We start from the raw sequence: 144,179 nt of genomic DNA, 5'->3' as shown, positions 1-144,179 counted from the left end.
CGCCGCCGCATTGCCAGCCTCTATTTGCTCCACAACTTTTTCCATAGTTCTCTAAATCAACCACCCTACATTACTCATCCGAACCGCATATCTCACCGTTTCAGATCGCCCGCCCTGTGTCGCGTACTGCAACTTTTTCAGGTTCATTTTTTCTCCGAACTGTTGTGGACTGGAATGGCCTCCCCACCGATATCGCTGCCATCACACACCTGTCTGCATTTTCAGATACGCTAAGCAATTATTTCAAAGAAGTGACTTGTACTTGTTGATCAACATATTAACCCACCCCTTATGTAATACCCCCTGAAGGGGGTCCTTAAGGTGAATAAAGTGAAGTGAAGTGAAGCGAGCAAACCAGATGATTCGTGACATGTTAGTTTCAGAATCTTTGTACTGATCCCATCGGGTCCTGGGGCCTTTTTTAGTTCTAGCTTGTCGATTGCGCGGGCGACGCCATTTGTTGTGATAGTAATAGGTGCAAATTGAAACCGTATGTATGTTGGAGAAATGGGCGGTAAATTATCAGTGGGGAGTTCATTTGTGAACATGTCACTAAAAGATTTGCTGAAGATTTCGGCGCAATGAAACACTAAGGCAGCGTTTGGCTTGCTTAGAGCAATATCTGTCAGCAGGAAATGAAAAAGTTGTTGAGCTTGGAATAAGCCAGCAAATCTTGCTGGTATAACCAAAAATATGGTCATGCAGACAACGAAAACTGCAAAGTTTTACACAGGGTTCGTTTCTGCAGCTATGTTCTCTGCATTTTTGCAGTTAGTGCTGTCGACGTGGCAACCGTCGGCAACGTGCCTTGACCCAGAAGCAAAATTAATCCTTGTCCTCATGAGGCTGCGTTTGGGCCAGCTTGCCCAAGACCTGGCGTGCCGATTTGGCATTTCAAACAGCACTGTGAGCGACATTTTTCATACGTGGCTAGATGTTCTCGCCACCAACATGAACCGGTTCATCGTCTGGCCATCTCAGCGCACACTTGAAGCCAATCGGCCAGCAGCATTTCAAAACACTATCTTTGATGGTCTCACAGGAATCATTGGCTGCACTGAGATATTTATACAAAGGCCATGGAAATGACTGCATGGATCCAGACATACTCCAGCTACAAGCACCACAATACGGTGAAGCTACTTGTCGTGATATCGCTTTCAGGAGCCATAACGTCTGTGTCAAAAGCATGGGGAGGAAGGGCATCTGACAAGAAAGTTACTCTGTGTAATGGCCTTCTAGACAAAGTTAACGAAGGGGACGTTTTCCTGGTTAACCGAGGATTTCGATGCAATGCCTAATTTGCTACACAGAAACAACGCACTGGTAAACAGCATGTACTTATGTGTATTCGTGCGCACAAATTGATTGAAAATGAACTTTATTGCACACATTCTCTGCTACACTGTACCAGCAGTGTATCTGCACAACGCATATAAAGGATAAATCTCTTGCATCTCTCTGCTAACCCGAGGAGTTGTAGCAAGATGCTTTCATAGTATGGCATTGTTCAGAGTTCCGCAAGGGACGCGACGACCTCGTCGCCAAGCATGGTTTTCCCACCGATGGCGAAGAATTTCTTGCATTGACCAGAGCCGGAGCGAATGGAATCTGGGAAAATATTGGCAAATATGCTAAAAGTGGCCTCGACAAACCAGTGCAAAGCGTGGCTAGACCACCCATGCCGTCCCTTCATGTATCAATAGACCCCTACTTTTCCCTTCCTTAACAACCCAATTCTCCAACAAACGCCCTTGAGCCTCCCTTTCTAAATATAGAGCTCATTCATTGATTTCATAAAAAGTTCACTTTGGAACAGACATACGTTTCATCACAGTATTGCAGACATAGTGCAATGGCACCTGGTTTCATAGCATACAGCAATATGGAAGCATTCCAGTGCGTTCAGACTTCTGTATATCACTGGTTTCAAAGAACAGAAAACCTGCTTAGTCCTTCAGGTCAGAGAAGTACATTGCATGAACTGAAGAGACAGTGAAATAAAAAAATTCTGTGTTTATTCATCACCAATGTGACCATTTCCTTCACAAGCGGCGCAAGCCCATTGCCGGGGTGTACACCTATGTTTTGCACACTTTAGGTAAAATGTTGCCTGACAAAGTGAGCATTCAACAACGTTCCTCGATTTAGTGCCTTTACAGTAGCATGTTTTCTTTGCATGTTCAATTTGCTTGAAGATGTGCATTGACTGTAGCTCTGGCAATACATGGTTGAAAAAAAATGTTCTGCCTTGTGTGCATGTGCCCAAAAGCTGTCGTAAAAGGTTATGATTTCTGTTGTCAGTGACGATCCTGTGAATACCACAAAATATGCTTGACGCAGCCCAGTCAAAGCCATTCGGGCCTGCACCTGCCTAGAATATGCATGATTATGCCTGAGGTGCAAGCATTTATTCAGATATGCTAACTTAGTGCAACCCTTTGTGAGTGAAGCACCTTTCATTGTTGCAGGACATTTTACTTCTAGCAATGACTGTGCGCAGCATGCACAAGACACTATAGCGTCTGGAGATGCACCAATGAAAGGCATGCTTCCTGCAATAAAAAAACCCACAGTCTCTGAGACTAAACTAACGTGCTTTGGTGACTCGAGCTCGATGAACGCTTGCTTAGCATTTTTGTCTGTTTCAGAGCGCCACCGAAAGTTGGAAACTAGAGGTGTTTTTATGTACCCCATAATTTCTGCAACAAGGCTGGCTGCACCAGTGTTGCATGCTGCCACACGGTGCAATAGAGAGGCAGTAATTCTGCCTCGACGTTCTTTCAGCCATCTCGGGGACCTTGCCTGGCCACGAGTGGACTCCTCAATTTGACTGCAGCATTCAGCTGTCAGCTGCACTTTTTTCGCCGTGTTCAAGTCGGTATCCTAGTACAGTTCCCCAACACGCAGTTTTACGGAGAGCTGCTGACCCCTGGCTGATGGTGCAGCGTCCTGGGCAGTTTTCTCGGGGGCAGAGTCAGTCTCCTCACTGTTTGTGACTGAGGTCAGGAGCAAAGTGTTTGGTGCAATTTCCTGCAAAACAGTATTTGAATTAGTACTCTAGTTCTGACGCAGCCGCATCTGATTCTATGCAGCAGGGTAAACACTGGAGTCCTTTAACGTGTTAGACTGATTTTCGGCGCATAAGTGAAAAAATTGTATCCTGATCCGAGTTCCTTACCTTCACTTGGTGCAGAAAGCTGGACACTTGCTCATCTGTGAAAGCAGGTACTGTGTGGTCGTGCGCATTGATGGCTTGAGGTGGTGCATGGCCTATTTGCGGTTTGAAATATTGCATTTCGGAGACTGGTGCTGCCTACAAAAAGTGCAGTGCTTAGTTACTACTTTGCTGAAAAGCCTACACGTGACAAAATAAAAGCAAAAACTTACTTTGCCTCAGTTCGATGCCTCAATCCTGTTACACGCAACGTCGGTTGGGGATGGGTTGTTCAGGCCATACTGTACATTTGCCTCGACGCTAAACAAGAGTGCAGCCACGTGCGTGCAACATTCTCTAAGGCTGAAAGGTGCATTGAAAATGGCTTTAAGCATTAAGAAGTACGCCAACAATGGTAAGAAATGGAAATCAAAATAAGTGGAAGAGTTTTGTACAACAGAATATTACAGCATAGGACCATGATATTTCTATCCACAACATGCTTCACTTAAAATGAATGCACTGTTTTCAAGCAGCCAAAGAGAGGAAATTATCCGGCCGATTAAAAAACGAATTCCCCGAACTGCTCCCACCGGCTGCTTTGCCGTTCGGTGGATGACCTCATGGTCGCGGGTTCGATCCCGGCCAAGGCGGCTGTGTTTTGAAGCGAACTAGAAAAATACATGAGTACTCGTTGAAGAACCTCAGCTAATATAAATTAATCGAATTAATTAATCGGAGCCCTCAACTACGACTCCCGAATAGCCCGAGTCGTTTCCGGACTTTAAAACCACACAATTCACATAATAGTCCGAAAATGTTTTATTACACATGCGTGGCTGTGCAAGCAGTCGCGCTTTTCTGGTTTATGTCGTGATTTATAGAGAATTTTTTAAACTACGATCGAATTACGCGCGCGTGCGCGCACACACAAAATACCAGGTAAGGACTATGGCGTTGCGCTTCGCATTACTTACCTGGTTATGCAAGTGCAGTGAGCACTTTCGACAGTTCCGTCGTCCTTCACGACGCACCATGCTTGGTACTGCTTGGACAGTGCTTGGCTGGCCTCTACTGTCGCCGCAACGAGAACGATGCCGCTGCCGCGCTTTCCTCCCTTGAAGGACTTGAGCTGCTTCACTTTGCCGCTGGTGAACATGTTGTACGCGTCTCCTATTTTATAACTTTTAAACTGTTGCCGTGTTTAAAAGCACATTCCTTCCACGAGGTACAGGTAAATATCTCCTGCTGTCACAGGGGGCAGATTCCTTGGGCCCGACGTGAAGGCGAACCGCGCAACGTCGTCGTCAAGAGGATCGGGCAGCTCGTCTCCAACAGAAAGATTCGCCCGATATCGGCCTTGCGCCCCGGCATCGAGCTTCTTAACGTAACTGTTGGACATAATTTGGTACTACAAGCGTACCATCACGGCACGCAGCGAAAGCAAACACGAATTCTGCGGGTATCTTAGGCGTCCGTTCTCTCCGTGCCGCCGGATGCCTGGAAAACACTGTGAAACCCTACCGGAAGTTCTTCGCCGGAAGTTGCCGGGGAGCAGCCAATGATCGCCAGGCACGCTGGTTTGTAAACAGCAAAAAGGCGCATAGTACGAAATGGGCTTACTGCTTACGGGCGTTCAAAACTATGCTTGTACACTCTTGGCCGCTATTAGTCCCGTGGGAGCAATATCAGCCGTTAGTACCCATAAGCAGCGTGAAAGGAGCAACTGCGATCGCGTGTGCAGACTTCACCGAGAAAATTCTTAGTCCTCGGCCTGAAAAAGACTAACTGAAGGACTAACGACAAAATTTGGTCCCTCTGCTTCGCCGTTGCTACCCAAAAAAACATGGAGGCGCCCTTAAAAGCAGAACCCGTAGCTTCAGACTGATTTCGTCGTTGTTACTGCACTTTCAGTGCATTCGCTGGAGGTGAATGGGGCACCAATTCTTCGCTTCGTCTCATTTGGGCTATTACAAACGTATGAGTGATAAACTTGCTTTAATGTTCGTTTAGAGTGACGACTATGCCGCTGCTGGGCTTAAGAGGTGCGTCAGTTTGTTGACAAAAATGTTTCCTGTCCTAACAAACAGATAGCGCCACTAGTCTGCGCTTATATTTGCTTGTCCCTCTACACTTTGAACTAAAAGAGGGATGGTGAGATATGGCTTAAAGTCACACAAAATACCTGCGTTTCACGTATAGGAGATTGCATACGCATATGGTCGTGTCGCTTTATACAGTTTTCTAGCCGTATTTGTGTGCGCCAATAGCGGCGAGGTGGTCGTTGGGAAATGTGAACGAGGCAGCATTTCGGCGGCGGCGGATTTCGCTCGCTCGGGCCGCCGAATGCCCGAGTGTGAATGAGCCACAAGGGCAGTGAGAGCACCGCCGCTGTGCGTCCCGAAGAGGATGGAATGTTTTGCGTGAGAAGAAGGCTTCGTAGAATCGAAGCGATTGGCAGCTAGGAAACTCCATAAACAAGTACTACAAGCTTCCATAAATACCGAATGTGAGTTGAAAGGCTTAGCATTATGCCAGCATAAGTAGTTTCATTTCGTTGCCTTTTGTTTACGAGCTTATGTGCTGCTGCGTAAGTAGCGCCGACACTTGGCGAAACGATGAGCGGCAATTATTCTATTCCCCAACGCCGCTGCCCGCCAGTAAATATCGAACCAAGTGATCCACTGCCTCCTCTATTAGTTTTCAACAGGTTGCAATGTGCAGCTGCCTGTTGCTACAAATTATACCACCTTAAACGAAAAAAGAAAACAAAGCAAGGCTTTGTGGTTTCTAAGTAACGGCTGCTCTGTATTAACGGTAAACACTTGTTTTCGGCCAAAAACGCGATTTAAACCACTGTGCGTGTATTTTAAGCTAGCTTGTTGCAAAATCATATGACAGCAAAATCACCGTACTTTGCTCTGAACAGCAATACGTTTTAATAAAATGAGAGCATCAACCCCAAACGATGTGTGTGTTCCAAACAGAAGACGTTTACTTTCGAATGCGGACCGTCTGCTACGGTGGCCTTGTTATATCCGTACTTGGTTCCGGATTCAAAGGTGGTGAGTTCGAATCCTGGTAGTACTATGTGTGTTTATTTCTGTTTCCTTTCTTGTAATAAGTGCTAATGGTTAGTGTCAGTTTAATTGTAATAGGTGCTCCCGCCTTGACTATCCCGCTCTAAATTGCTCTGGAAATCGAGCTTCGTCTGAATTTTTTCTTGAAAAGGCTGCTCCCGGGGACTAGCTGTTGCGCCCCTTTCCTAGGGGCGAACAGTTGCGCAATTTGCAGTTGATCCTGAAAAAGACTAATGGTTGTGGCAAATCAGTTGCTCCCTAAGGAGACTAACTTCTCACCCCTTTTAGTTCATTTTACCTTAGAGTGTACAAAAAGAACGTTGTGCCAAGAGAGCGTTTTCATGAAAATAGCCGATGGAGAAGCACTTCCAAAGAAGTGCGGGCGGCCTAGCAATGAAGACCAGAGGTGGGCAAATGCCCTCACTTTTGAATTGACGGCCCTCCCTCACCCTTGCCCTCATTTCCGAAAAGTATCCGGCCCTTTCTCGCCCTTTCACTTCGAAAAATTTGCTGGCCCTCCCTCGCCCTCACCCTCACATCGTCGGCCCTCCCTCACCCTCACTAGCAGTCATTTTAAAATTCGAGTTGTATTTTCTTGTCTGCAACTTCTGGCGGTATTACTGAGTAATAAACATACTAGACAAGTCCTCAATGCTCTGTTGAACGAGAGGCTAGATACTTATACTATTGTGTGGCTGTTTGAGCTATTACATGAAACAAAACCGAGACAGTTACGAGTTGGGCCCTAAAATGCCACTCTGGATTTACTTCTGGCACGCACTGCATGCGTACATGTGCCCTGCCCTTATTTCATTGTTATCTATATTTATTTTGCATATACTGCAATCCACACTGGGGATTTTAGCAGGGTGGGATACAGATAAGTAAAGACTACGTAATAACACAGGCAATGAACACAAGAACAATGTAGGATAACGTAGCTTGAAAATTTTGGAAAATAAGCATACACAACATATTTTTAAACAATATTGGAAAGAAATGTCGACATAGATGGTTTCGAAACGTGGTCATTGGTTAAGATTCTCTTCAATTACTCTTAGTGGAAAGAATACTTAAAAAGGTTATTACGCGTGGTAAATGGGGTTACTGTGCGGCTATGCCAAGCACGTGAGCTTGGCAGTTCGTACAGGCAGGATGTTAGGGTTTCTCTGAACTGATTGTTCAAATTAGGGAAATGTATCAACCGAACGACTTAAAGGGGCTCTGAAAGGGGATATAATAAAGTTGCGGTATGCCTCGGATGTTAATGCACGCCGCTTCACGAATATTGTCCAGCAAGATTTTTTTTAATGAGCATTCTAGATGTTGAGTTATCTGTAGTCAAAATTTGAATTTCAGCGTCTTCGCGCCTTTCACTCTCCTCTCGTCACTTTTTGCACGCTGGAAGGTCGGCGCGGCGCTCCTCCGCCGGGCCCACTTCCGGAAGCGAAGCTTCCTGACCCGCCGGAGCTACGCGGTTGATTGGCCACTGCCACGGTGGCTGCCTGACGTCGTAAAGAATCTAACCAATAGCCACCTCTCAATTTGCATACGCTGGTGCGAGCGATGGAGGTGGGTGCGTGCATGAAAAAGTCGCCGGCAAGGGCTCGCCAACTTTCGTGCGTGATTGTAGGTCCTCTGCTGCGCTTAGAAGTGCATTATCTGGCTCATGTATTCATGACAACACAATGCAGTGATTGAGCGAGTTGGTGTGCTCTCCTAGGAAGGTGTTTCAGAGCCCCTTTAAAACCGGAGTGGCCATCCTTCTTGGTGATGCGCTCAGCCTATACCTCGCGTCTACTGCTCTGCTGCTGTCTTTCTGCTGCGATGTGTTTCGTGGCGTATCCTAAAAGCTTTGTAAATAATTTAGTTAATGTAAATAGAATATATTTTCATTCTTATGAGGTTAGGTTAGGTTAGGTTAGGTTAGGTTAGAAAAGCTGTGGCGACGGCGTAGTGGTCTGAAGTACCGGCCAGCGGAACTGATTTTTTAGTGCCGCCGCGAGTTCGGATCCCGCTCCCCCAGCTTTAAAATTTTTTATTTCGTTAGTGTCTTCCCCCGGTGCGATGCCGGATTTCTGCTGCAGTGAGGCTCTTATGCGGTCGCTTAAAATAAACATTGTTGAGGCCACTTGAAAATCACACGGCTAGCTAAGGCGCAGCATTTGGGCTGAATAATAACTAACTCCCCGAGTCAGGAGTGAACGATTCCTGTGGTTGCCATTTTAGTGCTCTATTGCTTGCAATCTGCCGGAAAGTGGCTGTCTGCCTGTCTGAAGCCTGCTTCTAGCACGTGGGATACCTCGGCCACGTGACGTTGTGACGTCAGCACAAGCTGCCCATCGGATTCTGAGCAAACTGCCCATCGTGGCAGTTCAATTTAATGATTAGTCGCGAGAGATTCCTCATGAACAAAATAGGTCTCACAAACCCCGCCGATGGCGGCACCTGCCATCGCAGGGCAGTGGCGCGTAGCTTAACAGCTGCACCTCTGCGCCTGGAGCGGAATCAGGACTCCCAGGTATCTGTGAATGTAAAGAATGACCAATTGTACGTCAGTACAAGACTTAAATCATGCGACAAAACACAAACTTACATAATAAGACCTATCAACCAAAGTAAGGAGGTTCAGGCGAAGCAACAGCATAGAAAGGGAAGATAAACCATGCGAAACAGGACTAATGGTGCTAGCGCACGATAATTCATGGTTACCCACAAGCGAAACCGTCCTTGATTTTTTTGTTTGTACGTCTTCGCTTTACTTAAACGTTGAATGTCAATTGCCTACTATGTCTGTTAGAAATTTGGTTCATAAAATCAGGCGCGCGATTACGCGCTCACCGGTCTTACCGGGGACAGAAATAAACCAATACATGCTGATGTCATTTGGAGAGCGGTACAACTTATTCTTTTTCAACACATCGTACAATGCAAGGCGGCGGGAGAGGTGATTAAGACCAAGCTTGTTAAGATTCTGCTTTACTTTCATGGTAAGACTACAGCAACTATGGTAACACTGCAGACTACAGCCCTTGCTCACCACATTGCGGAACCGCTTTCCTATACCGCAATTCCAGAGGAAATAGAATACAAAAAGAAGTTATGACGGTGCTGAGCTATTCACAGCGTGAATAAAAAAAATCCACACCAACTCTGCCAACAGGCCTTGATTTGCCGGTGGAATTTCGCAAAAGCATTTTCTGCGCTACAACCAATTCTGTGAAACCTCACTGAGCTTAAATCTGACTTCGTTCCAGCAAAAAAGGCCTAGAACTTGGGAATTCAATAGCCTTACTAGGTATAATTTCTGTGTGTTTTACACTATGTTCATCCGACAGACTCAAGGCTGATAATGAAAGTGCTGACTGCGGTACCATGGTTCCCTTTGGACTGGCAGCCACCCGCACGGCCCAGCCAGTGGCCCCTTGTTATCGCATTGTACAGGGTGTTTCACCGAATACTTTACACAATTTTTTAAAAAGGCTTTTTGAGTTAGAAGAGCGCTTTTTTCGGCGGTGTTGTACATCAAGACGATGGACAAGGTGTGCTGCACTCACGTTTCGGCTTCCCCTCGTGTACCTCCAGAGTGAAGAAACTACGTCTTACCCGGGATCTTCACCTTAACAAGTAGCGTTTTAAAATGAGAATTCATAACGGGCGGCACAGGCAAAGGCGTTAGCCCGGAGTACGGTTTGGGCCACCACCCTCGCCGTCGAATAGTTAATTCTGCCCTCCCTCACCCTCACCTCATCATGTATTCCCTTCCTCGCCCTCACCCCACCATGTCTTTCCTCCCTCACCCTCGTCCTCACGTATTTTCATCCGCGCATTCTCCCCCACCTCACCGAGGCAAATCCTCATGAGGTGAGTGTGAGGATGCCCTCATGAGGGTTCGACCTCGTGAGGATGCCCATCTCTGATGAAGACCCGCACGTGGTCGGAAAAACCGCCACTTAGCTGAGCTACTGCCGAGAAACACAGCGCGCTATGATCAGGGAGGTCTAAGAGGTATTTAGTCCCCTATCAATAGTCCAAAAGGGATCTGAGACCACCTGTGTTGGATTGTAGAACTCAGGATTCCGAAGGAAGCAAGCATTTTCAGTGACGGTCGTTTTGAAATTTGTTTCGAAAATTTTGTTGCGGTTTATAGGAAGAACCATACTTTTGGTATCGAACCCGAGGCGGAGTAAAATACAAATCGGCAGCACTACACAATGGGAGATGAAAAGGGGGAGCCCGTGCCCTCACACCATGGTCAGTCCAGAGCTGGGAGCTCAGCTCTACGGCTACAAAACTACAATCAGCACATTGGCAGAGCGAGGGGACAGTTTGTTTCAGCTCTCTGACATAAATTGAGTAAACAACAACCTTTAAATATGATTTCTCATTTTTTAAACACTATGTGTAAAACAGGCCGCAAGATGCTATCTCTCTCTCTCCATTTCCACCTGTGCTCGGATAACTCGAGACCCCTTCGATGCAGCCTACTTGAAGCATTACTTATGATGGAAGCAACCATTGGTCCTGATGCAATTAGTCGGGCCTGAGAATTAGCGACGGCGAGAACTATTCGGTCTCCCGCATGGTTCTCGCCGTCGCTAATTATCAGGCCCGACTAATCGCATCAGGATCCGCCACCACAGACTCATCGGAAATTGCAGAGGAAACGGCCATTGCACTCGCTCTTGCCTCCACCTCTGCCACAAAAATTATCTTCGACTCAAAATCCGCCCTATCCAATTTCGCCAAAGGCCTGATATCCCGCACCGCGGCTCGGCTCCTATGCTTATGGCACCCCACCCACCCCGTAACCTTTATCTGGACCCCCGCACACGCAGGCCTCTCGGGTAACGAGGAGGTCCACTCCCTCGCCCGAGGTCTCACTTTCCGGGCCGGAGTTGGACATCCTCCGCCATCCCGGGAGCGTCTGCTTACGTTCAAAGATTTTCTTGCCTACTACCGAGATACCCGGCGCGTTTACGCACCGCCGGCTCCCTCCCTAACCTTAATCCAGGCCTCCCACTGGCGCCGACTCCAGACCCGAACTGCTGCCTACCCTATTCTCCTTCATGCCCGCTTCTTGGCACCGAAAGAGCAAGGACGCTCATCCATTTCTTCTTGATTGCCCAGATGACCCTGTCGTCAGCCGGGTTCGTAGATGGACACTCGGCGCATGCTTGCCCAGATGCGAGCATTTTGTATCCTGTGAACCGCTCAACTGATGGGCTTATCATCGGCGGACCACAATCGCCACCGTTCAACTCCCTTCCACGCGTGCTACGCCCATACCAGCTGAACCAGGCAGTGACGTAATCAGAAGCACGTAAGCACAGCTATATAACCAGGAGCACCAACAGCCATGCCTTCATTGGACTTGGTGGCACCGAAAAAGCAAGGATGCTCATCCATTTCTTCTTGATTGCCCAGGTTGGTGATAAATTCTAATTCTCTTCTATTCGAGATGACTCTGTTGCTTTGATGGTGCTACCAAGTCCACAATTTCTTGTTTCTGCATTGATTGATTGCATTGATGTAATTAGATTGTTGTTACTAACGTCTGGTGATGTAGAACTGAACCCGGGACAGGGTACTGATTCAGATTCAGACTGTAGCTCTAATACTGAAATACTGAAAAAAATTCTCAAAGAGCAAGCGAAAACCAACAAAGTTTTGAAACAACTAGCAACGAACCTGAAACAGGTAGAATCAATTGTTTGCAGCATCCAAGACAGGATCACAGTAATTGAGACAGAAATGAGTCGACTTAAGCAATGTGAAGATAAAATTGCAGAATGCGACGCAACCTGTCAGAGTAATAATAAACAGATGCTAGAGTTAGTAGCCAAGGTAGACGATTTAGAGAATAGAAGCCGGCGCAACAACCTTGTCATATACGTTGTGAAAGAAGAGCCGGAGGAAGATTCAAAAATACTAGAGGATAAAGTCAAACAAGTATTTTCAATGACGTTCTTGGAGTTGACGTAGTGTCAATAGAAAGAGTACACAGAATCGGCAATCACCAGAGCGACAGCTGCAGTCCGATCATTCTGAGACTGTTTGGTTTTTCAGAAAAAAATAAGATTTTGTCGAACTGCTCCAAGCTGAAAAGATCGAATATTTCAATATCTGAAGACTTTTCAAAAAGGATAAGAGACATACGCTCAAACCTTTGGCGTTCCACAGCAGATGGAAGAGCAAATGGATCGAAAGCGACTCTTAAGTTTGACAAATTGAAATTGGACGGAAAGTTGTACATCTGGAATTCGCAACGAAATTGCAGAATGGAGGCAACTCGTCCCAGTACTTCTACCCCTCGCAAATCAAGAGTTCGAACTGAAAAATGACAAGGCGACAATAAAGTTCTGAGAGTTATATCGTTTAATGCGCGAAGTATACTAAACAAATTCGATCTTCTAGAACGCATAATACTATCTTATCAGTCACACATCCTGGTTATGGCCGAAACATGGTTGCATGCAGAGGCGCAGGATTCTGAAGTTGTCGCACCATCGTACAAGCTTATCCGCAAAGACCGAGGTGCAGGAGGCGGAGGAGTATCAATTGCAGTTAAAAACAACATTACATTCTCCCGTATGGACGACATTAATGGTCACGAAAGTGTATGGTGTAATTTAGAATACGCGGGCAAACCCATACTGCTCGGAGGAGTATATCGACCACCGAACGCGCCCGCCGAGAATATCGAAGTAATGCATGACTATCTGACACAGCATACCAATTCAAGATCAAAAATAATCATCACAGGAGACTTCAACTTACCTGAAATTGATTGGTCAGAAATGTTCCATGAGAACAATGAAGTGAAAAGTGCTGAAATGCTGTTACTAAGTGCATTTAGTTTCCAGTTAAATCAATTAGTTAACTCTGATACTCGAACAGTCGGCACATGCTCTTCTCTGCTTGACCTCATGCTCGTTAGCAGCTCACTGGAAAACTGTTCGGTAAATATCGACGATGGAATTTCGAACCATAAAATGATAATCCCCTCATGTCCATTGCATATTTCACACAGCCCTGTAAAACCATCCATTACCTTTGTCAAAGATTACAGGCGGGCTGATGATATTTCTGTTTTAGCTCACCTGGAAGCTTGTTTCCCAAAATATGAAACATTGAGTGAGGTTTGCGCTTTATGGTCTTCAAAGAAGTTGTTCACTTCTGCGAGCAGCATTATATTCCTTTGCGAAAAAAACGCGTCAACCGAGAATATCCATGGATAACGCGAGAAATTATTCACCCGAAAAGAAAGATTAAGCGGCGGCGCAAGCATAGCTCGTCAGGCGACCTTGTACACCTTATCAGTACGCTTCACGATAAAATTCGAAATGCTAAAACACGCTTCTTCTCGGAGACGCTGACGTCCTTTATGAAGCATGACCCACACAAGTTTTGGCGCTATCTTGCAAGCGAGCAATCCACAGTTTCCGAAATAAAAACTCCAAGCGGTATCATTACTGACCCTGACACCATTTCTACGAATTTCAGCTCCTTCTTTCAGTCGGTCTTCTCACGTAAGGCTTCGGGAACTTGCCTACAAGCATATTCCATCACTCACCCTATGCCTGAAATAAGCATAAGCAAGGATGGCATTCTCTGCTTACTGCAAAAACTAGACACAAATAAATCTACGGGGCTGGATGATATCTCAGTTTTTCAAGTATGTACGCATCATGGGTTTCAAAATATTTATTTAGAATATTCACTCTGTCAATGCAAACCATAGCAATTCCGGATGGTTGGCGCTGTGCTGAAATAGTTCCAATTCATAAGGGTGGTCCCAACAACGAAATAAATAACTACAGGCCGGTCTCGCTAACAAGCTCTAGTTGTAAACTGCTAGAACATATTTTTTGCAAAGCACTCATTAACCACCTAGAAATTAATCATCTACTATATAGTCGGCAACAAGGCTTTAGATCCCGATTATCAACAACACAGTTGGCAGAGATAACTTCCGATATCGCAAATGCCCTCAATGTAAGGAGTCAGTTAAATGCAATCTTCTTAGGCTTTTCTAAGGCATTTGACTTAGTTCCTTATCAAGACTTACTTACAGAACTCCAGGCTATAGGCATTGAAAGTGACGTAATTTCATGGATTGACTGCTTTCTGAAAAACCGTAAACAATGTGTCAAACTGAAAAATTCCGTATCTGGCAACATGGATGTTTATTCAGGAGTACCTCAGGATTCAGTGCTTGCACTCTTGTTATTCTTAATATATATCAATGATATCCATTCATGCGTTGAGCCGGGGGTACAAATCCGACTCTTCGCGGATGACTGCGTAGTGTATAAGGTAATAGATTCTGTAGAAGATCAGATTAAACTAAACGATTCTTTATCATCCATTCAAACTTGATGCATCAATTGGGGAAAGAAACTTAATGCCGTCTAAACAAATAACATAGTTTTTACCAACAAAAAAATGCCACTAGATTTTTTATACACTTTAAATAATGTCCCAGTCGTAAAAACAAATTCTGTAAAATACCTAGGGGTGACGCTATCAAGCAATCTGAGCTGGGAACAACATGTAAGTAGCATATGCAAGCAGGCCCAGGGAAAGTTGTATTTCCTCAGAAGATTACGCAATGCTCCTCCTGCTGAAGAACTTAATGCATACAAAACCCTCTTGAGACCGTCCTTAGAAGTACGCTGATATTATTTGGAGTCCCCACCAGATATATTTAATAGGCAGATTAGAACGAATTCAGAACCTTGCAGTACGCTTTGTATACTCGAACTATTCCAGGCACTTCAGCATCTCTAACCTACTAAAGAAAGCAGATCTACACGGCCTAGCTCAGCGTAGAGTGGTATCAAGACTGAAGTTCTTGTACCTACTTTATCATGGACACTTCAACATAAAAAAAGAAACATACCTTCAGGAACCATTCTACCACTCCTCAAGGACTAACAATACGAAAGCACGTCGTCAACCCATAAGCCACATTAATGTTCACAAATATTCCTTGTTTCCTTCAGCTATCCATTACTGGAATAAACTACCATCCACTGTTGTGAACTGCAGCACAGTAGAATCTTTCTTACAACATGTTAGTCACCTTGATCCAACATTCTCACCGTGATGCTTCTGTAATGATGAAACTGTATTGTGTATTTATTTGTGCATATACCTGTCTCCCTTGTTGAATCTGCCATTGTAATTTTTTGTGTTTTTGTGCCTTGTATCCACTCCTGCATGGGCCCGAGAAGGGCCTGCAGTATTCGCAAATAAATAAATAAATTCCTTTCTTCTTGTAAGCTCTGCGGGAAACCGGGAGACTTCCTTCATGTCCTCCTCACATGTCCTGCCTTCCCACACCCTCCATCCCCCACCACAGCGGAGTAATACTGGGAGACTCTCCTGGCCAGCTCCGCTGCTGCTGACCAGCGCCGGATAATTACCGATGCCCTGAAGCGGATAGCCCTCCAAGGGCTGTCCTTTTCCCTCTAAGGGCAGCCACCTAAGGGTTGCCTCGTGCCATGTTAGTGGGTTTGCCCCCCTCATTATTTGGCAACAAATGTTTCCACCACCACCATTAGCCCCAACTTCTGAACACATTAATTACACAACGGTGCCGACGTGAAGGCTGCACATTTGAAAGTCACGTTCGGTGCTCGAAATACCGAATTTTCCTCTGCCTGTCGTCACAGAATTACTGATTTTATTTGTTTTATAAGTAATGAACTGCAGAATAATTCCCTGAAGCGTATATTCTCACAGCTAAACTTTTATTCATGTCAAAAAGGCAAGCAAATGAAGCAGTGCTTACGTTCATGTATCAGGTTTAAGGCGCTGTGTCCACAAAAGTGGACGAAAATAAAATAAGTTGAAATATTAATACCTTTGCGTAATTTTTTGCACATCACTTCTGCTTAGTCTACTGATCATCATTTATTAAAAAGATTTTTTCTTTCAGCATATTTAACTGACGCATGAAGGAGTTATTTACGGCGAGACGTGCAAAGCAGTAGCAAAATCGGGGGTCACATTCACAAATTACTGCGGTATCTGTATCAACACTGAAGCAACGACCACAGTCATGGCGGATGGCCTGCTTATGGCCCGCTAGCCACTAGCGTCTCTTGCGGATAACGACACGTGAAACCTCCTATATTGGCACCTATAGAAGGGATGGAAAGTATAGGTATTATGAGGCGCTACTCGCCACTGTAGGCCTGGCGCTGAGCACTGCAGGTTCAAACCCTCCCAATAACATGACAGATGATGCCCATGATGGCCGCCCCCTCGCGCGAGTGGAGGCCGTTTCCGAGCAGTATGGGGCTCGACCAGGAGTATTTTACACGGACGCGACTGGGAGGCCGTCGTCCATAAAAACTTCCAAGTTTAGGGCTTCACCTTTCGTGGCCCCAACATTACAATCGCGGAGGATGTTGCTATCGCACTTGCAGCCGCGGTTCCAGCGTCTTGAGTCATTATCACTGACTGAGGGGAAGTCTGCCGCAGTTTTGAACAGAACAGGATTCCAGATCGTGCCTTCCAAATTTCACAAAGATGTGAGTACCAGTGTTTCCCAACCCGGCGCACGATAATCTGGGCACCAGCACGTGCGGGGATAGAGGGGAATAAGGTATGGGTACGGTAACGCCCGCGCGTTTAACCACCAGGCATCGGCTCTCCCGCTGCCTGATCCGGCTTCTGATTTCAATCCGGCTATTAGTTTTCGGGAGATCTCTCTCCTGTTTTAAACCTCTAACGGCCGATACCAACCCCCCTCCTGTAAAGGCTTGAAGAAGGCGAAGGAGCGCTGCTTCTTCGCCTCTACAGCAACACGGTACTATGCCCGGCAGTGCTTAAACATTGCAATTCGACCTTTTTGGGTGAGTGTCCACACTGTGGTGAAGTGTTTGCGGACACGTACCACGTGATGTAGGCATGTCCCGCCAATGCTGCTTTCCCACCGCACCAGAGAGCACTGGGAGGCTGCCCTGCTCGGCTGCTCAACAATCCAGGACCAACGAGCCCTGGACCAACAAGAGCCCAGGATCCCTCCTTGTGGTTGTGAGGACCAGGCCCTTCAGGTCGGGCCCAAGCAATACTTCTTTGTAAATAGTACAAATAAATGTTTCACACCAACACCACCACCACCCCCCACTGCTGCTATATTTTATAGTGTGCTCACGTGGTAACTGTTTTGGTAAATTTGACCGTCATTGCAACAGACGCATCCTTGAGAAACGTAAGTAGTAAGAGCTAACGCTCTTGAAAATTTGCTCTCTGGACTTCCTGCTAGGTGGTTTTCGACGGCAGAGGCAAAAAGGGTTCGTAAGAATCGCTCGAGGTCTGCGTCGCGACTGCCACGCATGGCTCTGGCTCTTGTTCATGTGGTCCCATTCCTCCGGTTTCCTGAGTGTCTCAACAACCCCGAGACAATACTTCTGTTTTTTTTTCCTTGAGCGAGGCACTACCTTTTACGTGGCGAGCGCTCGTCTGTGTCGTGTCTTCCTCGTAGTCCCTGTTAAGTGCGCGCTGTTCTGTTTAAAAGCACGAATATAACTGTCCGAGCTTATAGGCTGTTAAGAAGACGAAAATGCAGCAAGACGAAGAGCTCAGAGAAACAATGCCTCTAATTCAGTTTTCATCCCCACTGGTATGCTTATTGCTCCAGGGAAGGTCACTGCTAAAGCTTACACTGATATCCTCGTACGAGGCTGCAGAACGCAGTTTTTCCACCAAAAGCGCAAGTATATATATTTCACCACCTTGTCTTTTACATCTGGCACTGGTATACAGAGTAAAAAATCGGCGTATTAACCAAACACATATATGCAAGGTTATACAGACGAAGGGCATTTTGTAAGTGCACATCATGGGGGCCTTGTGTCGTAGTTACACTAGGAGTGTTTACGCTATTTTTCTGACTATACAGGACGCGGATTACACATGTTTAAAAGCTGATATTTCGCATGGTGCGCAAAATCTATGCGTCGCTAACTATACGAGAATTAGCTTATGATCGTTTGTAAGCGCTAAAAATTCGATGATTAACATACGGAGGGGCCAAGTAACGCCAGGCGTGTCGTATTCTTTGAAGAACAGTTGCCATGGCTCCGAAAAAACGAAGAGCCTTTCCGGCAGCGCTGAAGCTGAGAGCAGTCGAGTGTGCGCTAGCTGTCCAGACAAACCGAGCAGCGGATAATCAATTTGAAATGAATGAAAAAATGCACAGATGTGAGCTACTTTCTTAAAACATCTAATGGAAATCTGCGCTGCATCCCTGAAGCATCTGTGACCAATCTAAAAAAACTTAATTTCAGCCGAAAATTGTTCCTGCTAAATATACACCGTGGGCAGACTATCTAAGCAAGCAATTTTTTAAAGCCGAAATTTTCCCCTGCGGCCAATGCAATGGGTGCGGATTGTTGTCCGGAACACACGGTATACATTTGTTCACAGCGTACAAAACTTTTCAGAGAGAGGAAGCACATGGCATTCTCGGGAATGAAATATGTAAGCACTAAACTCATAATGTAGATAACAGTACCAGTATAAAATGGCGACTGGTGCAATTTGGGCGAATTCGTGGGTATTTGTTTGGATGGCAACAGAACAAGAAGCAAACACAGCAGAGATAGAGAGAGCACACGGGTCCACTTTCAGTATCGGCATACACTTTCATTACTTCGCTCGCCGTCTTAGTCTTCAGGAACAAGATGTGTGTAAGATATTTAAAGCTGATAAAAAATCTGGGTAGGGAGCGCAAATCCACAACACTTCTCCACCGGAAAAGTGATATAAAATCATTTTGGAAGAGTATGTGGCAAGGGAATGAAAAATCTTCCTAGTGCTGCTTACCGCGAGTTTGCAAGAATTATTAAGAGGGTTGGATTGTGATGCACTGGTGATAAAAGGGATAATTATAGCCCTTCTTACGTTGCCTTCTATTTCCGAGGAATGCCTTGTTGATGTTTTGTAGCTAGCTGGCCCGCTCTGTGTATTATTTGCAAGTGTAATAAATACCATATGAAGTGTTCCCGCTTTGTCGTCCCTCCCTTCGTTGCCTCGAGCACGAACTCCGCGGCGGTTAGCGAGCGGAAACACTACATCCGCGGAGTGAGAGTGCAGGGCGGAATACTGGTCCCCCGGTATTTCCACAAGTGTAGAGAAGAGATAACTGGTCCAAATGAACTCCTAGAGAAGGTAAACCTAGAAGGTGGACGAATGAGATTAGGTAGTCTGCAGGGATAAATAGGATGGCCGCAGCTGGCACTGTAAGGACCAGGCTACGAATCGTCCTGAAGTCTGCGTTGGCTGATGATAAAGATGAGTTTTTAGGTTCAAAATCTGCAAAGTGGGAGAAAGGTTACCTGCATTTAACTTTCCAGAAAGAGGTGCAAAGCTGTCAGGTGGCTGAGATGTCAGCAGAGCTCATGGAAAATTGGCCTAAACTCCCGCAACAAGTTGGTTGCAAAGAGAAGCCCGGCTTTGAGTAGAGAACAGTCCAAGTGTTAAAAGCGTCGGACGAACGGACAGACAAATGCTTCGCCGGAGTGGCTGGCGTAATATGCAAGCATGCGCAAACTGTCAGACAAGAGCCATTTTGTAATCTGCTGCCTGTGAATGCACAGGTCGACGGGCTGAGACAGACGATTTTGATGTGCTCAACTTCTACACACTCCCCCTCCCCCCCCCCCCTCACAGCCGCCAATACCTGCAGGTAACATGAACTGGCTGTGCAAGTACGCACTATGAGAATGTCTGTGATGGTCAACTGTAGATACGGGATCACAAGGGAACGTTCTGCAGTTTTGTCCCTAACGAAAAAAGTATCTAAAGGCGCCATTACGCCTAAATTTGCCGTCTCGCGTTCATATTGCGGGTATTTCATCAAACGCTTGAATATCTCTGGAACGCAGGAAGCACTGAACAGCTGGTGGACCGTCATAGTGCGCAGAGGAAACGAATTAATCTTGGGCTTAAAAGCTCATATAATAATAAAGAACTTATGCTTTTCCCCTCCAAAGTGACGCTGTATCCCTCAAAAGCTCGGATAAAGTTATGAAATATATTTTTCGCTTATTCAGTGGCACAGGCTGTATATTCGACGCCTTTCCTGCATGATCGCTTGTGAAGGAAGCGCACTCCTCGCCCAAACAGTGTGACGCGTACCACCGGTTCTTTGACAAGAAGTTCTGCACGAACTGGAACGCTTCACGAACTCTTGTTGTGTGCAGTTGGATAGCATGAGGGTGTCTTGTAGGAGCTCACGTTTGTCCAGGATAACTGGATTCAACTGTAAGTTTTTCTCATAAGCTCGGGAAGCAAATTTAATCGTGCAGATTTCCAGCACACAGGCCATGCATGGATGCTACAGTCGAGCACCGTAAAAATACACCTTTGGACCCTGTATAGTTGACTGCTGTCCGATTTACCATAAGAGTCCCAGACGATGCACGCGTACTGCAGCGGTTGGTTAAAATTTGTTCTGTACTGCACAAGTTTGGCATTAGGAGTTAAATTGCTTAACTGGCTGTTGAAGAAGCCCAGCTTGCGCCGAGCGGATATGCAATTATTTTCGTATGATTATCGCAGTCCATACCTTTGGTTATTGTGTCATCAAGAGATTTCAGTGCATTTGAATGCCTCATTTTATTTTGTTAATTGTATAAACTTATTGAAATGACGATTTATTTTTTCTAACAGTGATGCTGGCAGGTTTCTTATATTCATTATTTTCATGTCTCACTTAACGTGTCCGGCTGAGTTTAAAAGCTGCAGAAGGTTAAAAAATTCCGCTTAAAAGATTTCAAATAATTTCATGCCATGCAGGATAGAAGCCTTAACATTCTCAAGCTGCACGCGGGATGTGGCTTGCGCCGCAGCGGATGGCTAAAATAATTTCGACCACTGAGACATCTCACTGCACACGTGCTTTTTTGGCGCTCTCCTACACAAAATGTGCGGCCTCAGCGGCCAGGATTTGATACCGCCACCTTGCGCTCAGTTTGCGCACTCCGAATCCTGTAAGCCAGCGCGAAGGGTACTTACAAAGAACATTTTTAAAAACTGTTGGCCGTCTCCTGCTTCAGTGTCTCCACATTCTTTTTCTTTTTGTGCCAGTTGTGCTGTCTTTACTGGTAAGTGCGGTCTGTCTTCTCAGACCTCAGACAATATATCTGTCTATTGCTTTGTCAAAATGTTTTCCCTCACTGGCACTTGCCACAGCGGGGAACAATTTACAGTCATCCGCGCACAATCGCTCGTCTACAAGAGAATGTATAGCCTTTGGCAAAGGTATCGTGGCCAAGGGTCCTGCTCCAAGGCCATACTGCGTGGTTCGTTATGCATCTCTGGCGCTCTAAATCTATTGAATGTGAAAGGAACTCTTGTCTCCTGCAAAATTTTAGACTTCCACGCATACTCCGCAGCTTGGAAGCTGTTAGGTTCGAATAGAGAGAAAAGTATATTTTTGAAATAACGCCCGCCCAGCTGTCGTGGAGAAAAGTACGTTTTCCCCGCTTATCCGCGGCCGACAAGTTCAAACCACCGACCACAGTACTGGAGGGCTCCGGAATAATTTCGACCACCTGGGGATCTTTAACGTGCACTGACATCGCACAGCACACGGGTGCCTTAGCGTTTTGCCTCCATAAAAACGCAGGAACCCGACCGCGGCGGCTGCGTTTTTATGGAGGCAAAACGCTAAGGCGGCCGTGTGCTGTGTGGTGTCAGTGCACGTTAAAAATTCCCAGCATAGCCAGGTTGAAGAGAAGCGGAGACAAGACCGCAGGGAGCGGTCTTGTCTCCGCTTCTATTCAACCTGGCCATGCGTGGGCTACCAGAGAAGCTAGACCGCATCCAAGGCATTGAGCACGCTATATACGCTGACGACATTACGATCTGGTGTTGCAGCGGTAATGACGGGGAAATTCAAGACCGGCTTCAGGAAGCAGCGAATGTCGTGTGCCAGCATGCGGCGAGGCATGGGTTATAACGTGCTCTCCCGAGAAATCAGAGTTACTCCTGATCGACCATGGCAAGAAGCAGAATACGGGGTTTTTTCCGTCCACTCCCTCTGTCGCCATTACGGTCCAGGGTATGAGCATTCCGATCAAGAAAGAGATCAAGATCCTGGGAGCCATAATACCCAGCAGCAACACTAACACCACTGCAATCAGACAGCTCCAAGCCTATTCCGAGCAAGTCTCTAGAATGCTACGCCGGGTAATCAAGAAAAGAAATGGGCTAAGAGAGAAGGAGGCCCTAAGATTAGTTCAGGCTTTCATTCTGTCTAAACTAACATACGCCACCCCGTACTTACGGCTTAGCAAAAAGTGGAAAGACCAACTAGATGTTATTATTCGAAAGGCAGTTAAGACGGCGCTGGGACTCCATTTGTGCACATCCACTAAGCGCTTACTACAGCTGGGGATCCATAACACCATCAACGAACTAATAGAGGCCCACCGTGTAAATCAAATTGTCAGGCTCTCAACATCTAAGCCTGACAGGAAAATATTGCAGAAGCTGTGAATCAGTCCACCCCGGGAAGTCGCTGACAAGATTGACATGCCCATGCAGATGAGATCACACATCATGACTCACCCCATACCAAAACGCATGGATGAGGAATACAACAGAGGACGGAGACTAGCCAGAGCTAGACACCTCTCTAAGCGCTGGGATGGAAACAAGGACACGATCTACGTCGATGCGGCTGGACCCGTTAACGGAGTCGCAGCAATTGCAGCAGTTTCACCCCGGGGGATATCATTGCAAGCAGTCTTATCCAAGCGGTGGATACTACATCGGCTGAAGAAGCAGCTATCGCACTAGCGATATCAAAGAACAGCGAGGCAACGGTTATGCCCGACTCACAAGCAGCGGTACGCAATTATCTCAGAGGCCGCGCTAGCGCTCCGTGTTGGGAAATTTTGGAAAGGTCTAATCCTTCCAACATCCAGGTCTTCTGGACGTCAGGGCACCTCTCAACGACGGGCAATGAGGCGGCCAACACAGCTGCTCGAGCTCTCCTCTTCCGAGCATCTGGCCCGCAGCCTCTTTTTGACACAGTTGACAACCCCTCACCCTTACTAAGCTGCGCAGAAATTACGGAGTACTATAAGATCACAAGAAGCAAATATCCTCTTCCTCACAAAACCCTAAGTAAATATGTAGAGCACATAATCAGGCGACTACAAACTACTCTGCCCAATCCTTACCTAATGAGTAAATGGTACCAAGGCACCTACGATACGTCCTGCCCCTTCTGTGGAGCAGTTGGCACACTCTTTCACGCGGTTTGGGAATGTCAAGAAAACCCAGACTTGGACAGCAATCCCGATCCGGCTTATGAGCACTGGGAGGCAACCCTTCATAGCCACAGCCCCTTCGACCAAAAATCGCTGGTTGAGAGGGGCCGGATTATGATGGCGACCAATGGGTTCTCGTACTGAACCCACCCAGTTTTTATGCTCTGAATAAATGTTTCTCCTCCTCCTCCCCAGGTGGTCGAAATTATTCCGGAGCCCTCCACAACGGCACCTCTATCTTCCTTTCTTCTTTCACTCCATCCTTTATCCCTTCCCTTACGGCGCGGTTCAGGAGTCCAACGAGATATGAGACAGATACTGAGTCATTTCCTTTCCCCAAAAACCAATTATTATTTGCCTGTGATAGCGAGCGCATGCCAACCATGACGTGTCGTGCGCTATGGGAACAAAATAACAACGACATCGTGCCGACACAGGCAAGACATTTGTTGCTACTACAAGAATAACGCCGGCTAGCGAGAAATCACGCAAAGGAAATTAGGTCGTCCGTCTCACTAGCGGGATTACGAGCGAGCGTTCGCCCACGCTAGTGAATGGGAGAATGAGAGAAGCTCCGAGGCCGGATGGGACGTGCTCGCGGGATAAGTTCTCGGCCGCTGGTGCTTGGAGAGCGGAGCGCCGCGCCGAAACGTCCGCGGGCGTCGAGTTCCCGAGGCCCAAGAGAGAGAGACTGAGCTGTCTCCCCTCACGCCCTCAACAATCACGCCGTCTCTGGCACTAGTGTCACCGCGACGCAAGTGCCCTTAGAACTCCTTTTATATTGAAAGTAGCGACACTCCTCTCCACTCCCGCGCTCTCCTCCTCGATTAACCTCGCCTGGCGGCTGTGCGTGTTGCGTACGGCACGCTTCGAAGGCCACCATGCGCTCGCCGGCCCGATGTGTTCGTTGGCAAACCGCAGTGCGCCAAAGTTCGCGCTTTTTTTTCCAGCTCTAGTGCTAAACGCAACTACCAGAAAGTGATGCGACATGCTTGACTATACCACGAGGCACATTTATCACCTGCTCGTTTGATGAATGAAGGCGCTAAACATGAGTATTTGCGGCATGAACAATCAAAGCGTACTCCGTACTCCTTAATATGGCAGAGTTTTTATTGCATAAGACTTATTTTCAAATTGAATATTTGATATTTTCGGCTTACTGACGATCCGCTAAGGAAAGATTTTACCCAGCACTGCATTTTCGCGACAACGCTGCCTTTTAAGGAGCTGTCCTTTTGCAATCAAGCGATGTTAAGATTGCGGCAATTTAGTTAATTATGTCATTTCACGAGCGAAGTTCTACAAGCACAATAGTGGCAGCGAAAATGATGGAACATTTTAATTAATGCGCGTTATGCATTTTTAGCAAGATATAGCCCTAAAAATTTCAGCTTGGCTCCTCTGAGTGATGAACATGCAGCGCGTATTGCCTGGTCGATACAAATTTCACAACTTCTTGAAAAAGAATTTTATTTTCTAGTTTTTTTTTGTTAGCTTACTGACTACTGCAGAAATGAGCCTGGCCAAGGGTTTGGCTTAAAATTTGTGGGTGATTGCTGGTGCCAACGCATAATTAGATTAAGTGGTGTAAAGATAATGTTCTCTCAATGGCTGAGTAGGCTAGTTCCTCGAAGGCATTTAAGGAATGCTTCAGATGCCCGTGCTGAATCAATATTCAGCACTGTAAAGCACGATCAGAAAAGATGTAATCATTCTGTGACAGTTTCATGGAAACATTCGTACTATTTTGTAAACTACAGAGTTAAAAAACGTGATGTTAGTTTGAAAAAAATCATTCAGTGTAGTATATCAACGATTTTGCTTTTAACAAGTCAAAGCTCGCTTTCAAAGGCATCTTTTATGTGACTCGCTCCTCACTTGGCGTTAGACCTCGGAATCGCGGTAGAGTTGCCCAGTCAAGATGGTTGAAAGAACGCCTTAATCACTGTAAAAATTAACAACCCCTGTCATTCTTAGACAGACAATCGTATAACGCCGTTACCACTACCACACTGCTCTGTAAAAAATGTGTTGTAAAATTGCAGACTTTTTACAGAAAATTTCGGTTGCGACACGAAAAATACCTGTTAGCGACCCAAGGCACAAACCTGTTCACGAATAAAGCAGACATTTCATGTACTTAGAGCAGCTGCACCCGAAGTACCAATCACATGACTCTCCTCTTTAAAAAAAATGCTGTAAGAATGCATGGAACTCAATAAAATTCAGTTTGTACATGTATTTGTACGCGAAAACGGCCAGCATAGGCGATTTTCTGCATGGATTTTTGTGCACTATGTATTGTGCGGTCCTTTGCATGCACTCAATGACGACGCTATTTCGAAAGGCCCGAGCCTGTGAGAGGCTGCACTAAGGCCGATGAAGTTATGTGCGCGGTCTTGTAATGGGAGTATAAGTGCGTGCAGTATGAAAGGTTTCGGCCGCTCTAAGGGCGGAGGCAAGTGCCGTCACAGGCGTGTGTTGTGTACGCGACAATACAGGGCGGCAGTACACGCCAAAGGCCTCGATCGAAACATACTGTCGTTTGTGGAATGTGAACCTGTTTTTAGAATTTGAGGGAACCCTGTTGTGCTTATGACCACCAGCGCGCCGCTGACTTTCATATCCCTCACAGTTCACGCCTCTGTTGCATGTACAACAATAGCATTAACGCTGAGTAGGGGTGCTGTAGTTATTGAGATGGGCCTTAATAGTTACTTGTTGCATGCAAGTTTATAAACGTCTGTATTTGATATATAATCTTGGTACATCATACAGCGGTTACGAAAGACTACAGTGTTGGATCCATGCGTTATCAAGACAGCCGCATACGATTTAACCGTAACATCACCGATTTAACCATTTTCTGTCATGGTTGTAGAATTATATTTGTTACATATTTATTGTCTGAGATAAATGGTCTAGACAGTTTTATATGCTAATAGATGGAAATTTCTATAAACTTTTTTGCTATCGTCAAAAGCGTTCCCCATTCTTCTTTTATGGCAGTCTTTACTGTTCGATGCAAACCCACGATCGAGCACTTAACAGCTATAGCTGCAAATGTTGATTCCACGTCTCTGCTGTGTAAAGCATGTTAAAGGACCAAGCACACAGTTCACTGTTAGAGGCCCTTTGAGTGAGCGACTCCATAAAACGTTCATAGTACGCACGCTTGTCGGAGTATGTTCGGCATTCAAACAGAATGTGTTATAATATTTCTACTGAGCATCAGTTGTCTCAACGCGGATTCTTCACTTGTCCATAAACGGTACCGTACCGTTTGTAAACGCGGCGGTCAGAGAGAGACGATTATAAACGGTTTCCAGATGGCGAGGAGGACTGGGTGGTAGTCTAGATCGGAAACATGTCCAACAATCGCAGACAAACTTACTGATATCACTTTATTACGGATATTGAGGCATGGACCCAGGCCCTCTGTGACACCCAGCAATCGCAATCTCCGACAAAATTACTGATATTACTCTATTACAGATATTGCGGCAGGGACCCAGGCCTTCTGTGACACCCATCGATCGCACACGCAAACCCTCCAAAAGACCGTTGACAACCGTGCAGTCGACCCCCATCTCCTTAACCCCTGGGAGGCCCGTTATGGTCTGCTGAAGAGATGGCGCCGACAACGACATGACCGCACCCTCAAAAAGCGCATAGCGCAGCTTACCTTACAAGCTCCGGATTACGCAACGCAAATCTCCACCCAAAACTGGCATCAATCTTGCGACTTCCTCCGTGGCACCCTGAGTACTTCCAAAACATGGGCCGTACTGCGCAGCCTTCTACATCCTGAAACAACAAAGGCGTCTACAAACAGAACCTTGCAAGTAGTAGCCATTCAATTCACCGGCACTAACCAAGAGCTTCTGGACACCTTCCGCTCCAAATATTTCGGCGCTCAACATCCACTTGCCTCTCTACCACTTATGCCGGTCACACCAACCCAGAACTCGACGCACCAATCACTTATGAAGAGGTCTTCGCAGCTCCACGGACTTGTAGCCGCTCTAACGGCAAAGGTGCCGACAAAATCACTAACGCAATGCTACGCAACCTCTCCAATGATTCCCTTCAAGCACTTACCCAATACATCAGCGATGAACTGTGGACCCAAGGAAAAATACCCCCTCAATTGAAACACGCAGAAGTTATACTCATCCCTAAGCCCAACAAGCCACCCTCCCTCTGTGCTCTCAGGCCCATATCGCTCACCTCCTGCTTGGGCAAGCTATACGAGCGAGTCATCCAGCCACGCCTGCAAAACTATATTGAAAATCATAATCTGTTTCCCCCTTTATATTCGGCTTTCGACCAGGTCTTTCTGCACAAGACGCCTTTCTTCTTATCAAACACGAAGTCCTCACGGGGATGCCTCCTAGCAGAGAGCACCTTCTTCTGACACTTGACATTATGGGTGCACGCCTTCGAAATTTCTCATTCTGGAGTCCTAGGTCTAAATCAGATAAACTGTGGATCTCGAATCTCCCAATATATCTCCACCTTGCTCACTGCCCGCACAGCTACCATAGGTATCGGATCTACTAGATCGTCTGCCTTCCAAACACCTGACAAGAGCACTCCACAAGGTGCTGTCCTATCACCACTACTATTCAATATAGCCATAGCCCCTCTCGCCCACAAGCTCTCTACACTCTCCGACATTAGATATACCATCTATGCGGATGACATCACCATCTGGCCAACCCGAGGATCTCTCGCCGCCAAAGAGCAAGCCTTACAAACAGCCATCATTGTAGTAAAGCATTTTGTCCAGACCATCGGTATGCATTGTGCACCAGACAAATTGGAAATCATCCGTATTCATGGTCCCTGCTATCTTTCCTCCCGCCCAATCATGCCCGAAATTCACAACCACCCTATAGAAGAAAAATCCATTATCCGACTGCTTGGTCTCTGGGTCCAGCATGGCGGCAAGCCCACACACACCTGTGCCACTCTACGCACGTTTGCGGTCAATATCGCACGTATGGTACGACGTATCGCTGGGCATCTAAAAGCATGCGCGACGATGACACCATCCGTCTCGTCACAACCCTGACCATGAGTCGAATCTAGTATGGTCTCCCATACCACAATATTGATCGCACGGCCAAGAGTAGGATCGATATCCTGATCCGTCCCCTCTTTAAAACAGCTCTGGGTCTTTCCATGTGAACATCCGCCACTAGACTGCTTGCACTTGGGGATTCACAATACGTTTGCAGAAATCCGGGAGGCTGTTTTGCACTCCTAACAGACTCGTCTCCTCAACACCTCTGGGGGTAGGGCCATCTTTTCAAAGATAGGCGACCCGCAAGCCACCGGGTCCATGACCCTGACCGGAGTTCTTCCAAATGCTGTCCGCTCACGCCTTTACATGGACCCTATCCCTCGCTATATGAACCACGAGTCACAGGCCCGCCTTCGCATCCTCCGTAGTCAATACGGCCAAAGCACGTCGGCTATGTATGCGGATGTGGCTTCCTATGCACAGCCCCACTGATATGCTTGCGCAGCTGTCAAACACGCCCACACCCTTTTTCTTGGAGGGTCCTTCACAGCACAGTATCCGGCGGACGGAGAAGCCATTGCAATAGCCATCACCATCAAAATGAGCGACACCCAACACCACGGTAGTCACATTTTTACACAATCTCAAGCCGCCTGCAGAGCCTATACGAGTATACGTGTCCAGAACACGGCTTTCCGCATCCTGGGCGGCCATCTCCAGTATGATCACGTCATCACCTGGGTCCCAGGACCTGCAGGTTTCGATGGAAATATTAGGGCAGATGCCCTAGCTTGAGATTACACCAGCCGAGCGGGGCACGCTGACTCTACTCTCTACCCGCTCTCAACCATTTTTTCAACCCGCCTAGAGACCCTCCGCCTAAATAGGCGTCTCTACCCCCCGCCACACAAGAAACTTTCCTCGGAGGACTCCTACCACCTAAGACGCATCCAAACACTGACTTTCCCTAATCTTCATCACCTACACCGCAATCACCTAACATTATACGCAGATACATGTCCTTGGTGTGGCGAAATTCTCACATTCACGCACATTACATAGACATGCGCAGATAAACCGAACCACTTAAAGCCGCACAACGCGGCGCTGGAGCAGTGGGAGGTGACGCTGGACAGTGGCACCCTGGAAGACCAGGAGGCGCTAGTCGCCACCGCCAAAGCGTAGGCGGAAGCCACTGGAGTTTTGGACCCACAATGTGCTCCGGTCTTGTTATTACGTTTCAATGTTTATTCTCTCCCGGGCAAATTTTTGAATTGACAACTTGTAAGATAGAATTACGGAAATATTGAAAGTAATGGTTCATACTTTTGATATGTAGCAATATCTTTCTTTTAAGTGTTTCCATTGATCGCATAGAACAGTTAAGACTGCCATAAAAAAAAAAACCAACGGGGAACGCTTTTGACGATAGCAAAAAATTGATAGCAAAATGCAACTGCCGGCGGGTGATTCGCGGAAATATTGATTGTTGAAGTGAAATCTTACCTTATACAAAAAAAATGCGTTCATGAACGGTTTCCTGCTCAAGAATGGCTTTGTCCAGGATTGTTGGGCACGTGTGGGTCGATCGAAAGACGAAATGGTTAGTGATGTGACGGTGAGATCCAGAGCCGATTCTTTTCTTCGTAGGCGTATCTTTTAGCCAGTTGGGACGCATCGCATTTCATGAAGAAATATCTCTTGTGGTTCTCATGCTGTTGACTTCTGCGGGCTCCTTTATCTGCTTTTTCGTTGGCCGGATTGCCGCTGTCGGCTGGTATCCGCTGAATTGTCACTCAGTGGCCTGCGGCAGTAAAAAAGTGATGAGGGTACCCTGTACCGAGAGAATGTGGCTGGTATTTGGTTTTCTTAAACAGGTTTGACAAGTTTAAAGGGCTGCTTTGGAGTCCGTGAAAATCAGCCACTGGCCAGGGGAAGAATATAGAAGACGGCTTCTTAACGCTGTGAAGCTCTGCCGTTGTTGAGGGCGTCTTCCACTGCAGGCGTCAGTAAAGCATTTGGCTGAGAAGTTTAGCCACCGGTGAAGATGTGGGTCTCCTGAGAGCCTTTCTCGTCTGAGTAGGTCACAGCAGCTGAAGTAGCGCAGCCTGTGGCGTCCAGCTTTTCGCATTCACCCCTGCATAAACTGCTAGATCTTTAGGGAAGATAGTGGCCAGGAAGGAAAGGCCGGGGTCAGTAATTTGTGTGGCTGACCAGTGGTAGCGTGAGCAGGAGTTGCACAGTTTGGCCGAATGCAGAGTTACTGTGTATTATGTGGGCACGTTGTGGACGCCGGAGATGGGTAGGCATAGTTTTCTGGGAGGAGATGGCATCCACGCTCTAAGCAAAAAGGAGTAAAAAGGGAGCAAGCTGTCCACTAGAGCGCACTCCCGTTTATGAAATGGATTGCGCTGAGAGGACAGCTTGCTTCCTTTTTATGCCAATATAGGCGTACTTTTTGTTCAGAGTGTATCGAGAGACATCCTGGTCGCAGTACTGTTCCTCAGGCAGAGGAGCCATCTGGGAGGCCAATTTTTCTTGCGGATTACTTTATGAGTTTAAAATTGTCGTTTAATTCAATCTGCTCAACAGAACCTTTCGATAATGAATTGACTCGGTTTTGAGGTTTTCTATTGATTTGCCATAAGAAATCTGCCACCGCGTAGGAATTGCAACACAATACAGAGTTGCTGTTGAGACAGTTGAGCTATCGAGTGGAAACTCAACGTCAGTTTCATCAAAAATTTATGAAATTTATGCTATGGTTGAAAAAATAAGAAATCACATGTCCACCATATAATCTACCCTTTCTCAAACATAACGGGCATGCTCAAACAATACGCTTTTAAGCTTCCACGAAACAGTCAACGTATTAGCAGCTCTCGATTAAAAAGTATTTTATAACGGAAGCCACCAAACTTTGCAGCAAATACCCTCTTGCCACCACTCTAAACAAAATTTACGTGTTAATGCTTATATACTCGCCATTAAGGGTTTTACACATAATATTAGTAATGTGTACTTAATAAGTGGAGGCTTCGAAAAGAATTTCAGCGCCATCGATGAAATCTGTCGCTGTCGAAAACCAAGAAGTTGAACTGCAAAGTTATTTTAGTTCAAGTAGATGCTTAGCACAAGAGCAACAAAAAAAATATTGAATTCATTTCTTGAAATCGATGCGTGACGCAGACTGCGACTTCTCCGGAACATTTTTTTTTCCTTTTTGCACCAATGTTTTAATGCTTGAAGTCAACGCTTCATAAATATTGTTGGAACGATCAACTTTGAACTCTACTGATGAGCTTCTTATTGAGCGTTCGATAAAAAAAAAGCTGTACGCAACTATATGCAGAACAAGATTTAGGAAAGGATTTTCAGCTGATTGAAACAATCCGTGATTTTTCAGCCTCCATTAATAAAGGTACACAAATTAACGCAATATTCAGAATCTCTGGAAGGAATTTGATAAAGTTTCTCATAACAAGCTCTTTCATAAATTACGTACAGTTTACCGAAATAATCAGTTAATGGAATAAATTGCAGCGTACCTAAGCTGCAGAAAACAATTTGTTTCTTTTTATGACACTTTCTTCGCATGCGAAACGGTGGATTCGGTAGTCGGCACACAGCTACGGTGCACGCCGCACGAAAGCGTCGCTCGCTCCGATGCGCGTGGAAGTACCCCAGGGATCTGTGTTAGGGGCGCTTTTGTTTTTGAAGCGAAAAACTTCACTACGCCAGGTTTTCGAGGCGTCACCGAGGCCGCAAGTTTGACATTGAATGTAGCTAGAGGTCAAACAAGAAAATGACGCCTGTCTTGCGTATCTCGGTGGACAGCCGAACCGGGCCCCTAAGGGAACGGAAATTAAATGAAATTTTGTTTTAAGGAACGGAAATTACGCCTGTCTCACATATCTCGGTGGGCACCCGAATCCCGCCGTAAGCGACGGAAAATGAAAGTTGGTTTTAACAAAAGGAAATGACGCCTGTCCCACATTTCGCCATTTGCTTTCCCCAAAAAACAATGTCTTTTTCAATTTTGCTTTCTGGAGTCATCTGCAGGGTTTGCGCGTCGTTTGGTACCTGATTTGGTTCCAAATCTCCGCATACAACGAGCAATAATAGAGTTGTAAATATCACCTAAGCTGCATTAAATATATATCGTCTTGTGCGAGCCCCTTTAATGTCGTTTCGAAGAAAGTAAGATGTTTAACAAATAAAAAGAAAGTGCCTGCTACTGTGTGTGCGTCAGTGTGGCTATCTGTGGAAACCGCCAGTCGCTCCACCACAATCGTAGCCACGAAGATGCAGCTTTTCGCTTTCGACCACGGTTAACCAGAGCTAAACCACCCACAATTTTTCTACTGCAGTATTAATAATACCTTGCTTTGTGAAGTAAGCAGCTGTAAGTACTTATGGCTGTGGATCTCGAATGATCTCAACTGGAGTACCCATATTAACTACCTAATTGCAAACTGCAACACCCAACTTTTTTCGCCATGCGCACGCTAAAGTTTTGTACTGCTTCTGTACGTCTCTTGGCTGACAAATCAGTTGGATTACACATTTTAGACTATGCTGCCATGATTTGAAACCATTTTATGAAAACTAATATTGCTAAACTAGAAAAAGTACAGAGAAGAGCTGCGCATTTGATTTATAACACTTTTACAAGAATTCTGCTACAGATCTTTTAAAGAAGGCGAATCTTTCTCTCTTGTCGCATTATAATACCGATATAACTAATATCATATCTTTCTCTTCCCGATACACTACACGCCAAAGGCATAATCTAACTATTACCTCGTTTTCCTGTATCGTGCATTATTTCATAGTTTGCTTCTTTGCTGTAACCTTGTGTGTGATAATTTATGTTTTTATTTATTTGTTGTTGTTGGGCCCAGCTGTGTCTTGTCTGTTTATTGTGCTTTCTATTGTACAAGAAGTGCTCAGTGCAGTTTTTTCTGTGCATGCCATTGTTGGAAATCGCGCTTGTACCAGACCTTTAAAACCACCTTGTTGTGACTGCAGTGTCTACAAATAAATAAACAAATAAATAAATAAATAAATAAATAAATAAATAAATAAATAAATAAATAAATAAGTAAATAAATAAATAAACGAATTAACTGAGATTTGGTTCACTTTCAGGCGACAGGCTTCCCGTTGGCTCACATTTAAATGAGACTCAACTGACCTGTAAGGAAATGGCTTCCTTTGATTATATATACAGAGAACGTTTTAACATCTTATCAGACGAACTCAATAAAGTTGAACTTTTTACTGAAATTTTCTAGACTGCACAAGGACTTAGTACGCAGTCAATTGAAACTCCATGTGCATTTTAGTAAGGAAACAAAGATCCGCAGACAGTTCCCCCGCGAGGTTTCCAGGATCTTTTTTACTTTTTGGAGATAATCTGTGAAGTAAACAATTTCGGAATGCCCCTGAAGCAGAACCACTGAGCGGCAGTTGCTGCCCCATAGAATTACCGCCGTCAACCTGAAACAGTCGTGTTTGGAGTAAAAAATTGATTCCCAAAGGAAGGAAAATGTAGCTGCGGACAGCGCAGAGCCTCAGCCTGGCGAAAAATGATTAAGAGGTTTGCTTAGATCAGGGGTTGTCATAGTGGCACACGATCGGCAATGCTGATGGGAAATGTATTTGCTCTGTTCTGCAATGGCTGTGACCATGCTGATGATGATTTCGGCCGTGATGTCAAACCCTCAATTGAACGCGCACGAGGGCAATCGCTACGTTTCGAGCCGAGGGTTCTAATGATCCCTAGCTTGCCCCGTTGTGCACTTTGCAAATGCGGTTGGAAGAGTCGTCTGGCGACAGCGCATGCAAAAGAGATGCACCCTCCGCTCCTGCGAACTGGGCGAACGCAGTCCTGCCGACGAGAGAGCAAAAGAAGACGAAGACATGGGAAGCTCGAGTGAGAAGAGCAGTAAGAAGACCGATGCTTCGCAAGGTGTCCACATGGATCGCCAGTTCCGCTGCCGCCGTCGTGCCCCTGCTGATGATCGCTGCGGCCAATGATCAGCTCGGCCTGTACGACGCGGCGGCGCCCCACTACAGCGAGCGACGCGTAGCCGAGGGCGCGGCATTCTCGCTCAGCTGCCGGCTGCCACCGGGGGCCCCCGCCGTGACGTGGCTCAAGGACGGCCGCCAGCTGGCCTCGGGCGCGGGCTATGAGCTGCACGCTGTCTACGACGACAACGACACGAGGTCCGGGACCAGGGTGAGCCTTTGCTATGGCCGCTTATTCGTGCCCGAGATCGGGAAGTGTAAAAGAGAAGGTACGCACTCAAGGAGCCGTGCGGTCTATTTACGCAAAATATAAATGAGAAGGTCGCCAAATACCTTAAATGATGCAGGACAATATGTCAACACTGAAACGCGCACAAGGATCTGCCACCTAAAATTACTTTATAAGTTCCTGTTCAGGAAACTCAACGTATGTATAAGGCGCCGCAGTGGCTCGGTGATTATGGTGCTGGGTTGCTGACTCGAAAGGTGGGTGGTAGCCAAGACATTTATTGGCTATACAAGGGACATAGATTATATTGTGACCAAAATAAAAATAAAAAATGTGTCCCCGGAGATATGCTTGGATCAGACTGTAAGGGACCGGTCGTTAAAATCTCTAGGTGCAGGTCCTTAGTTTGGGACCCCAGTGGTGGTGGCCGCTACCTGGGTGCACCCGACTGAGGCTTGTTGGTCTTGTAAGTCGTGGCAGCCAAGCAAGGTTGCCTCCTAGTCCTGTCAGGTTGGTTTGGGTACGGGGGGAATAGCCGGATTGGAGGGGCAGGCCCACACCATGTGATAGGCGTCGGAAGACGCCGCTCCACAGTGCGGGCAGCTTCCGCTAAATTTAAGGAGGGGTCAAAATGCTTTTAGGGCTACCGGGCACTGCGATATTTTGGTGAGAAGGCGGAGTAGGAGGCGCTCATCCGCCTTCATGAGCGGGTGGTAAAGGCGATGACTATCTTCATAGTATATTGTAATACCTTTGAAGGTGTAGACCGGATTAAAATCGGGTTCCTGGTCGGGTGGGGAGGAGAAAACAGCCCGGTGAGAGAGCGCGCGGGCGGCTGCGTCCGCTGCCTCGTTTCCTGCCAATGCCTGATGAGCAGAGGCCCATACAAGGTAACGGTGAACGGGCGCGTATCCCCTATGCAATTTTGGTAGATTAGATAGGCTAAGAAGGGAGTGAAGCCTTGTTCGACGTTCCGACAGCCCCCCCCCCCCCCCTTCCGTGAGTCGGTGATTATGCATTTTGAATCGGCATGTGAGGCCACGAGAGGAATCGCAACCTCTTCTTCGTGAGTTGCCCGGCGGGCTGTGAAGGTGAGGCCGTTACTTATGTTGCTGTTGTGAACTTCTGCGGCCGTGTACCATCTCCCGTAGGGAGGGCCTGAGGCGTTTTTTTCCCATAATTATCGGGCTAGGGCTTCCTCTCGTGCCAGGCTCCGACAATTATGATCTTCGTTTGACATGTTGAATGGAATAGGTCGCCCATGGAGGGCGCACCTCCACAGTTCTGGAATGCGAAACCTGTCTTCCACGAGAGTGGTGTCTTGTTTTATTTATTTATTTATTTGATACCTGCCTCGCCTTTGCAGGCATTGCAGCAGGAGGATACATGAAAATAAGCATCATACTTGAGACAAATAAAGAAACTAATTACACAAAGCGTGGTAAAATCATCTTTAGAAACAATGGATACAATCATAGAAGGAAGATCGTTCCTCTCTCGTATAGATCTAACAAAAAATGAATAGCGCAAGACGTCACCTTTAAAGGAAAATTCATTTACTTTGAGACTGTGGTCCCTTCTTTGGGATATGCAGGACGGCGCTTGGATGTACTTTTCCTTATCGATTCCAGTTTTGGATAGTAGGTATTATGAAAAAATTTCAACCTGAAGTTTCGTCTACGACCTTTGAAGTCTTTCCATTTAAGTTTACTTGCTTTCTCTCATACTAAGTCGACGATCCTAATTTCTTAAAGGGAATCTCACTCCCCTATTCAGTATTTTTTCGAGGGTAGCGGCCAGCTCTTTGGTATACGGATCCCAACAGACACATGCGTATTCTAACAATGAGCGCACATGAGTGAAATACAATTGTTCTTTTAAGTTAGATGGAAGTTCGCTGAAATTTTGTTTTAGAAAACCCAAAACACGTGCAGGCTTAATTTTTATGTGGTGCAGGTGCCTAGTCCACCTCAAATCACTGTTTAAATAAACTCCTGAATATTTATATTCCCTGGCCGTGCTTAAAGCAGCGGTATTTACGGTAAACATAATCAACTGGTTTGGGCGGTTCCTTGTAAAGATGCCGTGAACACACTTTTTAACATTCAACGACATTTTGAATGGGCACACCAGTATGCTACTAGATTCAAATCGTGCTGCAGGTACTCGGAGTCCTGTAGTCCTGTAAACTACACAGTCATCCGTTAACATTCTGAATGAAAACCTGAGGCCAATGGTAACATCATTTTTATAAAACAGAAACAAAACAGGGCCAAGAACTGAGCCCTGAGATACTCCTGAGGTCACGGGAACATATCCAGAAGAACAACCGTTGAGAACGACCGACTGCTGTCTTAGATAGAGGTACTCGTTTATCCATGCAATAACAGATTCATTCAGTTTATAGCACTCTAATTTACTAACAAGAAGGTCATGAGGAACAACATCGGATGCTTTTCCAGCCCGTGTTCATAAACATCACTATTTAAATTCACCTTGCAAATATGGCGCGATAGTTATAAAGTTTTCGTGTGTTCGCAAGGGTATTTCTTGGCGCACCATTACGCAGATATCGGCAGGTTTTCAAGTCCAAGAAAATGCAGTCAACTACTTTACGCTTATCTATTGCTAGAGCCATATCGTGCGTGAACTAAACAAGCTGCGTTGAGACAGAAAAAACTTTGCCGAAATCCGTGTTGACTAGGATGTAGTAGACTATGTTTCCCCAAATGTGTCATTATAAAGCTATAAAGGACATGTTCAAATATTTTACATGTTATACTAGTTAAAGACACCGGCCTGCAGTTCTCAAAGTCAATTCTAGGCCCATTCTTATGAACGGGTGTAACATGTGCCAATTTTCAATCACGAATTAGTGCTTTCTTTCCGAAATAAACAGTAAAAGTACAAGATAACGTTGACGAACAGTTCCTTATTATCGCTGCCGGAATATCATTTGGGCCACGCGCTTTAGCTGGTTTGCTGCTTCCTAACAATTTTCGAATGCCAGGCGCACAAAAGGTGACCTCGGGCATCACTTCTGCTTCAGTGTAAGAAACCGTGTTAACAACGCGCGAACAGCTTTGATTAAAAATGGAACAAAAATAGTTACTAAAGATGACTGTCTTAGACTAATCATGATCAACGATTGCGTGAGAATAGTTTAGAGGAGGAATAGATGTATTTTCCTTACCATTGAGACCAACGTGTCTCCAAAACTGTTTCGAGTCCTCTACCAACTTCTTACCAAGGCTCGAGCAAAGAATTCTTAGCTACTTTAGCTAGACTTTGAAAATTAAGTTTCAATCTTTTTAGCTCATTCTGGTTTTCCAAAGAACTCTTTTTTTACGTTTCCTGTACATTCGCCTCATATCATAGTAGAGTACGCAGCTGAGTGTTAAACCATGGTTTATCTCTAGTGTGCTTAGATGAAAAGACTCGAATGTTTAGTCAGTTTAGTTTATAGGGGCTTAACGTCCCAAAGCAACTCAGGCTATGAGAGACGCCGTAGTGAAAGGCTCCGGAAATTTTGACCACCTGGGGTTCTTTAACGTGCTCTGACATCGCACAGTACACGGGCCTCTAGAATTTCGCCTCCATCGAAATTCGACCTCCGCGGCCGGGATCGAACCCGCGTCTTTCGGGCCGGCAGCCGAGCGCCATAACCACTCAGCCACCGCGGCTACCAAAAGACTCCAATGGGAACGAAAGTTTCACGCAAGAAAAGGAGTTTTTCTTTAAACGCGCTCCATAACTGTTCAGTATTCAGTTCGTTTGCTGGTGTACCAGAAGTGGGGAAATAAGTTTAAAATGCCGAATTTATTGCGTCATAATTTGCTTTACTATATGAATACACCTTTCTGGCAACTTTTTTGGGAACAGATACATTCTTAACATTTACATCAGCCACATCTATATTGTGGTCGCTAACACCGGGTAAAACACGGACATTGGACACAATATTAGGCCTATTACAAAGAAGTAAGTCAAGAACATGACATGTACAGTCATTTCGAGATGCCTCATTGACGTACTGTTTAAATGTGTACTCGCCCAGAATATCAAACAAAGTCGCATATAGTCGGCCTCCGGAAGTATACCTTAATTGGTTCACTGCATGACCAGTTACTATGTGGAAAGTTGGTCACCCCCTATCAAAATATGATCCCCTTTAATCGTTTTAAGATAATCAGCCAATTAGAAAATCTACTCGAATGATGTGCAAGGAGGCCTATAATATGAACCAACTATGACACTTTTCCCATTCTGCGGTCGATTTCTACAAAAAAACACATTCAATAACAGTAGCAGAACAATCCAACAATATACTAGTTATGCCGGAACTTGCAAGTATAAACACCCCTCCTCCTCTTGCACTTTGGTCGCGACTGAAGCATTGATACCCAGCAGGAAAAACTACAGAATCCGCAATTCCAGAATCCAGCCATGACCCTGTGCCCAAAATGACTGAGGGTCGCATCGATCGAACCACCATGAACAAATCGTCATTTTGTTCTTTATGCTCTGACAGTTGATAACCATAACGGTAAGCGGCTGCACAACTTTAGGCGTACAAAGCTGTCATTGTTGTACCAAGCCCCCTGTAGCGCTATCTACTTGATACAGTTTGCTGTCTAAGTGCAGTGTATCGAACTTCAAAGTAACCTTGTTTCCTTGCTGTTAATGCTCCATTGCAAACTCCCACAATTTTTTTCTCTTGTCACGAGTGAAACGTGAAAAATCTTCGGATATGCTGCAATCTATTGTTCCCTTTAACTTATGTCTCTATACAGCATAGATTGACGAGCCTTAAAAGAAGAAAATCTAACAATTATTGGACGCTGTATGTCTTCAGGATACGACCGTATTCGATGCCCACGTTCAATGCTGACGTCAGAAAGTTCGAGCTTTGAGGTACACAAATTTGCGACAAGGTCCTCAGATTTTAAAGCTGTCTCGGCTGCAACTGCGTCCGTAGAACCATAAAATATCAAATTGTTGCATCATTCCCTATTTTCAAAGTCATCAGTCTTTTTGCCAATTGTCGCCAGCGCTTCGTGATCCTTGCGCTGCTGAACTTCAATACATGCTAAAGCAGTACTCATGCCATCAATTTTCGCAACTTTATGCTCCAGAGAAAGAAAACGAGCTTTCAAATCTGTTACACAAAGAGAGCTTATTCTGTTTTTCTTCCATGGACGTTAGTTTTGCCATGATAGCATTTTGCCTTCAAGCAACTGCGCAAGCAGTTGTTCAGTAGGCCCTCGATTTAATTCTATATCCTCTCCACACACTAATAAAAGCAGCAGGTAGAAGGCGAGGCTCCGAAAAAGAACAAATTTTCGTTTGGTTTGTGCTTTTGTCCGGGCAGTTCCGGATCGACGAGAACATAGTACGGTAAACAAAGTTTGGGTGGAACCGGCAAAACTAGATACTGCCGCTTTAAACAATTAGTGACAAGACCAATCTGCGTAACCAGAAGAAAACTGGTAAGCGCTCCCGCCATACTGCCGGTTCCACGCCCCGTCAACGAAGTGCCGCTACGATGAATTTGTAGCCGTAAGTCACCGCCAGCTGCACAATGTTGCAACTTGAAGTACTTGAAGTAAAAAGAAGTCCGTATTCGGTTGGTACTTGGCACGTCCAGAAAACCTCGCTTGACGAACATTACGGTGCCTCGGTCACATTCATCAAGCACACCTCGTCATCCGAAGTGGGCACTGATGGGGCTCCCGCAAACGATACGCTCGATGTGACGACCTGCGCAACCAGAAGAAAACTGGAAAGCGCTCCCGCCATGCCGCCGGTCCCACGCCCCGAGGAAAAGTCGAGCGAGAAGCCGAGACTTCGAGCGGAGTCGAGCAAGAAGGCGGCGACCCGACTCCGTTTGCGACAAGCGTGCGTACTGGTTTGTAAGGTGCACCTCCCGGAGCTCCCAGAAAGTATTCACCACCCCAAGGGCCATAAGCCGGCTGTTTGAAGTAGTGATGGGGAGGTCAAGGGCACGTTTAATAGTTCGCGAAGTATGACGTCAAGGGCATCCTCCTCTTTTTTTTATTTGATACTGTAAGTCCCATCAGGGACTGTAACAGGAAGGGCTCTGAATGATACACATGTGCACATGTGCACATGTTGGTAAGTAAACAATTTGAACAATAGCATATGGCAAAAATAGTTACAAAATCGGTTAGAGATTTCAAGTTCAGGGACAAATAATAGGCGGCAAACATGATGACAAGCATACCAAAAAGAAAATCGGCTGCAGTGTGTGTTGTATTTTCAATCTAGGCACAAACAAAACGGTAAAAATAAACAGGGCAGAAAAGTGTGGAAAATGAGAATAACTACTGGGGAACAAACAGGTGATCTATAACCAGGGCACTGAACGCATCTAATGATGAACTGTTAGTAATATCTATGTTTAGATTGTTCCATTCTCGTGTAGCTAGAGGAAAAAAAATGTGTATTTGAATATGCCAGTACGGAATGGAAACTCGTTTAATTTGTGTGGAGATAACGAGTCTAATTGAAAATTCGACTGGTCACGAACGCGTTTGCCAGCCGCAAGGCATCCTTACAAGACTTAAGCGGGAAGATCCTTACTTCGTAACCCCCCGCGTTGGAAGGGCTCTGAATGATACAGTTGTAGTGCACATGTTGGTAAGTAAACAATTTGAACAATAGCATATGGCAAAAATAGTTACAAAATCGGTTAGAGATTTCAAGTTCAGGTACAAATAATAGGCGGCAAACATGATGACAAGCATACCAAAAAGAAAATCGGCTGCAGTGTGTGTTGTATTTTCAATCTAGGCACAAACAAAACGGTAAAAATAAACAGGGCAGAAAAGTGTGGAAAATGAGAATAACTACTGGAGAACAAACAGGTGATCTATAACCAGGGCACTGAACGCATCTAATGATGAACTGTTAGTAATATCTATGTTTAGATTGTTCCATTCTTGTGTAGCTAGAGGAAAAAAAAATGAGTATTTGAATATGCCAGTACGGAATGGAAACTCGTTTAATTTGTGTGGAGATAACGAGTCTAATTGAAAATTCGACTGGTCACGAACGCGTTTGCCAGCCGCAAGGCATCCTTACAAGACTTAAGCGGGAAGATCCTTACTTCGTAACCCCCCGCGTTGGAAACCCAGCGGACCATGCGGCCCACCTGGTCCCTCACCTTGCGTAGTTTGGCCAATGTAGTGTCTAAGCGTCTCCGTTTGTGGATGTAGAGTCCGAGCACCCTTATCTCGTCAATTTCGCGTATTCGACCACTGTCAAGAGAAAGAAAGGTTTGAGTTGTGAACTTTGGCGAGGGGCGGAGGTACATAAAATTCGATTTTTGAGGGGAGCATTGAAGACCGCAGGGGCGGGCGTAGCGGTTTACAATTTATTTATTTATTGATACTGTTAGCCCTAATTTTGGACCGATAAAGGGCGGGAATTCAATTTTTGTAGCAACACAAACACAGTGCAGTAAATACGACATAAGTGCACAATTCAAGCAAACGCCAGTTTCGTATTCAATTTTCTTCAAGGATACACTTCCAGTCAGCTCGCCGTACAAGAACACATTTGTAGGGGGAAATAACATCAAAAACTGGGGTTGCGGAGCTATCAAAGGTACCCGACTTGAGGTTACAGCGCACTTAATAAATAAAATAAACAGTAAAAGGGAGGAAGGGATACCTGTCAGACTGCTATACCGTAAGTGTATCAGCGGCGAAGTGGTGGAGGATACTGCTCAAGGGAATAAATTTTTATTATGTCGTACGGTAAGGTGTTCCAATGTTCAATTCTTGAAAAAAAACGAAAACTTAAACGTATCTGTTCTTACCCGTAGAAGAAGGAACTGACTAGGATGACTACAGTGTACCGGATGCGATGATCGTTTTTGAAGGGTACCGCAGCGGTGGCCGAGTGGCTTCAAATGCGGGAGGTGCGGGGTTCGATCCCCAGTGCCGCCCGTTGCCCACCGGTGATACAACGGGTACAAGCTTTCCCCTTGCCCGGTGCTCGGCTAGTAAGGGCTGAAATGCTTGGAAAATGGGTCTCTGATCCCACCTTGGGTAATTGAAAAATACCTTGTGCCATGGCACTCTTTGGCCATAGACGCCCTTGCGCCATAAAAATCCATAATCATAATCATCATTGTTTTTGAAGGTACCATACTGTGTTTAAATTTAAATGGCCTTAACTTTATTAGATACATAAACTTTAGCCTGGCTATTTGTTGTCGTTGGGAAAGTTGCGGCAAGTTTAATTTATCAAGCAGTGACCGAGTCTGTTGACCTGTATTTTGAGAGTATGATCCTTGCAGCCCATCGCTGAACCTTCTCAATTATATCTATTTGTTTTTTTCTAAAAAATATTCCATACAACACTTGCATATTCTAACTTGGGGCGCACTAAAGTCATATATGCAGTTAGTCGGACTTCTGCGGCTGCAAGTCGAAGTTTGCGTTTAAAATACCAAAGTTTTTTTCTCAGCTGATGCACTTATGCTACTCGCATGTAATTTCCAATTCAAATCCTCACATATGGTCCCGTATATATATTTGGAATGCCTGACACGTGTTATGGGCTTGCTGTCTATCTGGTAATCGACAGGAAAAATATTTTTAGTGTTCCTAAGTATCTTTGCAAACACTGTTTTATCACGATTTATTTTCATTTTCTATCTGGAACACCACTCTTGCATACAGTTTAAACCCTCGTTAAATAATATCTGATCTTGTTGACTTGAAACTGTTGGATAAATGAGGCAATCATCTGCAAATAGACGAACCGTAAGTTTGGTGTCCAGAGTTTCGAAAATGTCATCAATGTATTTTAAGAGTAAAACCGGACCCAGAACAGATCCCTGGAAATTCCCGAAGTGACTGGCAAGATTTCAGATTTTGCGCCTCTTACTTCTATTAACCGCGTTCTGTCTGCCAGGTAAGATTTTATTCACATAACAATCATTTGTTAACGCCAATCTTGTGAGCAGCTCAGAATGCGCGATCCGGTCAAACGCTTTTCACAAGTCTAAGCATATAGCCTCAATCTGGTTTCTACTGTCAGTCGCGTATGCGAAATCATGAATGATTTCAGTGAGCTGATGCTTATTTGGAGTGAAGATATCAGAATTTTTGAAGCAGTGACACATGATTTTTGATAAGATATGCTCCAGGATTTTACAAGTGCGAGTTATTTAAATCGGTCTATAGTTTTCAACATAGTATTTCTTCCCAGATTTGTGGATCGGGACTACTCTTTCCCGTAACTAGTCGGCAGTCAAACTGTGCTGATCTAGAAATGCTTGAAAGATAACAGTTAGGTACTTCGCGATCCATACATCATAGCGTTTCAAGAATTCGTTAGGAAGGTCCTGGACCAGCTGAATTTTTGGCGTCTAAATTCAGTTAAAGTGATAGAAGTCCTTCTTCGGAAAGAATAACGTCTTCCATAGCCGTGTGTCTTTCAGCATCAAGTTCATTCAAGTTTACGGTCAGTGTTTGCGGTCGGTCGAATACGGAATGGAAAAATGTATTACACTTGAGGGCCATGGCACACGGATCACTAATCACGCATCCATCATCTAAAATATAATGAAATGTTTTTTTTGACGGAGCAAGATGACGCCAAAACTGCAGCGGTGCTTGCTCCATAGAGTTTGTTAGTGTATTGCAGTAGTAATTTTCTTTTGCACTCTCTAACTTGTCTTTAAGAAGCCCGGACAAGAATGATATCTCGGCGTGATTTCTGAATTCGTTTCGCCTCCTACGTCTAATTCTTCGCTTGAGCTGAATGATTTCTCTGTTTACGCAAGGGGTACTTTTCCTCTATTTTCTTTGGAATGAAGTTTTCTATGCGAATACTAATTACATTCTTAAATTCCTCCCACACTGCATTTACGCCATTTGCTCCGTCAAAATGGTACAGTGACATTTCTAAGTAATCCGGAATGCTGACGTCATCAGCTCTCAGGAAATCTCTAACGCACACAATTTCTCTGTTTCTTTCCTTCCATGGTAAGAAGTTTATCACACAAAGCGATATGAGCTTGCGATCGCGCAGCCCATCAGAAACCCAAACATCATAATTAGAATTCCTACTATCCAAAAATATCAGGTCAAGAAAATTGCGTGTTTGATCCAATGCGGGTAGCTTCATGTACTACTCGCTTTAAATCAGGATTAAATGCGATGTCTAGCAATACCTCGGCATGTTTAGCATGCGTGGTACCCACTTCATAATGGTTCCAACGAATATTTGGGAGATTAAAATCTCCTGCGATAATAATGTGCGTGTTTAATTTAAATCTGTCACAAAGAAAATCTTTTATTCATTGTAGGAACTGCAGTGGGGAACTGGGAGGCCTGTACACTGCTCCAAGTATACACGGCACGTCATAAAGCTTTAGTTTGCACCAGATACTTCATTATCAGGGCTCCCTTCCTTCACTATGATATCAACGCCATCCTTGAAAATAACGGCGACCCCCCCCCCCCACCCCCTCATCAGTCACGATGTTTCCGAACCATTTTGTAAGCGGGCGGAATTATCTCGCAGTTTTGGATTTCCGGGTTCCAGGTTTGGATTCCAGGTTTCTGTCACGACCACTATCTCGGTATTGTATTGTATCAGCAAGTGTTCTAGCTCCGTTGTTTTATTTACGAGGCTTCACGCGTTGACATTAATCAAGTTAAAATCACTACTTTCGTTTCGGATTTGTCATTCAGGCTTGCCGTCGCTCCTTAGTAGTTTTTTTCCCCAGTTTGATTATGCATGCTTTCACGTCATCCCAGTAAAACGTTTCGTCGCCAATCATGATCTTACCATACACAAGCCTCACCTTTGCACCCGCATTCTTTTCTTAGCGCTGTCCCAGAGATTTTTTCGTTTCCGTAGCGTGCTTGCAGAAAAGTCGCCCGAAACTGACATACCCTTATTCTTCAGTCTTTTACAGTTCTTGAATATCCCAATTTTTTCGTTGTAATCAGAGAACCTTACGATGACCGGTCTTATTTTATTCTCATTCTTCTTCCCTAGTCTGCGGATTCTTTCTAAGGTACTAACCTTGACACCAAGGCGTTCGTGAAATACTTCCTCCAGTACTTTGTTCTTGACGTCAACATTCGTCTCATTGACCTTGTTCTCAATGCCGAACACGATCAAATTATTTCGTCGGCTGCGGTCTTCTAGCTCTGCTTTTCTTGTTGGGACCGTTCGTTACTCTCTATGCCTTGCAGCATTTCTTCAAGTTCCTTTATTCTTTCTTCCTGCTAAGCTATTACCGTGGCCAGTTGGTTGACCATTATGCGAAGGAATGCGCTAAAAGCGGCACAAGAACACAACTTGTGTCGTGTGTGTTGTCTTCTTGTGCCGCTTTTAGCGCATTCTTTCGCATAACTTTCTTCCTGCATTTATACTTGACCTATTGCAGTTTCCAAATTCAATATTATACTATTCATTGCGTCTAGGCGGTCTGAGAACGAAGTCTGCGTGGCTCTGATTTCTCTGATGTCTTCCATTATTACCTTCTGCCCTGCCAAAAGTTCGCGCAACATAGATTCAACACTGTCAGGCCCGAGGTTGAGCTCGACATCACCGCAAACCAATAACTTCAGTGCACAAACGTAGTCGGAAGCAATATCCATTTACATATGTGGGCTCGGCACAACCACAAGAAACCTTTCATCACTTCTGTGTCACGAAAAATCACCAACCTGGATAGAAAACAGGACTTTTGTGGTTGGCGAGTGATCCCCGCAGTCCCGCCGAGCCCACTGAAGAAGCATCGTTGAGGGCCGTCTTTTATACGCTGTGCTGTCGACGTCACTGATGATGGAAAATCCAGGAGAAGGGCACTGCGCATGTGTAGCTGCAGGTCCGTGAGCGATAAAGGGCAGCGATCGTCACCTGGGTCATCTTTGCTGTCATGCTTGCTTAGGAGACCACACGTGCTTGCCGTTGACAGATCGGCGAGAGCGAACAGGTTAACCTGGATAGAAAACAGGAATTTCGTAGATGGCGACATGATCGCCGCAGTCCCGCCGAGTCCCCAGTCCGCCGAACCGCCGAGCAGTCCCGTCGTTTCAGTTCGCAAGCTGGTTTCACTGTCCCCTTTGCAGGGGGGGGGGGGGGGGGGGGGGAATCCGACTTTGCGGCTTGCCCGCGCCCCCGCCTTCCCCCTCCCCCCCTCGCCACCGGATACGGGCCGGTGTAGTTTCGCCTACAAGGCTTAGTTTTTGTTCCGGTGCAACACTAGCGGTGGGGATGGGTTGGCCGGGGCCCATCCTCTGGGGATGCAAAACCTCATGGGAGTGGCAGCGACTCCCAAGCGGCGGTCAGGGCCAGTCGCGCCCGTGTGGTCCGATGTCTCAGCGGAGGCAGGCCTGATATATTATCAGGCTGGACCCACGGAATCCGGCACGGCAGGCATGGCAAAAGGCAAAAGGTTTTCAAAGGCATGCATCTTCCTCACTCCGCACGCAGGGGCGTTCAAGTCTGGCTACAGACGCGCCGGTTTCTGGTTCCGGAGAGACCAGGTCCGCGCAGGGCTTCATAGTAGCCGGGTTCTAACCCTCGCCTCGGGGAAGTGTTCTTAGGCCGGCCGCGGGGTCGTAAGGGCTGTTGCGGCAAGCCGAGGAAGGGGGTCGTCGATGACGTGGAGTACCGGTGGAGTAGGCCCGGGTCATCTCACCCTAAGCCATGTTCTTGGTTTGTGGTCCGGTCAGCCCGGCCTTGAACACTCACTCGTCAGTAGGCGTGGAGCAAGCTACGGGAGAAACTAATGCATGGTTGGTTGGATGTAAGCAGGTGAGTCCTCGCGGAGGTGTTAGGTCATGACGTCGAGGGTCGGAGCGTCGATAAGCTGACGACCTAAGCCTCTACTGGTCGGATCTCACCACACATACTTCCGGTGTCTGAAAAACCGCGAAAAGCACTCGACGGCCAGTAGCTGGGCGGTCCGAAACAACCCCTTTGAGTCGGAATATCCGGCGGTCTGGTCTGCAGTCGGTACGTACTTCGGAACCAGGCGTCGTGGAGGGGCCCCAGGTAGCTAACCCCGTCGTAGGTTCTCCTGTCTCCGGCGGTCGGAGCCCGTTGCGTTTGGTGGGTGGTCGGGCATCCCGTGAGCGGGGCCGCACCATTGGGCAATCTCGACGCCCTCCCTGTCCTGGCCAGACAGGGAAGTAATGGAGTCGAGACATTCGAAGGATCTGAACGAAAAACTCGCTGTCCCATTCCCATCTCAAATCTCATAACCTTTTTATCCAATCCCTTCCGCTATATCCCAGGGGGGATCAAGCTCCCTGTGGGTCGTTATAGTGGCATCCCCTTATTGATTTCTTTCCACCTTCGGGTGGCAAAATGTCTTTTGTCTCAGGGCCACATCTTTTATATTACTATTGGGATTGCACCCGCGATACAGTAGAGGTGCGGGAGAGGCTATTATTTGTATTCATTTTATTGCCTCGACTTATATTCTGTCCCCTATGCTTCACTGCGTGGCCCACAGGATGATGTCATCTGCGTGCAGGCGTGCAGCACGCCGGCGACACCACCCAGCTGGGCCGCCAGGTGCATCATAGCCAGATTGAAGAGCAGCGGGGAAAGTACCGCGCCTTAGGGGTGTTACGACTGGGCCTCCCAGCCTGTCACTACTATCTAGACTGGGGCATCTCAGCCTGCTGCCACTGCTACACAGAGCTGAGCAACGAAACGGAAAGGCGATGGCGAGCCACCGAGATGTTTATGTGCAGTATAAACAAGGAAGTTACATTATCAGCACTGGGGCTGAGAGCACAACGGGCTTGCTTGAAGGGACACGGCGATGCGCCGGGAAAGCGTCTCTCTCGCTCGATGTCTTCGTCTGCTGCTTCCGTCCGGCGCGGCTCAGCTTTTTATAGCCTCCGGTGACCGTTGGAGGAGGCAGCCATGCAAACCCTCCAATCAGGTCACGGCATTGATCAAAGTTGAATCTGACGAATGGACGAGAGGAGCTCGGCCGTTCCAAGTTTGCAGCCGGGAAAGGGCTGCCGCCGATACGTCGGTTGCGGACCGCGCCAGCGCTTGCAAGGGTGGCAGGGGGAGGATTCCGCAGGGCGTGCCTGAAATAAGCACGCTGCAAGCCGCTATATGTACGAGAGTCCGGGGGGCTTGCGCTGCGCAATGGGTGGCGCACGGCGCTGGTTTTCACGGAGGACAAAGGAATGCGTGCTCGAGCATAACAGCAACACCCCCCCCCCCCCCCCCCCCCCCACACCGCCAGACAGTGCGCTACGAAGACGAGCTGCTTCCACGTCGCTCGGATGCGGGGCGCGCTTTTACGTCAGGCGCCTCCAGGGTCTCGCCCGGTGTTCCACCGCAGGTGGATCAACGCTCCCTTCCGTGAACAGGTCCCTCTCTTACGGCCAGGATCACTGCTCTGCTGCCTTGTCGTGCAGGTGTCTCAACCAGCCTCGCTCGATTCTTCTGACGGTCGTGGTTCTCAGCATTGGCCTTCGATCGTTCCGAACCTGCCATGAACCGACCGACAACAGGCAACAACCAACACGAGCAAGTGCCCTCTGTTATCCGTCAAAACACCAGACTTCAAGGTCATAAAAACTCTCCTAGAAATAGTTGTGTCCCCTTTTCGCTCCCTCTTTAACATGAGACACATGTAGGATACCAGAACTCTTAAAATCAGAAATCAGTGTCAAGAACATGTAACACACAGAATGAACTGAATACAAAATAAATTTGGTACAAAATAAATTTGGGGTAGCCCTCTGGCTACCCTCTTTCTGTTGGATATTAAAAGTTTTCCTATCCTATCCTATCGGGCTGGAAAACACTGAGCTGAGGCTGCAAATAAGGACATCAATTTCTCCCTGATCTACGAGCGAACTTAACTGTTCGCGAAGGGGCAAAATGTAAGTCACGAGGAGGTCAAAGACAACCTTGCTCAGAGCGGACTGCTTAGTGCGTATGCGTTCGCGTATAACTCGCTCCTAATGAAAGTTAAGCGACATATGCTACAACGGGAGCTAATGTCTCTATCACCTTCACTGTAACTGTACTTTTCCCTCTCTCTGTGCTTGTCCTTACAGTTTCTGCGGGAGGAACAAGACGAAAACGATTTGTTTTCTCTGACTCAAAACTTGCCCCTTTCCTTACGCTTCAGGCGCCAGTCGTGACTTTCCATTGCAAGTGCGTAACTCTTCCGATGGGACCGCCCTTTGTTTCATTGTTCGTGGTGGCAAATGACGCGTTCCACGAAGGTTTACTTCTTTGCGCACCAATTTTCTATCTCGATCGATGTGAGGTTCGCCACTATCCGGCCTTTTGATTTTACGTCTAGTGAATAGCATTATCTGAACTCGCGGATTTCCATCGCGATACTTACGCATGACCGTGTGCTTAGACGGTTGGTTCGTACCAGTTTTCTTGCCGCTGTCATGGCCTCGTACAATGTCGCGCTTTATGCACCATACACGGGTTTTCTCTGCGCGCGCTTGCCGCTTTTGGTGGGACCGCGGTTTCTTCCCTGATCGCGGTGAAAAGTGAGAACCTTCATGAGAGTACGTGCCCTTGCGAGACATGCTTTCAGTGCATTCGGGTCAAGGTTCACCCTTGTTCTGCTCTTAATTTTTCGCTTCCCGTGTCCGAGAACGAAGTCTGCGTGGCTCTGATTTCTCTGATGTCTTCCCTTATTACCATCTGCCCTGCCAAAAGCTCGCGCAACATAGATTCAACACTTTAAGGCCCGGGGATGAGCTCGACATCACCGCAAAGCAATAACTTCAGTGCACAAAAGCAGTCGGAAGCAATATCCATTAACGTATGTGGGCTCGCAACAAACACAAAAAACCTTTCATCACTTTGTATGACAAAAAATCACCAACCTGGATAGAAAACAGGACTTTCATGGTTGGCGAATGATCCCCGCAGTCCTGCCGAGCCCACTGAAGAAGCATCGTTGAGGGCCGTCTTTTATACGCCGTGCAGTCGACGTCACTGATGATGCAAAATGCAGAAGAAGGGCACTGTGCATGTGTAGCTGCAGGTCCGTGAGCGATAAAGGGCAGCGTTCTTCACCTGGCCATCTTTGCTGTCATGCTTGCTGAGGAGGCCACACGTGCTTGACGTTGACAGATCGGCGAGAGCGAACAGGTTAACGTGGATAGAAAACAGGAGTTTCGCAGATGGCGACATGATTGCCGCCGTCCCGCCGAGCCCCCAGTCCGCCGAGCCGTCGAGCAGTCCCGTCGCTTCAGTTTGCAGGCTGGTTTCACTGTCCCCTTTGCAGGGGGGGGGATCCGACTTTGCGGATTGCCCCTCCCCCCCCCCCCCCCCCCCCTTTCCTCGCCACCAGATACGGGCCGGTGTAGTTTCGGCTACAAGGCTTTGTTCCGGTGCAACACCAGCGGTGGGGGTGGGTTGGCCCGGGCCAAACATACCAAACACTTTTTTGAAGCGCTATGCGGAATGGTGCGCAAAATACTTGACAGTAAAATTCACCTGATCTTTACATGACCGGATGACTGTAGGACAGCCGCTATTAAACCTCTACACAAAACCGGAAAAAAGCAGACATCGAGAATTACCTTCCTATATCTCTAACGTGAACATCGTGTAAAATTTTAGAACATAAAATTCATAAACATATATTAGGTTTCTTGGAAGAGCACAAATACCAATTTTCAGCATTGTTTCAGGAGTTGGATTTCTACAAGTACACAGTTGAAACTGTGCATGACTTTGCTCAGCCGATTAATTAGGAAAAGCAAGCATTGTGTCTTGTTTCAGGTTGTTCTGTGTCCTTGGTCCCCTTTTCTTCTCGTTGGTATTTTACAAAGTTTTGGTTTCTTGTGCAATTTCAGCCATCTGTATGTTTTTTATGACTACTGCTTTTTCCTTTTGATGCCTATTGGGCACTTGCGATGCATTCTTGCTACTAATTTAATTTTTGTTGCTCGCGGTGATGTATGTCTTTTAGTTACGTTTTGCCCTGTATATTTATAATTGTGTTTAATTTTTGCCTTGTATCACGCGTTGTTTTTAATTTATTCTTCCTATTTGCTTAATCTATTGTTTTGCCCCCCTTACTCAATGCCCTTCTGGGCCCTGTAAGGTATTTTGAATAAATGAATAAATAAACGCAATATTCATAAATTTCCGCAAAGCATTTGATAAGGTGTCACATAATAAACTAATTCACAACTTAAGTTATTATATTAAAAACGACCAGATAGTTACAGGCATTACAGCTTACCTCTCGAAAAGGTGTCCATTCGTCACTCCAAACAATATTTCTTCTAGCAGTGTCCGGGTTATGTCTGGCGTTCCCCAGGGGCTCGTTTTGGTACCACTCTTATATTGTTTATTAATTATATTGTGGCAGATCTTTCAATCCGCGTGAAGCTGTACGCGGATGACTGTATTTTATATCAAATGGTGTCTTCAGTTGAAGACCAGGTGCATCTAAATAATGACTTGGCAAAGGTGGTTGCATGGTGCATATAATTGCAGATGTGCATTAATTTTGAAAAGAACCGTCTTTATGAAAATTACACACAAGAAAATACCTCTTTATTTTGTGTATGGTACTAACAACATATCATTATTAGAGGTGGCAGAGCATATATATTTGGGCCTATGGATTACTAACAACCTTTCGTGGTCAAAACACATAGACGCTGTCGTAGCAAATTCAATGCGGAAACTCTTTTTCTTGAGGCGCTCAATTAAGTCATCCCCACCTGGTGTTCGTTTACGGGCGTACAATCCCCTCATCCATTCGTTACTAGAATATGCTGTAGTCATCTGGGACCCTTTCACGTTAACAAACATTCAGGAATTAGAGCGAATACAGCATAAAGGAGTTAGATTTGTTTTTAACTCATATGGCCGCGCATCTGCAAGTGAGCTCGTGAGGCGAAGTGGGCTACCCCAAGTCGTTGAGCGCAGTCGTGTTTGTATATTAAAGTTTTTCTTCCAACTTACAAAAGGTTATTATAAAATTAATACTTCTAATTATTTTGCTTACTCCTGTAGGTTATAACACGAGGCAAAGGCATGCACTAACAATAACACCTTTGAACGCGCGAAATACCTGCTTTAAATATTATTTTTTTCCCGATGACATTTACTGAATGGAACAAACTTAAAAGCGAGACTGTTAATCATAATTCTTTGCTGATATTTGAAAAGTACCGGCAAATGTTATGAATCTGAGTGTGTTTATATGATTGTATTTGTTCGTTTTTCCCCACCCAGCTCTGATCTCTACTAGATCGCAGTATCCATAAATAAAAATAAATAAAATAAATCGAGCTACCAGTACGACACGCGCAAGCAAATCTTTCCACAAATCCTTGTTTACTCCCTCAGTTTGATGACTCTCCTACTATAGGCTCAAAACAACAAAGCTCTCTCCGGTGCTTCACACAGCCTTACTCTAGGCTACTGTAACGTGTGGTAGAGCACTCTGGCGAACTGAGGGGAAAACATTGGACACTCACCGCGCCGACGTAGCTGGCGCCGGTTGAACCCGTAGCTGCCATCCTCTGTTCGTACTGGAGCTCCCACCCTGTCACCACTGTTGGGACTGGGGCATCTCAGCCTGCTGCCACTGCTGCGCAGAGGTGAGCGACGAAACGGTCACGGCGAGTCAATGAAACATTTGTGTACAGTATAAACAAGGGCGTTACATTCTTGGCACAGGGGCCCAGAGCACAACGCACTCGCACAAAGGAACTCGGCGATGCGCCGGGAGAGCCTCTCTTTCGCTCGATGTCTTCGTCTGCTGCTCCCGTCGGGCGCGGCTCGGCTTTTACAGCCTCCGGTGACCGTTGGAGCAGCCAGCCGTTCAAAACCTTCAAATCAGGTCGCTGCACTGGTCACCGTGCGATCTTGACGAATGGACGAGAGGAGCTCGGCCGTTCCAAGTTTGCAACCGGGAATGGGCTGCCGTCGAAACGTCTGTTGCGGACTGAGCCGGCGCTTCCGAGGAGGAGGATTCTGTCGGGCGAGCCAGGATAAATCACGCTGCAAGCCGCGACATGTCTGAGAGTCCGGACTTATTTTGCGCAATGGCGGCCGCACGGCGCTGGCTTTCACCGCGGACAGCGCGCGCGCGCGCGCGCGCGCTCACACACACACACACACACACACACACACACACACACACACACACACACACACACACACACACACACACACACACACACACACACACACACACACACACACACACACACACACACACACACACACACACACACACACACACACACACGCACACGCACACGCACACACACACACACACGACTTGCTCCCCCTTCCGCCACGCAAGCGTGGGAGACGGAGTTGCGCGTCCGCGTTTAGAGGCTGTCTGGAAGTTCTTGACTGGTAACGGCCTCTTCCGCCAGATGGATGAATAATAGAGAAGCTGTCGTGTGGAGGTGGCTACAAACTAATACATTTATCAACCCGGTATGGGCATACCACGTGTACCTGAGGTCGCATGAAAGATACACACACTGCGGGGCGAGAGGGACTCTCGACCACATAATTCGGGAGTCCCCAATTCTCCCAGAGCGGGCAAAGATATTGATAGTAAAGAAACCTGGGGGAGTCTGCTAAGAAGCCTAGAACTCTGAGCTCCAGCATTAGAACAGAATACATGGTTCTGACGAAATAAAACGACCTTTGATCGGCAAAATTTGAGGCACTTGATCAGAGAGGGACAGAGAAATTCAACAAATTCAATTGAAAAACTTTTAGTTGTTTCCTTTCCAAGGCTTTAGGTTTTGAAAGTGGAAACGAAGAAGCTGTGCCCGAAAACAAAAAAAATATGCCTGCGGGAAACAAAGGAAACCGCCACGGTTGCGTAGATTTAATTATGAATTTAATTACTCCATAATTAGTGTCTGCTGTTCCTGTATTGCAAGAAAGATAGCGCGTGATATGTTTGTTAGGATTTAACAGATTATACTGCGGCTAATTAGAGACAGCATGAAAAATTACGTGTTGCATAGCTTTACAGACCAGGTTATAGAAGCAAAAATATTCGTAATTCTGAACGGAGTTTCGCATTATAGTCCGATGTACTTAACATATGTAAGCTAATTTCTAATAATCGGTCGGCAAAATTTCTATTGCGAAAATTCCGAAACCGCCGAGTAAGTAGTACAAGAGCAAGGCCTCTGTGTAATTTCTTATAACTGCTGCTGGAGTATTACCTGGGGTGGCTTGCACTAAGCAAATAAGACAGTCTTATTTCCAGTGTAATCTTATTCGCGGTCTAAAACCTCTCTGGGTTTTGAGAAAAGGAAAGGCTCATAGCTGGTTCACTTTGTCTGTGTACATCTCAAGCGCACCACGGACGCCGACTAAAAGCTTGGTAACTGAATGTTTTAGCCGGCGTTCGTAGCGCTCTTTAGGTGTCCACCGAAAAAGTGAACCAGCTATGCGCCTTTCTTTTTCTCAAAACCAAGAGAGGCTTTAGACCGCGAATAAGATTACACTGGCAATAAGACTGTCTTATTTGCTTCGTGCGAGGGGGCAAAAATTTGCCTTTACAATTATCAGTACAACGGTGCTATACGTTTTGAAAGTAGATAGCGAGCGGTTGGTTTTGACATTACGTTCCCGTAACTCCAAATTACTTTGGTGTCTCTGAAAAGCCTTAATGTTTGATTATAAATATAAATGTCCTTAGCTAAGTTGTATACTTGCCTCATAGGCTCTTTGATGTCGCTCAGCTGAGCCCAGTGCTTCGGCGAATGAAATCTAACTAGGGCACGTCAGTCAGCGTTGAGCAACAGTTTGCACGGGGTTTACCCTAAGGATATGATTCGCGACGGGACACAAAAGCTTTTCTAAATACTTCATCACTCGTCGCTGGACCACAAAAGTTTAAGCTAACATCATTAACCTTCGAGAAATCAGCGATTAAAAATGAAGCTCCTCTTCTCCCCCCTAACTCATACATGCTGATGCACTCGAAAAAAAAGAAAATAGGCCGGTACTGCAACCCACAGTACCCCGTGCCACCCACGTAGCACGGCCAATGAGAAGGCTTGCCCCGACTACCCACTTTACGTTAACGGGGTAGGGGTGGATAAGAACGCGCGGTGAGCAAGGTGTCACCCTAATCTTCGGCGACTCGCAAGCGACAATTTTTAAAACCTTTGAATTAAAGGGCCCACTCAAAGCTTTTAAATTTGGCTTGCATACACACGGGGACCTCCTCTTCATATTTCTTACTTTAGAATATCATCATGAAAACTGTTGCAGAGTTCCTTTAAGTTGTCTAGAAGGACTTGAAATGTCGTAAAGTGCAGCCCAAAGACAGCGTAATCGCCACAGTAGGCTCCACTGTAGACATTGTGAAGAAGGGCATCAGCCCAGTCGCACCGTCATCACTCCGAGCGAGAACTCGCTCTGCCTGACCGATGGCGGACCACCACTGCTTCACCGCTGATTCCGTCGTTCTCAGCGTCACCAAATAAACCACTCTTACAACAGAAATATTCCGCAAATTTTGCTAATGAAAGATCTAAATATGCGGCACCTGTGTTGTGGTCACTGAAACGTGGCAATGTGGGACTCAGCCTTGTGTATAGCTTGAGTTCTTTCATATGTGCTATTTTGTGCTCAGAATTTTTTCTCTGTGTAAGCATGACTGTTTAGAAAAGAAATGTATTCATATAGAGTTATTTCTCCACCTGCTGCCTGATCAGCCCAGAAGCAAATTGTGCTTAGGCAGATGAGAATATATGAATATGTACGCATACAGGCGAATAAATTTTGATTTGATTTGATGACGCACATTACAGCGCAGGAGGTCAAGTAGAGTAACCCCAATGGTTAAGCGGAGAAGCGGGCCGGCGGGCATAGAGCATCGCTGCGCGCTCAAGCGACGGCATGACCCGCAAATGCCGAGCAGCCAGGCTGAACGTCCGGGTGACCAGTCTTATACTTTTCGCTATGGTCATATGTGTGGCCTTGGTGAAGCAGCGCCGCTTCGAGCATTGTGCACCAGATAAACTTTTGATGCTTCACCAGCTAAGATTTAACACTGGTGTTCATCTTACTGAAACATTTGGTCTGCGGCGCTCGTGTCGTGTGCTGCTGCTCTCGCTACCTGCTTGTACAAGAATGCGACAATATTCAGACTGGTTCCGACCCATGGTTCACGTTTCGCTTGCCAGTCTTTGAGGAAGACAAACGGGCCGTGTCGCAGGTGCAGACCCTGAGCGTGCCCCGCGCCCAGCTGGTACACTCGGGGGAGTACAGCTGCGCGAACAGCACGCCTCCTCGCTACCACCACGTGCTCGTCGTGCCCACGGAGAAGAGAGCGCTGCCGCAGACCGCCGCCGACTGCCTCACACTGGTGCGTGGCCATCCAGATAAGCGCCAATGCCGCAGAGTCAGGTTCCGCGTGTAGGGAATTCACGCCAGGCAGATAGGGCAAAAACTTGCGAGCCTTCTTAACCACTGTCTTAAAGAAAGTGCGATATCATCTAAGTTGCCAGCTATGCTGTGTACAATGACTGTTTAATGTCCTCCTTGCTATTTTCCCGACATAGCTTCGGTTCGAACCAGCTACGTTGCTCTTATATGGTATGAATGAGTCATCACCTTCTGGCATGTTGGAATACCTTCCATCATAAGGGATTAGACTAATCCGACCCACTAATCGGCTCGTTACGCGTGCAGAGGGACAACGAGACGCTGGAGATTCCGTGCGCTCTGCCAGCGGGCCGGGACGTGACGGCCGTGCGCTGGTTCCGGGACGGCCATGCTTTGCGCACGGCCACCGACCGCCGACTGCGCGTGCGCCGCGACGGCGCCTTGGTCGTCGCCGCTGCAAGCCAAGCCGACGTCGGCGAGTACCGCTGCCGGTCGGACGCTGATGAGGCGCCCGCAGTCGTCGTCGCGACGCCCGTCCAGCTCCAGGTCGTTCCGGCGTCTCTTACCGTCGACGCTGGCGCCGCCGTCAACATTGCCTGCAAGGTAACTTGGGCGATCAGTTGATTGCCACGTGGCTTGGCATCGCACTTCGATGCGTCCGGCGCCTCTAGTACTCGACGAATCTCTCAAGGTCTTAGGCGGGCGAGGCTGCATGGTGAGAGTAGAGGAGCTGCCAACGCTCTTTACCGGAGGCCTTTCGAGGCTGCAGCCATTTTGGTTGCCGTGTCGTCATATGCTCTCCACGGGATTTTTCGAACGCAAACTTTTGATAGTGTCGCGAGATGCGCCTTCTGCTGACCAATAAGCGCTGCCTCCAGCAAACACTTGTTTAACTAGGAAAAAACATTCTTAAAGAAACACGAACACTGCAGGTGTCTTCGGCAGCCAGGCAATCAAGAAATGAATCAGGTTTTGTTTTATATTACAGATGGAGGCATTTCAAAATATGCACGCAAGGACAAGGGCGGATAGACAAAAAAACACATATACATGCCGCAAAAATGCTCCAAAACCTGCATTAGATATTTGTTCACCTATCCGTCTTCGTCTCCTCGCTGATTTTTTAGAAACGAACGACAAGCACCAATTAGCCTGCCAGGAAATAGTAACAATAGTGACAACGTGCTTGGTGTGAGCTCAACTTCAGGACCGCGCTCCCTAAAAGAAGCCTTTCTCATGTTGTACAGTCACGGCAATCAGGTTTTCTGAATAAGGATTAGCAATGGTTTTCTTCTTTTGCACATTAGCAATAATTTTCTTCTGCACGTAGCGCAGCGGCGGCCTAGTGGTTGAGCATCCGCCTCGCATGTGGGAGATGCAGGGTTCAATCCTCAGTTCCGCCGGGCGCCCACCGGTGATACAACGGGTACAAGCTTCCCCTGGCCTGGTGCTCGGCTTATTTAAGGTGAAATGTATGGGAAACGGGTGTTTGACCCCACCTTGAGCAAACGAAAAACACATTTGTGCCATGGCGCTCTTTGGCCGCAGATGCCCTTGCGCCATAAAAATTCACTCTCATCTATCGCCATCTTCTGCACGGTCAGGTCAGGCTAATGAGGGGAATGAAAAGCATAGGGGCATGAGGATACATACGTGTTTCCTCCGCTGCAGCGTATGCCAGCTCACTTGCTAGCGTGGCAAACTATAAATATATTTTACAGCGAGGTCTATTACTACGGTGCCCTTCCCCAGCGGTCCCTTGACGAGCAAGGGAACGGCTGGTATGACGTCATCACAGCGCTGAGGCGCTGAGGAGCCAATGTAGGTGGTAGATGGCGTGGCACGCAGCATGCCATTAGAGTTACTATATAGGCTTTGCCAGAGTTGCTTGAAGGTGCCGCCACAGGCAACCAAGTTGTGCAGTGAAGCCGTGCACAGTTTTTGCATGAGTCAAGCAGCCAGAGTGGAAGGGGAGTCGTGAAGCGATTACTAGATATCATCTAAATAATTTGCAGCTGCTGCAGCTGAAGTATACATATCACTGCACCTACTGAAAGACTGTAGGAGACACTGCCCTCATGAAACGCGGTGATTTTCCCTGCAGCCAAAATATACAGAGGAGTGCTGCACAGGTAAATCGCGTAATACTTCGTTTACACTTACCAGAAACGTAAGTTTGGTTGGCGATCGTTGTAATCCATGCAGTGTCCAAAATAATGCTGCTAGATTCGTATCTTATAACAGTAATTTTTAAACTAATGTTGCGTCTCTTAAAGATAATTTCGGATGGGAATCGTTAGCTAAGCGAACAAAAAAAATTAGATTGCAAATCATGCTTGACATTTAGTTTCGAAAGCTTCGCACTCAGAAAGACCAGTACCTGCTTGAACCGCACTTTTTTTTCCAGACGGTTTGATCACCAGTGGAACATCGGTGAGATTAAATTCGCACAGACGTATATAAACCACCGTTCTTTCCACTGACGATCAATGACTGGAACAGCCTGCCAGCCGGCGTAACCGATTGCCGCACGGTAGATCACTTCCGAGCTTTTATATCAGATATGTGTGACGTGGCGCTCAGTTGTATTGCGCCTGTCTTTCATTACATTGGTGTTTTTTGTTCTTGTGGCGCAGTTGCTGCAGTGCTTGTATTTCATTCTGCATTAATATTTGTCATTTCATTTTTCTTACTTTATATTTCATACACTTCGGACTTACTATCAAATGTTATGCCAACTCCACCCCCCCCCCCCCCCCCCCTGCCATAATGTCTTCGTGCGCTTCAGTGTTCTGTAATAAATAAATAAATAAATAAATAAATAAATAAATAAATAAATAAATAAATAAATAAATAAATAAATAAATAAATAAATAAATAAATAAATAAATAACGTGAGTTATCGTCGTGGTGGAAGAAAAATATCGCAACGACATATTTAGATCTATTTTACATAATGTATGCAGCCTTGTCCGTACCTCTGCCTCCGCGAGCGCAAAACACAAACACCAAATTAAGACCCTGCCTTAAACACTGAAACGTCAGCTGCTGTAAAGGTTATAAAACCGCGGTTTTGTCCTTTGTATTGAAAATAAAAAGACAAAGAAAGTCGTGTCATTTTTTTGTTGTTCTCGCTTCGGTTGTCTTGTTGAAACTTGCAATGATATATCTTCTTGCTTTCATACATATAAAATTGGATCATGCCTTATCTCAAGAACTAAGTTACCTCGCGTATTCTTGAAACGGGCTTCTCGCTGCTATGCGCAGCTACCATTCCGCATGGGAGTGAATAAAACCTCTCCGAGTGGCTCCTGCAGTTCGGAGCAGAACACCCAGCTGTCATATTGGCTGCGATGACATCCGCGAGGAAGCAACAAATCAGGAAAACTCACTGTATATAGCAAACTGACACTGCGTATCAAAGCAAATATGTGAGCGACTTACCCTCAGCGCGGCACGCTGCCGCCACGATTGGTGATGCAATGCGGCCGGGATGCCCTGTAGGGTTGGCTTCACGCTGGTAGATGGTTGCCTGGCAGTCACGCGATTACGCGGCGGCGAGAGAAAACAAACTCTAGAACCTGGCTATACAGTAACTCTACACGACATTACAGCCTGCAGTTGGCGCGCTCAGCATGTAAATACACTTCTACAAGGATTATACGGCCGACTCGAATAAGGAAAAATATAGGCTCAATGCCTCCGCTCTTGTTAATTTCATCGCTCATTAACGCGCTAAGCCACTAAGCTTAGCTCTCCAATCTTTCCACAAATCCGCATCCCGCGACATTTGCGCTTGACTGTAAACGTCCAGAATTTAGCCTACAGCCCTTGACTGTACCGATGAGCATGTGAAATGTATAGAGCAATATTAGGTTCGTAGTTGATGCATTGAGGACATGTCATCTGAGCAGGAAACATGCTTGAAATTTCAAATTCCCGGGTCAATGACCGTACTGAGAAAAAAGAAAAGTTACACGCTTCGGGAGCGCTATAGCTGTCTTGGCCACAATCTTTCGGATAAAATATTTGGTCCGAAAATACTGTGTAATAAGTTATATAATTAAGCGCCCTCAAAATGGATAATGAAAATTAGAATAAATATCACGATAACCTTATTCATTAAAATGTAGAAAAAACGTCCCATGGCGGATATTTTTGAGTTGATGCAATCAGAACATACCTGTGTCGCATTAAAAAAAGCCGTCTCTTGTACGGTAAGCAGATATATGCACAAAACAAAGAACAAGTGAGAATAGATGAATATTTGAACGCTATGACAACAAAGAATTCATGTTCCTTCCTGTGGGATTTTGCCTCTGTGTTTGCCCGTGGCTCTGTAGCCTCGGTTCCTGGACATGAGGTACCAACTAACCCAAGTCTCAGCCTTATCGGCGAGCAAGCAACACGGCCGCACAGTTATCCAACCTTTGGACCGAGCTGGTGGAGAACGTCTCATAGGTCACCATCAGTAGGTGCGGCAGCGGATGAATCAAGAGATGATGCACTAAGGACGCTGATGGGGGCGGGAGCGCAGAAGATGCCCCAGTAATCTATACTGCTGAAGCCCCCTGGACGCTGGTGTTTCCCGAGATGCTATACAGGCCAGCAGGATGCTACTCGGAAATGACCCTGGCTCTATGACAGGAGCAGTTGGCGGAAAAATCACACCTTCCCCTGTTCTTTGTTTCTGAGGGCGACCACGGCGCATCTCCACATGTGCGGTTCGGGGTATTTTTCGCGCGCTCCCCTGTTCCCTCTCATGTTTCTCACGACAGTACGTCCATTTTGTTTCAAACGTACAGCCTGAAAGGCTTTCTTTCCGGCTTTCTGTTACCTGCCCAGACCACCTGGCGAGACCTTTGTGCATTACGTTCTTGTTCAGCAGGGCTGTCAAACTCATCTCGTACTGCGGCCTTGATAACAAACGTATGTCTCCCTTAGGCTGGTAGCCGTAAATGAAAGTGGAGAAAAAGGGGCACGCGGCAAAGAGTCACCAGATGTGGCGGAAGGTGCACATTTATTGCACGTCCTGGTAGCCGCGGCTGCTGAGACGGTGGAGTGGGCTGTTCACGTTGCTGGCTAGGCCGGTTGCCGAAATCGTTCTCTGTTGCACGAGCGAGAGCTTCTGGTTTGCGCGAGGCAGGTCGCGCCAACTTCATCTTTATTAGCGCCGCTGGCGACGCCAGCGCCGCTACAAATAAGCATAAAAAACGCAAGCAAAAGTAGGCGAAAGTGCATTCAGGCAAAAAAATATGAAAGCGAATGAGTGAAGTCACTAGCATAGAGCGTAAAATCTAAGCAAAGCCCTCCGTAAGCTTGTAATTTTTGTTATTTTCCAGTTCCTCTTTGACTCCTGTTCAAGCTTTCTATGTAGTTCTAAAGAAGAAAGGAAATATGTACGGTATCGGACACTGCCGGACGCCTAGAAATTATTTATGGCTATACTAAAAAAAAATCACATGATGTTTACGGGTGTGTAACGCGAATGTTTGAGCTCTAGCATGGATAGTCAAAGCAAAGAAAGAAGCTAGGCGCCGTGCTGGGGAATGCTAGTATCGATCCTTGTCCGGCGGTGGGGTGCGAACTGACCACTTTTCGCAACCAACGCCTACGCCCAGCCATTAGGCCTACAGTCCCTTTCATCCTCATCGCCGTTAACAGTGTGGATTTCTCTCTTTCCACTTTGCACCCGCCAACCGGGGCAGGTGGCGCAGCTCATGCCGGTAACGGAGAGAAACTGAGTAACGAGCTAATGAGAGCAAAAGCTCTAAAGGAGGGAACGAGCGGCACTCTGCGGAACAAAGGCTGTAACCTTTAGGTCCAGCGAGCCAAACTACATGGCTCCGCGGGCCGCGTGTTTGAGAGCGCTGATATGGAAAACGCCGAGCAGAATGGTATCGAGCGGGGAATGACTGCAAAATTTACCGTTCACCGGTGTCAACCCATTTTCCCGCAGGAGATAGACGTTTAGGGCCTGGAAGAGAAATTCGAGAGTGGGGCAGAAATCATTCTGTGGAAGCCGGACGGACAACTGAACGATTGTCGATGCGAAAGTACTAGGCCAGTCTTTTTCTTAACACCTTGTCTGGCTTCAGGACACCAGTCTCATCCGCAGCAAGTGTTTAGAAAGACCCTGTTTTTCGCTTCTCCGAGCTGTTAAACTTCGTGAACTTTGAAGGCGAGAACGAATGTGGCTTTGGAATTCAATCCGAAGACGCGCCTCGTTCTGATGCTGTGACCAATGTTTGCTGTGACGGCACTGCCTTATGGCTGTGGCGAGGAATATGTACTGGGAAATCGGGCATGGGCAGCGACTTTGAGAATCAAAGCGCATTATTATTCGCTAGTTACCAGATGCTTCTCCTTCAAACAAGCCGGGGCCACAATTGTGCTGCGCACGATGTAGAAGAGTGTGTTTAGTTTGCATCTAATTTGAAACTGGGCGCTATCGAGAGCCACATTGCCTGAAAAATTTTAAAGCTTACCGTATTCCTGGCCTACTATTTTAGAATTTCTGTTTTACCTTTGTTCTTTGACATTCCAAGCTTTCTGCTTATCTTCTAAACTATTGTTTACATGCTGGGACGGGTCGGGCAAAATAAGCAGTTTGCTTTTACGACACCAGTCCTCTGCTCTTCTTTATTCCGGCTCTACAACTGATGTGGTAATTTTTCTTTCGTTATCCCTAAAAGTCAAAGCCTCAGGCAGGCTGACCAGGTCCTCCCTGATGCCTGGATATATACTTTTAGTCTGTCCGAACTCGTTTAGTGTTCTCTACACACCTAACCCAGGCAGCACAAACGTAGCCTCCCTTCTTCATGCTCACTTGTTAAACACATATTCATTCCCCTTACAAACACACAAACAAAAAGGAACTGCTCTTACTTCCTGCAACACTTAGCGTGAAAGGCTAGTGCATGAGAACCCCCCTGGAGGACACCACAACCTTTCTACGGAGCGCCTGCCCTCCTGCCCGTGCGGACAGCGGGAATGACAGACATCAGTGGATCCACCAATGATCATGAACCCCGCGCAACCAGGTGCTGGGCGCTCCCACCGGCAGCCGTCCCAGGAGCGTGAGCTGGCTTGTGGGTGGCGAGCCGCTTGCCTCCTCCTCGGGCTCTCGGGCTCGGCTATCGAGCCTGGACGGCGTGGCCAACTCACTGCTCACGCTGGCCAAAGCGGCGCCCGCGGACAGCGCCCTCTACACCTGCCGGCTAGACGAGCGGTGCTACCGGGCGGCTCCCGCCGCCTCCACCAGCGTGCACGTGTGGCCGCACGGGCTGCGCACCAACGAGCCGCTGCCCGGCGCGGGACTGCTCATCAGGTGACGAGATGGGCTTCGCTGTTGGTCCCCAGTGTACACGAGCGCTCTGCTCCGCTACCTGGGTCTCTGGGGCTCGGCTATAAAGCTGCACAATTTGTGTTGTGCACCTCGCGCGTACAAAGATCCAGAATTGTAGATGTTTTAGAGAAATGAAAGTGGATGCATTGCTTATTCTTCTTCAGGAATCCCATTTTGCAGGGCTCGACAAGTCGGGTTTACAACTTTTCCTTCAAGAACAATCGTTCACTGAACGCCACTTAGCACTTCCCTTTATTACTAGGCCTCACGGTACTTGTTTGGAAGGCGAAGATAATATTGATTATTGTTTACAGCGATAGCTGTTAAAAGCGTGCCCCTGGATTTGCGACGTTGGCGAAGAACTCGAAGGAAGGACAGTTGGTGAATGGGAAGGAGGGCGAGTGCTCTCCTACTATGTGTCCCCTTTTTCCTCGTACATTAAGGTGTGGAGTGAAGTAAGGCGGTGAGGACAGTAGGAAAGCGCAAAGGAATGTGAACGGTAAGGCGTGGTAAAAAAAAAACAGCATGGTTCGATACCGCAGGCTGTGGAACGCCGCAGCGCAGCCGGCGAGAGATCAGGAAGCTGCATCCTGGCGCTGCAAGAGACAGCGATGGATGGATGGATGGATGGATGGATGGATGGATGGATGGATGGACGGACGGACGGACGGACGGACGGACGGACGGACGGACGGACGGACGGACGGACGGAAGATAGGAGCGGCCCCTTTGAAACAGGGTGGAGGGTGTTGCCACCACGCGGGGCTTTTTTAAAGGGAAATCTTTACTAGCCTAGCCCGACGATTTCGCTGTGTCTGCGCGAATGACCTTCAACAGGAGTGGAGCTGCGTAAGTAACCGCATGATGACCACGTGACTCTCAGCAGCTGCAGCCACGCGCCCTGCCGTCGCCGCAGCCACTGCGAACTGCTTATTCAGTATCTCGCTATGAACGAAGCAAGTCAGCCGAAGCCGACGTCTTCGAGAGTGGGGACTCGCAGACGTCGGCGCGAGTCCGATCGTCCGGTCGACATTTCCAACTATGCGAGGGGTCTAGCAATCGATAGGGAGCGTAAACGCGCTAAACGGGCAGCCAAAACTGATGAAGAAGGGTAGCTTTGCCTGGTTCAACGGCGAGCGAAAGATGCCGAAAGTATACAGCGACGAGCCTTGGAAGCAGCCGCGGCAGAGACTGGCGAGCCGCCGGAAGTGAGTTCTCGCAGTGCGGAACGCACGTCTGTCAGATGGTGCTGCGGCCACGAGGACCTATGAAAGTGACTTCACGTGTAATCCTTTTGGATTTGTGTGCAACATCTGTGATACCAAAGCTTGCATAACCAGGGTTAGTTGAACTAAGTCGCAGTCATTTTTTCTTTATTTCTTTAACGGCGTCATAAATCGGACTGTAAATTTGCCATTTTCTTTAAATAGTTGTAGGTTTTTAATCCTACACTTCTAACTTTACGTCACATCTTTCCAATCGCTTCCAATATTCCAATCGCTTTTGGTTAACCTCCACCCCATAATCATTCACATGACCAATGCTAGCTCTAAACCTTAGGGCCCCAGGGAGAGTGACTGCGCCTGCGTCAGCATCCGTACGGATATCGTCGCATTTGAGTGTAAGATGTTCAAGTGTGTCTACAGATTTACCACACACTGCACATGTGCCATCTCTTTGGTTATATTTCTTTTTTTTAGCTGCGCGTTATGAGACACCCTGTTATAGCTTGAAATGTTAGGGCACTGACCCTTGAGTTGTCATAGAACGATTCCTTCCTGATCTGCCTTTTCCAATTTGGATGCAGTTCTACACTCTGCTCCTTTTCTATTGAACTAATCCACTTTTTACCTTTTACGTTCTGACCTGTTGTTTAAAGCTCTTTACTGCTCTGTTATTACGTCCTGCATACTACTGGTTTGTTTCCAGTCTTTTTCTGCCATTGTGGGTGAACGCTCTTTCTGTGTAAGTTTTTAAAAGCGTCAACTGCTGTGCAGCGCATAAGGTGAGCTCGAAATTAAGCACACTGGAAGAAGATGGGAGACCGCGGACAAGATGACCGAGCGTAAAAATCGCCGAGTTTCCGGAATTACGCAGCATGGCTTAAACGTTTGTCAACATTTTATTAATGCGTTAGCATCTATCAAACCCTCGTCTTTCTGGTCAGCAGTCGAGTGCCATAACCACTGAGCCACCGCTGCGGCCAGTGCTTTAATTAGGCAAATATGGTGCATAGGTTTTGCGTACCGCGGAATTAGGTTATTTAATGTGTACACGTGCTTTGTATCTGTATAAATGTTTGGAAGCTCTTTCGAGAAATTTTTAGCCCGATCTGTGGCAAAGTGACAGCTACCTTGAATGTTTCCACTCATTATGTGTCAGCTAGGTATGGAAACTAACCGAAAAGTTTTTGTTCACAGTGAGTTTTGCAGAGGTACTGTTGTCGTGATACTGTCTATAAAATGTTGATGCTCAGATGCTATTTCTATTTATGCACTCGGTGTAGAGCAGTCTTGAATGACATTGGTTGTTTTGCTGAAATCTTGTGAAATCTCTGATATAGTTCTCGAGATCGCTTGAACATTTTGCCGCGACAACAAGCTTGCTATTCGCATTTTCCTAGTCTCCCGTACCTTCTCTTATTGTTTCATGTGGTGTCCGTAGCTTTGGTCCTACAATGGAAATGGCCTCCATATGCTCAAAAAAGCAAATCTCATTGCACTGAGGAAGTTCAGCGCAATTTAAAGCACTCCTTTCATATGGCATTCTACGAAAGCTTCGCTACCACACTATATCTATCTTGGCGACGCTCCGAAAACAAACCTGAGACTTGTTGTCGGCCTAGGCCTAAAGAAGTAAGGGGGGTGGGGGGTGAGCCAAATGTCCTAACTCTGGCCGTGTCACGCAAGTGCACAAGAAAAATACAATACGTAATTCAGGCCTGAGGACGAATATTTGAAAGATCGCGTGGCGAGTCGGTTGCTCCTGAGTACAGCACCCCTTTCGGGGACGTATGCTGATCACAGGACAAAGCATACTACATACAGGACGGTTTCCTGATGAAATGAAAATAGGTGGACTTCAATGAGAAGGGGCGGCTTCGAAGACCTAAACAACTTCCTCCCAATTTCCGTACTCACGGTGCTCTCTAAATAGTAATATGGCTAATTAATACTCTTCTCTTATATATCTCAGAAAAAAGAAAATAAAATGTTCCACAACAGTATGACTTTGAAAAACATCGGAGCGCTTAATCAGCAATGCTTGAGATAAAAGAAAAAATATTGAAATCATTGAAAACAGTGGTTAACGGTAGACATTTTCTTAAATATATGCAAAACGTTTGATTCGGCTAGGTATAACATATTACTAAAAAAGCTGGAGTACTATGGAATGCTGGGAATAGCCTTGAGGGTGCTCTAAAATTATCTTACACATCGGCAACAATGCAATAGGGTAAATGACCTTAAATATGATGTTGGATTCATTACCACAGGTGTGCCGCGGGGCTCATTTTAGGCCCAATTTTCTTCCTCATATACACAGATGACACTGTCAATATTCCTCATAGCTAGAGCAGTTATTTAGGCAGATGACACCAATGTGTTCTTAAAGGCCGATTCACGCGGCGGACCGTCGGTCTGCGGCCCGTCCGCAGCCCGCGCATCACGTGTTCACACGTTGCTACTATGCGATGCGGGACCGGCATGGGTAGGTCTGGCAACAAGCCCACTCTTTCCAACGTTTCAGCTGCCGTAAATGCCACTCTCACTTTGACCGATTTCCATGAAATCGCTGTTAATCCCATTAAGCCCTAGCATACAGTGCTTCAATGCATTGAAGGTCTATGGCCGTAGTTTTTACCTTTAATCCGCCACCTTTTGTGATTCCACGCTCGCCGGCCCAAGGGGACCGATCAATGAGGAGAGGGAGAGATTCGGTCAATGGGGAGAATCAGTAGACGCCATTGGCTAGAGGGGCTTCTTTGAGGGGCGACATTTGCCGATTCATTCTAGAGTTGTACGCGACAGTAAAGGTTTGCCGGTGGTGTTGGTCCGGTGATTTCCAGAAACTGGATGCACCGCTTGAAGGCTCCTCGATGATACGACTTGCAGGCGAAGCGATTTATAGAGAAACGAACTTTTATACAGGCTATTTACAGATGGGTACAAACTAAAGTCAGTATACGGCCACAACTATTCGCGGCCGGCCTAGCCGACCGCCTGCACAGAGGCGAGGGACACCGCGTCCCAACAGTGAAACTGGCGCGCCTCGCACCAGCTCTCCACGGTCACTCCGCACTCGGCCAGACCGAGCGCCTCCCAGCTAGGAGTCGCTAGGGACAAAAGCACACGGGCGCGGCTCCCTTCGCGGGTACACCCCGAAGATGCCCGCGCCCCTTTCCACACGTAAAAATAAACTGCTAACTGCGGCTCATCAGTTCTGACGAATAGGAAACCTCAGAACTGATGTCAGCGTTTTCCCTTACCCCCGAGTTACTCCCTAGGTGGTCTCGCAATCCTTCGCAAAGGGGACAGAGGCCCAAGGTCGAGGCCGGCAGATAGCCCCGCCGTCCGGAGCGGTGAAGGAAACCGCAAGGACGAATGGGGAGACTAACAAAAAAGGCATGAGTCCCCTTCTAACGGCGTGCACCAAAGCAAAACCAAATAAAACAAAACCGGACACGCAGCCTAGGTCACTGCCCTCTCGCGGAATATTCGCAACACATGTACAAAAAGATGCGACAGCGCGCCGAACCCTACAGCGACTATAGTCACTTCATTCCTCGTGCTAAGGGTGCGGAGGGGTGAAGGGGGAAGTTGCAGAGACGGGGTCGGCAGGGCTGAAGTAGTCCACAGCACGCCAACAAAAGCTCGTATCCTTCTCCGTCCTGTTTCCCAGCGTTGCGTTTGCTTTTTTGTTACGTCGTGTCCGCTTGCCGACCGCAGACCAGTTTGTAGTGACCCGAGAACACGTGATGCGCAGGCCACGGACGGATGATCCGTCGTGTGAATAGTCCTTTATACGAGAATAGACCTAGCGCTTCAGCATGCAACGAACTCCTGGTTAAAAAGCTGTCTGGACGGTTCACTCCAATGAGCTTGTTTTAGATGTGACAAATCTAAATATGTTATCTTATTAAGATCTACGCCTTATTCAGGAAAGTTCCATAAAACACAAAGGCTTCCCATTCGATGGGGAACCTTCATGGGATGGGATGAGAATCATTCTTAGACTTGGAACCACTTTATCAGTGGCAGTTAAAAAGTAGCTGTTCGTCTTCTTTCTGTCAGATCTGCATTACTGCTTCTTGGTGTGGTGCAATATCACAGTTACCAATAATAACAAACTTTACACATAGCAGAAAAGAGCCATCAAAGTAGTAGTCCCCTCCCTGTTTGGCTTCGAGCCGTTGTACTGGTTTACAAGGACAGTGTGCCTTGTTATTGTTTTGGGAGGACAGGCCTCTGTCAGGTGTGCATACACCTTTTTCCTGTATTGCCGTGATTTGTTCGTGCAGTTGTACAGAAACCTAAGTAGGCTTCACCTCAATAATGTAGCAAGCACTCTCTTAACATTTTCATGTTTATAGCGGTTACGTGCTGTCAGTGCAAAAGGAAGGGGAACATTTCTAAAGTCTGTCGCTCCAGAATTACGCCGCATCTACAACCGAAAAAACAGAAATACATTTGCAAAAACGAAGCAAGGATAATTAATTGTAGTGGACTTGTTGCATGAGCACGGCCCGCGCCTGAAGTGAAGAGGGATTTATATGAGAAGGTTACAAGTGAACTATAATGGCTGCTGGCTATCTTGTGCTTCAAAAGATAAACTGCTCCATTCAAGGCACCCAAGGATCGTGCGGGTTGTGAGCATTCTGTATTGTTTTACCCGCCACAGGTCATAGAACACAGTTGATGTTGCAAATTATGAGGACCACGTTGTTTATCAAACAGAAAAAGAAATATTAGAGGGACTCACCGAGCAGAATGCAGTCTACGTCGAAAGGATAAAAAACTACCGAGGACAGCGAACTACCCACGAAGTAACTAGTGCTGCATCACAACACCTAGCCCTTCGCTAAGTGTTGACGCAGTTGTAAGAAACGGAGACCCTGAAATTAAAAACCGAGGTGGAATGAATCGGCGTATCGCTGGCTGTATTTGATGGCAGATCGGTTCGGCAGAAGAAAAATGCAGAAGAAATCTACAACTGATGCCAGAGGCGGCACTGATTTATCTCCCTGTATGGCTTCTGTTCGCACCCGGGCCTTCTTCTTCTTCTTCTCCTCAAGTAATATGGCACATACCCACGTGGGGGGGATTGGCCAAGGTATAGAGTAGAATGCCAATGAAGCATTTTCCCGCAGTCCTCGCGCTGTCTTCGTCCTCATCCTCCTCCTAGCCACAACTGACAACCCATGTTGTCTTCTGCGGTATTTTGCGCTGTCTGCCTTCTGTGAAATACGAATTGCTTACCTCCGTGGTTCACTGTCTGCGGCGCTTACGGCTTCAAATATATATTGGCAATAAATAATGAATTGTTTATAGACTTCGTTCTCTGGTAGATCATGTTGTACAGAGACAAAATTCGATATGAAAGGCTCATCCTGCACTAACTTTTTACGAGCTGGTAGTAGCAGTTATCACTTTTTGGACGGCGAATTTGAGATTAGACGGCTTTGAACACGCATCTTCGGTGTCTCCGCTTTGCAGCCGCCTTGGAGTCACAGAGCTGCGTTTTTATGCGCTACTTGCGCGTTGTTTCCAAATAAAGATGTATTCTACGGATCGAGGGCCCCCAGTCGTGTAGGCAAAAAGCCACCATGTATAACACAGTCCGCGTCCGTCTTGTTACGTGAAGTGGCGTGTACCGTTCGAAAGACCTCATGAAATACTTTAGAGAGATTTTGTCGATCCACATGAAAAATTAAAAAAAAAAATATTGCCCACCACCACGCTTGTTGGTGTGTTAGGGGCCTCTGTCTTAATTATCTTCAGCTAGAGAAGGTACAGGTGCCCAAAAAAGTATTCGGAACACGAAAATTTCAACAACGCCTAGTTACTCGGCAGCCCAAGCATGCAGCCATGAACTGAAGGGTGTGCTTTGTAATTGCCAGCGCTACCTGCACAATGCACCCCTCATTGCCTGGATGCGCTTCTAGACAGCGAGGGAACTGACGTTCTTCGCCGAAAACTAATATTTTCACCTGTACGTCCCTATAGGCACCTGTCATGTAGCAGTCTTGAAGGCATGCGTGAGAGGCGATCGCATAGGAAAAAAGAGCGAACGCGCGAAGAATGCAGGAGCGCTAAAGGGGCCTGCTTTGTCCAACGTCGACGCTGGTAAACATGGCATGGAGATAAACCCGGAGGAGGCCTCAGTTTAGCCTCGACTACTGAGAACCCATTTCAGGATATGTCGACACACCATAACACATCCTGCAGTGTAGTTCGCCAGCGCGAGACGTGGGCAGTAAATCGCAATTTCTTCTACGCCTCAATCGCAGGTACAGGCGTTAACTATTTCCTTTGCACGCACAATCGATAGTTGCCGATAGCGATCAAGATGGTATGACCACAGGAAAAAGTGCCAACAGTAGGCACCAATCGCGCTGGCAGGAATGTTCGTTCGTTCTTATGAGAAGGATAGAAAGTGGTTCGTTTTGGGCCAATTAAATATCTGGGTAATAATTCGTCACTTGATTTTTTTAACTGCTTGTGAAAACAAGAAAACTGTGCAAATAAGTAGGGAGCGTGCCTATTCACTTGCGTGTCTCCAGAGCGGCCGGTGAATCTTTCCTTCCCCGACTTTTTGGGAGAGCTTTTCCCGCTTGCCTGATGGTCGAGGTCGTGGATATTTCGGCTGGGACAGCTAGATGACTTGACGTTAAGACAAGCGCGCAGCTTGGCTGAATATGAATGTCGCCGTGGATGGGGCCTTGTTTTTTCTCTTTCTTCGAGACCTTCTCCTGTTTCTCTCTGCGCACACTGCTCACAGCGCATCGCTATCACGCAGGCCATACGACCCGGAGCTGATGCTGTCGTGCTCGCAGCCAGACGACTCTGAGAGCACCTTCGACTGGAGCAAAGACGGCGTCTCTTTGACAGCGGGAGACCGCGTGTCCGTCGCTGGGACCACCCTGACTGTGCAGCGGCCGCAGGAGGACGACGCCGGCCACTACGAATGCAGGCTGCGCGGCTCCAACCTGACCGTCTCCATACAGGTGGGCCTCCTAACAGACGCTGTTGGACAAAGCGCTGAAGTATGCCTAAATGTGTAGACCGGGTTCATGACAAAGTCTAACTGGTGTAGACTGCTATAGGGAACACAGCGCATCGCGGCGGGCGCGGAGGCGAAACGCAACAGGCGCCCGTGTGCTGTGCGATGTCAGTGCACGTCAAAGATCCCTAGGTGATCGAAATTATTATCCGGAGCCTTCCAATGCGGCACCTCTTTCTCTCTTTCTTCTTTCACTCCCACCTTCCTCTCTTACCTTACGGCGCTGTTCGGGTGTCTATCGATATGCGAGCCAATTACTGCGTCATTTCGTTTCCTCAAAAACCCATTTTAGATTTCAATTTCACAGCGCACCAAGACAGGACGTACACCGCGAGCTGCTGTGTTGCGTAAACAGGAAGAATGCAATGGAGGCGAATGCTTAAGCAGTCCGTAGTTATGGTTTTAAAGTCAGCGCCCATGGGCCCCGGCTTCAGGCTGAGCTCTATGGAGCAACGCGGAGTGAAAAGAAACTCTGAGAGGAATAAGTACGGCTGGAGAAAGGCTTTCTTCAGTCCTGAAAATCCCCACTTATCCAGCAACGTAAAGCCCCTGTAAAGGGTGATGAACTGCAGCGTATAGCCGCAAATAAAAAAAATGCTGATGCCCTAGCTCTGTTAGGCCAGGATATACGTAGTGAAAGCTCTGCGACTTCTGCATCGGAAGAGTGCATTCACTAGATGCGCCTATATTGATGGTTAAATCTTCAGCCGTCGTGGCGTGAGGAGTGGTAGCGTCTCCGCCTCGAACTCCAAAGGCCGTGGTTCTATTCCGTGCCTCGCCACAGCTTTTTTTTTTATTCAGTGAGTGTGCGGGGGGAGGGGGGGGGGTTCAGTGGCTCCCATGGGTGCCGCCACCGAATACGTTGGTTAGCGGTTAGGCGCAGGCTCTGTTAAGGCGTGTTTATACTCCGGTGTAACGCGCGCGCGCGCGCTGCACGACGACGTCATGTCGGCCAAAACGAGACATATTTTCCAACTGCGCTTGACCGCCGACGTGTTCGGCGCCTTCAGCGCACTCTCACCGCACTGGCGGAGACTTGGAGCATGCCTCTATATCGCGCCGAGTGCGCCAGCCGCCGCCGGCCCGGCCAGACCGGGTCGGCTCCGCGGCGATCCGCGCGTTGTGACGTCATGTGCCTCCTCGGAGCACCGCGATGGCGAAATCGCAAGTTCGCGGCCAGTAAAGCTGTCGCTTTAAAATGGCGCGGTACAATGCGTTTATCGGCCTGCAGGCTAATTCAAAAGTAAGTGGGACTCAGGAGCTTCCGGCAAAACGCGTCGCAGCACGACCTATCACATACCGGCGAAAGTTAATCAAGTCTAGCTTTACTTTCTATACTGTCTGCTCTTCAACAACTATAGACTGAGTGGAGCCAAGTGAGATTTACTCTTCTTATTCTGATGCATTTTGAGGCTTTCGAGCCCAAATTTAATATGAGATTCCCACAGATGCTGTAAATATTCAATACCCCAGAACTGCAGAAGTGCAATTGTATGTTAGGGGGTTTTCATGAGCTAAGCATTTTTATTTTTTCCAGCATCTTGTTTGCTACTACGAGAAGGAGCAGTACGTTGACCATCTCTCTGCTGCACGAGATGTGATTAGAGCGCCCAGCACCAGTCACGATAAAGTATGGCGTTATTACAATATTTGAGGCGGTTGTCGGTGTTTTAGGCTATTTATCTCGAAAGTATTGTCTTCTTCAACTGAGCGTGGTTGAGTGCGGTGGGTATTGTGATCGCGACGACCGCTGACTGCGTTTTCTACTACCGCCGTCATCGGGCCTAGTTTCGCTTTGAAAGCACAACTCTGCCCAAATACTTTAGTTTTCAATGCGCCTGTGCCCATTCCTATCTGTCTTTTGCTGCCGCGGGTTCATACTATAGAGGAGCTGGCTATGCCAAAGACTGCTTCAGGCATCCATGGAAGCCGCCCGGACCAAAGACAAACACGTTGGAACAGGCGGTTCCTCTACGGGCTGCCTCTTCAGCACTGGCCCATACTAGACCCAACTCGAACGCGATTGAACGGTTCAAGATAGATTTATGGCCAGGGGTTAGACTTTTGAGTTTTTATTTTCTTAAAATTCGGCGGACATTTTTTATATCATTTCCGCACGCAGTTTTTGGTTTCTTTTTCGCTGGATATTATTTCCTAAGGATGACAAGGAAAATACACAAGTAACAAATGCTTTCGCCTTTTTGGCCTTCATAGCCCCTGTAATTACGTGCACTAACATGTGCTACAGAGTGCACATTTTTTTGCAGTAAACTCCGCGCTCTTTATAATTGACCTGTAATTTTCATGTCGTTTAGGCCCCCTTTTCGCTAAAGCGCGGCTGTCATGCTTTCGGTCTTCCGCTTTCTAGGGAATATTGTAACGTGCAACGCGAAGGAGAACCTCGGGAGAAGAAACGTAGAACTGCGGCGGTCCCTAAGTGGTCCGAGCGCGCGAGCAAGAGAGAACCATCTTATTCCTCTATGAATGCAGGCGCTTCTACTTCTACAGAGGCACGTATCACTGCCCCCCTCTTTTGCAGCATCGACACGATGTGGTCAGGGAAAAGTCAGCGAAAACACAACTGCAGTGAACCGCTGTTCAGTCAGGTAGTCTGTCGTGGTAAGGATTAATGCGAACAATGTGCACGACTTCAGTGCGGTGCGATCGGCGCGATGAGCAAGCCGCTTGTGCGGGAGCAACTGCATATGTCACATCACTGATGCGGCGCACTACTTCGTAAGGGCCGAACAATATGCGCGGTCAGAAAGTCCGCGGTACCCGCAGCGGTGGTTCACTGGTTAGGGCGCTTGGCTACTGATCCGGAGTTCCCGTGTTCGCACCCGACCGCGGCGGCCGCGTTTCGATGGAGGCGAAACGCAAAAGGCGCCCGTGTGCTCTGCGATGTCAGTGCACGTTAAAGATCCCCAGGTGGTCCAAAATATTCCGGAGCCCTCCACTACGGCACCTTTTTCTTCATTTCTTCTTTCACTCCCTCCTTTACCCTTCCCTTACGGCGCGGTTCAGGTGTCCGCCGATATGTGAAACAGACACTGCGCCATTTCCTTTATCCAGAAACCAATTTTCCGTGGTGACCAACAGGTGTCCAAACCCAAACCAAGTCGCCCGGCGCGTAACTGACGAAACGGCGCCCGAGGTTTTACCCAGCGGCGTCAGTCTTCTGTTGACGGTTAATTCGCAGGTGTGCCAATTGCCGCGCTTATTCAGCACGATGAACGAAGGTGTATACGTCGAGGGCAGCGTCAGAGTCGCAGTAGGGGTCAACGGGCAACATAGCAGACAACCTGAAAGAGTCGGGCGGTTTGTCTCCTGCAGGGCGGTGTTGTACGCAAACGTTACGTGCGGCAGGATGGTGTCCCAAGTTCGATGCTCGACGTCAACATACATAGAAAGCATGCCAGCTGGTGCGCGATTAAGTCGCTCTACCAACCCGTTTGTCTGTGGGCGATAGGTCGCAGCACGTTGACGGCCGGCTTGTGTCAGAGTCATCACGGACTGGGTTAAGCGGGCAATGAAAGCAGTACGTCCCCCGGTCAGTAACAACAACGGCGGGGGCTCCATGACGCAAGACAATGTTGTGGACGGAGAACTGCGCCACTCAGCAGCAGTGCCTTTGACAAGGGACATGGTCTCAGCGTACCGTGTCAGGTAGTCTGTCGCAACGACGATCCAATGCTTTCCAGACGAATACTTCGGAAAAGGACCAAAGAGGTCCACGCCCACTTGGTGAAAAGGGGTCTTCGGTGGGTCGACAGGATGAAGAAATCCGGCTGCAGTTTCAACGAAAGAGACTTCCGACGTTGGCAATCACGGCATGTTTTTACGTAGGCCGGGACCGATGGGAGTAACCTGGGCCAATAATATTTTTGTTTAATCCACGCGAGAGTACGACTAACTCCTAGATGACCGGCGGAGGGTGTATCATGACACGCACTCAAAATCTCTGGCCGCAACTGTGATGGTACTATAAGCAGGAACGCCTCTTTCTTGCTGGCAAAGTTGCGCTTTTAGATCACTACATCGTAAAGCAAACGTGTGGAGCTCAGGACGAAAAATATGCGGGATGCGATCGTCGATGCCTTCGAGGTAATCGATGAGCGGCGCGAACTCCGAGTCCGTTCGTTCAAGTTGCGCCATTTGCGTGGTACTAACAGCGCCCAGGAAAAAAAAATCATCGGCGGGTTCTTCGGGACCGATTGGGGTAGGCGCGCTCGACAAAGAGTCCGCATCCTGATGCTTACGGCCCGACTTGTAGACGACTGTTAACTCGTATTCTTGAACGCGTAAGCTCCCTCTAGCCAAGCGTCCTGAGGGGCCTTTGAGGCTCGCCAGCCAGCATAAGGAGTGGTGGTCGCTTACCACACGGAAGGGTCGCCCATAGAGGTACGGTTAGAACTTGTTGATGGCCCATATCACTGCAAGACATTCTTTCTCCGTCGTAGAATGATTTGCCTCGGAGCGCGTGAGTGTTCGCCTGGCATAACTGATGACCCGCTCTGCACCGTCTTGCCACTGGATTAGTACCGCAACGAAGCCTACATTGCTGGCATCAGTGTGGATGTCCGTGGCAGCGTGTTCATCGAAATGGCCCAGTATCGTACTACTTTATAGACGGGAAGCTCAACAAATGCAGCCTCTTCGTCGCTTCCCCACAGGAATGGCTTGTAGTCGCGAGTCATTGAGTTTAACGGTTCTGCGATTCTCGAGAAATCTTGAACAAAACGCCTATAATAGGAGCACAGGCTAAAAAACCGGCGTACGGCCTTCTTGTCAGTTGCACGTGGAAAACCTGAGACGGCAGCGGTGTTGTCAGGGTACGGGCGAACACCTTGTGCGCTAACAACGTGACCAAGAAAGCGAAGTTCCTCAAAGCCAAAATTGCATTTCTCGGCTTTGATGGTGAGTTGAGCGGATTTAAACGCTTGTAGCACGATGCGCAACCGCTCGAAGGGTTGGTCAAAGGTGGCCGAAAATATGACGACATCATCCAGGTACACCAGGCAGGACTGCCACTTCAAGCCGGAGAGAACGGTGTCCATCATGCGTTGGAACGTGGCCGGCGCTGAGCACAGACCAAGTGGGAGTACCTTAAACTCATAGAGGCCGTCGGGCACCACGAGGGTCGTCTTCTCCCGTCTTTCTCGTCCACTTCTATTTGCCAGTACCCGCTTTAAGACCTAATGAGAAGAAATATCGGGCGTCCCGTAATCGGTAGAGCGCGTCATCTGTCCTGGGCATCGGGTAAACGTCATTTTTGGTCACGTTAATAAGTTTTCTGTAGTTAACACAGAAACGCAGAGTATTATCCTTTTTTTGACAAGAACCGCAGGCGATGCCCATGGGCTGGTGGACAGCTGGATGACATCGTCTGCAAGCATTTCGGCGACCTGATTCAGAATGACTTCTCGCTCCATCAGGGAAACACGGCATGGGCCCTGACAGTCGGGTCGCGTATTCTCATCTGTGTTGATACGGTGCTTGGGGAGTGGAGTTCAGCCAACCTTCGAGCACGTAGCGAAACAGCCCGTAAAGTCTGCCAAGGGGTCCGAGAGAAGATCCTTCTGAACCGATGGCAGGGCCGGATTTATTTTTTACTGTCTAAATAACGTGGTGTGGGTCAGCATTATCTGGAGCAGGTCCTCCCACGGTGCACAAACCTGGGACCACAGCAACGTCGTGGAGGAACGCAATAGCCGTGCCTTTGACGAGGTGCTGATATTCGTTGGCAAAGTTGGTCAGGGGGATGCGGGTACGGCCGTCACGTAGCTGGACGAGACCTCTTGCAACGGCAAGTCCCCGCTGAAGCAGCAGTGAAGTGTGGCCCTCCGCCCGGCCGTTGTAATCGTGAAATATGTCGTTCCGCACGAGCACAAGGACACTGCACCGCGGCGGCACCGTGACGTCATTCTCAACAATGCGCACAGCGTTGCTGCAGGGATTTCGGGAGTCAAATTGGGCCACCGCCTGTTTGGTCGACAACATGACACATGCGTCTTGAAAGTCAATCACAGCGCCGTTCGCCTGCAGGAAGTCGACCACCAGAATCAATTCTCTGGAACACTCACGGAGCATGACAAATTGACAAAAGTACGTGAAACCATCAATGCCAACTATAGCCGTGCACTTGCCCATATGCGAAATTAGGCGGCCACCAGCGGTGCGAATGCGGGTCCCCGTCCGTGGTGTCAGAACTTTTTCGAGTTCTCCAGCAAAAGCGCGGCTCATAACAGAATAATCTCAACCGGTATCGATCAGCGCGGTAATCTTAGTGCCATCAGTTGTCACACGCAAATCGGATGCAGCGCATTGGATACTGTCGCTGCTTCTCTCTGGCCATGTATCGTCGGCTCGAGAGTTTCGCGATGCAGGATCTTGACACGTCTCGACGTCAGCGGTCTTGCCCCCAGAGGTCACTGGTGTTAGTTTTCCCGACGAGGGCTCGGCGTGCGGCGTCCAGCGGAGCTACTCTGGCGGCTGTGGCTGGAAGCGCGATAGCGAGGCGAAGGCTAAAGGGACTCGCGCCTTCCAGAGTAGACAGGATTCTGGCGTGCCCAAAGATGCTCCACAATCTTCTGCGGTCGTTAGCCGTTCTGAGGACAAGGTTCGTCGGGACGCAAACCGCGAAGACCCACTTGGCGGTACGGACACGCTCGGTAGAGATGACCAGGCTCCCCACAATGGTAGCAGAGAGGCCTACGGCCTGGTGTACGCCACAAATCCGACTTCTGAGGGCGTGGCTCAGCTGTAGCAGGTGCGGTGGCATAATATGGGGCGATTCTATTCCCGGGAGATGTTGGGGTAATACCGTAGCCAGGTGCGGTTGTGTGACTTGTGCCCATTTTGCTCATGGCGGGCATCGGAGTAGTGGGACCGTAGCCAGCCGTGCGACGTACAACGGAGGCGTACATAGGTCTGTCATCGAACCAGGGCGGCGCTTAGGGGACAAGAGGTGCCTGCGCAAGCTGCAACGCATCGTCCCTGACGACTTCGGTTAGCGCTGCCAGCGGCGCAGGCGCAACCTGGGGCACGCGGATCCTTAGGAGTTCCTCCCGGACAACTGAGCAAATCAGGCCGCGCAAGGTGTCTGCACTGCCACCGAGGCGCGACGAAAAGGATTCGGACACCATGCTGTTGATGTATCGATTATACTGGCGGGCCCGGTGGTCGCCTCCGTAAAACATTCCGCCACAGTACGAGGTGGGCAGCGCACGAGGCCCGCGAACAGCTCCTGTTTAACCCCACACATGAGCTGGCGAAGCTTCTACTCCGTCATGTTGGGGTCAGCACGCTTGAATAGACGGGCCATGACGGGAGTGCAGAGCAGCTTCAGCCTTCTCCCGGCGGTCGGCGTTGGGGAATGTAGCCAGGAGATTCCGGCAAAACGTCTCCCAAGTGCGAAGGGTAGTCTCGTGGTTTTCAGGTTTTCAAACCACGTCTGGGCAGACTCTTCCAGAGCAAATTATACATAGCTTCCGCTCGTCGCTTCAGACTTTGAAGCGGGCGACCCGCTCTAAGGTCTCCAGGCAATCATCCGCGTCATCGAACACGTCGCCGTGAAAAGATGGCGGCGTTCGCGGTGGGTGGCAAAGGATCGGCGCCAGGGGCCCAGAGTCAGTGGCCATGGCAGTTGGGGTCAGCGAACTAGTCTGGATAGGCGCTGGGGGCCTCGTGTCAGTGGCCATGTCAGTTGAGCTTGGGGGGCGGGGCTGCGTTGTTCTTGTGGGCGGGGGAAGAAGGCCAAATTCAGGCGACTCTTCGTGGATACGGCGGCCGGGTCGCTGGTTAATATGTGTGAGGTCCGTAGTGATGCTCTACAGAGTGCGGTGGTCGGGAAGCGTACCCAGCACTGCTCCCCCAAAAGGCAACGTGCAACTCGAAGAACCTCCACAGCAGACGGAAAACTGCGGCGGTGCCTAAATGGTCCGAGCGCGCGAGCGAGACGCAACCAGCTTCACCTCTACTATTGCATGCGCTTCTACTTGTTCTACAGTAGGACGTATCATTATTGCCACCTTGAATTGCGAGGTGGCGCACAGCTGACCTAGAAGACAACGATTTAGAGCTTGCGTTATCGCTTATCTACCACCATTACCCCTATATCGAAGACGACAACAACCACTTCTTCTTGCCTGGCCCTAGGTCTTCAATAACGTCTCCTTCACAAATATACGTTACATTATGTACAGAAATGGGTCAGGTTTGAGGCACTGTCGTTTCAGACATGTGGATTCGGTACAGAGAAAGATATCTTAGTCGCTGTCGATTAAATTGCCGCGATAAAAGTTCGGATGTTTGCCACGCAGGCAAGCTCTGCCACACAGATCCATTCTTCAGAGCTTAGGATTTTTGGGAAAGCCTTAACATCGAGCGTTCCTTCCCCCTGCCGCACTAACGTTACAACCTTTAGCGGAATAATACCTTGGCACTACCACCCTTCGCTGGTCTGGCAGCCGCGCGGATAAAATTCGAGCTCAAAGGACTCCGGACACAAGCGGCGGCATTCGCAGCGCGTCCCCTTCGTGGCGCGTATCGTCCACGCAGCTGCAGCAGGCGCACGCCGCAATGGCGAAGCGATCGAGCACGGAGGCATGGAGACGCGCGACACCACAGCTTCGAAGGAGCAGTAGTGTTCCTGTATATGCTCCCGCAGTAAGCAGAGTTCCGCGAAGGTCCGCCGTCATGTTCCACTCTGTGCGGGAAAGGCACCGCTAGTGCGTACAAGGGCTGCGTTCATGGGCTCGCTGTGTAGAGCGCTTGGGCTAGTTTTTTTTATTTGCGTACAAATTGCGCTCGATCGCAGTTTTTCAAACGTAACGCCAGAAACTAATCTGGGATTTGCAGTGGGTGTGCATACAGCATGAAAAAAAAATCGCCAAAGATTAACAGCAAATTGTATAGTCATGACCAATTGATGAAAAATACTAGCAACAGCCTGCGAGTTTTTTTTTTCTGGAACAAGTAATTTCAGATGCACAAGCAGTCCCGTTCCGAATGGGAAAGCGTCTATCCCATGCTGTCTTCGTCTGTGGGCGTCTTCAGAAAAAAACGTGTGTAGCGATGAATTATATTTTCACAACTAGCACCGCCGCGTGTTCTGTGCGAGTTATGCACGGAAAATATGAAAATGCATCTCCCTAAAACCACATTAAAATGACTCTGCAGCTTGTTACAGGCAAATAGACTAAAGCAACACCAATGCGTTGAACAGGCGAGTCTGATCTAACGAAAAAGTATAAAACTCAATTGCTTGCCTAAAACATTTTACAGAATGTACGCCTTTGCTAAATGCAGCGAAAAGACGAATCTTTTAAGAATTTTGAAAGTACTCTTTCTCGTTGATATTATCAGCTTACCTCATTTTTATTAAGCATTATCTTTTCATCTTTGTTAAGTTATATTTCGTCCCGGTAAACGCGGCCAATTCTCAAAAGGCACGTTAATCGCCGACGCACTTCAGCCGCCGAACTTCCAAATGGCAGTTCGTAAAACGCTTTGGCGTTTCCAGTGCGGTTGCTGCAGTTTGGCGCACTGCACGCAGTCATAGCTGACGACGGCGTGGCTCACTGCCACAGCAGAACTCCAAACCTGACGCCATAGGTATGCACGGGAAATGTGTGAAATGAAGCCGACAGCGCAAGCTCACTTGAGGCGTCGAGCCGACCAGGGGTCCCTCGTTACTGCACCTGTGAAGTCCGCTTCCCCGCAGAAAGTTGAACACCTGACGTCACGAAAATCACGTGACCGCTTCTCGACGAATGGCTTTCGGAGCGGCGAGGGAAAACAGACGCGCAACTCTGCTCCCTGCGGGAGCATATACAGGAACACTAAGGAGCAGTAGCTCGGGGCACCGCCGACATGTGCACCAGTTCAAGGAAAAAAGTGCTTTTGCGCTGGCTTCGTGCAAAAAACGGTGCGGTTTCTGTCGTCTTAGGAACTCCAGCTTTCATTCCACTGGAATGCGCCGCTGCCCTACGAAGGAGGGTGCTGCCACTGGTGGGTCTTGTGCGACCCAAGTTGCTCTTCGCGAACAACCTCTCGCGATCAACCATTAATGTAACTCCTACATGCCAAGGAGGTTAGCTTGCTCAATATCCGGTCGGTAGGTTGTGATGACTCCATAAAGTCACGTGACCTAGGTTACCCACCCAGGTTGCTTCTCCGGGGGCGGCCGCCTGATCCATCCTAAGCCGCCCTATTTGTTGCTCACAGCGCCGACATCGGATTTTCTTCGTAGCGGGGCCTTTCACGCTATCGCCTTAAAATAGTCTTTTGGAATTGAAACGGCGCAGCAGCTGTCTCAAGTATCTCGGTGGACACGTGAACCGCGCCGTGGGGGAAGGGAACGAAGAAAGGAAACAGAGGAAGAGGTGCCGCGGTGGAGGGCTCCGAAATATTTTCGACCACCTGGGGATCTTTAACGCCCTCTAATATCGCACAGCACACGGGCGCCTTTTGCGTTTCGCCTCCATCGAAAAGCGGCCGCCGCTGTTAGGTTCCAACCTGCGTACTGGAGTACGCAGGTTAGAACCTGACTACTGAGCTGCATGCAGCTCAGTAGTCGAGCGCCCTAACAAATGCGCCACTGCGGGAGGTCTGTATATGAAGGGATCAAGGTAAGGGTGGTAGACTAGAGATGTGAAGGAAAATCAGCGCTTACGCATGCTCTCGCTGGGTTTCGCCAGATAGGAAGCATTGCGCGAGCATAGAAAATTAACATACTTCCAGGGTTCGACGTCCCTAATGGACACATAGCTAGCCCATGAGGGATGCCGTAGTAGAGGGCTCTGGACTAATCGAGACCACTTGGGTTTCCTAGATGCAGTGACATGAAAGAGCACTCGGGCGCGAGCGTAGTGCATTTTTTCTTGTTCACAACGATTATAAGCTTTCCTTGGGATTTTGATCGCTATTTATCGCGGTTGTGCGAAGATACTAAGATTGTGTTCACAAAACTGTTTAACTTTATCATTTCAAATATAGAGATTGTACCTTAGGCGCTTTTCTCTATGAGGAAACGTGCGTGAGTTATTTCGCAGAAGTAGGAGCTATATAGCGTGCAGAAGGTGCAGAATCAATTGATCTGGAGATAAAAAATTCCTTTTTTCCGAGAACCGTCCGTCAGTGGAACGCTTTGCCTTGTGACGCTGTGGAATGCCCGACTGTCGAATCTTTCTTATCAAAATTGAAGTGCATAAGTTAACTCAACCTAAGCGTTTTTGGTTCCCGCTATTGATATTGCTTTGTGGTTGTGATTATTGTCATTGCTGATGGATCAGCGTATGTCTACCGTTAGTGTTTATTTACTAAAGCGTGCTATTGATGCCAGTGTTCTTGTGTTATGTGCCAGTGTTGTTTCTATATGCCTGAACAGCGCGAGCTTGTACAAAGCATTCTTCTTCTTCTTCTCCTCAAGTAATATGGCACATACCCACGTGGGGGGGATTGGCCAAGGTATAGAGTAGAATGCCAATGAAGCATTTGCGCGGGGAAGGAAACGTCAGAAGACTGAATCAAGATAAAAAAATTGGAAAAATAAAATGAATTCAAGAGGTATGAGTCATCCGGAATAGAATCAATCTAGCCTTTTTTGGACATGCGAAAGAATTTTGTATATAGCTAACAAGATAATCGATTAGTTGCACTTATGTAATTGTGACGGTAGCCGCATACACTGCTTAACGGGAATCCCTTGGCACTCGCACCGAACGATAGAAGAACTGTAAGAGACAGAGGCAGTCCTAGTCTCGAAAGAGGAACCTCCAGATATTGCTTTCTCTGAACCGCGAACCGCCGGCAAGAGAGGAGAAAATGATCGATTGATTCAACTTGCCCACATGATACACAAAGGTTTGTCGCAGCGAACCCGCACCTGCATAAGTACAAGTTTAAGTGAGGGATTCTACATCGCAGGAGCGTCATGGACACTTCACAAAGTCTTGACTTACACCACCGGATATTCCATGGGTACTTTAGGAGTTGAAAGTCCACGGTATTGAGCAACGGATCACTCAAAGTGGCTGAAATATGTTGGAACCGCTGGAAACGTGAAGCTGCTAACAAAATGAGGTGAGGGACGGGATATATTACAGGTGCACTGAGAGCTGACCTTGCCAATAAATCAGCCACCTCGTTAAAATAGACGCCTGAATGCCCAGGTACCCAGACCAAACGGACCTCGCGCACTGTGCTCGGAACAAAAAACCTAAGTGAACGAGTCAAGAAAGATTTTTCCGAATTTTGGAGAGAGACAATAACTGAAAGGCAGTCTGTAAGAATAAGAACCCGTGCGACATGTCTGGTAATTTTGAGAAGAGCCAAACCAATGGCCAAAAACTCTGCGAAGAATATAGGAGTATAATCAGGGATACGAACGGAGTAGCTCCAAGCTAGATCCTGCGAATATATGCCAATCGCCGCCTTCTCACAGCTGCCGGAGGCATCAGTGGAGAGAACAGTATGATGTGGAAAATTCTGTAGGTGTTCAGAAAGAAGACCATTTAGGGTATGTGCGGGCATATGCTTCGCATGGGACGGGAAAATAAAGTCGTAATAGAAGACGGGATCAGTCTGCGTGTCAGCAACTCGTTGCAAGGAGATCAGATCAACCTGAAGCGGAGCTAACAGATTCTGCGTGAACCTAACTTGCGGAAGCTGATAACGTGGCCAGTGATTAGTCAAAAAAAGGTGTGGTTGGGATACAAAAATTGGAATACTAACGCCTGGGGCCGGGTCAAAAGACTTGAGGAAAGTACGCACTGTTAGAAGTTGGAAGCGGGAATAGAGGTTGGGGATACGGGCTTCCAGATAAAGGACAGCGTTGGAAGCTGATTTTGGGAGCCCGAGGCATAGCCGTAGGGCACGCCTTTCCAGTAAGGCTAATGGCTGCAGCTTGTAGTTCGCGCTACCAGAGAACAAGGGGCAACCAAATTCCAGAATCGGTCTCATATAAGCCTTATAGAGCAACAGTATCGTGTCACGACGCATGCCAAACTTTTTATTGCCAACTCTGGTCAAACGGCCCAGTGCACGTTCCCCTTTGATAACATTATTCTTAATATGGTGTCGCCAGTCCAAATTTTGGTCATAAGTAACACCTAGGTATTTAACCGACTCCACCTGCGGAATTGGAGTGGAGCGGTAGGCTAGCGAGATGTACATAGGAGCGTCTATTTTTTTATTTTTTATTTTTTATTTTCTTCTCAGTGTTAATCTGCTCAAGCAGGCGGATGACACCACTGTTATCATTATCATATCTTGTAGCGCTTTTTTGTACTTTCTTCACCATGTATGCTCACTCCTGCCAAAGGCCTTCTGCGAAGGCTGGCAATACCTCTGAAATAAAAATAAAGGGAGAGGAAGAAGTACTGGTAGAAATAGTAAAATAAGAAAAAAATTGGGACACTTAAGCTCCGCCTAAGATTATTACGCAATAGCGTTCATGTGTTAACATCCATAAATTTATTTATTTATTTATTTATTTATTTATTGAATACTGCAGGTAAGAGAAATACATACAGGGGAAAACCAAAGCAAGTACGATAGTAATGAACAATATAGGTGCCACAAGATAAACAATGCAAAAACACAATTGAAAATGCGATTAGAGTGCAGCTACTAAGCCAGCAGTGAAGATATCAAGAATCATTAGAAAGCAACGGAGAGTTCTGCGGTAGAGCATTCCATTCAGAAACTGTTCTTGGAAAAAAAGAAAACTTGTATGTATTTGTGCGCGCAAAAATACGTTACAGGCTATAGGTATGCTTGTGCCGCGAGGCTCGTCTAGAATCACTAGCGATGTGATTTTCGAGTCGAATACCAAGTCGAGAAAAGTATAATGAATAAAGGAAACTGAGATGGGCTTTCTTTCTTCTATCTGCAAGTGGTTCTAAGTCTGCAAGTTTCAGCATGGCGGAAGGAGAGTCTAGGCGCCTATAACGGTTGAAAATATAGCGAGCCGCAAGACGTTGCATTTTTTGTAGTTTTTGGGTGTCATCTGTAGTGTAGGGGTCCCGTACAAGGCAGGCATATTCGCGAATTGGCCTTACAATCGGTTTATATGCCTTCATTCTTAGAGCACTAGGGCAACCGCCCATCCGCAACTTGAGAATTCCTAACTTTTTGCGGGCGGGGGAACATATATTATCGATGTGTTTCGTCCATTTGAGCCGTGACGTTATTGTGACACCTAGATACTTATATTCTTTTACATCTCTGATGGCATTGTTATTTATGTTGTATGCAAAATTAAGGTGCGTAGTCTTTTTACTGATGCAGAGCGAAACTGTTTTGTCAAAATTAATCTCGAATTTGCATTCTTAGATCCCTGGGGCCTTATAATACTCCTGGCAAAGTTGTGCAGCGGTTAAGCAATGGCAGGTGCGGTCAGTAGTGGGGCTTGTGTGACCCAGGCTTCTCCGTGTTAGGCTGCTCTTCTCAACCAGTCATTTATTTAACTGCCGCAGCCTGCCATTTAGGTCAGTTTGCTGAAAATCCGGTAGGCAGGCTGCGGTGACGACACAAGGTCACGCGACTAAGGCTGCCCACCTAGGTTGCTTCTCCGAGGATTTTTCGCTCACGAACCACGACGCCGACGCCAGGTTTTCTGCAGAATGGGAGCATTAACGCTATGGCGTTAAATTGTGATAGCTGAGAATGTATCATTAGCATACAGTAGAATGATTGTCTTGAATGCTCGTGTGCTAGCTCTCATTCTGCTCATATCTTTTTTTACAATTAAAGTCCTGATATTATCGCAAGCAGTGCTGCAATGGCGGCTAGTTGTTTTGTAATCTTCAGATTGTTGCGCTTTACTTTGGCACAAGGGCTTGTTACAAAAAACAGGAAAAGACAGGTACGTGCGCGATATTGGCTAGTGGACCAGGTTGAGCTTATAAAAACAGAGCGAAATATAAGAGGCCGACAGAAAGGCACACTTATGTTATGTGCAGGACTGGCACTGGCTGCCAACTCGTTTATCCCGCCTAAATAAAAAGAGTATTTATTGGTATAACCATCACTCTGCGCAATATCAGTCTATCCCTAAAAGCAAACGATCAAACATATGAACTGGTAGGTAAGAAGGCTTTTTTTAAAGAGTCAGGACTCGTTAACAGAATTAAGGATAGTTGCGGGGCCAGTTGGTACATTATATAACCGAAAAACAGTGCGCATACAGACAGCGCTGAGTGTGTGCGTGTCTTCTTTCTCTGTCCCGCGTAAGCGCGCGCTCTTTTTCTTCGGTGATATCGTCAACACCACACGCCACAACCGCTATTGCTGTTACAGCCTCGGAAGAGACTGGCGGTATGTTCGAACATAAATAAGAGTAAAATAAATACATTATAGAAAACGAAAGGACCTGTGTACAAAAACGCATTGCATCATGGTTCTCATACGAAAGTGCTTTGTCTTTTAATGGCCCGGTTAGCGGTTTCTTCACTGTGTTCGCTCTGTCAAGTTGCGTGTGTAATGCTGAGTCGCGACTGTTTGATAAGGGCCTTCTTAATTGGCGCTTCCTTTCGGTTTCATCGTTTGCTTTTATAGGCCGATTGGTTTAGTAAAAAAAGGCGATGGTTGTATCTGTAAATGTGTCCTTTCTTCGCTGAGTAGAAGAGTTGGCAGCCAGCGGCCATCTTGTCCATAAGTGTGCCGTTTCGTCGTTCTGGTTTATTTCGCTGTTTTGCACAAATATTTACAATGTCTTTCTACAATGCATTTTGCTGCATTGCAAATAACTATTACAGACCACGTGTTATGTGCCGAACTGCAATGCATATAATTATTTGGTTTGGTTTGGTTTGGTTTATTGGGGTTTATAGTCCCAAAGTGACTCCGGCTATGAGGGGCTCCATAGTGAAGGGCTCCGAAAATTTCGACCACCTGGGGTTCTTTAACGTGCACTGACACTGCACAGCACACGGGACTCTAGAATTTCGCCTCTATCGAAATTCGACCCCCGCGGCCGGGATCGAGCCCGCGTCTTTCAGGTCAGCAGCCGAGCGCCATAACAACTGAGCCACCGCGGCAGGGTATATTTAATTATTTCAATTTTCTGAAAATGTGTTGTCATGTATGTAACTGCACTCATATGTGTTTATTACGGGAGGAAAAGAACTAGACGAATAAGAATGAGCTTAAGCGCATTTCGGTTGCTCTTTCAGATCATGAACGGCAGTTTACGAATATCCCTCAAGAGAAAAGTATATAACAGGTTTACTCTACCGGTACTCACCTAGGAGGCTAAAACCTGGAGGCTAACGAAAAGGTTAACGAAATGCTATCGAAATCAAGAGGAAGAAATTGGCTTGGGTAGGGAATGAAATGCAAAGGCAAGGTAACCGCTGATGATGCGAAAGATAACCGATGGTCCTTAAGGGTTAGGGAGTGGATTCCAAGAGAAGGCACGCATAGCAGGGGGTGGCAGAAAGTTAGGCGGGGGGGATGAGATAAAGAAGTTTGCGGGGATACGGTGGCCGCAACTGGCACAGGACGGGGTTATCGAACAGACATGGGAGAAGCTTTTTCCCTGCAGTGGAAGTAGTCAGGCTGATGATGATGTGTTCACGTACTGCAGCTGAGTGCGGGAATGCGGCACTCTCAAGCTGCCAGGGGCAGCCTTTTTCGCCTGATGAGCCTGCAATATTTTTCAGAATACGCGTGCAAAAAAGGTCGGATAAACGGGAAACGAGAAACATAGGATCTAGTTCCAAATTTTTATTGGTTTGGTTTTGTTTAAAAGGTTTAACGTCTCAGTGCTACTAAGGTTAAGAGAGATGCCGTGGCGGAGGGCTCCGGATAGTTTCGACTGACTGGGGTTCTTTAGCGTATACCGACGTCGCACAGTAAACGGGCCACTAGCATTTCGCCTCCAACTAGATGCGGCCGCCGCGGCCGTGATCGAACCCGCCCGAAAGGATGTGGAGCCGAGCACCAGAAGCACTGAGCCACTGCGACGGCATTTAAGTCTTACCGGAAAAGTTACAACGCACTTATATTCATTAGATCGGCAGCCAACCCTTGGGGTATTACATAACAAAAAGAGTGACATCTCGGGTCAGTGCTCATCGCCTAAAACGTGCCAGTGGTGAAACAAGCCTAAAAAGAGCACAAAACAAACTCTAAATGACTAAATATTTAATCGCATCGTGCGCGAGGCTAGAAAGGCCTTGAACAAGAAAAACTTTAAACAGAAGATGAATATGCACGCCGAAACGCGCAGATTTGAGAATAAGGTCAGAACGGTATAAAAGATATCTAAACACAAAAAATATGAAAAACAAAGAATGGAAATACAGAAGAAACAGCAAAAAGATGTGGTTGCAATAAATATGTGAACGCAAGAAATAAAATTCACAAAAGAAAAAACACAATAGAGGACAGGATGAAGATAAAGAAGAATTATGGATACGAGGGATGAGCACAAGTAATCACACTAAAGGCAAGGGTGCGACACACTTAAAACAGAATTAAAATCAATGAATCCGAAGTACGGAAACAAGGAATAAGAGCAATTGCGAAGGCGATAGTTTCAAACGAAGAGCAGGGCTACAACTAATAGTGAGAAGGGATGTCTTCCAAACACGTTTATCTCATAGCATGGTGGACGACGTGCTCACAGATTTGTCCGCATTCTTGAGGACAAGGAAAGGCTCAGTTCTCTCCTTCAGTTTTTCGTATAACCGTGATGAGGAATTTTGTGTCTTCTAGATCGCGGTCACAATGATGTTTGCTTACACTTGCAATGTGTGGAGGGTGATCCACATTTATTGGAGTCCCGGTAGCCGCGGCTGGTGAGCCGGCGGAGCGGGCTGTTGACGTTGCTGGCCAGGCCGGTTGCCGAATGTCCTTTTTTCTGCGCGAGCGTGGTCGCGCTACCAGCTTCATCTTCTTCCTCAGCGCTGCTGGCGATGCCAGCGCCGCTACAGATACCCCCCCCCCCCCCCCCCTAGCGCGATTGGCGATAAAATACAAAATAAAAACGGTGTGTACAAGATTGATCCTTCATGTCAGTGAAGGTCGGGTCAGAGATCGGGAAGGCTGCCGGGCGGAAGAAACGAGCTCGGGCGGTCGAGCCTGACTGCTTCGCAAAGGGCGAGGGGAGTCAAAAGATGATGGTGACGGAAGCAACAGGCGGGAAAAGTCACCGAAAAATGGGAGGCGTGCTTCAGTCGCCCGGCCTACGGGTGGGCCGGCAGTTGGGGTGAAGTGTGCCGGGAAAGGCCAATACAGAAAAGGCAGCCGCGTGGGGATGTACGGGAGATATGTGATGTGCGCTGGCCCAGTCGGTGCGGATGAAGATATGGCGTGGGGAAACCACAGCCGTAGAATTGAAGGCGATGCTTCCGCCGCTGGCGACGATGTAACGACGGCGGAAGGCACTGTGCTTGAGGTAGTCGAAATGGGTGACGGGGTGGACCGGCTGTCTGCAAAAACAATCCAACTGTGGCGTTGGGGCCGTGTGCTGGTAACAGAGGGCAAAAGTAATTGACGTAGGGGTCAGAAGAGCAAGGAAGTGGTAGTGCGGAAGCCATTGGCGGTGTTGGATGGGGCACGCTACAATGCGTCGAAAGCGTGCCAACACCTGCTGAGGCTCTCTCGTCTGTCGCGGAGGCGCAGACACTGGTGAAAGCGCCAGGTGGGCAGGGATGCGTAGCAGGCGTTTCGGGTGGCGCGTGTGGCGGGACAAGGCCCTGGGGTGGCGTGCATGTGTGCCTCGCGACAGGAGGGACAGTTGTGCTCACTGTGGTTGGGCTCGAGGTAGCAGGCGAACTTGGGACTAGAAGCGAGTCCGGGCCCGGGTCGAGAGAGGGTGCTGCCGGTGATGTCCCGAGGGCAGGCGCCACAGTTGGGAAGCAGGGCTGGGCAGGAGGCGCCCAGGGACGGGAGCTCGCAGGTAGATGGCCGTTTGTAAGGGCCGTTGCAGCAAACATGGGAGAGACCGGGGTGTAATACGAGGCAGCTGGGTGTGAAGGTGGGCAAGAGACCGACGCGTGCTCATGTGGCACTTGCCGAACCGTGCGTGGGGGCACACATGGTGGCGGCGATAGTGCAGAGACCGGTGTGGGGAGGGGCGCCGACGTGGGAGTGAGCGGATGGAAAACCGGGACAGCTCGGGTAGGGAATGCGGCCTGGGGTGATGGGTCTAGTAGCGCCGCATGCAGCTTCTGAGTCAGGAACAGGAGCGCAGAGGGTCGGCGGGAGCTCCAAACAAAAATACGCCGTCAAGCCCTTCTTGAAGTCGGCGCATATGTCGGGGCCAGGAGGCGGCAGCCGGAGTTTTGCCAGGAGACTAGGTTGGAGTTCGCGGCTGGCGTGCTGATAGCGCAGCAGGAAGCTGGACGCGTTGTTGACATGAAAGTGCGAGTCCAGCAGCGCCAGCCACAAAACGGGGTCCCTGGCATAAAACGCGGGCAGGCCAGGAAGCCGAGGAAGGAAGGGGTGCTGATGCGGCTGAAGGAGCTCACCGGATGTGGTGGGAGGTGCGTACATGGGGCTGAAAAGCTGCTGAAAGCCGTCTGAAAACAGCGGGCGTGCAGCGGTAAGGTCTAGTGGAGGGACAGGACGGGCAGGAGTGCAGAGCCGGTGAAAGCGGCGTTGCGTGCGTCGGAGCGGTCATCGGGTTTAACCAGATGTGGAGGGTGATATATATACATTGAGTCCCGGTAGCCGCGGCTGGCAAGCCAGCGGAGCAAACTGTGGACGTTGCTGGCCAGGCCGGTTGCTGAAAACGTTCTGTTCTGCGCGAGGCAGGTCGCGTTCCCAGCTTCATCTTCTTCATCAGCACCGCTACAAATGTACTGCCAAGTGACCTCCATAGTTTTGGACAAACGGTACATGTCCTCTCGTCGTTCCATGAAGCACCGACCCATTTGGCCGATGCGCGTTCTTCCATTGGGTAGCAGAGTCTGACAGATGACCTTCGAGGCGCATTGTGGCTGCAGACTATACACAGCGTGAGTCGTTCGTGGGCAGCGCCATGTCCTCACTTGGTATGGCTTGAAGAATAGCTGTGCAGTTAGCTGCAAGTGGTACTTGTAAGGCTGCACTTTGAACATGAGCACGGCCGTTTCTAGATGAATGAAGACTAGTGGGCACCGGCGCCACATTAGCGGATGCGTCACTATTGTGCGTTTGCTGAAAGTCCCAAATGAAAGTGGAGTCTCGGCAGCACCGTGATTATCGGGCGGCAGCAAATTTTGCAGTTTTCTCAACTAGAAGGCATACCTCGGAGCAGCTAATGCGCAACGGAAGTGCTCGAAGCAATTCAATGCTATACTCCATGTCACACATGGAAGGTAATGCTGCGGAGGCTGCGGAATTAGTGTGCCCGCGAAACCATATTACTCCGTCACGTATGATTGGTCCTTGTCAGGAATCCGGTAAGTGTTTGGATGGAAACAAAGAGTGATATAAAGGGACGTGGTAGCACTGAATATCATGATCTATGCTGTGAAGTGTTCGGGCCCTTTGTCTATAATATCACAGAATGTGAGGGCGCATTGAGTAGGAGCGCTCTAGGTATACCGCTGCATGTAATTCTTTTCTGAGTCTTGATGAGTCGCAAGACGAAAATGTGGCAAGAGGTAAAACGAAGTCTAAGAGGTGTCTGTCATGGCACTTAAGGTTTGTCATGACAAAATATGGTTCTGTTTACTTTGGTTTTATGGCTAACTAATTTCTCGGAGCGAACTTAGCCTGCGCCAACAGGCGCGCTCGCTTTGACAGCGTTACCTGGTATGAAACGGAATAGAGACAGATGCCAGTGTGCACTGACTCAATCGGAGCATCGTGTGAACCGCGGTGGGCCGTCGCTCGCAGGTTCGCTACAAGGTGCACTGCTACATGGACTGGGAAGGCAGCGATCCGGAGCCGTCGTACTGGATCCGCGGCCAGCGTGCGCGGCTCGCCGTGCGGCTCAGCGGGTGGCCTCCGGCGCGCATCGTGTGGCTGCGGGATGGTCTCGTGCTGTCTCCTTCGGAGCGCGTGCGGCTCGAGGCACACCGCAACGTATCCAAGGCGGCGCTGGTGGTGAGCGACGTGGCAGACGCCGACAGGGGCAATTACAGCTGCCTGGCCAGCAACGGCTTTGACGCCGACCGCCTCGACGTCATGGTCCGCATACGCTACAGGTCGGTGCCCACTCGTGCCTGTCGCATGTCCTCACGCGAGGGCCATTAATGGACGAACATGCGTCGCCAGTGCGAGAAAGCAGTGACGATAGCAGTCTGGCCATACAGCTATTACCTTTTCCGCAGGCTCTCCGGAAAGAAACCGACAGGTTCACTACCGATGAAGGATAAGCCTTCAATGATACAGTGGTCAAGAATGTGTAGCGCGCGAGTAGCTAAGAGGAATCAATATTGCCAAGAGCGCTATAGTCATGTGAAGAAGTCTGATATAAGCAGTGAATATATTTACAAAGGGGAAGCACTCAGCGCGGAGCAGCTCAACAACCGGGCAAGCGGGGCCCATCACTTCTTCGTCGTCCTCTTAAGGCATGGCACATACCCACAAGGGGAATTGGCCAAGGTTTAGTGGCATACACAAGAAAATTTCCATAGGAGATTACGAAAAAATTTTGCCACCAAGTGTGAATTTTGACAAATATATCAATAAAAACGACAGAAGAATATTTTGAAGTAAGAACAGACAGAATGTTGGTGAAAAAAAAAGAGCTCGAAGAATCACCACCAAAGCACTTCGTTCTCGTCACCTCACTTCGTTCTCTTCGCGTTCCACGCACGAGTGGAACTTGCGGTCTATGTCTACGGCCGTAAGAATATATACAGAACGATTGGATTTGATTGCAAAATGTTTATTGTCAGCACTGAACTCTAGAAGGCATTATACTAGATGCCTTCAAGCCCGTGGCTGTCGGCGATCTTGTGTGCACACTCAGTGGCCCGGACTTGCGTCAACGGGTCTGAGGTGGCCACAATAGCCTCCCACCGCTGTAGAGAAGAAAGTGGTACTAGGTACGCTACTGGCTGCCCTTTTTGCAGCTGCATAGAATGTGATCGTATCCGGCTATCTCGCCGTATTCTTGGCACGTCGGATTGAATCGCGTTGGATACATGAGTGCTAGTCACGATGGTCTAAAGAAGGCTCGCGTCTGCAGCCGACGCCACGTTACCTTCTCGCTTTTGTCGAGCTTTTTGTCTGCTGGCGGTTAGATCCTCCTCTCCAGATTAAGCTTATTGGTGCAGCGTGAAAGGATATGAATGCCTCTCTTGTGAAATTTCGGGACTCAACCCGGCTAACTGTTCGGCTGATATAACCTCGAGCTATACTGTGAGCCAACTCCTTTCCCCTGTTCCCCGAGTGTGCTGGCGCCCATTTTAGTTCCACCTCTCTTTGGTTCCAGTCTTTATGTCTTATGATTCGCTCTGCCTCCTGGGAGATCATACCCCTCGCGAAATTGTTTATAGCGACCTTGGAGTCGCTAATTATGGCGGTAGCCGCCTCCCCCCCTCTCCCTTAGTTCTATGTTTTGACCGAGCCGGCCGTTAATGTTTCATCCGAGTCGGTCACGGCCACGACCACAAAGAAGTCGCCTCCTTCGTGTTCCTCCGCGTCTACATAGGCTATGCATTTCGAGCCTTCTAGCTTGGCTTCAAGGGCCTTTTCTCTTGCTCCCCTCCTGCCTTCGTGAAAAGCAGGGTGCATGTTTTTTGGAATTGGTTTAATAGTGAGTAATTTTCTCACTTCGGTCGGTAATTTTGCCTGCGCGTTTCTTCCTTGGATTCCATCGTGTAGTCATAGGTTGCTCAGGATCTTCCTCCTCTCGGGTGAGGTTGCGAGCCTAGTTCTGTGCGGTGTTGTAAACCCCAAGTTTAAGAAGTATTTCCGTAGGGGTACAGCGGGGCAGCCCCAAGTATGCTTTATATGCCTGCCTTATGACCCGCCCTCAATTTTTTTCTTTTCCGCCAAACCTAGCTTGAGGTAGACAATGGCGTATGCTATTCTGCTTATTACAAAAGCCTGAACCATTCAGAACAGATCTTTCTGTCTGACTCCCCGTCTTTTGTTAGCTATTCGCCTTATGAGCCTTGTTTTCATATAAATTGTCCACTGAAGTCTGTTTATTTTCTCTGTGTGAGTCAGTCAGTCGGTTAGTTTTTATTTTCAGGAAAATCACATCCTTCTGCAGCTGCCTGGTGCCTGACGAGGTCTCTGTATTATCATTCCTAGGACCCTGACTTTGTCCACTCTGGCTACCGGTGTCTCATTTACCTCCACGAGAATGTCTCCTGCTTTGGTAACGCGTTTGCTCACCCCCGGATCACCAGAAGTTCGGATTTGCTTGGCGAGCATTTTAACCCTGCCCATTCCGCGTAGTGGACGACAATATCGATCGCCTGTTAGAGATATTCGTTTATTTCCTCATCGTTGCCTGTGTACGTCCATATTATTTTGTCGTGCGCATATAGCGTATGTTTTATACCTTCGACAGTCTTCAATAGTAGCGGTAGTTTCTTTAACGCCAGGTTGAATAAGAAATGAGAGGGCACTGAGCCCTGCGGCTCCCAGCTTAAAAGTTTTGGACTTGATGTTTCCTGGATTTCTTTGTGCTGCTTTTCGTTCTGTCTCTGCTGGACTTGCTAACCGAAAGAACAGCAGAGACGGAACGAAGAACATTTACAACTGTATGCAAGAAATATCGGGCTACACTTCTGCCTTCCGCACCTTCTCGCTTCCGGCTTGCTGTTCTCCGTGTACGGATAGGTCTTACGCTTCATATGCGGACCTCCTCGTGGCTGAGCCTCCAGAATGTTTCTCCTAGAAATAAATGCTCAACAAAATCTTAGCATGCCCGACCATTCGTTCATGCGGCTGTTTCGCTCATCTCGCTCTGTATAAAGCACATTAGCCTTGCTAGCATCTTAGAATTTGGGTCACGCATAACGGTGTTCAAGTCCGGGCGGGCATTCCACCAACTGAACGAACTGTTGTCCCTTGTCACAAGGGCTCGTCCCACGTTGGGCTGCCATTGAGGGAATATGGGGCTGAGATTTCGCTCCGCTCCCCTTCCGCGGATGCAGCTTTATGGCTTGCTAACGGGCTTGCTGGAGGGGCCAAAGGAGGGGGGGGGCACAACAAGCCGTGTGCCCTCAGAAGTTATTTATGAAGGCGTCAGCCTTATTTGCCCCACTGTGCGAAAACACGTCTTTCTCTCTCTCTCTCTCTCTGTGTGTGTGTGTGTGTGTGTGTGTGTGTGTGTGTGTGTGTGTGTGTGTGTGTGTGTGTGTGTGTGTGTGTGTGTGTGTGTGTGTGTGTGTGTGTGTGTGTGTGTGTGTGTGTGTGTGTGTGTGTGTGTGTGTGTGTGTGTGTGTGTGTGTGTGTGTGTGTGTGTGTGTGTGTGTGTGTGTGTGTGTGTGTGTGTGTGTGTGTGTGTGTGTGTGTGTGTGTGTGTGTGTGTGTGTGTGTGTGTGTGTGTGTGTGTGTGTGTGTGTGTGTGTGTGTGTGTGTGTGTGTGTGTGTGTGTGTGTGTGTGTGTGTGTGTGTGTGTGTGTGTGTGTGTGTGTGTGTGTGTGTGTGTGTGTGTGTGTGTGTGTGTGTGTGTGTGTGTGTGTGTGTGTGTGTGTGTGTGTGTGTGTGTGTGTGTGTGTGTGTGTGTGTGTGTGTGTGTGTGTGTGTGTGTGTGTGTGTGTGTGTGTGTGTGTGTGTGTGTGTGTGTGTGTGTGTGTGTGTGTGTGTGTGTGTGTGTGTGTGTGTGTGTGTGTGTGTGTGTGTGTGTGTGTGTGTGTGTGTGTGTGTGTGTGTGTGTGTGTGTGTGTGTGTGTGTGTGTGTGTGTGTGTGTGTGTGTGTGTGTGTGTGTGTGTGTGTGTGTGTGTGTGTGTGTGTGTGTGTGTGTGTGTGTGTGTGTGTGTGTGTGTGTGTGTGTGTGTGTGTGTGTGTGTGTGTGTGTGTGTGTGTGTGTGTGTGTGTGTGTGTGTGTGTGTGTGTGTGTGTGTGTGTGTGTGTGTGTGTGTGTGTGTTGGATAATACTCGATGGCAACCCATAAATGATGACGCTCTCATGGAACCTCACAGGTGGCGGTTAAGCTAGTGACTGACGGCGCGAGGCTGCTCGAGACAACCTGGATCCCGCAAGTCTCACCGGTGTCAGCAACTGCCATCCCAGGGCAGTGGTGCAGCCCTTAACCGTTGCACCAATACGCAGGAAGTAGTATGAGGACTCCCAGGGATCAATGAATATTAATTAGAGAAAGACCAATTCGGCATATACGGACATTAACCCATGAGCTATCCTGTCGTATACCCTTAAGGCGGAGCGCGGGCCGTGGCACGGCGGCGACTGCCTTCACGAAGTTAACGCGCTGATCAGAAGTGGTGCGGCGGCCTCCATTAGAGCCATGCAGACGTAGAATCGCCAGTTGCGTGGCATCGGGTTACATCACACCGCTGCGCACGGCGACGGCGTTCACAATGTGAGCGGGCGGGCTTGCGCCTTCTCACACGCAGGCAGTCTTAAGGGTCTTTGCCGATATTTTTCCTCTTTCAAATAATTCACCCAGAGTGGGCCAGCTAGCTGCAGAACATCAACGAGATTTTCCTCGGAACCCGAAGGTTAGTAAGAAAGTCTTCCGACCTATTATGGTCGCGACTTTGGGGTGTCGGCGGCGAGCGTTTGCAAGCATCGAGAATTGCGGCATAACGCTACTGGTCTTTCGCCGTATTCTTGGCGCAAAGCCATCGCGGGCCATTTTCAAGGCCAGGTGTCGAGATCGTGCATTAGATCAGATCGCTCCTCTGGCCAGGACTAGGTGGCCGCTGGCAACGCGCGAAGAGCGTTACCGGGCGCCTGCCGCGGATGGTGGCGAGAGCGGGCGGTGCGCACTGCTCGCTACTCTGGACGCTTTTAGAAGAGACTCTCACGGGCTCTGCGGAATTCCAAGTAGCCGTCCAGATGACACGCATCTTCCGCTTCCTCTACGAACGAGGGAGCTCACTTCGTCCCCAAGGCGATGGCTCAACTGGTGATGGTTGGCCGCGTAGGAACGGAAGGGAAAGCAAGTTTTCCACATCGGTTGGAAAAATGTGCTTTATAAAAGTACTTTACAGCATGGATACTGTTGCCACATGACCATGAGCGTACCGGAAGCGTGGAAAATTCTAATATCTTCTGAACCTGTTAGCGCTAAATGAAGAGGGAACAACAAAAATAATTATAGCATCCACTATTTTCCAGATATTTAGTCCAGATTCAAAAGCAAACATATAAAAATTGTTAGAGCCCCTGAAATTTCATTACATGCCTAACGGTAGAAGATGATTACCCTTAATCAGTGCCTACCTCTACACGCCCTGAAGCCTGAGCATTTTTAATACTTTGACCATAGGATTGCTCGAGGCAGTAGAGCGGCTCAAGCAATTTGACTTGCGTCTTGCATGCCTATGGCGGAGGACACCGCCGTAACGTTGAGGCACGCCGCAGCCTTTTGCTGCGCTCGTCGTTTTGATCACGCGAGTATCAACCTGAACGAGCCACTGTAGTCTTGAATTTCTGTTGGTCTCTGCCGCCGTCGACCATCCAACGCAGTGTGCGACGGTTGGCCTGGAAAGGCGCAAGGAACCAGCATAGACCATTTCGTATTGCTAGCAATGCTCATCATGCGCATACAGCGCTGAGCATGAGTAGGTCTTGTGAAGGCACCAACTCTTCTGCCTCTGCGGGAATACATTTCGCCTTGCGTTAGCGTTGAGTTCAACCTCGTCTTTTTCATTTCCTCTATTTCTCTCTCTCTCTCTTCAGCGGATGCAAGAATGCCCACCATCCGTTTCATACCTCACTGGCCACGCTATGTGCTGTGACGCATGTCTCTTTGTGCATATGAACTGAGGCGCTTTTTTCGAGCACTGTTGTTTTTGTAGTTCTCTCTGTGTGCGATTCTGCTGCTTTATTACGCGATCTGAATTATCGGTAATGTGGAAATTTAGTCCTGTTGGTGTTGGGAAGCAGGTGAGCGGGAAACATTAGTGCAGGCGCGAGATGCGAAAGAAGACCCATACTAAGCGCTTAGTTGCGTTTTCTTCGTCTTGTTGCTGCTCTGCTTCCAACTAACATAAATATTTAGTCTCTAGATTTTAGAATTTGTATTGCGCCTTTAATGGCCGCGCGTGCCTAATTAAGAACTAATACACAAGTTATTCGTAGTGGATATCTTTAGAATGTGCATTGCGAGCCACGTATTCTTTTTGTTTCCTGCTTGTAGACACGTTTCTCTAGCTGCCGGGTTCTCTACAAAGCCGGCGTGACCCTGAGTAAGTAATGGAGTAAGCTGCTCTCCTGAAGTACACACTGCACATGGCGCTGTGCAACAGTTATCGTTCACATTTCGATTGTACGCCTAAAACTGGAACCTGGGGCCTGTAAGAATGGGTACGTAATAGGGGGCCCCGCTCTCTTGCTAGCTTCGTCCCGTTCTGTTCCTGCAGGTACTCGTTCCTGGTTCCGCTGTCCGGCATCGCCGTCGAGGTCGTGGTCTTGCTCGCCATCATCGCGGTGTCCGAGCTGCGCAGACGGCGGGCCAAAGTCCGCGCCGACCGCCAGAGGGCACGCGGCGCAGCTCCTTCAGCCTCCGCAGCTGGCGATAGGCGCGATTAGCGCTGCACAATTCGCTTATACAACCGGGAACATGTGCGCAGTGCAGGAGCAGGAAACCCTTGACCAAGAAACTCACTGCCCCATTCAGAGCCACATCCGCGCTCAGTGTTTGACATTTTGTGCAGTAATGAAGCTCTTGCTCCTGTGATAGCGCCAATATCATAAAAAATGTCGAAAGTACGTCTGTAGAACTCCACCGATCGTCGGTGCATCGAGCCGGCATTTCTGTTCTTTTGAGAAACTGTTGTTTGAAATGTACGTTTTCCTCCTCCTTTCAAGTTGCACGTTACTATCACGGCAGCCGGAAGATGTTCGGATGGTAGTGCCCGCTTTGCCTGAATCAGCAGTCTTTGTATATTAGGTAGGTGTGAAAATGCGGCTTCGACTAAGAATCGTAGCACTAGTAGGACATACCGTTACCCCGTCGGCCTAACTGTAGAAACATATTAGTATTTATTTGAGTAGGATGCAGCTTCGAGAGTGCAGATTGATGAACATTTCCCGCAAAGCGTTACATTTCTTCTTGAACTGCCGTGGACACAGCGGCTATAAGTTGTGATGAATCAGCATTGCTTGAGGGGCATCGCAGATAGAATCATAAAGTAACTTAAAAAGTCGGGGCTAAGAAGGAGCGGTGAATAAGTGTTTGCTCTGCGGCGCGCCGCCGGCAGAAGAAGCTGTGGCTGTAAAAATATAGTATGGTGAGAAATGCATTTTGTCCTTTCCATTGCGTGGACGAAAAACGTAAGCGGGGGCATCCTAACGCCATACGGAGTTAGTGAGAGAACTTGAAACAATGCTTTTGCGCTGCAGCGGGCGCAATCTGGCAGGTAGCCATGGTGGTGATGCTCGGAACGCTAAGTCAGGGTTATGCGTGTTAGCCAAAAAAGAAAAAAAAAGTTATGCTTTGAAACGAAGGGAATTGGAATTCTTAACCACGGCAATTGCAAGAAGTTCCGCCCTTAAAAAAATTGGGTATTGTGTTCAAATGAAAATGCTTTTGAGTCAGTAAAATAGATTCTCTGAGCAATATTATTTTGCGCTACTTTTTTGGGGGGTAAACAAGAAAAGTGGCGACAATCACATGAATTCAAGGCCTAGAAAAAGGGTTATAGAGGCCATGAGCACGTGCCATCTCAGCCTGATGAGTGCAAACACTGAACAAGTGCTCGTTCTGTTAATTTTTTTTTTGTAGCCATGCTGGTGCGCTCTTTTGTGTTCACAGTGTAGATAGTTTTGAACACTCACAATGAATGTTAGTTTTTCGGACAGGAAACCCTGAATTCTATCCGAGATGTTCGAGATCAAACGGGCTAGTCACATGCACATAGCCTTCGGAGCAACGCAGGGCCGGCAACAGCACTGACCATGTACTGGCTGTAAGTCCGCCCTTCTGACCGAACCTACAGCAGTTGTTCCACCCGACGATTTTGAAGGTCGGCTCATAGTTAGTAATACCTCCGGTAGATATGTTTTAAAACAAAGGTTATCAATTTGGACGCGGATCATTAGTCATCCATGAAATGAAAGTCGCAGTAGGTTTTGCAGCCCGATTTCATTTTGCAACCCGAGCAACTTATCTTTGTACCTTGTAAAATTGTGTAAAAATGCATTGAGCTTTATCGTTAGGCCCTTACCTATTCAGCAAAATCTGAAACTTATATGACTATCATCATATTCGTTCAACAAATCGCGCTTCCGTAGCCGCTAGTACGCGTGCGAGATTCCACTTCAACAAACCGACAATTAAGTTTGACATCAAGGAGAGGACACATCTGCATGAGGTGCTGCATAACCTAGAGTAACAAGATATTTGTCTCATGTACAGACATCTTTAAGAGTTGAAGCAAGTGGTGTCTCCAACCAAAAACTTCATTTCAAAACCCAACGTTTATGAGCCGGCTCGGCTCCTTCTTCAGGGGTGACTGTGTGCAGTAGAGGGGAGCAGGAGGTCGAAAGAAGGAACGCGGTAATGCGAAAGTCGCAGGGTAGGGGGGGGGGGGGGGGGGTGGAGGGATTAAGGCTGTGAGTCGCGTTGTCGACTGTGCGGAGGCGGTCAATGCCGACTATTGTTCTTTCAGCTGCAGGGCGAAATTCCTGTCCGTAGACTGCGGGCAGGTTTCCTTTTGTGCAGTTTATTTATTACAAATACCCCTAACGGCCCTCACGGCTGAGGTAATTACATAACGGGGCACAGACAATCGATCAAAGATATAAATTAAACCACAAAGAAAGGAGAAAGACAAACACATTATATGCCCCCCCCCCCCCCCCCAATTGGAAGAAAATACTCTACTAATAATTCATCATTCAAGTGACAATGAAAAACAAAATAAACAGAAAAGGTGAAAAAACGAACAGAACAGCATATAGTGAAAAATTATTCCCGGCTATACAACCTGTACAAGTTCATTCAAACCACAGCAGTAAAAAGAAACAAAGTGAATTATCATTAATAAAAATACACGACAAAAAGGCCCAATGCATTGATATGAAACAATGAGCGCAAGAAGTTAAGAGGTAGTATTGGCAGACATTAGTGCGTAAAATTTATCCGTATCAGTGGCAGTCGCGACACGCGAATGCAGAGAGTTCCAATCTCCTATAGTGCCTGGTATGAATGAATGGGCGTAAGTAAATGTATGACATGACACGCGGTTAACAAAATAGAATAGGGCAAGCAAAAGTCGGTATGAAGTGCTGAGTGATGACAGTTTATGAAAAAGTGATACACGTGCAACTTTATGGTGGAGACATAATTCATGAACACCTGCGCGCTTCCTTTAAGGCTGTGATGCTAGTATCACGTCAATAACCATTGTAAATAAAACGAACGGCGCGGTTATGCAATGATTTGATGGTATAAAATATACTTGATGAGGGTCCCAAATAGCCGAAGCATATTTAATTTTAGGTCTAATTAGTGTGGCATAAGCACGTGTTCGAAGGTGAGAAGGAGCATTCTTTAAGTTATGTTTTAAGAGACCTAATGACCGATTAGCGGATGCAAGAATAAGGTTAGCATGGCGGTTCCAGGTTAGGTCTGAAAGAAGGCGAAGACCGAGGTACTTGTACGTGGTTGTTCGGGGTAGTTTAAATGTGCCATGATTCGAGTAAGAGCCTTTTTTGTTTTTGTTTTGATTCTGAGGATGCTGGTTTCGTCGAAGTTAGTTCTGTGGTCTGAGTCTTCGGAATGTTCGGCTACAGAATGCGCTCCCTTGCGAAGTTGCGAGCGTCGTTTTTATGTTGCCGAATTCTATCTTAGAATTTGGCTTCCGCCGATGTAGCTTGCGTCGCAGTCGGCGCAAGGAATTTTGTAGATAATGCCTTGGACTCTCTCTATCCGCGGCCGGTCTTCGAGAAAGGGTGGGCAAAGCGTAAAAGTGTGTGTAGGCTTGTGCGCCTGGATACCCTTTTTTTTTTTCAAGATTCGGGCGATGGTTTCTGTGGCGCCTCGGACATACGGCAGAGTTGCGTTTTATAAGCAGAAAGCTTTTCTTGGTCGATAAGTGGCGTAGACCGGATGTGTCACGCTTTCACCAATTCATAGCCATCCAATAATCCAATCTATAATCCATAATGCAATCCCTAATCCAAAAGGCATGAACGGTCCATGAAGAAAAATAAAAGAAAATTTACGTTTTGGCGGGGTTCGCACCCAGGCCTGCGGCGTGCGAGACTGGGACGATTCCACTGCGCCTTTATTTTTCATAATTGCATGGAATTAATGCCGAAACGAAAAATCTAATCATCCTTACGCCATAAAACACCAGGCCACCATACCCCTTCACGATCCCACCTTCCAAAACATCAAAAGTCTGGGAGCACACACATGCATCCAGACAGGGGAGCCAGCCAGGCGGCTCTTCCAGGGCAGCATATACTCGCCGCACCAAAGCGCATTGTTCACGAAACAAAGACTTCGACGACCTTGGTGAATCGGCGTGGCGGTCCATCACGCGGCTCTTCCAGAGACTAAGTAGCCCCATTTGGCCACGATGGTTCGACGTTTGCAGCTGCATAAAGGCACGTCATGTGAATGCAGACTTGTTCTAGAAGCGCGCATGGGTAATTATGAGTAAATAAATAACATGTGCCGTAATTAAGAGTTCAGAAGTACGTTTCCGGTAAATTTACTTCTTGTTTGGCGTGTCGTATCGCCATCATGCGGCACCTACTGAAAATCCCCTCGCAGTTTAGGTCGCTGGCCCAGCAGATGGCGCCATGATGCAATCAGAAATGCTTTCGCATTACCGCACGTAAGTTGAATGAAGTGCCTCCTTGAATTTTTGGTGGAGGCGTTGGTTGTTGTGCGTTGATTTTTCGGCGCATGTTGTGTTTTCGGAAGCGAATGGTATCCCGAACAAAGTTTTTTGGGTAGCCGTACATGGTGACATCTTTGAATATCGTGCGTTGTTCTTTTCTTCTGTCGAGTTCTATGCTGCAGTGTGTCTAACCCAAACGTCACTCTTTGGCGTAGTACATTTACGGTATGTGGAGCCGTGTTTTTTTTTCGGTTAATACCAAAACGTGTACGCCATGTCTATCACTTATCGTCAATTTTCGCCACGTACTCACGGTTTCTGTGACATCATGTAATAGTAATCTTTTCCACGCAAGCACATTGAAACGACCTTCCCGCCTGCATTACTGCAATCACACGGTTTAATCTGCTTAAGTTAACTGTCCACTGTCTAAGTAAAAAAAAAACAATCTACCGAAGTTTCCGTTTCTAATTGCTCGAATTTTGAAAGATTTTTGTGCTTTTCTAGCCGGTCTGGGTGTTTATAACGCTTGAACAAAGTAGGCACTCTATAACACTCTAAACCACCAATGTAATTTTTTTCTTTTATCTCATTATGCTTACTTAATTGTTTATTCACACTACAGCACTTAGTGGGGCTATTGCACGACTGGGGTGAAGCAACAAAGCGGATGCATACCAACATAGCATACAAACAGAACCTATTAAATTGAAAGTAACAAATATACAGCGCCTTTGTTTTTCGGAATTTTTAGAGAATTTGGGAATAAACTTGCGAAGATATTTTTTAAACTCGAATTCGGGTACAAATCACCTTTAAAATGTTCCATAATTAGGGTTATTTCAAGTTGTTTTTCAGCAGAAGGCAAAATACTGTCTGTTTCAAAAATTTACAATAAACCACGCCGTTCATTTCAAAGGGGTGGTGGAATGTAAACTATTGCTACAGATGGTGCTATAATTTATTTATTTATTTATTTGGGGCGCTAAGTGTGCCGCAGGGCATAAAACTTGATCTCAATCACGAACGTTATAATACGCTACAGAAAGGAATGAAGTCCGGTTATGTATAAAAAGTCACAATCTTCGGGCGTAAATGTTTTCGTTAGCCACAAGTGGAAACATGAGTTATTGTTCGAGGACAAGCCTGCCTCTTGAAGAACGCGAGCGCGCACGAGTGACGTTCCTGGGCATGTGCAAAATAGGTGGTGGACAGGGGTGTCAGAAGCGGGTGCTTCGCAGTGAGGGCACTTTTCCGGCGCAGGAATCTTCTCACTTTTCCACTGGCAGTGAACTGCAGGCGTAAGGGCCACTCCGACCCGCAGCCGCCTCAGAGAGGCCTCCTCCACCCGTGATAGTTTAGGGGGAAGGGGGTAGGTACACGGGGGAATAAGAGCACGTGTACGCTGCCTGAGGGAGGCTGGAGATATTAAATGTGTCAGAAGTGGATCTGGTGGAAAAGAGGCAGGGGAAGTATGCGGAACGTGCGTTAAGCTAGATATCATGTGAGGTGTGATGTTATCGACATCTGTGCGCGCTTGAACCCAGTGGATGAGCGTAGGCACCGGGTAAGATTTAGAGGCAGCATGTATGGCCTGGGAAACCCGAAGGGTACCACGGACTTTCTTGAGATGCTTCAAAGCTTCTTGTGAATGAGTAAATATGTGCACATGGTTATAAGGAGGGTCGCCAGGTAAAGAAAGTTGCTATGACATGTAAAATCGCTTGCAGCTCTAAGGGAAGAGATGATGGTGTCAGTACAGTAGGTTTGGCGACTGTAGAGCTGAGGGTGTGTCGGGCTTATAAAAGCAGTTGATCCCCCCGTTGGAGTTAATGCGACATCTGTGTATAGGATACAGCCATCATGTTGCATGAAAAAGCTCGTGGTAATGGCGGAGAGGAGAACTCCGACTTCTTATGAGGAGCAGATTTGTTTGATGTAATGTGACAGTTGTCCCATGGAGGTGGTTGAGGCTCGAACATCGAATATTTCCGGTAATGGTCGAGCCACCAGGAGAGTCAAATGGCAAGCAGTTTTTCATACAGCTTACAAATAGTTGGGGTAAGAGAAATCGGTCGTAGTTGGGGACGATTTTCCGTGCTTTGGTATCGGAACTACCACTGAATGTTTGCAATCAGGTGGCATTTCACTAGGTGTCCAGATTTTGTTAAATATTCTTAGAAGTTATGTCAATGCTTTACTGTCCAGATTCCGGAATAGGGCATAAGGTACACTGTCCTGACCAGAGATGGGCATCATGACGAGGGCGAACCCTCATGAGGGCGTCCTCACCATCACCTCATGAGGATTTCGTTCGGTGAGGTGAGGATAAGGGAGGATGGGCAAAAGAAAATTCGTGAGGATGACGGTGAAGGAGGAAATACATGGTGAGGGAGGGAAGATATGATGAGGTGAGGACGACGGAGGGCAGAATTAACTATTCGAGGGTGAGGGTTGTGGCCCAAACCGTACTCCGGGCCAACGCTTTTTCCTGTGCCGCCCGTTATGAATTCCCATTTCAAAGCGCTACATCTTAGGGTGAATATCCCGGTCAAGACGTAGTTTCTTCACTCTGGAGGTAAACGAGGTGAACCCAAAACTGGGTGGAGCAGTCGTTCTCCGTTGTCGCGATGTACTACACCGCCGAAAAAAGCACGGTTGTTTCTAACTCAAAATCCTTTTTTTATTTGTGTAAAGTATTTGGTTAAACACCCTGTATAGCGCGATAACAAGGAGCCACTGGCCGGGCCGTGCGGGTGGCTGCCAGTCCAACGGGAACCATGGTACCGAAGTGAATATTTTCATTATCAGCCCCGAGTCTGTCGGATGATCAGAGTGTAGAGTAAGACGTGGAAATTATACCTAGTAAGGCTGTTAAATGCCCAAGTTCTAGGCCTTCTTTGCCGGAACGAGTCAGATTTCAGCTCAGTGAGGTTTCACAGAATCGCCTGCAGCGCAAAAAATGTTTTTTTCGAAATTCCACTATCAAATCAAAGCTGTTGCCGGCGTTTGTGTGGAATTTTTTTATTCACGCTATGAGTAGTTCAGTACAGTCCGATCTTCTTTCTATATTCTATTTTCACTGTAACTGCGGCATAGGAAAGCGGTGCCACAATGTGAAGGGCAAGGGCGACCACTGTAGTCTTACCATGAAAATAAAGCAGCACATTTACCATCTTGGCCTGAATCGTCGCTCTCTCCATCTTGCATTGTAAGATGTGCTAAAAACGGAAAAAGTTCTACCGCTCTCCAAATAACATCAACATGTATGGTTTATTCTTGTCCCTGGTAAGACCTGTGACCGCGTAATCGCGTGCCTGATTTCATGAACGAAATTTCTAGCAGATATGGTAGATAAATGACACTCAGCGTTTGAGTAAGACGTAGACGTGCAAGCAAAAAAATCACGGGCGGTTTCGCTTGGGGTTAACTATGAACTGTCGTGCGCTAGCACCGTTAGTACTTTTTCGCATGATTTATCTTGGCTTTCTATGGTGTTGCTTGGCCTGAACATGGTTACTTTGATTGATATGTCATAGGATGCAAGTTTGTATGTTATTGTGTCATTTTAGACTTGTACAACGGTAAAATTGGTCATTCTTTATATTCACAGACACCTGGGAATCCCGATTCCGCTCCAGGCGCAGTGGTGCAGCGATTAAGCTACGCGCCACTGCCCTGCGATGGCAGGTGCTGCCATCGGTGGGGCTTGTGAGACCTATGCTTTTCCTGAGGAATCTCTCGCGACTGATCATTATTTGAGCTGCCACGGTGCACAGTTTGCTAACAATCCGATGGGCAGCTTGTGATGACGTCGCAACGTGAGGTGACCAAGGTGTCCCATGTGCTAGAAGCAGGCCTTGGAAAGACAGACAACGACTTTTGGGCGAATAAGGAAGCAATAGAGCACTAAAATGGCAACCACAGGAATCTTTCAGTCCCGACTCGGGAAGTTAGTGGTTACTATTATTCAGCCCAAATGCCAAATTTTAACGAGCTGTTTTATTTTCAAGTGGCCTCAGTAATGTTTTATTTTCAGCGACCGCATAAGGGCCTCACTGCAGTGGAAAGCCGCACCGCATCGGGGGAACACACTAAACAAATAAAAAAATTTAAAGCGGGGGGAGCGTGATCCGAACTCCCGGTGGCACTAAAAAATCAGTTCCGCTGGCCGCTACTTGAGACCACTACTCCGTCACCACAGCTTTGTTTAAGTATGACATCTATAAGATTGAAAATATATTTTATTTACATTAAATTGTTTACAAAGCTTTTAGTATACGCCACGAAACACATCGCAAAAAGACAGAGCAGTAGACGCGAGGCATAGGCTGAGCGCATCACCAAGAATTGCCGCTCCGGCTTTAAGTCGGTCGGTTCATACATTTTCCTACTTTGAACAATCAGTTGGGAGGAATACTAACATCCTGCCTGTACGAACTGCTAATCTCTCGTGCTGTGCTTGAAATGTCATCGTCTTCGTCACGTAGCCGCGTTCACGAGAGTTGTTGAAAGTGCCAGTCTTTCACGCTGTAGTTTGAAAGCGTGGTCTTCACCATCTCCCATCCGTGCGCGTGGAAGCGTCATCAGACGAGCATGTAGCAAACCGCACGAAATGGCGGAAGATTAGAAGCAGTGAAATTGAAAAGACCCTAGTGAAATCGCAGTGTCATCGGGTAATGGTAATTAAGTGACGTACAAAATTTCCTCGTTCTGAGTCTATTTTCTGCATACGACTTATTATAAATATCGTGGTAAACGCTACTGAATTGTTTTCTAACTTCTCTTAGCCTACATTACTTTTTGCACCCATACACAACAACGCGCTTACTGATTTTAGCAGTTCACTTTAGCAAATTGGGCATGGCAGCAGCAAACGAGGCAGCATGCTAAGCAATCCTTTTTGCTTTGCCATCCAGGTTAGTGTTTCCAAATCTGCGCATTTCTACAGGAGTGTCGATCGCTTTCTAGTGCTGCTGCGCTGCCCACTGTGTCTTCAGCGTTTTCTTCCTTGCGTGATCGCATTATCAAAAGACCTGTCGTCTTGTGGCGGTGTTGAAACAAATCCTATCGGAATTGCTAGAAGGCCAGATCAAAATTAATTCAGCAATTGGGGCCCTGCAGTCGTCTCAAAACGTAACTAAGAATAAACTTTCCGGTTTAACTCAGCGAATTGATGGCACTGAGAAACAGTTGCCGGGCCTAAATATCTCAGCCACGAAGGTAAAAGACATGGAATCAGCACTATCGGAACTTCAGGACTAGCTTAGTACATTTAGGAACCAGAGGGACGATTTAGAAAACAGAGGCAGGAGAAATAACCTGATCATTTACGGATTAAAAGAGCTTAGCGAGGAGGCTAGCGAGGAACTGGGAAAGGAAGTAATTGATGGTGCTTTTTTCTGGAACAAGGTTCTGTAGTGATGGGTGTCGAAAGATGCCACAGGGTGGGTAAAAAAGAAATAAGGCGAGACCCGTCGTTTTGAAACTCATCGACTTCTGTGAAAAAATTTCAATATTACGATCATGATATTAACTCAAAAAACACCAACACCAGCTCAAAATCCAAGCACCAAAAGCGCTCAAAATCATTAGCTGATGTCTATTCTGAACGATTTAGGGAAACACGGAAACAGCAGTCGAAAAGCTGTGAAGAAGTTGGGAAAGAGGGCTCTAAACTTTACAGCTAACCTATGATATGAAAAGCGTTAATAGCGTACTGTATGGTTGGAATGAAACATGAGCTCCTAGCTTTAAGCTTAGAAAGAAATCAAACTGACTCCGTACTTAGAGACTTAAGACCCTGAAAATACTGAATGTTAACTGCAGATGTCTCATAAACAAGACAACTGAGTTGGAGGCCCTTCTGCTTTTGCACGACCATGAAATAGCGGTTTTGACTGAAACCTGGCGTAGCAGTACAGTGTTTGACAAAGTTCGTTACCACTGGCTACAGTTGGTACCGAAAGGATTGTGATGGTAGAGGCAGAGATATCAGCATTCGGTTCAAACCATCGCTGTGAATTTTGTCAATGCCTGATGTACGTAATGAAGAGTGTATTTTTTGCACAACGTACTGTGGAAACGTTACATATAACATTGCAGCAATGTATAGTCATGGACAAAATTTTGCGAGATGCCGGAGCGGCGTTTTGAAGCTGCCTCTGCGCCACTAGGCGGTGCAGTAGCCGCGTCGAGGCTGCGCTGGACGTTGACTAGGCGCATGCGCGTCCTATATACCTCCGCTTGCCTGTCTGATAGCTCGTTTCGCGTGATCAGCAGTTTTTTTTTTTTGAGGTTGGCCGCGTTTTGCCGCTGGCGCTCGTCAGCCGCCTGATGGCCGCCGTACTCGGTGCGCGGCCCGGCCAGTGCGATGATGGCGCGCATTCACGGTGTCCGTCGCATTTATATCCAGTTCTTTTTTAAGGTGGGAATTAAAGCGCTGCCCATTTTTTTGACTTTTTGCTAATCATTTGTAACTTCCCGCCTACTGTAGAGGATGGCTGGGCGCTACTGCCCGCTTCTTGTCAAAACCACTTCTTGATGCCCCACAACAGCCACCGTTAACGTACATCGTAACTCCTTCATAAATATTGTGCCGCCGTAAAGTGTAATGAAACGAAGGAATTCATGGGCGACAAATTTATAGCAGTGCAAGAAAAAACCAATGACACAAAACAAAAACAGTTCAGGCAGCAATGCACTGCCGCACGGCGATAGACATTTGGATTGCGTTTTTTATGTATATTTATTGTGGCAATAAATTTGCTGCCTAAGAATTCTTTCATGAATGCATGAATGCGCGCCGAGTACGGCGGCCATCAGGCGGCTGACGAGCGCCAGCGGCGAAAAGCGGCCAAGCTCGGAAAAAACTGCTGATCACGCGAAACGAGCTATCAGACAGGCAAGCGGAGGAATATAGGACGCGCATGCGCCTAGTCATCGTCCAGCGCAGCCTCGACACGGCCACTGCGCCACCTAGTGGCAGCTTCAGAGGCAGCTTCAAAACTCCGCTCCGGCATCTCGCAAAATTTTGTCTATGACTGTACCCCCCTACTCTGCCGTTGACTTATTATAGGAAGTGGAACAATATTTGTGCAGGAATGTTAAACCAGATAATCGCATTATGCTGTCAGGATATTTTAATCTGCCTGAAGTAGACTGGTCAAATTTTTCAGTTGAAAAGCTATGTTCGCTATGTGAAGCTATGTTCGGTATTGCTTTTGGCTTCGACTTATTGCAGATTGTAAAAGAAAATACCATATTTCAGGGCAATTCTCCATCAATGCTCGACCTCTTTTTTGTTAGCGGATCATTTACTGCCAAACAAATAGCCCGATAGTAGATAGAATAGCGGACCACAAATCTGTACTGTTCACTACTGCAGACGCCACTTTAGATAAGAAACCTAAACAATCATCCTATAGAAAGTTTTCTCGAGCTTTTCTCGAGATACATTATAAGTATCTCGGACTCTTGATCACTAATGACTTCACTTGGACTAAGCACATTGACTACATAGTGGCTAATGTTAAGCGCGAGTTGTTCTTTCTGAGGAGAGATTTGAGACTTCCTACTCCTTCTGTCCGACTTCTCGCGTAGAAGAACATAATTTTGCCTATACCAGAATATGCATGCGTTATTTGGGGCCACTTTTACTAAAACTTTCGCTAATAAGATAGAAATGGTGCCAAGAAAAGCAGCTCGCTTTATTTAAAATAGATTTTGGACGTACGTAAGTTACAGAACTGTTAACCAATGCGGACTTGCCCCCATTAACGCAAAGAAACCGTGTGTCACGACTAAAATTCGTTTTTCAATATATTAACGGCCACTTTAAGACAGATCTCATGAGAACAATTTCTTTTTCATCTGGCTATGGCACTAGGCAAAGACATAGGCGCACGGTAACGCCATTTAACACGCGTAATAACCGTTTTAGGTGTTCTTTACACGAACAGTAATTGAAGGGAATCTCTTAATCAATGTCCACATTTCGAAACCATCTATGTCGACATTTCTTTCCAGTATTGTTTAAAAATCTGTTGAGTATGTTTATTTTCCAAACCTTTCAAGCTACGTTATTCTATTTTGTTCTTGTGTTCATTGCCTGTGTTATTGCGTTGTGTTTACTCATCTGTACCCCGCAGTGCTGAAATCCCCAGTGGGGATTGCAGTATACGCAAAATAAATATAGATAACAATGAAATGTTATAAGTGCAGGGCACATGTATTCACGCAGTGCGTGCCAGAAGTAAACCCAGAGTGACAATTTAGGGCCCAACTTGTAACTGTCTCTGTTTTGTCTCACGTATTAGCTCAAACAGCTCACACACACGTGTCCGCACACGCCCAACAGTACAATCTTCTAGCCCCTCGTTGAAGAGAGCCTTGAGGGCTTGTCTTGTATGTTTATTACTCGGTAATATCGCCAGCAGTTGCTGAGTAGAAAATACAACTCGAATTTTAAAATAAATATTAGGGAGGGTGAGGGAGGGCCGATGATGTGACGGTGAGGGCGAGGGAGGGCCAGCAAAATTTTCGAAGTGAGGGTGAGGGCAAGGGAGGACTGGGAAACTGTTCAAAATGAGGGCGAGGGCGAGGGAGGACCATGGATTCAAAACTGGGGGTGAGGGAGGAAAAGCAAAAATGAGGGCATTTGCCCACCTCTCGTCATGACCGGGTGCGGTGTTGGGGCGGATGTCTTCAATGTCAGCTATAAGCTCAGCCTTGGTGAACGGTCATGTGATTTTATCCTCTGGTTCATGTTTGGGACTGACTGGAACAGGTGCAAGTGAGCAGTCATAATTCGGAAAGAACTGAAGGGGGCAGCTTGCGAAGCGAATTCATCTGGAGAAAGACGAAGGGAAAGGCGTATACTCTCGGCGTAGATTTTGAACGATGGCTTGCGTTCCATGGAATGAAATACACGCCACTTGTGCCAACTGGAGTACTGAGTTGAGAACACCTCTCCGTCCAGCGCTTCTGCAGAAGGCGTTTAGAATACCGACGGGCTTTAGCGGTGACTTATGAAGTTCCGTTCGTGCATTCTTGTCTGACGGATCCTGAGTGACGTATGCGCCCAGCTGCCTGCGCCTTGCCCAGAGATTAAGTAGGCTAAAGTCAGAATTTGGTTGGTTTTCGTTCACAGTGGAAGAAATTGTGTTCTGAGTCAAGACAACCATGAATGTAGAAATGGCTGAGGGAGGAGTTATTGAGACGAGGCGACCACCCGTGCGAAGACTGTCCCAAGAATGGACATTGATCTTGCTGCGCATTTTACATAATGTACTTGAGTCAAGTCATTTAGAATGGAGGAGTGATCACTGCCCCAGGTGTCTGCTTCGCAAGACCAGTGCGGATTGCCGCGACCCAGCCGTCACGTAAGGTCCGGAGTTGATGGAGGAGAACGCGGGCGGGTAGAATTAGAGGAGTTGTTCAGAAATGTAAACGACTGGTCGAAAAACGTGTCGTAAATCTGATCTTCACGTTTAGAGTTATGAGTGTATCCCCAGGCTGTATGTGGCCCATTAAAATCTCCTCCAACTAGTAATGTACACCTGGGTAAGAGGTGCGCATATGTGTAAGCCATCTAAAGTCGAGTACAGAGGTTTGGAGCCGACCATAAAAAGAGACCAATAATACTGGAGTGCGTTGCGGCTTACTGAGAATGGCAATTACTTCTTGACGGGTATTGCACCAACGAGATAGGTCGACAGGAGAATGTGGCGTCGAACAATGAACATATAGAGCTGCTTTACCAGGAGCAAGACCAGTGCGGCGGTCGGGTATTGATGAATTGTGATATGCACAATAACCAGAGAGAGGAAGGATGGCATTATGCTCCTGGAGAACGAAAGCTCAGGCAGAGAGTTTGCCTTCTTGAATACGCAGCTTCAATTTAGGGAGCTTATTAGTAAGACCCCGACAGTTCCATTGTACGACATGGGAAGTATCGTTAGAGGCCATTCGCTTGCAAAAAAGATGCAATCAACTGAGGGAGTTGCTGCAGCAGTATAATCAGGGATGACATTGAAGATGTAGTTAGAGATTGCTCGGATTGTTCGTATATTGAGCCTGAATGATTATGTACATTGGATAAAGGAGGCACTTGGCTAACAGACTGAACTGGCGGTAGATGCGGACGTTGTAGTAAGAGAGAGTGACGTTGGCATAGCTGATCAAGTTGTTGGCGAACGTTGGCGATCGCGTCATCGATGGCAGAGATCTCATCAGGCATAGAGGAGATTATCGGAGGAAATTCATCTTATTTTTTTCCACTGGGTACGGGAACCTGGCTTTAAAACAGAGGCATAGGAAGGGCGGATATTAGAAGGTGAAGGCAAAAATGCTGGCGGTTTTTCAGTATCCTCCTCATCTGTGTCTGTCGACAGAGCAGCAAAGTGGTTGGAGATCTCGACTCCAGCCTGAGTAGGCGCAGCCAACGGGCGATGTTTCTTTCGATGGCATTTAGAATAAGTGATGTCGTGGTCGTTTGTCTTAAAAAATGGGCACCTGAATGAGGGAAGACTGTCTGCTGGTGGTTACTAGCAGATGGTACTATAAGTTCGGGCGGGACTCTCTATTTTTTGCATATTGTTTTGTACAAAACATGGGAAGAGAAGATAACAGTGCAAAACTTTTACGAATCACATTTTTACTTTTTTAATTACAATTATTTAGTCGCGTACATCTCTACTGCGCAGTAGTTCCTCGTCCTGTTTGTACACTGGGCAGCATTCATTCAATGTCACCGTGATCATCTTGAACGCAGATGGCCCCTGGAGTAGGACGTCGACCCCTGGCGTGTGTAAAAATCCGCCTGGTTAGGGTGGCCCAGGTGGCCATCCTATCAACCTAGGGTGGACACTCTATGGCCCACCTGAGGCACAAGACTCGGCTCTGTCTCGAGCAACTCGCCATGATTGAAAAGTGGGCCGGTAATCTGACCTTGCCACGTCTTCATAGGTCACGTGACCTTGTGGTGTCATCACAACCTACCTCGAGGTGCCTTGGCGACAACGCTGTGAGCAGAGATCCTAGCCCGGCGAGTGGGACCTGGGCACGTGAAGCTACCTGGCGTCCGGACACTGGACGTGAACTTCGAAGAGCCTGACGAACGTGCGCGCCTGGCATCCGAGCCACGTGGAAGCAGCTCGTCTTCCTGGCGCCTTATCTGAGGGCGGGGATGCTGTTGTGCCCGGACAACCAGCCCGGACTCCAAATTTTCAAGACGCACAATTTCTCCTGCGAACGCCCTTGAACAAGCCCGTTGCTGCGCCGCAAGGCAACAGCGCCATAACGCTCCCTTGACAAGCTGTGATGCTGCAGCGCCAGACAGTGGCGCCCTATGGTGAAGCATCTGCGAGCAACATGTCCAAACGTGTTGCAACATTGCTAGACAGCCAGGCGCCGGTTCCCCTTTCCCCCTGGAAGTCACCGCGCGCGGCAAACTGAAGCGGGTGGCCAGCGCGGTCGCTGGTTGGACCTCTCGGACGGCTGTCAAGTGCTCGCTTTTTATTGGTCCGTTTGTGTGACGACTGTTTCTCGGGGCTATATAAGCCCCAACGCTGCCGCCTGGACAGACTCCGGACTCCGTTCTTCAGAGCCCGTTGTGGAGAGACCTACCGTGAGCCGTGTGCCGCTCCCGAGTGGAGTGTGATGTTTGGCGCGTTGGAGCCTCGCCGGACGTCACCGTGCGAGAACAGTCGCGTTTGCTGCTAGCTCTCGCCCCTGTGCCGATCTCGTCCTGTATAAGGCTCTGTACATAATGTATAAAATCCCTTTCGTAGTTCTCACCGACGCCTGACTCGGAGTCTTCGCTACCGACTGAGAGTTGGCGACGCTGTGTCACTACACGGGTGGCGAGCGCTACGGGACCACCTCAAAGCCACAACAGTGTGTCGTCGCGTTGTAGGGCTTCTCGGGTAGCGGTAACCGCAAGCTTCTCAGGGATGTTTGTGAAAAGGGACACCACGTCGAAGGAGACAAGCATTCGTCGGCCTCAAGGGTGGCTTGGGACACCAGTTCGATGAAGTTACTGAAATGACGGATGTGGGTCGCTGTTTTTCCTGCGATTGGGGATATGAGTTTGTGAAGGTATTCTGACAACGATCGAAGAGGGGAACACCGGAAGTCGACAATTGGGCGTAAAGGGATCCCCGGTTCGTAGACCTTCGACAGGCCGTAGAATGGTGGAGCCGATCCGTTGGTGCTCAATAACTGGAGGTAGAGGTTTCGGAAGGTGGGGTGTTTTTGGAATACTTCTTTCAATGTTTTGTTTAGCCTTGCTTGAGTAGTAGTTGTGGGGTACTTCTTCAATGTTTCATATTCTTGACTGCTGAGTAAGGTGGATATTTTCTCTTCGTAGTCCCGTCTGTCCAGAACGACTGTTGTGATGTCCTTGTCCGCTGGGAGGATCACTAGGTTGGTGTCTGTCTTGAGGTCTTGCAGGGATTGCCTTTCATCCGGTGTTCGGCTTGATTCTTTTCGGTGTGCTTGCACTGAATTAAGTACACCTATTGTTTTGAGCCTGACCTCTTCTCGTACACCAGGTTCCAGTTGCCGGATACCGACTTCAAGCGCAGATACGATTGCGGGAAGGGGGGGGGGGGGGGGGGGTCTGTTCACCTGGAGGTTGAATTCGTGTCCCTTGGCTAGGATTGACGATTCGGCGATTGTGCGCTTCCTGGAGGAGAAGTTGGCGACCAGGTCAGAATGGTCCGGTGGGGGTTGTTCGGGCCGGTGTTGAAGCTTCGACAACCTCTCTGTTTGCTTGGTGCGGTGTTTCCTTGGTTTGCTTGGTGCGGTACCTTCACAAACTCTTTACCACAATCGCAGGAAAAAAAGCGACCCATATCCATCATTCCAGTCGCTTCATCGAACTTGTGTCCCAAGCCACCTTTGAGGCCGACGAATCCCTTGTCTCATTCGACGTGGTGTCCCTTTTCATAAAATTCCCCGTGAAGCTTGCGGTGACCGCTACCCGAGAAGCCCTACAACGCGACTACACACTCAGCGCACGAACCCCGCTCAGTGTAAACGATTTGTGCCGCCTCCTGGAGTTGTGCCTATCGAACACTTACTTCTCGTTAAACGGGGAATTTTACCGACAAGTGAAAAGAACATCAATGGGAGCATCCATCTCTGTCGTCATGGCCAATTTAACCATGGAACCCATCGAACAACGAGCCCTCAACTCATTCCACCCGAAACCAAAGATTTTCCTCAGGTATGTCGACGACTGCTTCGACGTGATCAAAATATCTGAGAGTCAAAATTTCCTTCGTCATTTAAACTCCGTATAATCTGACATTCAGTTCACGCTAGAGGTGGAACAAGAAAACTCCCTGCCGTTTCTGGACGTCTTCGTGTCCCGAAACCACAATACCCTAAAATTCTCCGTATACCGCAAACCAACCCACTTAGGCTTGTATCTCCACTTCTCTTCGAACCACCCGACAGTCCATAAAGCATCAGTAGTGAAGACACTGTTCAGAAGAGTTGAGACACACTGCAGCACAGAACTTGACAGAAGAAAAGAACAATGTATGATATTCAAAGAACTCATCATGAACGGCTACCGAAAAGACTTTATTCAAAAAACTATTCGACGTCAAAAACACAAAATTCGTCACGAAATTAACGCACACAGACCACCACCACCCCCAAAATATGTCACTTTACCTTATGTCAGAGGTGACAGCGAGACCATCGCCCGAATCCTGAAAAAATCGGGTCTCCAGGTTGCGCACAAGCTCACAAACACTGTTGCGCTTTGCCTACCTGTTCCCAAAGACCGGCCGCCGAGAGAAAGAGCCCAAAGCATTGTCTACAAAATTCCATGCGCCGACTGCGAGGCAAGCTACATCGGCGAAACCAAAAATTTCAAAGAAAGAATTTGGCAACATAAAAACGACGTCTGCAAATTCGCAAGAGAACGCAATCCAGTAGTCGAACATTCCGAGGACTCCGACCATAGAATCAACTTCGAAGAAACCTGCATCCTCGGAACCGAAACAATTTACCACAAAAGGCTCCTTCTGGAATACTGGCATATCCAAACAACCCTGAATATCAGCCGCACAAAAGGAAACCTGCCCCCAGTATATGCCCAGTGTATCGTCCTCGAGCGGGACGACAGGAATGGACAGCCAGTGTGTCTGGATAACAAAGAACGTGCTTGTTTATTCAGCGCTGATACTTATAGCCGAAGGTGGAAAGGGGTTAGTGAAAACAGAGGGCGAGGGATAAGCACGTGGTAAGGAAGCCTACAGAGATAGCTTGCGTGCTTTCATATGATATGATACATCCTCCTTCTCAACAGCTCTTCACCGCCAAGTTCAACACCGCTGGCTTGTCTGCTGAAAGTGTTGGTCGTAACCCAGACGCTCTGGTGGTCGCATCTGTCGTGTTGTCCTTCGCAGTGGCTGAAGCGCTGACTGCTCAGCTGGCGTCGGTGGAGCCACAGGGGCAGTTGACGCCACACCTTGTGACGATGCCCTGTTCTCGCCGAAATCTTCATCTGATGAGTCATCAGACCATTGTTCCTTCGTTGCCAAAAGGTGTCGGCGGTTGCGCCGAAGAATGGTATTGTCCTCTGTGCGCACGTGAAAGGCCCGCGGACCGGCCGATCCAACCACCTTGGCTTTTCGTGACCATGACTTGCCGTTCACACGTACCACGTCGTTGTTGCTCAGGCGTGGTAGAGCTCGCTCGTTGTGGCTTATCTGTCGGTGTTTTTTCACCCGTACAGTAGGCAAGGGATTGAAGTCCGGCACGGGTGTGCGCAGCCGCCTTCCTTGGAGCAGCTCGCCTGGAGACCGGCCATCTTCAGTAGGACTTGCCCTGTAATTCAACATGCCCAGCCAGAAACACTCGCTAGCAGCTTTCGTTTTCTTTAGAATGCGCTTCACGATTTGTACACCCTTTTCCGCGAGCCCGTTAGATTGAGGATATTCCGGGCTTGATGTCACATGTTTGAAATCATAAAGCTCCGCAAAAAGAGCGAACTCGTGGCTGCTGAACTGCGGGCCGTTATCTTGGCAAACCAGGCGAGCTGAAGTCTCTGCCGCCTTGCATAAGGTGACAGCTTTTCCCAAGGTCAGGTTTTAGTTTAACTTTGGCGAATTGGTTCCGAACACAACTTGGTCGCGCACCATATCATCTGTCATGGCCCCGAAGTTTCAGTGCTGCGCTTGTCTCTTTAGGGCACGTACAAACTGCTCAAAAGGTTCCGCCTAACCCTGACGACGTGAACGGAAGACGTACCTTACGTGGATTTCGTTTTGTTGCTCCACGCAGTATTCTTCGAATTTGGCAATCACGGTGGCGTAGTCTTCCTTGCTTTCTTCCTTGGTGAACACAAAGTTGTTGAAAACGTCCAAGGCATCCTCTCCAGCAACGCTGAGCAGCAGGGCCGTCTTTGCCGCCTCCGATCTTGGCTTGTCGGTGCATGCCGTGGCTTGAAGAAAAAATTCGAACTTCTGACAAAACAGCCTCCAGTTCCTTCCTCCATCGGCGGTCAAACGCAGCGGTTCGGGCGGCCTTAGGTGCTACATGGGGTCAATCCTTACGTTCGGCTAGCCCCGGAAGCTGTCGTTTTAACTGGTCGCCTTCATCCCACTTCTGACACCATGTATCGTCCTCGAGCGGGACGACAGGAATGGACAGCCAGTGTGTCTGGATGACAAAGAACGTGCTTGTTTATTCAGCGCTGATACTTATAGCCGAAGGTGGAAAGGGGTTAGTGAAAACAGAGGGCGAGGGATAAGCACGTGGTAAGGAAGCCTACAGAGATAGCTTGCGTGCTTTCATCTGATATGATACACCCAGGGACTTCGCTCTTAAACTCAACGAAAAAAAGTCGCCATTCACCAACTCCCTGCAGTTCGCCAGCGCGACTAATCAAATCATATTTTATTCTCCAGAAAGTATCCCCCTCCTCCGCGCTTTTCGCGTCACAGCTGTCGTTCCTTTGACCCCCCTCCCTCCTCCCCTCCATACTTAAAGACGCTTAGCTACTGCCCTGAGTCACCCCTGATGAAGGAGCCGAGTCGGCTTCGAAACGTTGGGAAAAGTTAAAACTTTTGGTCGGAGTTGTGCAGTTTATTATAAGTGTTCAAACCCAACCAGCCAGGCAAATCTGTAAAAATGTTTAGATCACCTTTCCACCTGGATAAAAACGGACTGCAGCGGCCTGTGCCTTTCAGTGAGCGTGGGGAGAGCGTCGTCATGTGGCTGCTTCACGGCATGCGTTTCTTTATGCAGATAACGGCAATCCAACTCAGCGCGGGACCTATGGCACCGGCTGATGCCATTCCGGCTACGCCTGTGACTGTCGACGTTCAAGTTGGAAGCATAGAAATTGAGATCTCTGGCAACCATGCTACACTATGGCTCCATCGTACAAGTCCTGCGCATTTTACACGAGATCACCTTTCCACCTGGATAAAAACGGACTGCAACGGCATGTGCCTTTCAGTGGGCGTGGGGACAGCGTCGTCAAGCGGCTGCTTCACGGGGTGCTCTTCGTGCAGGTTGGCAATAAGGATTCCATGTTTGCAATATGTGCCTGCTCCTGTTCCCACGTCCGGTAGGGCTGTTGGTTTTACTCGTCCAGTGCTTCGATGTTTCTAGCCAACTGATTTTGGTGTCGGGGATGTTGAGCTTAATCCTGGCCCTGGGGCGAGCTCTGGCCCTGTCACGCGGTCCAAAGACAGCGCTGTTGATAATTCTCTGCAGAAACAGCTTAACGACAAGTTGACTCTATTAGAGGGCGTTAATTCAAGGACCGCTAAAATCGAGTTAGATCAATCACACTTAATAGCCATTATAAATGAAACTAAATCAGGAATCCATGATTAGGAAAATCGCCTTCATTGACGCGAGACTGTTCGGCAGTCGAATCTAAATCATCCGCCAAGGATGCGGCTCACTGGGAATTGCGGATTTTGTGTGAGCTAACCTATCAGCTTATCAATGAAAATAATAAGTTACGTCTTGGACCGGCGGAGGTGGAAGACCGGCAGCTCAGAGACAATCTTCTGTTCTTCGGCGCACACGACAGTTTGTCCGAAACATGGGATGAAACGGAGGAAAAAATTATTGAACCCTGTTTCTACGTTCTTACGAATTACAAGTTTGAACAAACACGCAGGATTGGTGTGTTCTCGGATGAAACGTGTCGTCCGATTTTTGTGAATTTCCGGTCTTTCAAAACAAATCAACAAATCTTAGTGCAGTCTGCGAAACTTATAGATAAAAAGGTCACTGTAATCGAAGATTATTCTTTGCAGACACGGGTCGCTATGAAGAAGCTTGTGGTGCAGTTTGCGAAGGATGCTGGCTTTAATTATAAGCTGAGGTACAACAAACTGTATTGTAACGACAAATGCTACGGCTACTACCCTATTCACGGTAGCGTTTTCGACCTAGCGGGCCCATCGGGATCTTTAGTGGCCCCTTATCGCACTGCTTCTGGCTCGCCACACGCTTCGCCATAGAGCCGCCACGGTGGCTGAGTGGTTACGGCGCTCGGCTGCCGGCGCGAAAGACGCGGGTTCGATCCCGGCCGCGGCGGTCGAATTTCGATGAAGGCGAAATTCTAGAGGCCCGTGTGCTGTGCGATGTCAGTGCACGTAAAAGAACCCCAGGTGGTCGAAATTTCCGGAATCCTTCACTACGGCGTCCCACATAGCCTGAGTCGCTTTGGGACGTTAAACTCCTATAAACCAAACCTAAACCGGACAGGCCGCCATTGGAATCTGAACCTGGCAACGTTTAACGCTAGAACTTTAGCTAGTGAGGATAGCCTAGCAGTGCTGTTCGAGGAACTAGCGGGAATTAAATGGGATGTGATAGGGCTTAGCGAAGTTAGGAGGACAGGTGAGGCGTATACAGTACTAAAGGACGGACACATACTGTGCTATCGCGGGTTAGAGGATAGACGAGAACTAGGTGTGGGTTTCCTCATAAGTAAGGATATAGCTGGCAACGTAGAGGAGTTCTACAGTATTAACGAGAGGGTAGCAGCTATAGTAATTAGGCTGAATAGGAGGTACAAGCTGAAAGTGGTGCAGGCCTACGCACCCACATCCAGCCATGATGACCAGACCGTTGAAAGCTTCTATGAGGACGTAGAATCAGCAATGAATAGAGTAAAATCGCAGTACACTGTACTGATGGGCGACTTCAATGCGAAGGTGGGCAAGAAGCAGGCTGACGACCACGCGGTAGGTGACTATGGGATAGGCTCTAGAAATCGCAGGGGAGAGTTATTAGTCGAATTCGCGGATAGAAATAATTTACGGATCATGAATATCTTCTTCCGCAAACGAGAAAACAGGAAGTGGACCTGGAAGAGCCCCAATGGTGAGATTAAAAATGAAATCGACTTCATACTATACGCTAAACCTGGCATCATTCACGATGTGGCTGTCCTCGGAAGGGTGCGTTGCAGCAACCATAGAATGGCAAGGTCTAGAATTAGCTTCGACTTGAAGAGGGAACGGTTGAAGCTAGCGAAGAAGAAGACCATTAACGAGTTAGCCGTAAGAGGGAAAGCACAGGAGTTTAGGATAGCGCTGCAAAATAGATACTCGGCTTTAACTGAGGAAGATGATCTTGATGTTCATTCAATGCACGATAACCTGACATCAATAATTACGGAGTGCGCAGTAGAAGTAGGCGGTAGGACAGTTCGAAAAAATACGGGGAAGCTATCTCAGGTGACGAAAGATCTGATTAAGAAGCGCCAAAACATGAAGGCATCGAACACTACCGATAGAATAGAACTAAAGGAGCTATCAAAGTTAATAAATAAGCGCAAGGTAGCCGACATGAGGAAGTTTAATATGGAGAGAATCGAGCATGCTATAAAGAACGGAGGTAGCCTAAAAACAGTGAAGAGGAAACTAGGCATAGGTAAAAACCAGATGTATGCATTAAGAGACAAGCAAGGCAATGTCATTAGCAATATGGATAAGATAGTTACCGTAGCCGAAGAGTTCTACACAGACCTGTACAGTAGCCAATGTAATCAGAGCGCTAATGAGAAAGACAGCAGTGCACAGCAATGCGTCATCCCGCCAGTAACGAAAGATGAAGTAAAGAAAGCCTTAGAAGCAATGAAAAGGGGAAAAGCAGCTGGGGAGGATCAGGTAACAGCAGATCTGTTGAAGGATGGAGGGGACATCGTGCTAGAAAAACTAGCCACCCTCTATACGCAATGCCTTATGACCTCGACTGTACCAGAAATTTGGAAGATAGCAAACATTCTCTCAATTCATAAGAAGGGAGACGCCAAGGACTTGAAAAATTACAGGCCGATCAGCTTACTATCCGTTGCTTACAAAGTATTTACCAAGGTAATCGCTAATAGAGTCAGGGCAACGTTAGACTTTAATCAACCAAAGGATCAGGCAGGCTTTCGTAAAGGATATTCCACAATAGATCATATTCACACTATCAATCAGGTGATAGAGAAATGCGCAGAATATTACCAACCTCCATATATAGCTTTCATTGATTACGAGAAAGCATTCGACTCAGTGGAAACCTCAGCAGTCATACAGGCATTGCGTAATCAGGAGGTAGAAGAGCCTTATGTCAAAATACTGGAAGATATATATAGCAACTGCACAGCTACTATAGTCCTCCATAAAGTCAGCAATAAAATTCCAATAAGGAAGGGCGTCAGGCAAGGAGACACGATCTCGCCAATGCTGTTCACCGCATGTTTGCAGGAGGTATTTCGAGGCCTGAATTGGAACAGTTGGGAATGAGAATAAATGGAGAATACCTAAATAATCTGAGATTTGCTGATGACATTGCCTTGCTGAGTCACTCAGGAGGTGAACTGCAAATCATGATCAACGAGTTAGACAGGCAGAGCAGATCGATGGGTCTAAAAATTAACATGCAGAAAACCAAGGTAATGTTCAACAGCCTAGCAAGGGAACAACAGTTCAGAATTGGCAGCGAGAGCCTAGAAATTGTGCCGGAATACGTCTACTTAGAACAGGTAGTGACAGCTGATCCGGATCATGAGAGGGAGATAACTAGAAGGATAAGAATGGGGTGGAGCGCATATGGCGAATTCCCGCAGATCATGAGTGGCAGTTTACCAATTCCCCTCAAGAGGAAAGTGTACAACAGAATAATATTACGGGTACTCACCTACGGGGCAGAAACGTGGAGGCTAACGAAAAGAGTACAGCTTAAGTTAAGGACAACGCAGCGAGCCATGGAAAGAAAAATGATAGATGTAACGTTAAGAGATCGGAAGCGGGCAGAGTGGGTGAGGGAACAAACACGGGTTAATGACATCCTAGTCGAAATCAAGAGAAAGAAATGGGCTTGGGCAGGGCATGTAATGCGAAGGCAAGATAACCGCTGGCCTTTAAGGGTAACGGAGTGGGTTCCAAGAGAAAGTTAGCGTAGCAGGGGGCGGCAGAAGGTTAGATGGGCGGAGGAGATTAAGAAGTTTGCAGGCAAAGGGTGGATGCAGCTGGCAAAGGATAGGGTTAATTGGAGAGACATGGGAGAGGCCTTTGCCCTGCAGTGGGTGTAGTAAGGCTGATGATGATGATGATGATGATGATGATGATGATGATGATGATGATGATGATGAAACCAATAAAACGCTTCGCCATAGAAATGCGGGAGGGGCAGTGGACGGGCGACTGGAGAGAAATCCGCGCTTTCAATTCTTTTCACAAACATAAGAAGTATAATACAAAAGCGGGAAAGTCTAAACTCTGTCATTGAATCATGTGATGCCGATGCTGTATCGCTGACTGAACCGTGGCTCTCTGTAAAGACAGAAAGCAAGGAACTGTTTGATTGCAAGAGACGCTACAAAGTTTATCGTTATGATAGAGGTCACTGGAGTGAAGGAGGTGTTTTAATAGCAATCGCCAATAATATTGTCTTCTCCCATTAGTCTTTCTAACACTTTAGAGTTGGTTTGGGTTAAACTTCGTGTTCATTTGAGGAAACCCATTCTGGTCATATGCTACCGTTCTCCGTCTTCGTGTGCATCTTTTGTTGATGATTTGCATAATGCTTTTAACATGGTCTCAGTACGTCATCCGGGTGCGGCAATACTTCTTGCTGGTGTCTTCAATTATCCCAGTATTGTGTGGGCTTATACATCGCCGTATCCTCGCCCCTTTTCTAAAGAATGAAATGACTTTTTGCGAACATGTTTGGACTTAACCTTACGCAGCTAGTTACTAAGCCAACCCGAGTCACGCCATTATCCTCCAATGTATTAGACCTTGTGCTAACCAACGCGCCGGATCTCATCCCTTCAATCCCGTACTTGCCTGGTCTAAGTGACCATCCTTGCTTCATTTCGACGTAGAAATTATATTCATAATCTCCGGAGCATCTTCAAGTTTATTATAGATTACAAACGGGCGGACTATGATGCCATTAATCGTGAATTAGCTATTTTGTTAAATAACTATTTACCAGAATTTTCACAATTTCCACCTAACTGGGAATTGTTTAGAGACACTGCTGAAAGTCTACTAAATTTGTGCCACTAAGACTTTTGCTGTGTATTAGCCAATCACCGTGGTTAAATAACATTTTAAAAAGGCTATCCAATAAGAAAGACTGTTTGTTTCGCTCAGCCAAATCATTGAATTGGCAACAAGGATGGGATGGTTACCTTTCTACGGCCGCTGTGTACAAATTAGCTCTGAAAAATGCGAAGGACTCCTTCTCTAACAGTACTTTGCCTGCTCTGCTGATTAATAACCCTAGACAGTTTTGGAACACTGTGAACAAGCAAGAAGGTTCGTTAATACTACTAACGTCTCCTGATGGTGTTTCATTTTCACCTAATGAATGTGCTAGTGTTCTTAATAGTGTTTTTATTGCTGCATTTTCTGGCAATGTTTGCCTTACAAATCAGGAGTGTCCTGTCTTGGATGTTTTTTCCATGGATCCAATTGGTTTTGAAAGAACTGGCATCCTGAGAATAATTGAAAACCTTAAGATTTCTTCCTCTTGTGGCGTCGGTAACATTAATTCGAAATTTCTGGCTAATACAAAGATGTAGAGTTCAATTATCCTTACCAAACTGTTTGACCAGTCTCTGGAAACAGGCTGTATTCCCAATGACTGGAAGGTTGGGAGGATGATTCCGCTGCACAAGTCTGGCGATAAATATTGCCCTCATAACTTTCGCCCTGTGCCGCTCACCAGCATTCTATGTAATATCATGAAACATTTCATCTACTCTCATCTCTCTACCTTTTTAGAATACAATTTCTTTTTCAGTAATTCCCAACACGGCTTCCGTAAATCGTGTTCATGCGAAACGCAACTCAAATGCTTCCCAAACGACTTGCACTGCATTCTAGATCGCGGGTCCCATGCTGATTCTATATTTATGGATTTTTCTAAAGCATTTGAATAGGTTTCACATGAGCTTCTTTTTCTTAATCTAAACAGCCTTAACATCGATTCCACATTACTTGCATGGTTGCATTGTTTTCTTTCAAACCGAAGTCAGTTCGTAACAGCAAATAACGTCAAATCAGATTCCTCGTCTGCTTGCTCTGGCGTGCCTCAGGGGTCCGTGCTTGGGCCCCTCCTGTTTCTCATTTATATAAACGACTTACCAACTACTATATCGTCCTCCATTAGTCTTTTTGCCGATGACTGTGTTATTTACCGCGAAATAATGATGATAATGATGTATCTGTTTTTCAGTCAGATATTAACAAGGTACTGGACAGGTGTAATAATAAGAAGCTATGGAATAAGAATGGAATTAGAATAAGAATGGAATAAGAAGCTAAACATTACTAAATGCAAGCATTTGCCAATTTCTCGTCTGCCGACTACACACTCTACCTACTGCATTAATGGCATCACTCTTGAAACTGTGTCGTCTTATAAATATCTTGGTGTTCACGTCTCTTCTAACCTGTCTTGGAAAACTCGTGTTGACTTCATGATAAATAACGCCAACCGCATCCTTGGATACCTTCGCAGAAATTTTTCATATGCACCGGGTTCATTAAAACTATTACTTTAAAAACATTGGTCCACTCTAAATTGAAATATGCTTCATCTGCGGGGAACTCTGGGGTCGAATCTCTCATTTCTGACTTAGAATCAGTTCAAAACTGCGGTTGTCGTTTCATAGTTTCCAACTATCATCGTACTAGTAGTGTAACTGCCATGAAAGCTAACGTTTCCCTACCGCTTGTTTCCCATTGCAGGTCAATTCATTATGTACTTTTCACAAAATTTATCATAATCATTATCGTATAGAGAGGTTGTTAAAAAGACTATCGCATACCTCAGCACGCATTAATCACCGCCACAAAGTTTGGATCCCTCCTTATCACACAAGATGTTTTCACGGAATACCTAGAACTTGTCAGCTGGAATCACCTTCCCCACAATATTGCTGAAATTACTGATACTGCTGCCTTTCGTGGCGCTGTTATTATTTTATATAAGTCTCTGCCTATAACTATGTTTTAATTTATTAGCTGCTGTTTTCTTTTGTGGCTTGTTTTGTGTAATGCTGCCTTTTGTTAATGCTGTTATTGATTTTATACCAGTGTGTGGTGTGCCTATATTCAAAATTTTTAGCTGCTGCTTTTGTTTTTCGCACTTGGATGTTATCCCCCCTGCCCTCTGTATCGCCTAACGGCGATACCCTAAACCCGCAATCTCAGATTTCGTCAATGTCTGTCCGAGGCCTCTCTCCGGTACCTTGAGGTTGCCCGGGAAGTGTAACCTTGGTCTCAAGCCCCACCGGTGGCAACACCTGCCATCGCAGAGCAATGGAGCACCGCTTAACTTATGCACCACAGCGCGAGGATTGGTATGAGGACTCATAGCGATCTGTGGATGTCAAGTAGTGAACGACCAATTCTGCATGTGTAAGCATTAATCTATTAACGCTATCGAGTCATACATACCCTTAAGGCAAAGTGTAAGTTTGATTTCGACTATCTTTGAAACCTGCTTGAACTTGAATACCGAACTAAAACGGAAGGGAAAACAGAAATATTTGCGAACCTAATTTGCATTTCGTCCAACGACGCTAATTTACTCGGCATTTTTAATTACTTCGTTATTACTGGCCCTCCCATCGAATAACTCTTGAGCTACTATAGTTCAGTGAGAAAGTAGCAAAATAACCTGATTTCGGTGCTTGCCAAGGCAATAAAACTGATGCGTAGTTGTCCCACACAGAGACATTAAAGAGGAAAGATTGAACACATTCCAACATTTGCGATGCTGGTATATTCGCTGGCTGAAAATCTAGGAATTGCTTACCGGGAGTATAGTCTTCTGTAGTAAGTTTCCTTGCAACAGGTCGGTCCCAATCCACCTCGGAGACAGTTCCACTCCTCAAGAAGCCGTTATTTCCCGCTCCCCTTCAAACTCGCGATGCGTCAACTTCCCAGAAAGCTTAACCAAATGAATAGAATTCTGCATGCTCTCTATGATGATGGCATCACATTCTCGAGAGCACGCGGAAATTTCTGACATATGGAATCCCGAGTCCAAGACGCGGCTATTGCGGTCGAAAATTATGCCGAGAAATGCCGGCGGAAAATGCGCAGAAGTCAGAACTGACTGCCTTTCGCCGCAAAGGCAACGATGCGGCGCTTGACGCAAACATCGACTGAACACGTGTCCAACCGGTTGAAAACATAAGAATTCTCGGGCTTCACATCAACAGCAGAGTAAACAACTCCGGCGAAAATAAAGACTTTCGGAGACCAAATGGGTCGAATGATCGTGCGCATAACCTACAGGAGAACCGAAATGCTGGAAAAAAAATACTCTGTGTTCAGTACCTGCAGGCCTTCGTGATCAGCAGGAACAACGTGGTCCCATATCACAAGCTAAAAAGCCCAACTTGAAAAAAATCGAGACATCATCCTCCGCAAAGCTTGAAAGCAGGCCCTTTGCCTCCCAATGTCCCAATTAGCGAACTAGTCGCCACCGGAAAAACAGTTAAGATGAGTTCTGGAAGAGTTCCGCATTTCATTTGTCCGCACCATCGAGGAGAAAGTCGACCTCCCCAAAGCATGCAGAGGCGAAATCAAGGCGACCCCCTTTCCGAGAAACATGCAGCTGGCACATCCCAGTGAAGGTCGAGAGGCCAAAGCTACGGCCATGAAAACAGCCTACCCCCCTTATAAGGGCATATACTACGTGGGTGTTGTGGGTCCAGTGAACGGACTTGCCACAGTACCAGCACTGTAGACGTAGCCACGGTCAAAAGCAGTAGCTCCACCGAAGCAAAGAGGCTGCTGTCGCCGTAGAGGCGGCCCACGCAGCCTCAGAACACATAATCACCGATTCGCAAGCGACGTACCGAAATTTCACAAAAGGGATGATTACCCACTTGGCAGTGCGTACCCTCGAAAACGCAAAACACGTAGCAGAAATGGAACATCTAATTCGGCCACCTCGCCATCAAGGCGTGCTGAGGAATGAATACAATGCTTCCGGCCGCGCAAACATAACACTACACGTTACTGCAACATATGAATAACAATAAACTGTATCTCACTGCAGCAGAGCTTCCTGAATCAAAATACACCCTGCATGAACACAAATTAAGAATACTGCGAAATAGTAAACTAACACTCGCCAAATTCCCGAAGGAGAAGGAAACACGACGACACCGATTGTAATTTCTGAAAGATTTCTCTTACGGCGGAGTTCTGGTGTCGACCGAGATGCGAGACAATTATTGCACCGTTTTCTTTCCTCAGGTATGTACTTCACCGCTGACACTGCTAGGGCGGAAAACTCAGAAAGCCTATTTTTACAAATTGTGTGAAGTCTTAGTGAAACACCCTGTATACGTAAGTCTTATACACTGCGTGCTGAACTTTGCCGCCTGGAGCAGGAGCCTTTTTCAGGCCATGAGCCGTTAGCTCGTTCCCTATTTGCTATGTAGAGAGAAAAGAAAGAAAGGAAGAAAGAAGGAAAGCAAGAAAGAAGGAGAGAATGTAAGAGAGAAAGGACGAAAGAAAGAAATCAAGAAGGAAAGGTAGAAAGGAAGGAAGAAAGAAAGAGGTAAAGAAAGAAGGAAAGAAAGAAAGAAAGAAAGAAAGGAAGAAGGAAAGAAAGAAAGAAAGAAAGAAAGAAAGAAGGAAAGAAAGAAAGAAAGGAAGAAAGAAGAAGAAAGGTAGGTGTCACACAAATTCGCCCGAGCATTCTCCCTCAAACATGCTTTTATGTTAGGAGCAGATATGTCTGCGCTTATGCAGACAGTGCAGCATTGCAGGCTCGAACATAGATTATATCCCCCTTCGGCTAGGGGACTCTGTAAAAAGCAGGACGTCACGTCAGGCGAATACAAGCACAGACCTTTAATCATGCATCTACAACACACGTCATGGGCACAGCATCTTTCTGTAAAGAATGCTAGTTCTGCGGGGCGAATGCTGGCCTATATCATATGCTGTGGGCCAGCCAAGAAAGTCCTAAAATCGAACCGAATGCTCAGCCAACGACTAAGGGGTGGGAGGCGGCTCTGTCCAGCAAAATCCTCGGGATCCAGGAGCGATCGACTCCTGGAGAGAGTACGGGCAGCAGCGACAGCCAATCCCCCTCCGAAACTGTCAATAAAACATCACCACCACCGCCGCCTCACAGTGCGCCATCAGTATAGTTACATGCCCTGAAGGATCTTTCGTACAACGGGACGATACAAAGCAGAGAACAGGACAGCGCTATTTTTGATAAATGCCCTTTCTTTTGCGTGCAGCGTAGACTAAACAGTACTCATATAATCAACATCGGATTTCTGGATGTAATAAGAATTTATTATTTGCCGTGCGACCATATGTATACTTTTATTCCAGACAGCCATGTATCCACGCCCTGTAACCGCTTTCATCCCGTATCTTGCGATATAAAGGGGAGATGCGATTCTGTGTCATCTCTCAGCGACGCCTTTTGTTCACGCAGCCTGTCACGCAGCATGTGTTAAGGCAGCAGTTGGGCTGCAAAAGACCCTTGTTGTGTGCATTCAGTCTTACCTGGCACACAGAATGCCGTTAGTCATAGCAGTGGCGCAAAATCTGAAATGTTGCCTGTAGCTGCAACACTTCCCGAGGGACCAGTACTAGGTTCGGTCTTACTTTAGTTATAATGACGACATCGTTGAAATATTCAACACCAGAATTACATTTCGTCTGTTTTCAGATGATCGTCTCATTCATTCAAGTTTCAAGTCGTGAAGATCAGGTCTTCTTGAATGCGGGTTTATGCTTATCCTTGATTGGTGTTCCAGATAAAAAATGAAAAAAATACTAAAAATGTATTTGCAAAAATCAATACGAACACTGAATATATTTTACCTTTTGACTACGAATTATACAGCAAGACTGAAAGAAACTGTATTGGATAACATTGATAGAAACTTTGCTACCTTTGGCCTTTTAGTAGACGTTACGAAAGCTTATGACTCCTTAAGCCATAGCATCCTTATAACAAAACTATCTTGGTACGGTGTCCGTGGCACACCTCTAGAATTAATTAAAGCCTATTTAAGCGACAGAACACAAACGGTAAGCTTGGGTAGCCATCTATCAAACTTTTTACCAGTCACTAACGGTGTCCGCAAGGAAGCCTACTTGGACCGCTCTTGTTTAATGTCTTTGTCAATGATATTGTGCACATTGACAAATCAATGAAATTCATCATATACACCGACGACAGTACAATACTTATGCCCGGTCCAGATGCAAATGTGTGAGAGAGCAGTGCCAAAAGTTTCTTATAAAGTTGTCCTCATGGTCAAAGTTAAACGGAGTGAAAGTCAACCCAACAAAGACGAAAGTAATGATGTTCAGAGCGAAAAATAAAGTATATCAATTAAACCATCCAATCACCTATCAAAGCCTGAATATAGAAATTGTTGAGTCACTCAAAATACTAGGAGTTATATTCAACAGTAATCTAAACTGGGACTTGCATGTTGTAGACATATGAAAGAAAATCGCCAAGGCAGTTGGCGCTGTCTCACGTTGCCGGACAATCCTTCCAATTCAAATCAAGCTTCAACTCTATCTTGCATTATTTGCCTCACACATCTACTACTGCCATCTTGTTTGCGGAACCACCACCTTCACTAATATGCACAAAATCTTTGTCCTGCAAAAAAGAATCCTCCGTTACAATGCAAACCACGAATACATCTCTCACACCAGTCCCTTGTTCGCGACCTAAAATATCATCCCCGTGTCGTGTTTGCACGAATTTCGTATTTTACGCTCATTTTATATTTAGCGAGGATTCTTCGATGACCTCATAATTTCCACACCGTTATTAAAACGTCACGAAAGTATTGTTTCAACAAGAAACTCTGAAATTTGGTTCGTCTCGCGCTTCCGCATTAACTATAAAACTATTAACTAAAACATAAAATTCCATCACTACTAATCAGGTGCAGTTATGATGCTAAGCCCACGCTAAACCAGTTGAGGAAACAATTTCTTAAGATATCAACAATGCCCTGATTACTACTCCTACGCAACATATCTTTCGAATTAGTTGTGCTTTTCTCATAACCTAGTGCTCTTGTTTGCTGTACTTTGTTGCCAATTTTTTTTAGATTACATACTTGCTGTGGTGTTTTAATTATTGTATAACTGGCAAGTGTCTGCTATTTCAAGTAGTTTCCGTCTGTTTTGTACGAGAAGTACGTTATGATACGCCTCAGATTGCAATGTTTGATTACATGAGTTATTGTAGTGGAGCTGCAGTGTTTTATATACTACATATCTTGATTTTTGAGCGCTTCTGTAACGCACGTGTGAACACGTCGGTTTCGTTGTCCTGCATTGTTTATTTCAAGGTGTTTACATTGTAGTGTTTTCAGGTTCACCACGCCCTACCTTGTAATGGTCACCTGCTCCTCGTCAAGCTGCCTCGAGCAAATTTTTGCCCATTTGCTCCAACCATTAAATATCTCGTGAAAATAAAACGATTTGATTTAATTTCATTTGACTATAACACACGTCAGTCATTTCAAATATTTAGGCCTGCTCATATGCGACGATTTGAATTTGAAACTACATGTAAATAATATTTCCGCATCACCTGAGCCAAATGTTTACGTATTTGAAACGTAAGCGCAGATTTGCACAGGACAATGTCGCACTTCCCACCTACATGATTCTAGTGCGCCCGAAGCTGGGGTACGGGAGACTTGCATGGGATCCCTTCATAAAAATAAAATAGATAGAATTCAGAAGGTAGAGGAAAGCTGGAATGTTTACAATATCAAAATACAGATCAACACACTCGGTCGCAGAACTTATTGCTCTACTAAACTTGCCCCAACTATTGCAGCGACAAAAATAACTAGGTTAAAATTTATTTACTTAACGAAAAATGGCGAATTGCACTTCGACGAAGAACGGTACCTTCAAAAAAGATCATCGCGTCTTCCACGAGGGAGTCCGTCCGTCTGGACAGGCTCTTTCTTCGGGTAGGAACAGTTACGTTGAAGACTTCTTCTCTTTTTTATTCAAGATCGAGTCAACACAGGAACTCCTTACCGTGTGGTATCAGAAAATTTTGATTTATTTATTTTACAGTAAATGCCAGCCGTTTTTTAGCGCCCAAGGCAGGAGTGGACAGGGTACGCCGTGGGTACTCAAGCAGGCGCATGCTTGGTATACATCGAGCTGTGTTGAAAAATAAACAAATTCTACGATGTTGTACCAACTCTTGTGCGTTTTCCGCGGAATGTAAGGGATTACCATCATGATGCACACGACAAAAATGAATATCACGTACGTAACACTGCAGTTACAAACAAAGAGGTAAAAGAGACAAAAACCTTTCAACAGATGTTGAGCTGGCCACCTTCGAAGGCGGCGTGTTCCATTCGGAAATGGTACCTGGAAAAAAAGAATGTCGATATGCGTTTGTTCCGCACCTGGTCATTATAAGTGTCCTGTTGCGCTTTCGTCGAGTGGTTTGCATGCTATTGACCTTTATGTAGTCATTAAAATCTAGTTTGGTATTGTTATTATTGGTAATAAACAATATTTTGAGTCGGCGTGTGTTGCAGCGCTGCTCAAGCTGGGGAAGGCCCGATCGCGCAAGAAGACTGCTGATGGAGACGTGTCTTCCGTAGCTATTGTAGATTAATCTACGAGCTGCGTTGTTGTCCTTCAATATGGCTGATGATCTCTGTTTTAAAATGCCGGTCCCAGGCGACATCAGCATAATCGAATAGGGGACGCACGAGGTATGCGCAGGCCATTAGTGTTGCCCTGGAGGTGCTGCGTTTTAATCTATACCTCTGTGTCGCGTTTGTCACGACCCACGAGACAGCCGTGTCCGGCGGGCGAGGGAGAAACGGATTCCAGAGTGCTTGTCATAAAAATGCACTACAAATAACTATTCTTTTCTGAAAACAAAAATTGCGCTTATACTGTAACTGGAGTATGTTTGTATTGTTCACTTGTTTTTTTTCTTGCATTGCGTTCGCACTGAAACCAAAATGTCATTTCCCACCCGCCCTGTATCGGTCCAAAAAGGGCGAACAGTATATATAAATAAAATAGATATCGTTTTATCACCAATATAATATGAGAGTATGGTCGTATTTTATTCACAAAAACGAGCTCTGTACTGATGCACAAAATTTATTAAACGGGGAGAAGAAACAACCCCCTTCGTCTTTTTTTTAGCTGACTTTTTCTTTGTTCGGCATAGAGCCGTGTGAGTTTCTGATTTCTGTCAGAGTGCATTTCCTTTGATAAACGAAGTGCAAAATGTGGCTCATAAAACACTACAGGCCATTCGCATTGTTTCCGAGGGAGAAACTAAAACCATTGCCATTTGCACAGCCGTTAGCGCAGGAGATGCGCAGAGATTAACAGAGAAATACGACAACTTAAGTTTTTTCAGCGTGCACTGTAATGTTAAAACGCGGCGCCAGGTTTTCGCTTTGTGCGTCCAACGCTTGCGTCCAACGCTTGCGTCCGTAACCGTGAATTGCTCCCCTGCGCCCACATTTCAAAATCCCCCGCCCTCTGCGGCGGGACCGTTCAAGGCAGCACCTATCTGGAAAATTGATCATAGCATCCGGAGTCAACGAAGTGATCATGAACGACTGCATCATTACAACGTGATTACTCTAGAATATTCCATAAATGAGTCAATACGGTTCAAGATCGACTTAAGAAATTTCGTCTTATCGGACAGATAAAGACCTTTTTCAATTGATCACATTCCGCCCTAAGCAAGAAAACGGATCACCAATGGCGTTCAGTCTAATCTTCACTAAAATGAACGCTGGATGGGAATTCCTAATCTGCCAGAAGAAAAAATAGCCGGCAGTGCAGCCCTTGTGCGTACAGTCATTGAATCTTCTAGTGGACATGCTTACATTTGCATGCATCGCGTCCAAATATTCAGCCGGTCCTCCGAATATCTGCGATATTTTTCTCTGTATAAATTGCACGAATGCACGGTGACATGGTGCGGGTGATGCGAATGTTACAGTAGCTAGCAAGGTTCTTGAGATTATTATATTTTTAAAGTTTATGTGCGACACTGTGTGAGCCAAGTGATTCAGAGGAACGAGGACACAGTAAGAGCGCGCAGCAAGCAGGCCGTTAAAGAGTGCCGATCCAGCCGATCTACCCGAAAGGTTTTCCTTGCGGCGATACACATCGGCTGTATCCGCCGCGAACTGTAGGCCCACATAAGGTTTTTGAGTTTTTCCGTCGGCACAGAAGAGCCGGGAGCGATGCGGATAAGCTGGCAATGGCAGCGTAACAATTGGCAGCTTGTGAAGAATAGGAGAGGGAATTAAATTTTATTACCTAGCTTGGAGGATTTGCGTTAACGAACACAGTAGCTATCAATGAAAACGATAGTCACTGAATGGAATAACACCGCCGCGCTACCAACGGCGGTAAATCAACCCGCAGTAGTTTATAAAAAAAAGCGTTTGCCGCCATTGGCCACGCGCTGTAAACGCGCCCGCATTGTCGTTGGTGGCAGCGGCGTCTCAAGCGAGGCGTACTACAGAACAAGGCGGAGCTGGAGCTTGGTGCGATTGGTGATGCCGAACGGGTGCACTTTGCAGGGAACGTTTCTTGCTTGATCGAACGACAGGGTTGTGACGGTGCTGTTGGCATCCATCTCGTATTGCTCGATGATGAAGGCGATTGTCTGAATCCCGGCTGTCTTCAGCTGCATAGCCATCAGGTAGGCCTGTCGGGGGGGGGGGGGGGGGGGGGGGGCGGGGGGGGCAGAAAAGCCAATAACAATGTAAATGAGTGCCCCGTATTCTACAGAAGCACGTCTCTCGGTGGAATCAGAGCAGTGCGAAAGCAAAAACGGTTAGCGGCTCAAGTGAAGTCACTTCGATTTCAGAAGCCACAGCAATAAAAAATTGCCTTAATTGTGTAGCTTCTGGAGGCTAGGGCACTTGAGCCGCCACTCAGCGATTTCACATTTTTGTCTGTCCGGTCGCATCGTGCCGGAGTTTATTGTCTTCATTATTTTTTATTAATGATTTGCCGCGAGAGTTTGTCCACGGGTGGCAGCACCTGCCATCGCAGGGCAGTGGCGCATCGCTTAACCGCGGTACCACTGCTTGACGAGTAGCATGAGAGCACCCAGCGATCTATGAATGTAAAGTAGAGAATGAGCAATTCCGCATATATATGGGCATTAAACCATTAACGTTATCGCGTCATACCCTATCGGCACAGCTTAAGCCTGATTTCGCTGAGGTTCGTCCGAAGCCTGCTTCATCTTGAAAACCAAGCCTGGAGCCGAAACTGTTTTTTTTTTTTTTTGCGGCGGCTCAGTGGTTAGGCGCTCGGCTACTGATCCGGAGTTCCCGGGTTCAAACCCGACCGCGGCGGCTGCGTTTTTATGGAGGAAAAACGCTAAGCGCCCGTGTGCTGTGCGATGTCAGTGCACGTTAAAGATCCCCAGGTGGTCGAAATTATTCCGGAGCTCTCCACTACGGCACCTATTTATTCCTTTCTTCTTTCACTCCCTCCTTTATCCCTTCCATTGCGGCGCTGTTCAGGTGTCTAACGATATATGAGACAGATACTGCGCCATTTCCTTTCCCCAAAAACCAATTATTATTATTATTATTAGCCGAAACTGAAGTGCTACCGGAACTGATTCGCATTTAGCCTAAAAAGGCTAAATCATCCACCATTTTTTTATTAGAAGCGAACTTCATACGCATTGTACGGTTTGTTAAAAGAAAAATAATGCTTGACATGTACATGGTGCTTCCGTAAAAAGTGTTAATATTTTTTTAAGATAGCATTTCTGAATTAAAAGAGCGCATTCGTCGGTTAGTAGCGCCAGTGGTGGCGTACTTCAGAATACAGCTTGGACGTGCCGACTAGCAGGCTGATTAATTAATATTAAAGAGGTAACATTTTTTCGAGGTACAGTTAGGCGGCTGAATTATGCGCTGGTTTTCAGGTCACCATCAGGAATGCCCACATCCGTTTCTTATATTTTCGGCACCACTCACGGTTAATGCTGAAACTGCTCGACAGGAAGGCGCTCGTTAGCGCGAGTGCGAATGCGCGTCACAGAGCGGCGCGGGTATCAGCTTTCCTTTCCGCAGCGCCCGAGGGGCAGCGGTGAGAGGGCAGAGAGAATGTGAAAGCGGCTCCTGTCACATCAAAAGCGGCGAAGCAAGCGAAGAAAAATGCTTAGTGTCGGAGGCTTCTCAAGCCTCGAGTGGGGCTACCATGGCATATATAGAAGCCGTTGTAGAATCCACTTCGTCTCTCCTGCAATGCATTTCATGCTTGCATCTACTTTCGAGGACCAAAGAGACCTTCAATTCTTATCGGGAAATAATTACTAGTCCCATTACGAGACAAGCCGCCGGCCTGTGTGTGTGTGCGTGTGTCTACTCCCACATGGGAAAGGACCCCTTGCGATGGCAAGAAACATAGGGCGACGCCCCCAGTAGCCGTTTGATGTACACGAAGCGGTCCACCACCGCTTGAGAGAATCCTATGCATGTCTTTCGTCTATCTATAATGGCCACTGGCCTACTGCAATGTGGCGCCGCTTTCCCGACAACATTCGTACCAAAATTGTCACACAGTCGTTTGTCGTAAAGCGTTCCGAGTGGTCTCATACGTTTCTCGTTGCGTATATAGCTTACGTGTGCTTGTAAAGTTGAAGGCTAGCTTGCGACAGGGATCAAACCGACGACATATGCACCCTCATTTGCAAGTCTTCCTGTCGAGATGTGAGACAGTTATTGCGTCATTTCCTTTCCTCAAAAAGCAATTCTCTTATCAAAATTGTGATGCAACCGTTCATCCTATAGCGTACCGGGTGGTGTCGTGCGTGTGTGCGCGTGCGTGCGTGTGCGTGTGCGTGTGTGTGTGTGTGTGTGTGTGTGTGTGTGTGTGTGTGTGTGTGTGTGTGTGTGTGTGTGTGTGTGTGTGTGTGTGTGTGTGTGTGTGTGTGTGTGTGTGTGTGTGTGTGTGTGTGTGTGTGTGTGTGTGTGTGTGTGTGTGTGTGTGTGTGTGTGTGTGTGTGTGTGTCAATGCATCCAGGGACAGTAATGCTTTCACATTTCTATATGTAAGCAGTCTTAAAGGTGCACTAAAGAGGAATCTCAACTCGTCTTTTTACTGGGGGAACTCCATCTACACGTTCCGGGAATTCTTAGAAGCTTCAAATTATTATCCTATGTGGCCGATTGCCTCAATTAAATCGGATTAAACGTCCCGGCTCCCGCCTTTTATTGAACTCAACGCGGTAGGTAGGCTAAGTCAACCAACGCGTGGAGTGCCTTTCAGCCAGTCCAGTGGCCGCTTCCGCTTTCATTTGGTTTTTTTAGCTTTCTGTGAATAAACGGTTTCAGTCGCAGATAATTTATCCGCAAATTAGGCCCACGGAAATAAAAATACACGTGGACTTCTTGATTTACGTATCACTCCGCCGATGGCAGAGCGGCAAGCCGCCGCGGGACTTGCTGACGCTTTGGTTGACTTCTAAATACCGCGTTGAGTTTTTTTTTTAAAAAAGGGCGGGAGCTGAAACGTTTAATCAGATGTCATTAGGGCAATGGGCCGTACAGGACAATAATACGAAGCTTCTAAGAACGTCCGCAACGTGTAGGTGGAGTTCCCGCGGTAAAAAGAGGAGTACAGATTCCTCTTCAGGGAACCTTTAAGTGTTTCTGCTGAATTTTTTTGTTGTTGTTGGCATGCTCTCTTAACCTTTCATTCACGCATCTCCTGGTTTGTTTAACATGCTCCTTTACGCCGCCTAAGGAAATTTGACAAACAACACCTTCTGCAAGTTCAACTAATGTCCGCCTGTATTAATTGCCACAGGTTTGCTTCTGAACTGTAACCTCAGGGTCAGTAATTCTGCACAGCTTTGAGAGGTCGTAAGGGGCAGTGAACGCGACTTTACGTCGTAACGCTGGTCCACAGGTTACTGATGTGTCAAATTGTGAGCGTATGCATCACTGCTGGCTTTCACAAGGCCGTGTGCAACTGGAATCAAATGTTGATGATATCCGGCACTCAGCAGTCTCTTGTCCTGCTACGTAAAAGCCTCGAAGCTATGATGCGGGCAAGGTTTGCTAGACCTTTCTTGAAGTGGCACTTCAATTTTTGAAAGCTCTTTTATTTTTGCAAAAATCAATGAACTGGTTTTTTCTGGTTATGCTGCCGTTTTCCCAGCAGCGAAAGGCGCATTTACTGCTGAAAAAATAGGAGAGAAAAAAATAGCTGGCATTAGATTAAAACTCGTGGCCCGCATACCAAAGACGTGGTCACCGTTCTGGAGTGAGTGGCGGTGTATGCTAGCCTTTAGATTCCGAACCCCAAAAAGCGCGCCGATGCGCTGCCCCTTACCCGCAATGTCGGCCGGTGATGGCGACAACTGTGTTCCGTTTTTACAGCGCAGGTGCAAAAGGCCCGTTCCTTGTGTCGAGCCTATACGGTGTCGTTGCGCTAGCATTAATTGTGCTTAATTTTTCAAAAACAAAAAACGCAGAAGGAAGCAAAATATTTCTTTTGCCTCCAGGGCCGCCGCGGTGGCAGAGTGGTTGCGGCGCTCGACTGCTGGCCCGAAAGACACGGGTTCGGTCCCGGCCGTGGAGGTCGAATTTCGATGGAGGCGAAATTCCCGTGTACTGTCCGATGTCAGTGCACGTTAAAGATACCCAGGTGGTCGAAATTATTCCGGAGCCCTCCACTACGGCGTCCCTCATACCGTGGGTCCTTTCGAACGGTAAACCCCTATAAACCACAATATTGGAAGATAGCTATTTATAAACGGTAATACCGCCGGCAGGCGTGCACTTCAGCACAGTGTCGTTGTACGCCGTCAGGTTTACCGCGGAAGGAGCATAGTAAGGTAGCAGCGGAATAATAGAAATTTTTAGCATAGCCCGTACCGCCACTGATACAACTTATCGCGGACCACTCGCCGCCACAGCGCATGCGCAGATCGCCCTGAAAGCGACAAGTGGACACAGGTGCCGGCGAGCTTAGGGTACACCTCCGCTGCATCGAAGCTACCTGCGCATGCGGAGTGGCGGCGTGCTGCACAAGCGCCGAGCGGTGATTTCTCTGTGCGTCAGTGCAATACGACACAGCGAAGTTGAAAGCACATGCCCACAAAGCACGCTCAGCTGGGCCCATCGTCTGTTTGGCTGTTTCTTCCTAAGAGCGTCACTCCATATCATTACGGGGTTAGTTGAGCCGCAGGCCGTACACACAAGATACACCAGAAACCAGTTCACTCGAGCACTAGCTACAGCGTCCTTGTCGTCACCAACTGCCCAGTGACAGAAAAAAGCCCTGTTCACTTCGCAACTGTGCACCGTAACACTACCCCCCCTCTCCCCTTCGCGGGAGAAGGCACAGTCTCGGAGCTACCTAACGGGGTGGGTGCGAGTGCTAGGGATTAAGACGGGTGACGTGCACAAGCTGTGTGGAGGGGGCCACGGAAGGAGAGTGGGGGTGCAGCGGCGTGAGTTCATAGGTCACATCGTTCAGTTGCCTCAAGACGCGGTAAGGACCGACGTAACGAGGCAGGAGCTTCTCACACAGTCCCACACGGCGTGCAGAGAGCCAGAGGAGTACCAGGGAGCCGTGAGGGTAGTGGACGTCATAACTACAGAGGTCGTAACGACGATTTTAAGTGGTCTGAGAAGCGTGGAGACGATCCCTAGCGATTTGGCGGGCGGCGTCTGCACGGGCAATGGCGTCACAAGCGTAACTGCTAGTAGAAGGGTCAGAATGCAGTAAGCTCTGAAAGGGTAGCAACGGGTCGCGGCCAAGGAGCAGGTAGAAGGGGGAGTATCCGGTGATATCATGGCGTGAGGAATTGTAGGCAAACATCATGAAGGGTAAACTAACGTCTCAGTCACGATGGTCGTCGGAGACATACATAGACAGTATGTCCGCCAGGGTGCGGTTAAGGCGCTCAGTAAAGCCGTTTGTTTGGGGATAGTAGGCTGTCGTGAACTTGTGACGGGTGGGGCAGGAGTAGAGAAGGTCGTGGACCACTTTGGAAATAAAGCAGGGGCCTCGATCTGCAAGCAGATGACGAGGAGCGCCATGAAGCAGGACGACGTCATGGGGGAGAAAGTCGTCGACATCGGAGGCAGAGCTGGTCGGGATAGCGCGCGTGATAGCATACCGGGTAGTGTAATCGGTCGCAACGGCAATCCACTTGTTCCCGGAAGTAGATGTGGGAAAACACCCGAGCATATCGATACCAACATGAAAAAATGGGTCAGTCGGAATGTCGATGGGCTGAAACGGGCCACTAGGCGGGAGCGGGGGCGCTTTCCAGCGCTGAAATTGATCGCAGGAGCAACGTAACCGCGGACAGAGAGGTAAAGGCCAGGCCAGAAGAATCACCGGCGCACGCTGTCGTACGTGCGGGACACGCCGCGGTGCCCTGCAGTGGGAGAGTCATGAAGCAGGGCAAGTATTGCGGAGCGGAGATGCGTCGGGACTACGAGCAAGAGGTCGGCGCCATCAGGGTGCATATTGCGATGGTACAGAATATCGTGATGCAGCACGAACAGGCTCACAGCAGGATCGGAAGCAGCGCTTCGCAGGCGGTCGATTATAGGGCTAGAGATTGTTGACGGCGCTGCTCGTCGCCGATGTGTAGAAAGTCCGAGACGAACAAAACACACGGTATCATAATTGTGGAAATCAGGAGGATGGACAGGATGGCGGGACAAACAGCCAGCGTCTTGGTGCAACTGGCCGGACTTGTGGACAACAGTAAGTGCGTATTCCTCAAGCGCAAGGCCCAGCGACCCAGTCGGCCTGTAGGGTCTTTAAGAGAGGAGAGGCCAACACAAGACATGGTGGTTCTGTAACTACGCAGATGGGCCTCCCAAACAAATAAGGGCGGAATTTTGTTAACGCCCAAACAAGTGCAAGGCACTCCCGATCAGTGACGAATAGTTACGTTCAGAAGGAGATAGCAGGCGGCTGTCGTACAGGCAATTACACGACAGTGGTCGTGCTGGCGCTGCGCAAGGATGGCCCGAATACCATGACCACTGGCGTCAGTGCGAGGTTCCGTAGGCGCAGAAGGGTTGAAATGGGCCAGCACAGGTGGAGCAGTAAGGGCCGCAACAAGTGCGGTGAAGGCGCGAGCTTGGTCAAGGCTCCAGGAAAAACGCACATCTTTCTTAAGGAGGGAGGTAAGGGGACAGCCCTGTCGCGCGACGAAATTCGGGATAAAGCGGCGGAAATACGAGCAGAGCCGAGGAAGCTGCCCACATCTCTTGACGAAGGGGGGGGGGGGGAACTCGCGAACGGCACAAACTTTTTCAGGGTCGGGCTTGGCACCAGAAGCATCGGCCAAGTGGCCGAAGACCTTAATTTTACGCTGGCCGAAGCTGCACTTCTTGAAGTTAAGTTGGAGACTGGCGCGGCAGAAGACGGCAAGGATAGTAGAAATACGGTGTAGGTGGCTTTCGAAAGTTGGGGAGAAAACGACAACGTCATCTAGGTAGCACAAGAACGTCGTTCATTTGAAGCCACGCAGGAGCGAATCCATCATTCGCTCAAACGTAAAAGGAGCGTTGCAGAGGCCGAAAGGCATGACTTTGAATTGGTACAGGTCATCGAGGGTGACAAAGGCTGTCTTATCACGATCCCATCCGTCAACAGCAATTTGCCAGTAGACTGAACGGAGATCAACAGAAAAAAAAATAGCTGGCACCATGTAGCCAATCGAGGAGAGGGCTGAGTCGGGCTGGCTGGTTCATGTTGAAATGGTAGGCAAAACAGCGCTGACGGACGGGACGGAAGAAGGCGAGACAGACACATGCGCTGAACTAACAACCAAATGGTTTATTGCGAAAGGAGGGGCAATATAAAGCATAGAAGGGAAGA

General features: G+C 47.4%; 1 protein-coding gene across 1 annotated transcript; it reads left to right on the top strand.

Annotated features, from left to right (window-relative positions):
* The first annotated feature begins 34,493 nt into the window (after positions 1-34,493).
* Positions 34,494-101,105, top strand: LOC144123027 (protein sax-3-like). Its single transcript, XM_077655953.1, has 7 exons — positions 34,494-34,813; positions 57,066-57,215; positions 57,542-57,838; positions 64,279-64,565; positions 72,603-72,810; positions 93,702-94,012; positions 100,324-101,105. The coding sequence occupies exons 1-7, from the start codon at positions 34,532-34,534 to the stop codon at positions 100,490-100,492; spliced, it is 1,704 nt and encodes a 567-aa protein (XP_077512079.1). The 5' UTR covers positions 34,494-34,531; the 3' UTR covers positions 100,493-101,105.
* The last annotated feature ends 43,074 nt before the right edge of the window (positions 101,106-144,179 follow it).

This window comes from Amblyomma americanum, chromosome 3 (assembly GCF_052857255.1).
Source record: "Amblyomma americanum isolate KBUSLIRL-KWMA chromosome 3, ASM5285725v1, whole genome shotgun sequence".
Classification (NCBI taxonomy): Eukaryota; Metazoa; Arthropoda; class Arachnida; order Ixodida; family Ixodidae; genus Amblyomma; species Amblyomma americanum.
The sequence above is the reverse complement of the archived record's forward strand: the minus strand, read 5'-3'. Positions and strand labels throughout refer to the sequence as shown.

Excerpts from the sequence above, each read along its gene's own strand:
- LOC144123027 (XM_077655953.1), top strand. The coding sequence starts at position 34,532 with ATGCTTCGCAAGGTGTCCACATGGATCGCCAGTTCCGCTGCCGCCGTC. Across the intron at positions 57,216-57,541 it reads CCGCCGACTGCCTCACACTG|AGGGACAACGAGACGCTGGA; the intron begins GTGCGTGGCCAT and ends TTACGCGTGCAG. Across the intron at positions 94,013-100,323 it reads ATGGTCCGCATACGCTACAG|GTACTCGTTCCTGGTTCCGC; the intron begins GTCGGTGCCCAC and ends CTGTTCCTGCAG.